The sequence below is a fragment of the Botryllus schlosseri genome, chromosome 15 (genome assembly GCF_051294905.1).
Source record: "Botryllus schlosseri isolate E-star chromosome 15, Bs_hap1, whole genome shotgun sequence".
NCBI lineage: Eukaryota > Metazoa > Chordata > Ascidiacea > Stolidobranchia > Styelidae > Botryllus > Botryllus schlosseri.
In genome coordinates, this window is record NC_137250.1 from 22,425,555 (window position 1) to 22,547,450 (window position 121,896).

Here is a 121,896-nt window from a genome sequence, read left to right on the forward strand (position 1 = left end):
TGCTTATTGACCGAGATTGTGGCAGGGGAGATGATCTGTTATGGTTTTAAATATAAGGGTCAGTCCGAGTTCTCGAGAACTGGAAAGAATATCCATGTAAATAAACCCCGCTATTGTTACGGGTCACAGAGCACGGATCATGTGTCGACGATCGCTCGAAGCCCGTCACCTGATATTTTGAAAGCTATTGGTATGGTATGGATTGTTGCGGTATTAGAATTGTGGTTACGGTTCGTTGGCGGCGCAAGGATCAGGTTTATAGTATACTATAACTCCCTAGCTCGGGTATTATACGACGCACTAGTATCGTTGTTTTGTCCAACGATATATATCGATCACGAGCTCACCACGCACTTGTCGTTCGAGAGCGACTAATTTCGCTATAGACAATCAGTTGTGTTCGCGTGTACCGTAACATATCCTCAACACTTGTTATGCCAACACCTCCACGCATATTTACAATATTGCTTCGGCAGCCACGCACTGTCGCTCGAAGTCGACAAATTTCGCTGCAGACAGTCAGTTGTGTTCGCGTATGTGTCGTAAATATATCCTCAATACATGTTATGCCAATACCTCGAAGCATATTTGCGGCATCATACTACGGATATATTGATTCGGGGGAGTGTTACCGTCAGAGAATTGCTGTATCATCCTTTCGAGCCTCGCATTTCCCGCTCCAACTCGGTAACTGCGAGTACGATGTCAGATTCAATTGTACAGTGACGAATCGGGATAGCTCGCTTCATCGGGGATCAGTGGACTTACCTTATTTTGTTAAAACGCGTTCAGTTTCGGTGGTGCAATAATGACGGATGAACTGTGACAGATCATGCGTGATGCGATCTAGCCTACTTTCGGTGAGTTGAAAAGATGGGTGGAAGATTTCGAAATCTGATTCCACCCCGACTCGGGGTTGCCAAATCAAAGTCCAAAAAATCCGGCTGGCACGTAAAGTCCTGTTATTTCCACGTGTTGTGAGGGCAAAATGTAACATGAATCCGACTCTCAAGGCCATTTGCCTGCATCCAGCCCGGCGATAGCTCGCTTCACCGGCGATCAGCTGACTGACCCTATTTTGCTCGGTTTCGGTGGTGCAATAATGGGAATGAATTGTGACAGATCATACGTGATGCGATCTATAGCCTGCTTTCGGCGAGGTGTAAAGATGAGTGGGAGATTTCGAAATCAGAATCCACCGCGACTAGGGTTGCCAAATCAAAGTCCAAAAAATCCGGCTGGCACGTAAAGTCCTGGTATTTCCTTATATTGGGGTGGTAAAATGTACCATAAATCCGACTCTCAAAGACACTTGGCCGCATCCGGTGGGGCTTTAACCAAAACTGATGAAATCTGCGCCGGAAACGAATCTTGACCAACCCCCCGTCCAGACAAAATAGTTCTGCTGTAATGCGGTTGTCGTTGTGCATTAATTTGCGTACAGCGAAACTTTGTATCGACTCATTGGCGGAATTCTGTTTGATTCGTCTGTACAGGTATTATTATAGAGCAATCAGATTTGGCATCACAAGGAGTATATGGGTAAAATCTTATCCATAACACAACGATAATAACTCTACCCGAACGGGATATATCTATGTATTTTTCATTCATAATAATATGAAAAGCTAATTCACCACGTTCACACGATATTGTTACGTACGATTCCTTTGGTAGGGGTGTTTTTGTTGGTATTGTAACATGGTGATCGGTGACGATGGACTTTTAATTCAGGTCCAAAGAGTCTGGAAATACGTTAGTAACACAACCGTCAGCCGGTGGGGTATTGAGAGAATTGCTTATTTTTTCGACGGGAACGGTGATCACACTGACTGGTTCTCATCACTCGTCGTTGGAATGCTTGTATTTTCGACGGGGTGTGATGAACGCAAATCAGCTGTGATCAATCGAGCGTGACACAATCGATGTCAGTCATCAATCCGCCTGTATGACAAAACTCGCGTCTTCGGGTTGACAGCAACGCGATCCATTTGATGTCCCTATCGACCATCCTATTTTAATACGGTTACCATACGACCTCATTTAGGGGAGCATATGTCCTCCTTTTCCCAGATATGTCACCCCTTCGCCCAAATATACTCTCTTTCTGTCAATTTGTTCTCCTTGTTAGCTTAAAATATCCAAAAAACACCACGAGTAACGCAAAATGCGGGTCTAGATTACGAAAGTCGGGTATTTAGGTAGCCAAATCGGAAAAATGACGCTATGATGGCATTGTGCAGGCTATCACGTGGATACGGGGGTCTGTGTAAACATGTATAGGTGAATAGTAAAAGTGCCCCAAACTACCGTTACATGAAAAAGATCGAGCGCACTCGACCATGTCGGGGTATACCCACCTTAGTACAGCCAAACGATCCAATGTCGTACACTCTAAAAACTGAGCCCACCTTTTAAGATGTTCCAAAAAAAAACCTTCAAAAGAGAAGGGAAATTTTCTACCTTATTTTATACCTGGTGGTTATTTTCCCACCTCATCACAAGGTGGGCAACTTTCCACCTTGCCCTATCCGGATTCCACTTCATCCTACCCGGATATCCTCGAGGTACAGCATATAACCACACTTTAAGCCTTCACAAAACACTAAATCACCTTCATTCCAATGCCTTTATTTGCAAATTAGTCACGAATGTGATCCAGTTTGGAATACTCTGCAGTACTGATGTCTTTTACACCTGGCAAACGCGCCAGAAAAACTGACATGACAGTCACAAACTGCATTTCGAAGATCCAATGAATTTCTAGCATCACTGCAAATGCCTCATGGAAGCTCTCGATATTCTTCACCTTTTCAACATCAAACCAGACGGTCCACTCTTTCTTCGTTGTATCGTAGCAAATTGTAGGGCACGCGGATGCGGGTGTCTTGAAGAAATATATTATTATGTGAAAGAAGCATCAGGTCAAACATACACTTAACACACACACACACACATTGATGTTATTTCAGTATTCAGCTTATGAAATATACCGGCAGCAGGGCACTGCGAATCCTATTTTCAGTCAACATATGATATCAAATAGCAAATAGGCCAATGTATACGCGGACTTGGCCAGGTGGAAGTGATGACCATTTTGAGTCATCAGCTAATGTTAACAGTAACCTTTAGTAGAGTGGCTCTCAATTTTTTGTCGGTGTGGACCCCTTCTCTTATACATCAGGGCAAGGCATCCGTGCAGACACCCCTAAATTTTTAGTTCAAATCATGCTTAATAATAGTGCAACCGCCAACCACCTCCTGTCAATAGTCCTTTTTTTGCAAGTTGCAAATATACATCTTGGCGAGTTTAAAGTAGCAACCTCGGATAACTGCTGATATCTACTTTTCGAAACTACTTGAGTACTTTGCAGCCCTTCATTTCCTACTTCCACTTGAAGTAGCTTTGACATGGATTTGAAATCACTACTTCTACACTGTAATAACCTAGAAATATCCGAAGTGATGCTTTACCCGAGCTAAGAAAATCACAAATTATATTACCATTCAGATAAAAAATTTAGAGGTCTGCAAACACCATAAAGATGTGCTTCACGGACCCAGAGTTAGAGCTGCGGGTTGTGGGACCGAGCTGAAAAGGGAGCATGGGCTTGTAACACCGGTTTTAGGTTTGCTCCTCACTAAAAAAGGTTGAATATACCACATTAACAGAAATGTATTGATACTATAATTCAATAATTGATAATATAAAACGTAATTTTCAGTATTTAAAATCGCCTCCGAATCTTCACGACTCGACTACAGTTGAAGCTCGATTTTGTGCCAGTAGTGGAATAGTTTTTCCCATCCCAAATTTTAAGCAAACAGGTACTTATAATATTTATAAAAATCCGTACCTGTTGAACCTGGAAGAAATTGCCACATCCTTCATGAAAAATTGTAGGTATAGAAACAATCCGGTCTAGATTTTGAGATGCTGTAAAACAAAATATATTATAAGTCCAAGTTGATCACTGAATACATACAGGTCAACATCAACTCATTACAATACAGCAGAGTGGAGTGCGTCAACGCGTCGCGTCGTAATGACAGATTAGTATAGATTAAAAACAGTGCGAAAATTGATGCTGTGCAATTGCAACATGACTGAAGAACGCTTTATAGGCCTATATCCTGAGAGGCAATTTATAGATGGAAATTACCTACTCAATACAAATATTTGAAGAGATCAATGCTTATGTCAAAATCAACAGCTTTATTACAACAAAAGTAATAGATATAATAGCAGAAAGAGAAAAACATACCAATCACAATCCATCATTTTGTCTTCGGGACATCGATGTCAGCTTCTGCGCTTCATCCTATCAATCATATTTTCAACCAATTCCGCGTTGAGGGGAAATCATGCTCATCTCGTCTTCAGGGACAGAAGACGAAACCCTTTTCTGCAAAGCAGTCGAAATTTGAAATATGCAGTAAAACAGAATAAATATTTCATTAGGAGAAAAATTCATCAAACCGAACCTCAAATCATTTTTTTAACAGATGAAGCAGCAAAAATGAGCAGATTTAAATTTAAAGGCTTTACTTTGCCTTCATGAGCCAGTCGAACTTTTCATGCTACTAGTAGGGCTGGGCAAAATCGAGTACCTGAGTGATTCAATTCTGAATCACGTAATATGCTTCGAGTCGGGTCAAGTATCACTCATTATGGCGTCATAACAGAATGTAAGATGTCAAAGTTGAAATATGTACCGTTTCTGCCACCACCAAGAATTTAATGCCTTTTATCCATCACATATAAAATGCTTTGGTATTTTTCGACTTCATCAATTTCATTCGACTTGGTGACGATGCTGTTGGATGATCATGACTTCGGAAATATGCTACGTCCAGTAACCTTGGTAGCTTTGGTACGATAGGTTTCGTATGCTACGATACCGCCAATCAAGGTTTAAGGCTTCAACTGTGAAAATTAGTATCGAAACTATAATTCCAGGGTATAAAGTAGCTTTCAGTGGAGAGAAGAGTAATATCAGTACCGGTACTCGAAAATATCGTATTTTACTACTCGACTCGAATCATATGAATTAATACTAAATTCAAGATTCAGGTTTGGGTACTCGAATCATTGTGCCCAGCCCCAGCTACAAGTGATAGTCAGCCTGCCAGTCGCCTAATTGTGCTGCGTACACCAATTCCCTACTGGATCTACTATATAGCATGGTTTCATATCATAGGCTTACCATACGTCCTCTTTTAAGAGGATTTGTCCTCTTTTTTGACTTTTTTGAAAGTGTCCTCGGAGGACGCCCTTTTGTCCTCTTTTTTGAGATTTTGTCCTCTTTTTTGAAAATTTAGGCAGATTTAGAGCAAATTGCGAGTGATATGTCGCATATTAGCACAGAAGTGAAGCTCCGGCGGCTATTTCGGAGTGAAAAACGGTGAATTTAGCTCTGAGCGAAAAGATGACCTTTTTTTTTATTTTATTTTTTAGTCATCCACCTAGCAATGTGGAGTAAAAACGTTATTTTGAGTTCTGAGCAGACGTGATGACCTTTTTTTTTTTAGTCAACCGATCACAAAGTGGGAAAAATTAACCGGTTTTTCAGAATTTTACTCCGGTTTTGCTAGCTGCAAATTTCTGAAAAAGTGTCCTCTTATTTGATTTCCAAAATATGGTGAGCCTAACATATCAGAAAATGACCATAAATTGCAGTTACTTTTAAAATTTTTGAACAATTATTTCAACTGAACTGAAACAAAGTTCACTCTCTCTGACTTAAGCATGTAGATTTGAAAAGGCAAGTTTGAAGCATGAAAATTCATTCATTAGTGCATTATCGTCTCACCTTCCATTTCTTCACGTGGCGTAATGTAATCTCCATTCTCCAATATGGCGGCCGATCGTCAGACAGCCGACAACGACAGGAACAGTTGAGCAACTATATACGGGTTTATGCTAGCGAGAAAAGAATGCGTTCATACCGCATTCCTTAACAGGAAGAAGCGGTTCATATTTAAAAACGTACAACTATTGTCTGTGTAGTAAGAAAAAGCACAAGTCATAAGAATAATCTTCATAATGTAATTCAAGAGGAGAAGACATGCGTCGCCAACGCGGTCTCTTCGATCTGTCTGGGTCTGCTTCGAGGTTCGGACGCTTATTAATTAAAGCGTAACCGACATGGCTGATCAGTCAGCATGAGATATTAGAATCTTCGCTTTTTGTGTTCGAATTACTACTTAGTACACTAAATAAATATTATAACTATCATTATTGAGTACAGACTAGAAATTGACTGAAAAGGATAGTAAGATGCAAGTCGAACCATAAGTAAATCGGTGTTTATGAAACTCGATGGTTGAACGGGGTCCGTTGAGAATGTGGTTCCCGCGGAAACTCAGCTGACTTCACGGAATCGCCGCGCAAGTAACTGATGCGTTGCATTAATTTAGTATATATTATTCGATATTATTTTCGTAGTTAAATGCATTCATTGCTATGGATCAAGCCCAGGCTGATTTCGGGAATATATGACAACGTTGAAACCGCTGATACCAGTCACGTCTTTGAAATGCGTAAGCAACATAATTAAGTTTCTGTGCAGTGATGTGATGATGAATGCTGAACGAGGACGACGGCAGGTTCCTGCAAGCGAGCTGCAGAAGTGTTTGTTTTCGAATTCAGTTGTTCATCAGACACTGATTCTTATACTGCATGTTCATCAGCCATTAGGTTACTTGATATCAGTTGTCAGGATGACAGAAGAGCGAGGTGTCCGTGTTGTTGCAGAGGTACCGTAACTGGTCGTTCTGATTTCTGCTGTCATTTGGAATGATTGTGTGGTGAGGTAATGTATGAATATATGCTGGCATGGTCAATTGGTCATGTTTATGATTTCGGAAACACACTGGAACTGAAGAACTACCGGTACTCTCTGATTGATTGCGCACATCATCATGCTGGTTATATAATAATATTTATATTTCCTATTCATTGCTGTGCTGCTTTATCAAGTGATAATTTTGATTGATTCATCCATTTTGTTTGATACATGGCTGTTCTGTGACTGCTTACTTCTTGTGAAAATTTAGTATCATTCTTCAGGAGTATTATGGTAGGAGGCCTAGTGGTCTTGGCCAAGTCACAGTAACACAATATTTAATTTGGTTGTTGGCATCAGCAATGCATCATGGCATGCCTGGTTTACTTATGTTAACTCTCTCCATTAAGCAACTAATATTGCTTTCTCTGTTCTCGCAGTCTTTTTATCTTAGTTTCTCTGCCTAGTTCCTACCACTTGCATTTATATTCAAAATATATACCGTACCGGTACCTAAGATTATTGATTTGAAATGTAATATATATAAACCCTTATAAGGCATTTGTTGATACTAATTTTTTGATTATAATGTTCATATCTGTTTTGCAGGCTATATTTATGTGAAATAGCACTAAAGCAATAGCAGGATTTTTTTCGGATCCTAATTTTGTTACTCAGCTGTCGGACTCCGAAATCCTATTTGACTGTTGGATCAGGAAGGATACAGATTCCCCAAATCCGCCCATCTCTGAAATCATCTCATCAAATCATCTCATTTGGCTGCAATTCTCAAGATTCCTGGACAGTAACGGTATGCTGAAAGATTGGTGGAAATTCGATTACGGCATTGGCTAACTGAACCGATTGAAGAAGCAGTTTTGCATCAATATGAGAAGTTTGAAGACTTGACTGGCTGCTTCACTTCATAATAACTGTTTCACTGGCGGATCTGATGTAAGCGTGCGTGGAAGGGATGGAGCTTGTGTCTCTCCCGGTGCGGTAATTCTCCCCATGATGTGGCACGGCGTTGTTATGGTTTTAATTTGGGGAATTTGTTCATTGATGTTAGTTTAGGGCTAGTGTTCTGCTAATGTAGTGCGGTCATGCCCGTGTTTGCGGTTTTGTTGATGATTTTTAACTTTGTTATGGTATTTTGTGAGACTGCTGCTATAGGCACTTCTCAAGTTCGATCGGAATAGTGTAGCAGCTGTGTTCTATACTGCTCCTTACGTCAGTTGTAGTATCATCGCATCGTGCTTTCACTTCCGCTTTTGCTACTGACCGCTTCGGCGGACGGACGTGTAATAAAGTCTCTTCAGCATTGTTGAATCGTGCGTGATCATGATAAACTACAGATGGAGGTCTTTTACAATTATGCATTCGCATTCAGATTCATTATCAGGTGATGCGTTATATGATCTCGCGCGAAAATACATCTTCCACCTCCCAAAACCCTCCTTATAAAGTGATGTATGTTATATCACTTTATAGGAGGGTTTTTGGAGGTGGATGATGTATTGTCGGAGGTGGGAAGACGTACTTCACCTTCTTCAGAGGTGTGTACCATGTTCCTACCTCTTGTAAAAGGAGGAATTATCGTTTCCACCTCAATTTTAGCCAAAAACCCACCTTTATTTTTTACAGTGTATCGAGAATAGCCGGGGTGGTGGTACATCATTCTCACAAGATGTACTTTGGAACGCGTGTGAAATCGAAATCGTCCGGTACTCGACTGAAGCAAGTCGCCACTGCAGTCACTCCCTGTGTATACACAACGTGCTGAGATCCAGACGAAACTACGCATTCTAGCGAGGTTATCGAGATAGCTGGAGCGATTTACAACACATGCTAAATTTACTTCAAACGGGATGACAAAATATAGCTTTAAAGTACTCAAGTAGCTTTAAATAAATGTCAGTATCGTGAAATCGCTTTCTATCCTAATTATAAAAGAGTAGGTCCCCATAAAACTGTCGAGCTCCAGCACGTTGGTAACTGTGATAGTAGACAAAACTGACTCGAGTATCTCAGAAATAGTGACTGTATTTCGTTTGCTGACCACGCGCCTGCTTATTCACACCGACTGACTTGCGTTGTAAGCAACTGCCACCCCGTCATCTTCTTATTGCTCAAATAATCTTACAATACACGAAATTCATTCTAATTTGTCGGTAGTGTTATCAGCACAAAAGACACAGTTACACAAGTCTCGCAAAAGGTGTTGATACACTACAATCGTTTTATCGCCTCTATTTAATTCATAGATCGATCGCACGAGTGACGTTTCCGCAGACCAATTTTTGGCGTTTGATCAACTCTTGCCTGGTTGTGGGGTTTCTAATCACAGGACGATTGAGAGTCGGGTGTGTCTTTTCGATACGTTGCGCAAACTCGATACCTTTCATTCGGATTAGGTATTCGCACTGCGGAAACCATTTTGCATGTTCTGTCCAAACCTCGTCTTCCCGGTCCCAACGAAGCCCGCCGTCACAGTAAAAGCATTTGGTTCTGTCCGAATCAATGTAGTAAAACCCCGCTTTTGCTAACTGTTCAACACTGGCCTTAATTTTATTCGGTTCCCACCCCTTGTCGAAGGTTGCGATTCTTTTTGACAACGACGACATGAGAGGATTCACGGGGTTAAGACAAGGAAATAGTTTCTCAAGACATCGCTTTTCGTCCTCGGAGGGTTCCTGTGGTTCTTGTAGATGTAAAGTGAGACGTCGTATTTTGTCGCCAAGCAACTTATCCAAATTGTCTCGTTCGTGCCCGGTTAGCGCCACATTTCCCGAATCGTCGCCACGTGCGAAACAACAATCCGGGTGATACGTCAAGTGTATTTCAGATACATCGTCTGTAGGCCTCCAATTACGGAGAACGCCGGAGCAGCTGAAGTACTGCGTTCTGTCAGGTCACCGAGGTAGAATAAACCTTGTTTTGCCAACTCGCCGACCGCCCGTGGTATGGAATAGCTGATGGGCTATTTATCAAAGGTTTCGCGACGCTTCGACTCCTTTCGCAAGTCGAGATTCCTAACCCGATACTCGTGCTCTTGATCAGCCATATTCGCAAAGTTGATGTTGGCGTTTCCAACGGCTTTAAACTGTCTCAATAAACTTTTGAAATTCGATTTGACAATAGGTATGTTCAACGCTTCTCGTACACAATTCGCGTCATGACGCCGTGCACTCGACCCGGTCATCTTTCGAGGTACACACTGCATCCAAAGCATTTGATTTTGTCTCTAAATCCTAGCCAGTAGTATCCTTCAGACGCGAAATCGGTGCGTGCTGCGTATGATACTCTAGAGCAGTGCTTTTCAACCTGTGTGACGGTTCGCACTAGTGCGAATGAAAAAAATTGCAGTGCGAATGACGGAGGTGGTGCGAACGGTGCGAATGAAAATTCCGGATGAGTGCGAATGACGAAAGTGGTGCGAACGGAACGGTGCGAATGAAAATCTTGGATGAGTGCGAATGAAAATCATGAATAATTATTGTTGATTTTTCTGACCTGGAATAATTCAAATCAACCTATTAGGAAATTCAAGGGCAGTGTAACTTTTGTTGTTGCGACGCAATTGCGAAAACTTGTTTAATTTACGACGCACCACTAATCGTAGCTCTCACAAGCCGCAATGAATTATTATTTTCGCATTATAATTATTACGTAACCAAAAGCCTGGTTCGGAAGCTTGTGTAGTGGCAGAAATACAGTATATCAGCCGGTCTGAGCCTGCGACAGGCTCGAAAAATGACGTCAAATTGACTTTCTGCTTTCTTTCGCTAAAAATCATCATACTTTCGTAATAACTGTTCGATTAATGCGAGGCACGAGGATAGTAGTAAATACCATCATTGCAGACTCACATTTGCAAGTTACTGTAACGCAAATCTCTACCCCTTCAACGGTTATTAAATACCGACGCGTGTCGCAGTTGTACTACTGTCTTACTCAGATTGCAAGAACAGGACTATTCCGTGCCGACAACGGAGCATATCCATATCGAATGGTTTGGCCATACAGCATCGCTAATTTTGTTGCACAAGGTTTTGTCGACTCTTATGTTTTGGCACCGCATTTCATCAGCGGTTTGTTGGCCAAAACTTTGCGGCTTCATTTGACCCGACGCAAAAGGGGTTGGCCTCGAAATGAATGAGTCTCAGAGACCTGAACTCGCTCGTTCCACATCCCTAGTCCCTACACTAGTACATCCCAACGCTCTTCGGCCATGTTTTCCAGAAAAACCAGTCGGACAAATCTTATCATGAATTCTCATGATAAAACCATATTTTTGCGTGTCTCGCTTATTGGCTAGAGTAGCCTACTCAACTCCGTGGCCTTAGATTTGTAAAAGCTATCGCAGGATTTTTCCAATAAATTTAGGAGATAATACATACATATTAACAGATAGCTTTGCCACCGCGTCGACCAAAAATTATACCCTTTTGCGGTCCAAACTTTAATGCACCCTAATTTGAAATCGCGTTCGTCAGACATATTTTGTAGAGCTGTGTTGGATAGAATTGTAGTGTGCGCGCTCTGTATGTCATACATGTCCGTAAAATCGTAGCATACTACTGTAATATTCAAAATGAATTCCTTTTCATGGGTGTGGCTCGGGTCGCGAGATGCCACAAAAACTCAGATTTTGGTAGTAGTCTAAAAAGCTGCGTTAACGTTATATTAAACTGTTATGAATTCTCAAGTTAGATTGAGCTAAAGAGCAGAACACACAGTATCGTCAGTTTATTTGCTATTCCCACATACTCGCGAGACATAAAATGGTAAATCGAAAAAAGTCTCATAAGGTAGCGAGCTCCAATGTGCCTACTCTTCTTGATCGTTTGGACCTTATTTTCCAAGACATAAGGCAAAAGCCTCAACACCAACAGGTGGGGTTTTCAGTCTTTCGACATACTCTATGGAGCCTCCTAGACCTTTTCGTCAGCTCTCAAAATCGATTCCTTCCTGCAAGCATTTTTCACTCGTGAAAAACACGTTGTATTTTGGATAGGAGTGCAGAACAAATTTTAAGTTGTGGCCATCCAAGCACTATAGTAGACGTTCTTGTACAAAACCCAACAACTTGTTAGACAGAGAAGGGTTTTAGTGAAATAGTTGAAATCAATACGAACGAAAATAGAACCTTTTTAATGAGACACTACACTTGTTTGTTTGTTTGCGGTATTCATGGTGTTTGTCGACTGCTATGGTCATTTACACTAGGCCGGACTTATAGCACGGCCCACTTCTAGGCTTTTTGTAAGACACCGCTTACGCGGATGAGGTGACGAGCAGGAGCCTGGACAAACCTCCAACAATTAAGTATAGGAATTCTGAATTCGATCTCGGTCGGACTCGAACCCGCATCACTTGAGAGCTTAAGATACATAGTAGCCAATTTGTTGTACATCTGAACAAATCTTGTATTTTCATCTTCCTTTTGCATAACAATTTTCGGTTAGTGTGTGCGAATGAAATTTATTTTACAAAAAAAGTGCGAATGAAGCGCAAAAAGGTTGAAAAGCACTGCTCTAGAGAATTTGGCGAACGTGGCGAGCCTGTACAATTCACTGCGGTGAGAACCGGAAGCGATATACACGCGTTTCTGTCCGGGTGGATCAGAGTATCTCTCCATTCACGTTATGGCAAGCTCTTTCCTAAACATGGAGTACCAAGATATAAGGATGTCACTCAAGGATTAGGGTAGTAATTGCCTTACCGAAGTCGACAATGCATAGGTGAGAGTCAGACTGAAACTAGGTTACCGCATGACAGATTTTACGCAAAAGTCGCTATTGATATGTGTTAATTTTGACGGTAATCTATACGTATTTATGAGACAAGATTTCGTATGGTTTATCTTGATTATACCAGCTAACTATGTACGAAGTTTCAAGGCTATCACGTAATAGGGTAGGGGAGTAATTGTCTTATCCGAATCGACTATGTGTAAAGGTGTGCGCTAAAATAAAACTATAGGCGACCGCATAGCAGATTTTACGCCCAAATCGCTATTGATATGTGTTGATTTTGAGAGTGTTCTATACGGAGCTGGGAAACAAGATTTTGCATGGTATATCTTCATTATATCAGCTAACGTGCTAATTTTCAAGGCTGTTATTCAATGATTAGGGCAGTAATTTCGTTAGCGATGAATACACCCTAATCCTTGAGTTACAACCTTAAAACTTGGACTTGAATGACATCATGAAGATATACCATACGAAATTTTGTCCCCAACTCGGCACAGAACACCGTCAAAAATGACATCAGCCAGTGACGGCTTTTGCGTAAATTCTGTTATGCGGTAGGCTAGATTCCAGATGCCAGACGCTACAGGTCGCTACATAGACGATCGACTTCGATAACGGAATTAATGCCGCAATTAATAAATGACAACCTTCAAACCTGACAATTCGTTAGCTGATTTAATCAAGATATACCATGCGAAATCTTCTCTCCCAAATACGTATATTGAAGACCTTCAAAATCAAAACATATCAATAGCGAGTTTTGCGTTAAATCGACTATGCGTATTGGTAGTTTAGTTTCAGTTTTGCGCACACCTAGTATACATATAGTCGATTTGAATAAGGAAATTACTACCTTAATCATTAGTGACAAACTTGAAACTTGGTACAATGCTCGATGATATCGTCAAGATATACCATACCAAATCATGTATGTGACCCATCCCAGTATAAAACATCGTCAAAATCGACATATAGCCTACCGATACCGGCGTATGCTTTAAAAATCACATATTTGACTTCGATAACGAAATTACTGGTAGCTGTGCCAAGAAAATGATTTGTTTCGCATTTGGGATGATTAATTATTGATAGCATACTGATGGCACTAGCGCAGGGGTGGGCGAACTACGGCCCGCGGGCCACATGCGGCCCGCAACACCGTTCTGTGCGGCCCGCGAGAGTCCAAAGAAACTTATAAAAAAAATTGATAAAATGCGTACTAAAAATCGAGTTAATGCATCAGGGACTTGATTGATATTTTCTTAGTATATTTCACCATGATAATTCTAAGACATTGGTTCTCAAACTGGTGGGCGCGCGCCCCTTGGGGGCGTGAAAGCAACTTTAGGGGGGCGCGAAGCTGAGCTCAACTGAAAAAATTTTTCGCGCTCCGCGCGATTTACAGTCAATTCATAGTTATTGCTCAGTATTTAGTCGGAATTACCAGGGTTGTAATGACTCGAGTCATTTTCGCAAAATTCAGAAAGGACTCGACTCGACTCGAGTCAATTTGTGTATTGACTCGACTTGGACTCGAGTCATTGCGCATGACTCGAACCAAGTCATATGACTCGGGACTCAGACTTCGAAGACCGACGATTCACTGTAATTTCGAAGAATAGTAAAGTTGTCACGCTATTGGGATCTCGACTATTGGTACTGGTACTTGAAAATGTGGCCAGGAACTGCTAAAAGTAAGGAAAATTAGTATATTATAGATGTGTACCATTCGATATCATCAAACGGAGTTATAAAAGGTGGGTTTACCAAGACATTGACATGAATCCGAGCAGTCAACACAATGACTTGGACTCGGCTCGAGTCATAATACCGTGACTCGGACTCGAGCCTATTTTCGCTGACCTGGACTCGGACTTGACTCGGTGGTGAATTGCAAATGACTCGACTTAACTCGAGTCAAAACTATAAAACTGAGATTGACTTGTGACTCGGTGCCTTGTGACTTGGTTACAACCCTGGGAATTACACATTTAAAAATCTCGCATCCACAGTCGTAACTTTCCATGCCATCAAACTACTCGTTAGGTTTGCTAGCATCCTGGTTGTGTTTACTGATATGGCGATAAGTGGGGGGGGGGTCTTTTACCATCATAAGGGGGGATAGCTGCAACGACATTGACATAATTTGGATCACGGGTGGGATTTAAGATTGGCCACTCCTTTTTTAATTGGGGTATTTATATTTTTTCTACACATGGTCGATGCGTGTTTGAAGCTAACATGGTTATGATGCTGTCAGCATTCTTTGTCCTGGAACTGAACCAAAAGCGGAATTAGTAAATATATTAACAGATCGCTGCTCACAGGTTTAAATTTCAATCCTGTTCTAAGAATCGGGCTAACCGACTTTCATCTCTATAGTTTTGACAAATTGGTTATTGAGGTCCGCCAGCCTATGAAATCTCGTCGCTATATGTTTCTGACGATACGCGTACGATATCATCAAAGCAATGTTTGGCTTGTTTTAAATATGCACATATATTATCTCCATGTTCTCACTATATAATCAAATATCAATATTGCGTTTTGGTTTATAATCCCAATTTTATATAGTGCGGCCCGCGAACGGATTCAGGTGTTGAATGCGGCCCGCGAGCTCAAAAGTTTGCCCACCTCTGCACTAGCGTGATCATGATCAATTAGTGCAAGTTAGTGCAATTTTGCAGTTGCAAGACGGCGGATTAGTCACTCTCTCGCGGAACGTCGTAGCGATAAGACGTGCTTTTAGTGCGATCATTACGTTTGCGAATCAGTCCGGAGAAAGTCTTTGTAATTAGTTTCAGAGGCATTTGTCTCGCGTTACAGTGATACTGTTTGTTCATTGCTATAGTTGTAGTCAGGGGTTCTAAGATGAACGGACCTGGCGGGCATAAACGCGCAGCTAGCGAGGAAGCCGAAGGTCCTGCATCAAAAGGCAGGAGTAGCGGATCGGTTAGCCAATACCCAGAAGACACTTCGCTAGTTCTTTCGGGAATCGCTAAACCTCTGCGGCAGTACAATCCGATTACTATCAATCGAGAGTCATTGATCCGCCGCCCACTCGATGTTTCAACTGTAACCGTTTCGGGGATAAGGCCAAATACTGCAGGATCGCGCAGAGATGTATGAAATGTGGAAACAGACATGCCCACGACAAGTGTAATAATGACCCGTATTGTTTCAATTGTGGCTTAGCCCACTCCGCAGGCTATGTAGGATGCACCTGGTTTAAGAAAGAGGCGCGAATGCAATCTATTATGGCTAATGATAAGTTGAATTATTGGGACGCCCCGAACATTGGAAGAACAGAAAATCGCTCCGAAAGAAGCGGTAGTAGAGATACGATCGGAAAGCTCTATACAGTTAATTACATAGGGACACACATGTACGGAATGAGCGGCTCTATGCAGCTAAATACAGAGGGCCACACATCTACGGAACCAGCGTTGAAAGCCCGTCGCAGGGTCGGTCGAACAGCGTCCCTACGCCAAGTAAATCTTCTAACTGTACAATGTACAATGTACATGCCTTGCTTAATCAAACGGTAACATAACAATCCCAACCGAATACCCTTCCTTCGTTTCCGGAGAACAAGACGGTTGATATCGAATCGATCATCGCGAAGTCCGCGGGCGAAAACCTCGGCATATCGGTACTGATTTCTAGACTTGATAAATAAGTAGCAATGGACTTATCTGCACGAAATACCACGGATTCCAATGTTGAACCGGTCGGACCGGCCAAAAGAGCAACAACACAAACCACAGGTTACAATGCAGAACCGGTCGTTTCTATACCCGAAGTGCATCGTTTTGAGTCACACGGCACCACCTGACGAGATTCAGAATCTACACCGTTATACCTGTGGCTTGAGATTCTTATTCCTTACACTTGACATACACCAGCCCAACACACACAGCAGAGTATTTCACAGCGGACCTGTTCATACAGCGAGCGACGTGTCGTGCTACCACATGGTAAGTCAGAATCGAACCAATTATACCCGAGTATCAAAACATTACCCCGAACGTAGGCTACACGATACCAGAACACTTTTAATAGGAGTCATTCTCACTCATGCTTGGAGACCAGTGGTTAGCTATCAGAGTTCCACAATATGCCAAACACTACTACAGTATACAACGCATACACAATATGTACAATATATACAATAGTTCAACAAGGTCTCATGTAACATAAAAATCATCATTTTGAACACTTCCTCTTGAGACATTTTTAAGCGTTGAACACGACGGCAATGAGCCACACCAATCTCAACTCTCAAGAAACAGCAGGTTGTCGACGTGACGGACAATCTTAACTCTCTCGTAACAGCAGGTTGTCGACGTAACGGCTTTGTCAAAATATCGGCAAATTCATCATCAGTTGACGCGTAACGAGCTTCAATTCCATCTACATCGACAGGAGACTTGACCAAATCGCACACTTTCAAATCACACATAAATTTCATTTCTTTTGGTGCAGGTTTTCTCAATAAATCAATACTCGGGAGTTCAATTCATCTTTTAGTCGTGGTTCATCGACACGAACATCACGTTGTGTAATCACTTCTCGTCCAACGTGGCCAATAAGACGAGGCCACAACTCAGCTGAAACATCTATAGCCAGACAATTTTCAACATTCACAAATTCCCCAACAGTATCAAGCGGCAAAACATCCGCTTTATCGCCATTTTTTGTTTGAATTTTATCGGCATGAGTTTATGAAATGAACTTCCACTGCGCGCTTCATGTCTTCATATTCTTTAACAAGGCTGTTTTACTTTACATCGTGGCAGCCCGGCTAACTTCGAGCATTCCAACTCGACGACGACGTCACTGCATTGCGACTTCGGCCTTGTCACACTTGCTACAGGTCCGGCACTTGCTAGTTTTGACCTTATTGCGTATCATACTGTGCTGCATGTCCGAAACAGTATGAAACTTCGCACGGCTTTCGTTTTGCTGGTACTAGTCACGGTTTTGCTAGTGGTATCGTCTAAGCCGTGAAGATTTTTTTAGGAGTAACCGAAGGAACCGCAGTAAACCTCCCCGTGACGCTTGTGGCAGCCCTGTGGGATTTCACCGCAGCACTATGTGCCACAAGCGCCCGTAATAGGGCCCTTTGAGTCGTTGGACTCCAAGCACCCATCAGGTTGCTTCTTTACTGTTTTCTTCCTTTTTTTCGCTTGTTAGGGGTTCAAACAGTTGGCACAAGCACGCCTTTATAGAGGGGGCGTCTGCAACCGCTTATCCCTCCGCCACCGTGCTTGTGCCCCGGGATACTGGCCCGTCGATGCGGTACCAGATCCCGGTCGGACTATGAAGGCCTGGCGGCCATACTCGTCCTGGGTAGTAAGAGTGATTGGACACTAATGGTTGTACCGCTAGGGCTTCGCATCCCCCAGCGTCCAACAAAGGGATGCTTGCCGTAATACAGTGGTTCTTAACCTTTCCCCCAGCGCCGCTGGCGATTTTGAAGGTGGCGGAAACGCTCAGGGGGGCGGTATGGGGGGTGCTGGAGAAAAATGGCTTCGCAGTAGATGATGTGGTGATAGGACATATCCTTAATGAGTATTCAGAGCAAATTAACACTGGAATTCCCGATCATATTGACCAATTCAATCATTAATTAGTGAAATTTTTCGCGCTTCGCGCGTCTAGACGAGAATAGCTGCCTCAATAAATGGACACCCAATGTAGATCAGATGCCACTCCTGGGTTTTCCCACCCAGATCTGGGTTTTTAGACCATCACCTGGGTTTCTGGGTTTTGTTCTTGAAATCTGGGTTTTTTTCAACATCATGTTTGTCAGGTCAATTTTACGGCGCAAAATTGATTATTAGTAAGATCTGATAATATCGACGGATTCTACTGTGATTGAGTCTAACTAAAGAGACCCCCATTTACTATAGTAAATAATAATAATATATTGAAATGAGAGGTCTTGGCGTGATGAGAGAGGTTATTTGAATACTAACTACTAGGTCGCAGAGAGTCATTTTCACAAGGCATTTGTTTTGCAATTCAAAACGATTTAGGAGTTGCTGGAGCATTTGTTTTGCAATTCAAAACGATTTAGGACTTGAATGCTAGCGCTGCAACAAATTCGTTGTGTGTCAGTAAATAGTATGTAACTGCTGTGAAGTATGCAATTAATGCACATTGAAAGACCAAATGTTGATCTTACTAATTTACCGTGTTGACATCAGAGTATATTCACTTTCAACAGGGACACTCATAGAGACAGTTTGGGCACCCGGGCAATTTATTCAGAGGGAGAGGAGTTTGTCAAATTCAAATGTACCCTGAATTTCATGATCTGGCAGTTTCTTTTTCGACTAAACATCCCAGATAAAAGTGCTTGTCCCAGGTTTAATGAATCGAAAGCAGGTTGATTGAATCGAAAGCTATTTTTAATCCATCTGGTCAGCTCACATTCACTGGAACTACCCTAAAATCATCCTCATCATAGATGGGGATTAGCATTGTGACAAACATTACGAATATATATTGAACTACGTTTTGACCCCCCCCCCCCCCCCTCAATACCGAATGCCCGTAGCAATGTGTCGAGAGGAAATCATCATATTTAGATGGATTTGCTCATTTAACTGAGCAAAATGTATAGTATGAAAATGAACAGTTGGGATTTCAATATCAAGGGCTTAAACTTTTTCTATGTCCGTATAACTGTCATTGATGACTGTCAGTCACTGTTTTGCAGCTATATATCATATAAATTTGAGTGAAATATATGATCAGGGTTTTTCTGGTTTTTTTCAACGTCCAAATCTGGGTTTTTCCAAAATATATCAGTGGCATCTCTGAATTGTAGATACCTAGTATCAGCAAATAGCGGACAGCCGAATGGGGGTCTGGGGGTCAAGTCCCCCGGAAGTTTGATTTATCGCCCGATAGGGGCCCAGGACCAACGGTTTTTGTTTGAGGGGGGGGGGCTGACGAAGTGCTGTTACGGCCCTGGTAACGAATAATTGTGCCTAAAAAGTTTATAGCGACTTATACATGTAATTACCACCTATTCATTATTGCATTATAGAACATTTTGGTACTTGAGGCGACCAGGCCACACAAACTTTGCTGACCATCGAAATTACGCTATGGGGTTCGTGGGGGCAATAAGCCCTCAGAAGTTTGGTTTATCACGCTATGGGTGCGCAAGGCAATCGTTTTTAGGGGGTTGACGAAGTGCTGTTACGGCCCTCCCTCTTACTCATTGTCTTTATTACATTCCTTACAATATGAAGTTGGGGGTCGCTGGAGCACGATAATTTTTGAAAGGGGGCGCTGGAGGAAAAAAGGTCAAGAACCACTGCCGTAATACAAGCAACCGCTTCTTGTCTTCGTATTCCTAAACAAGGCTGTTATACTTTAAATCACTTTAAATCGTGGCAGCACGGGCGTGAACGGCTAACTTGATACATTCCAGCTCGACGACGACGTCCGATATGCTTTTTTTCAATATGAATGTTATTACTATAAATATATTAATTCATATATAATATAATGATAAAAGAGCTTCTTGGAGGAACAGAACTTTATTAATATAATAATATAAATAATATGAAAAATATCATCAGTAGTTCGTGAAGAATCTCATTGTCAGTCTTCAAGCGCGTCAGTTCTAGGAAATCGCGGCAACAGGCCTAGTCATCGATGTGTCTTGTGCATCACGGCGGCTATCTCCCTGACCACCGAGTCAAGTCCGCGTCCAAGTCATCAAGCAGAGGGTCGAGTCCGAGTCATAGTGACGCTTGGCCCGTCTGTTCTACACCTCGTGTTTCGACCTCCTTTGATTTCCTTGATTTTCTTTGAAATCCTTGCCTTGGCCATTCGCTGCTTTACCACTGCCCGCTTGATACCTTCGTATTCTTTGACAAGGCTGTTATACTTTTCGTCGGCGTCGGCGGCTAACTCCAAGCGTTCCACGGTCGACACCTGCGGCAATAAAATTTCCCCTTGTTCTTCTTTTGGCGGGGTCGATTCTAATGTTGTGGTTCTATCTTGTTCTTCTCGTGGCGGGGTCGACGCCTGCGGCAATGAAATTTCCCCTTGTTCTTCTTCTGGCAGATTTGGCAGCAGTGCCAATTGGTTTTCGAGTTCGAGGAGCAATGAATGCTTTGTACACTGCGGCCTTTTACACGCCTGCCTCACCCTCAAGTTTTTTCCGGAATCCGGGTGCATTTTCATGTGAAAATTTGCAGGGCGAGACGCTTAATGTTCTGAGTTGAATATTTAAACCATAAACTCGTTGCGTGATACAATAAGTCTGAAATTTTTTTTCATATTTTCAATTATAATTTTAATAATTCTTATAACAACCAAAAACTCATGAGTAAATATACTCGCGACTTGGGTCACCTCGAAATTTTACAAAACATTAATTCGGAACAATACCCACCATTTGCGGTGGTGAGGAGAAAATTCAAATTGCAAGAAATGAATGGCGAGAAATCACATTGATGAAAATGCGATATTAATTAAACATGGATGGGCCAGAGAAGACATGGCTAGTTCGCCCAAGGGCAGGGGACACCAACAAACAAGGCCCCCACCAAAAACGCACAATATATGGTGGTGGGGGCCGACAAACAACATGAAAAAAGGGGCGAACCGGCGAGGTCCGACTGCAGGCACTATGATAACAATTCTGTTGATTGTTAATTAATGACGTGGGGGAACTCCTCCCCCTAGCATTTGGTACCACTCGAAAATTAAAACCACGCTAGGGTCCCTTTTATGTTGATCTGATTGCCTGCAGTCGAACCCCGTGATGGCTAGCGGATTAAGCTAAATACCTGATAGAAAAAACAAATAAAAAATAAAGGCACGTGTAGGGGGGGGGGTGAAGTCCTCTCGTGGTCCCATATACTACTTCGAGCCTTCCAGACACGATGAGAGCCGCGCTGAGAAGCGACCACGGCTCGCTCGGAGACCAGTCTCGACTTGAAGAATGAAACACCCATCACACGTAAGGTGGTCATTAGGGCTGTTCAAAAATAACTTTTTTTTTTTCGATTCAAGCCGGTCACCTCTTAAATCGTCAGGTTACCCTAAAAAACACTGCACACCAAATTTGGTTTAATTCTAACATGCATAGGGATCCGCAGATCCAATTGAATTTTTTAATTTAAACAGCTGGTTCGTGGTACAGAACTTGAATATAGCTTTCAATACAAGCTTTCAATACAACATCCATTGTAGCAGTATATTTATTAAACTCGAAGACTTTTCGGGTGCCTCTTTTCAAGAGTTATCGGCACACTAAAGGGATTTAAACAGATTTAAAAGCAAAACCAAAAAGGCAAAGTATGACGCAACAATCAAAATCACAGACCATGAAATTCGCATCGTATCAATGGCAACAATAACAAACTACGAAGTATACGGACGGTTGCCAGTAAACTCGCCCCAAAGTAAATTCGGCCCGTCGAATTCGGCCCTCGGTCACTTTGGCCGTCGGTGAATTCGGCCGTCGGTAAATTCGGCCCTCGGTAAATTCGGCCAGGGCCAGAGTAACAATAACAGTTACAATACCATTACCTGACCTAAACCCTAATCCTAACCTAACTCTAATCCTAACCTAACCCTAATCCTAACCTAACCCTACTCTTAACCTAACCCTAATCCTAACCCTAATCCTAACCCTAATCCTAACCTAACCCTAATCCTAATCCGAATTTACTGATGTAATGGCCGAATTTGCCTGGGCCGAATATACTTTGGGGCGAGTTTACTGGCAACCATACGGACATACGGTACTATAGTAGCAGCACAATTTGTAAATAAACAATTACACGCACGGAACAACACGCACTAATGAGAAATTTGTAGGTTATAGAGGAAATCTTTCTGTCTGCATAAAGATAGCTTTCAATACAACATCCATTGTAGTAAAATAATTATTCAACTCGAAGACTTTTCGGGTGCCTCTTTTCAAGAGTTAACGGCACACTGAAGGGATATAAACAGAATGAAAAGCAAAACCAGAAAGGCGAAGTATGACGCAACAATCAGAAATTACATACCATGAAGTCCGCAATGTAACGATGGCAACAATAACAAACTTGAAGAGTACGATACTATAGTAACATAGCATTTTGAAACCAAACAATAACAAACACGAATTAGAACGCACTAATGGGAAATTTGTAAGTTATACAGAAAATCTTTTTGCCTACATAAAACAGGCTTGGTCAATTGGATGATTGTTGATTCTAGGGCTTTCAAATGAAACAAGGATCTGCCTCTCGCAATGACTGTAAACATTTGGTCATTATAGTTTTGAGCACAAGAAGGGTTCTCACTTAAATGTTGGCCAATTGCCGAAGCGTATGCTTGGTAATCGTCGTAACAGTCAGTTTTGGCGGCTGATTTGCATTGTCGTGCGAACTCCGTACGGTCATTTGCATAAAATAGGTTTGCTCAACTGAATAATAGTAGACTCCAACACTTTAAAATTAAACACAGACCTACCACGTATACTTCGTAGTTTGTTATTGTTGCCATTGATACGATGCGAATTTCATGGTCTGTGATTTTGATTGTTGCGTCATACTTTGCCTTTTTGGTTTTGCTTTTAAATCTGTTCAAATCCCTTTAGTGTGCCGATAACTCTTGAAAAGAGGCACCCGCGAGTTTAATAAATATACTGCTACAATGGATGTTGTATTGAAAGTTAATTTAAGCAATAAAATTAAAAAAAAAAAAATTCCAAATTTTTCTGCCAACCCCATGAAATTGTTGAGCTGTCTTCAAAGACGTTGCAAAACAAATTTGAGTCAATTCCGACCAGTAGAAGCGGAGTTATTGGAGTTTTTCCTTGATATTTCTCGGATTATCCTTGATTGGTGGATAATCCGCGATTTATCAACGAAAAACTCACATAACTCCGCGTCTACTGGTCGGAATTGACTCAAATTTGTTTTGCAACGTCTTTGAAGACAGCTCAACAATCTCATGGGGTTGGCAGAAAAATTTGGAATTTTTTTTTCAATTTTCCATAATAAATTTAAAATTTCAATTAGATCTGCGGAGTCCTATACCTCTTAGAATCGAAAACCAAATTTGGTGTGCAGCGTTTTTTAGGTTAACCTGACCATTTAATCAGTGAATGGCTGGAATCCGGGAAAAAAAGTTATTTTTGAACAGCCCTAGTGGTCATGCAGGTTCCCCGGGTGGTAACTCCCCAGGGACCCGACCGTGAACGTGTGCATCTCCACCTCCTTGGCAGTGGCAAGGCGGAGATACTCACAGAGGTCCTTGTACTCTGCTCCGCGTGTTTCAGCGCAACGGCAGCGTCCATGCTGGCTACTACATTCTCGAAGGGGCACAACACATCGATGACCAAGACCCGGCGACGATCCGCTAGGATGCGGTCGGGCCTCAGCCGCCTGTTGGCGAATGTGGCGTGCTCCTCGCAAACGCGGTCCACATCGCATCTGGAAAAAGAAGAGGAGCTTGGAATACAGTCCAGGAGCACCCCAAGTACCGAATTGTGCCTGTTCGTGATGCTATCCATCACTGGCAGACAGTAGCTCAGCACGTGGGGCAGGATCTCAGTATGCTGTCCACACTTGCAGCAGACCACACTTGGCTCCACACGCTTCCTAAACCGACCCCGGATCGACTGGAGCGGCAGAAGATTCTAGCATCAAGCATCCAGCTACGCTCGACTGCCGTCAGGACGTTGGAAGGCCCGAGGAAGCGATTGGTGCTCCCGTACCGACTCCGCGGCACTCCACAGTTTTGCCCTGGTCGGGAAGCTCCATGCACCCCGTGTTACGATTGAAATTCGTAAAGACACTTTTTTTTTAACCACGCGGGATTCGAGAGTTCGGCATACCCCGACTTCACTTGCCAATGTCATAACGCATGATTTAGCCAAATGTCATAACACATGGTTTATCACCTTCGTTCTGAAAACCACCAACACGTTCAACTTTTGCATTTTCATCAACTTCAAGAAATCGATCGATAACTTTTACCAAAGTGCTTGATCCACAATTTGACAAAATCCTATTCCGATTAGTCCTGCGACAATCACGAATCTTTGTCGGTGTTATGAATTGGTATCTGACATTGGTGAGTCATTACTCATTACAATCGCGTATTCAACATCTATCAGGCGGCTTGAACATATCAAACACAAGACCACTTTCATATATGACCAGAAGAGTAGCCTAACCAATGGGCTGCTGCTCAATTTCCTTGCACAAGAGAACTAGTTCAAATTCACTCACTTTTGCTTGATTATTTTCGGAGGCTCTCTTCACCCGCCGAACTTTGTCTTCGAAATCCTCTTAGTTCTTGTATGTAAAAATTCGACGGGCGAGGCGCTCAAAATGTCTTGCCTTATTTGATTGAGTATTTGAAATAAATTTCCTTTGCCTTTTCTGTTAGTAGGTCAGCTGTTAGATCCCTCATCCTCCACATCACTTTAATAGTAATCCTATTATTAGGCTAAAAATAATTCTGCAAGAGTAAATGAATCCGCGAATCACTAAATATTCAAGTGAATCCATGAGAGCCCCTCCACATCACTACCACTACTACGTACTATTAGGCTAATAATAATTCTGCAAGATTAAATGAATCCGCGAATCACTGAAATCCCCTTCAAGTGAATCCGTGAGAGCCCCAATTTACGGATCAGGCATAATGATTAGGCAGTTTTCATTGCCACTCTTGATTCCATTCATTCCCTGTTCCGAATGTTCCTTTGTGGTGTTATTATACATGAAAAAGTAGTCTATATTTCAAAATCCCTCATCTCTGCTTGATATCTTCTGCAGGACTGCCTCACCCCTTTATACTTCTTTCCAGATATCAACCTTGTTTACGTTCTTGTAAATTGGGAGTTTGTGGGTCTTTATCGCTGAATATGTGGGTCTTTATCGCTGAATATGGTATCTATTGCTTCGTCTAATGAGGTCGTCGGTTAGGGAACGCTTCCTTGACAATATTATTAATATTTCTGGAAAAGAGTGAGTGAGTGATTAGCAAATGTTGATTTTTGAGAATCCGAATCCGTCCGAAAGTTTGTTTCAGAGGAACTATAGCGTTGTAGCGATCGATAGTGTTGTTTGGGGACTGATTGTCTGACTCTGCTCCACTAAAGGCGAATCTGTTTCCGAAGAGATTATTTGTTTGTTCTCCATCATCTTCGTCTGTTTTTTTTTTCTGTGTTTGTGTCGCTATTTGCGTTTGTTTCTTGATTCTCTTTTTGTTTTTGTGCTAGTGGAAATGGAAAGGATAGTGAGAGTTAAGTGTAAACGGGTGAATAACTGCAGTCACGTGCCGGGGTTTTCACCGCACATGTTTCGGTGACGGGCCCGGGAAATGTGCGGTTCTTGTAATATTGACTTTCAATTTGTTTATATTATTTTCGTTTGGAGCGAGTTGAATATTGTTAACCGTTCAATAAATGCTATTAAAAGTATGATGGCTACTGGAAGAGCGACGTGTTAGAACGTGACCGCTGAAGAAGAATTATAATAATGTAACAGTTCACAGACCGCAACCGACTTCAATCATAAGATGAAGTAACTGTTAGTTCAAAGTTAACAATATTAACAGTTGAAAGTTACATCGTTATAATAACATTTGAAAGTTACATTGCAGTTAATAATAACAGTTGAAAGTTACATTGCAGTTAACAAGAACAACTTTCAACTAAGAACCCATGATGGCACATGCTGCCAAAACAAGTGCAATGAATTTGCAACAAGAACCCATGATGTGACATGCTGCCAATACAAGTGCAATGAATTTGCAAAAAGAACCCATGATGGCAAATGCTGCCAATACAAATGCAATGAATTTGCAGCAAGAAACTATGATGGCACATGATGTCAATGCAAATATCATGAAGGTACAAATGATGGTCAAGAATCTACAGCAGCTATATTTAAAAGTGTAGAATCTCATGCTTAACAAAGAAAATAAAAGCAAGCTTGGTGATATCGAAATCAAGATTAATTGACAAAGTCTTTGATGAGTATTCATGTATAAAGAACATTTGTGTCAGTCTTCTCCATGAAGATGGAGATCAGACAGTGATGATCAAACTTGAGTATGAAGATGAGGTTAAGGCCTTTTCAAGAAATCGAATTACATATCAACGATTGGATGTATGAAGATATCAACGATTGGATGTATGAAGATGTGAAGGATGACGCTCAGGAATGGTGTAAGAGATCAACTTATATCAAAAGATGTGATTTATATCAAAAGATGTGATAAATCACCCAGATCCAGAGTTGGATCAATTACATTATTTCAGTTCAATTACAATTACAATTACTTTCATGCATGTTTCAATTACATTACAATTACAATTACTCCATGCTAAAAATATCAAATTACAATTACAATTACAATTACTCCTTGCATGCTTCAATTACATTACAATTACAGTTACAATTGCTGCTGTTGAACATGTAATTGAATAATCATAAATTCAACCGTGCTCCTTGACAACCGTAGCGTCGTAATTAACAACAATTCAAGTATTCATGTTTCATTCATGATGCGCAAATACCCGTTAATTAATAAAAAGAAAAAACGTTTTCGAACTATATGCAGTATGTCGTTGAAAAAAGTATTATAATATATGCAATTATAATATATGCAAGTGTTGGATTTGCGTATATAGTATATAATTAAAGAAATAATATCATTTTTATCGAGGGACGTAGGAATTAGGATGAGGAGTAAAAACAAAACCGTGCTTTGTCAGATAAGACGTTATATAATATCCAGTGATCTGGTTAGTTAGCCAGACGAAGTAACGATGCAGCATCGTGATCTGAAATCGTATTGTAGATTGCCAACCCACGGATAGATGCGCCAGATGTGAGTCACGGATGAATGCACCGACAAACGTACTGCAGAGCCGGCTAAAGGCAGCAAACCTTGTAGTCCTAGAGCTGGCGATCCAAGCGTCTAAATTTGATGCATCTGGTCTTTATCGTACGCTATCGATGCACTAATTCCGAAAATACAAATTAAAATCTCGTCAGGGCAATGTAACTGCTCCAAAATAGCCGTTTAAGGCCGACTTTTTTGAAAAGTGAGAGCGCCGCAGCAGCTTGACCACAACAATGACCAATTACGACCAGCGATTGTTCAGAACAATGCCGATTCCCAGACTTTCACGACTATTTTGGGATGGTACCATGGCCTGGAAATATAATTTTATTGCGGAATCAGTGCGACACTAGCTTCCGATTAGGACCATACATATCAAATTTCGACGCTTGGATCGCCAGCTATGGGACTATCAATTCTGCTGCTTTTAGCCGGCTCAGCAGTTCGCTTCTCGGCGTATTCAATCGTGAGTCACGTGTTGAGAATCCATCCGTTGGTTAGTAAGCTTTAGTAAGCTAATAATTGTATACAATGGCAGCCGAGGCCAGCATAGCGGTAAAAATAAAAAAAACTTCGCCCGCAAGGGCGCATTCAAGGGCTTCCGCAAATGGATCCATCAAATTCCTTGTCGACATTTAAAGAGAATGCATTATAAGTCAATTATTTTATGTTGTGCTTGTCAGGTCTCAATAGCAATTTGATGTAATTGAAATTGTAATTGAGCAAAATTTTTGTCAAATTACAATTACAATTACAATTACACAAAATAAAAATGCTTCAATTACAATTACATTACAATTACATTGAAAAATGTAATTAATTACATTCAATTACAATTACAAATTACAATTGATCCAACTCTGCCCAGATCTAGTCTTTCATCACTATGTAGTCTTTCATCACTATGTAAGTCATCTACTGCAACAAGACGGTAGAAGCTATCGCCTGCTCTCTCAATTCTCAAAAAAGGTTGAACTAGAAACCAAGCGAAGAGAATTAGAAGCCGAACAAAAGGCTCTGCAATCACAGCACAAATATGAAGCAGCATGTTTGCAGGCTGATGAAGATGTTAGTAGAGAAACTACGTGAGTGCTGAAACCGATGAATACCACTGCGAAATCCATCAGTACAGCTGAAGTAACATCAAACATTCTTTCATTCCAATTCTTTCATTCCAATGAGTAATGACATTCCATCAATCGATCCGACGAGCTTAATTACTAAAAAGGAGGAGCATGAAGTTGGATCCTGAACAGTTCACCGTCCAAAGCATGTGCCTCGAAATAATACGATATCCGTGTTCTATCTGCACCTGCAGTACAACCACAAGTTTCAATGTCAGTAAGTAATACAAGTTTTGCTACTGACTTGGCAAATGCAATAGCCTCTGCTATGAATGTTCCAAAAATTGAAATTATGAAATTCAGTGGTTCCATACCCCAATATACGCAGTTCAAAGAGTCATTTCAAGTAAATTTCAAGTAAATGTTGTAGAGAAGATATTCGACAATGCAAAACGTCTAGCATTGTTGCAACAATGCTGTGACAGAAAAGCAAGAGAATCGATTCAGCATTGTTCCATGTACCCACCAACTGAAGGGTATGTTAAAGCGATGGAAATTTTGGACGAACAATATGGTAACCTGATTGTTATTTCACGAAAATTTCTTGATGAATCAGAGCACCTCCTATTAAATATGATGATGCTGGTGCGTTAAACGACCTGGCGAACATGAGATGCTGGTGCATTAAAGGACCTGGCGAACAAGATGAAAGAGTGTTATCTCGTTTCACTACACTTGAATCGGGTTCAAGATTTGAATACTTTTGATAATATTGTCAAGTTATCATGTCGACTGCCAACAAAATATCACAGAAAATGGGAAGATGAGGCAGCTGAATGTGAAGCTAATCAGCAAATCAAGAAATGTAACATCTTTCTAAGATTTGTGACAAAAATAGCCAAGATTGCCAATTCATCAATGCATCAGGCAATGCAATCTCGAAAGAATGATGACACGGGTAAACAACATGTCCACAAAAAAAGTATACTCTCATGCTACCCATGCGGTCATTATCAACACCGACAAAGAACAAGAAACCTATACTCATCAGAATGTGCAAAGAACAAGAAACTACAGTACATGTTCATCATGCTCAGGGGATCATACAGTGGCGGCTCGTCCTATAGGGCAACTGGGGCATTGCCCCACCTAAAATTCTGTTCAATAACAATGTAACCATTTATAGACGCATAGCGCTCGACATATACCGAGATCACGGCGAAACCCGCATTATTCTTGTGCTTTCGCTAACAAATGCCCATCATACATAGCGAAGTCTCTGCGAAAATCGAATTCTCTTCTGTGTTTTCGCTTTGTGAATGCCTAGCCGGGGCTTGCCCCGGTAGCTCTCATAACAAGCTTTCACTATCTATTCTCTCAAAGCCGCGTACAATTAAGAAACGGTGATTTACTCTCTCCTATTCGTAAAATGGCCGAGCAAGTGGGGCAACTATGCCTGTCGCCCCTAAGGTGTGATGTAACAATCGTATCTATATCTGAACTCGGATACCGTGATATGCGTTGAGTCGACCTTTGCTGGTATAGGTCGATTTTGATGGTGTTTCACACCATAATTCTTGAAACTTGGTATGTCATGTCGTGATGGTGATATTTAACACTGTCCTAAGTTTCAGGGTTTCTACTCAAAGTTTAGGGTAGTAATTCCGTTTCCAAAGTCGAGTGTGTGCTGATCCGTCATGTCTCGCAAACATATTTCACGCAAAGCCGGTATTGGTCTCCATTAATTTTAACGATGCTCCTCAGCTAGATCTGTCATGAGCTTTTACATGGTATGTCTTGATTTTAGTATCGAACGCTGTGCCAAGTCTCAAGGTTGGCACTCAATGATTAGGGCAGCAATTTCGTTATCAAGTTCGAGTATGGTAGAGATGTGCGCTGATCTGACACTTAGCCTACCTAACGCATTGCGGATTTCCTACCTAACGCATTGCGGATTTCACGCAAAAGCCGGTGTATCTGTGTTCCATACTGAGATAGGTGATGAGATGATGATATCATGAAACAGTTTACTAACATCCTCGGTTTGCATTCAAATATTTAGTTTCATTTTATATTCTCCAATGTCAATTTCACCGTGGAATGGTGGCCTTCGGGCCATTTGCTCACAATTACAACCCCTGTCAAGCGCGATAGCTGTTTCGTTTTCGATGGCGGCTAACAGCTTATCGCTTGATCAGCCTATTCCTCAGTAAATTTTACGCAAAATTCGGCGTTGATCAATTCGTATTAATTCTGACAGTTTACCATACCGAAAACGGTCATGAGGCTACTTCTCGATGATTTCATGTAACAGTGTACCAAGTTTTCGGCTTTCATCCACGTATTTATTCGGTAATATATTTTCCGAAGGCGATTTTGCAGCAGACATATAGACAGACACTATAGACCGTAAGCCGTATGTGTCGTGTGACAATCTCCAGCCTCAAGGTCAAAATCTCCCAAGCTGTACCGGGACCGAATTTCCGAGGCTGCTGTCCGTAGTTCTTCAGAATGATGTTTTGGATTCAATATGACATTTCCTTGTCCAATCTATGAGATAACAATTGCGTATGTGTCCGAACTCGTTGACCTTTCCAGTAAGGCATACACAATTTCTCGATTTATAGTCATTTCCATTTCTGCAGATAAGTAGTCAGGTCAAGTGCGAACATGAATCGTGTTGAATCTTTGCTCCGTACGCCGTTTAGCCAGCTGCCTTTAGAGCAAAAATTAGAGGTAAAGCGACTAGGTCCGTATCAGCCTAGAAATTGCCCATTGGTCCAATCGTACGCCGGAGGAAAACGCACTCGTGCCTTTTCTTCAGCGCATTTCGATAAGAATGAATGGCTTACTTATAGCGAGGATAAAAACGGCGTTTTGCTTTTACTGTCTTTTATTCGACAGTGCCGTTACCGGAAGCAGTGGCTCTTGTTGGAACAAAATTGGTTATCGTGATCTGAAGCATTTGTCAGAGCGTGTGAAAGCGCACCAAAAATCCCAAGTGCACATGGCTAGTGCAGTTAAATATAAATTGTTTGGCAGAGTAAATGTAATGTCGCAGCTCAATGAAAGTTATCGCGTATCAGTCTGCAAGAACCATGAGCTTGTAGATAAGAATAGCAGTGGCGGCTCGTGACAATATCGGGTGGTGGGGCAAGGGCTGCGAGCGACTTTTATCAAGATGACGTCACAATGACGTTTTCCAACGTAAAAAAGTAACTTTAATATGATGGTCACATGAATTTCCCGACAACAGTGATTTTAACGTAGGTGCCGCGAGAGGTTTGCCGGTGAGCCGTGACTTGAAGTGTGGTAACAAATGTTTTATTCATTTTTTTTTAATCAAAGGATTATTTTACATAATGTACGTGAACTAAGAATCGTCCCTATGCCACGAATCAATTATCAGGTCATCCTTAGTAGCATGCGTTATGATTTCATGGTACCGTGGAGTTGGTGATTACGCAAATCGATAGGCCGTCCGAAAGTGTTTCGTACACGATCCTGGTGTGTTACGACCACTGAGCTGGTGGTTACGAGTTACGACCAGGTGATAGGCAACCAAAGCGGAGGTACCCGGCGTACGATTGGATCAATGGACTGGACAATTTCTATCATCATCATCATTGCTTTATTAGCAATTTTATCAGTTCAATACACCACAAAAATGCGATACAATGAAAAGACAGGAATATGTCGAAGCGACAAGTAGTAGACTTCTAGACCTTTAATTTTCGCTCGAAAGGCAACTGCGTAAACTAGCCTACGTACGGAGCAAAGATTCAATACGATTCATGTTCGCACTTGACTTGACCAGACTAATTCCAATGACTAGAACTCGAGAGATTGCGTAAGCCTAACTGCAAAGGTCAACGACTTCGGACACATACGCAATTGTTATCTCATAGATTGGGCCTGTCATATTGAATCCAGAACATCAATTTGAATGGTCTTGGAAGAACTAAGGACAGCAGCCTCGGAACTTCGGTCTCGGAACAACATAGTACATTTTGGCCTTGAAACTGGAGATTGTGACGCAACACATACGGCTTACTGTCTGCTGCCAAATCGCCGTTGGAAAATATATTAATCAATAAATACATGAATGAAAGCCGTAAACTTAGCATACTGTTACATGAAATCATCGAGAAGTAACATGAAATCATCGAGAAGTAGCATTCGCAATCTCATAACCCATTCCGGCATGGTCCACTGTCAAAATCAATACAAACAGACGAACACCGAACTTTGAGTAAAATAGATCGAGGAATAGGCTGATCGAATGATCAGCTGTTAGCCGACATCGAAAATGAAATAGCTATCGCATTTGACAGGGGATTGTAAGCAAATGGTTTGTAGGCCACAATTTCACAGTGAAATGCACATTGGCGAACATAACACAGTGAAATGCACATTGGCGAACATAAAATTATGTGAATATTTGAATGCAAACCGAGAATCTTAGTTAGCTGTTTCATGCGATCATCGAGATATACCATTGGAAATATCATCACCGATCTCGTTATGGAACGCAGACTAGATTAGCACAGACAGACACCGGCTTTTCCGTGAGATCCGCAATGATGTAGGTAGGCTAAGTATCAGATCAGCGCGCATCTCTACCATACTCGACCTCGAAAACGAAATAACTGCCTCAATCATTGAGCGTCAACTTTAAGACTAAAATCAAGACACACCGTGCAAAAGCTCATGACAGATCTAGGTATGGAACATCGTTAAAATCAATAGAGACCAATAACGGCTTTTGCGTAAATCTGTTAGCGATAAATGAAGAGTCAGCTCTCACTCGACTTTGGAAACGAAATTACCACCCACATAGTTCAGTGACAAACTTATAACTTATTACAGCGGTCGATACTAACATTAGGACTTACTGTGCCAAATATCATGACCGATCTCGGTATGGAACATCGTCAAAACCAATGGAGACCAATACCGGCTTTTGAGTAAAATCTGTTTGCTGTACAATGTACATGATAGATCAGCACACACTGAACTTCGGAAACGAAATTACCACCCTTATCTTTGAGTAGCAAGCCTGAAACTTGGAGCAGTGCTAAATACTACCTTCACGACATATCGTACCAAGTTTCAGGAATTATCATGGTGCGAAACACCGTCAAAATCGACATATACCAGCGAAGGTCGAGTCAACGCATATCACGGTAACCGAGTTCAGGTATATATACGATTGCTACATCACACCTTAAGGGCGACAGGCATAGTTGCCCCACTTGCTCGGCCATTTTACGAATAGGAGAGAGTAAATCACCGTTTCTTTATTGTGCGCGGCTTTGAGAGAATAGATAGTGAAAGCTTGTTATGAGCGCTACCGGGGCAAGCCCCGGCTAGGCATTCACAAAGCGAAAACACAGAAGAGAATTCGATTTTCGCAGAGACTTCGCTATGTATGGGCATTTGTTAGCGAAAGCACAAGAATAATGCGGGTTTCGCCGTGATCTCGGTATATACTGATTGCTGTGCGTCTATAAATGGTTAAATTGTTATTGAACAGAATTTTAGGTGGGGCAATGCCCCAGTTGCCCTATAGGACGAGCCGCCACTATAGGCATGTTCTCTCTCGGGTGATTGATGCCATTAAATTTATTGGAGTTCATGAATTGCCCCTTCGAGGCCACGATGAGAAGGAATGCTCTCTCAATGGGGGGGTATTTTTGGATCTAATTAAATACACGGCTTCCATGGATAGCATTTTGCGCGAACATCTTGACACCGCGACAGTAGCTAAGGGTACCTCAAAGACTATTCAAAATGATGTGCTTGATTCGATATATCACATCTATCTACAGCATTTGTTTACCGAGATTGTTGACGCTGAATTTCTATCTATTCAGTCTGACGAAACAACTGACATTACGTGTTTGTCACAACTAGTCGTGATTTTTCGGTTCACGAAATTTGGTATGCCAGTCGAACGATTCCATAGCTTTGTGGCTGTTGACGATCGCACTGCTGTCGGAATTTCTTACGTATTAAAAAAAAACATTACAGCCCTATTCAGTTGAGTCGAAACTTATTGCGCAAACCTACGACGGCGCAGCAGTCATGAGCGGATCGCGACATAGCGTACAAGTTTTAATGAAAGAAGTTTACCCGCATGCGCATTTTTTGCATTGCTACGCGCATCAGCTCAATCTTGTAGTGAAAAAAATGTGCTTAGGAATATATTCTGTCAAGATATTCTTTGCAAATCTTTCTGGGTTCTCCTCCTTTTTCTCTGTTTCGCCAAAGTGATCTGATTTATTGCGCGACATATGCAAGCACCGGTTACCTAGATGTGGAACTTCCAATCCAGAGTTGTGCAACGAGTGTCAGATAGTAGGGTGGAGCTTCTGGAATGCTTCTCAGTGATTGAGAGCTCTCCTGTCTGGGATGATACTTCCATACGCGAAGCGGCGGGGCTTAAACGACTCCTGGAAGACGAAGAATTTTTGTTCTTTTTGAAGCTTTTTTGTGACATCTTCATGCACGTCGATACACTGTACAGCACTTTTCAGTCGCGTATGGCCGATGGTACTACTGCGCAAATGAGTATTGCACATTTTTGTGAGGCAATTTCGCATATTCGGGAGAATGTACACTTCGCTGGTGACACAGCACTTTTACGTCGTGGGATAAGTGTGCAAAACCTGCTTGTTGCGGCTTACGAATGTTGCGATATACTGATGTCCCAAATCCAACATCGTCTGAATAGTGACCAGTTGCATGGTTACTTTCGCCCTGTTAAATCCGAGAAATTTCCCTGCCTACAAAATTCATTTTCCTTCTGGACTACTGCGCAGCGTGCCTCGTTATTACCCGATGATCGACATTGCTCGGTTGGAGAGCGAGTTGACTTGTTTGTATTGTAATACATCCTTTTCGGAAGTTAAAACCACTAGTGAACTTTCAAAATTCCTAGTTGAAAATTCGCTTTCGATCAACTTTGCTACAGTAACTAGCTTTCTGAATATCATTTTGACCACCCCGATTTCATCCGCGGAATCCGAGCGCAGTTTCAGCACATTGAAACGTATAAAGACCTTTCTCAGAAACAGAATTGGCCAATATAGGCTTAATGCGTTTGCTGTTCTCTCGATTCACAACGACGTGGTTCTGGGAATTCCAGATTTCAATAAACTCGTTATTGAACATTTTGCTAATAAGAAATCACGTCGCGCACAATACTTATACAAGACATACATTAATGCTGGTGGGCGGACGACTGTACACATGTTCTTTCCGAATAATTTCAATCAAAAGTGAGCCCAGGTAACTCAACCATGTCTATGGCTAAGGAAAAGTGAGTGGTTTTCATCCTTATTACTCGAGGCACACTGACAGTTAATTTACCGATATATTTTGTTATGGCTATGGAAAAAAAGTAAAAAATTCATGGAAAAAAAGTAAAAAATTCATCAAGATGAAATAATTTATTCATGAAATTGTTTAATGCGATATGTGCTCGCATTTCAATTTAACACAATGCTTGGATTCCTGCTTGAATGATGGCGGGCAGACTCGTAATTAATCTTCCATGGATAACAGCTGGCTTTTTATAATGTTTTACGTTTATGGGTGCCACCGCTTTGATTGCTTATCCCCTGGTCGTAACGCATCAGGATCGTGTACCAAACACTTTCGGACGGGCTTAGAAAAACGAGGGCAAATCGATTTGACTCGCTTTCGGGACGAGAATCCTACCAGCTTTCGGGACGAGAATCCTACCATATACAAATCAGGTCGGAGGCGCTGCAGCACTTTACAGAATTGCTGAGCATGGAACGATTAAAACACCACAAGGTGTCATGCGAATGCTCTTTGTAGGTAGTTGGTCTGTGTATTTTTTGGTATAGTCTTACTCGGCGCTTGCGTAATCTCTACCACGAAATCATAACGCATGCTACTAAGGATACCCTGATGATTGATTCGTGGCATGGGAACGATTCTTAGTTCGCGTACATTTTGTAAAATAATCATTTGAATAAAAAACAATGAATAAAAACATTTGTTATCGCACTTCAAGTCACGCCACCGGCAAACCTCTCGCGGCACCTACGTTAAAAATCATTGTTTACGGGAAATTCATGTGATCATCATGAACGTTGAAAAACGCTACTGTGACGTCATATTGATAACAAGTCGCTTGCGGCCCTTGCCCCACCACCCGATATTGTCACGAGCCGCCTCTGGGATCATATAATAGCTAGATGCCCCACCACCCGATATTGTCACGAGCCGCCTCTGGGATCATATAATAGCTAGATGCAAGATATTCATCGACAAACCGACTGCAGAACGTACGTGTTGCGATTGTCAAGAACGCAGGGTTATGCGATTGTCAAGAACGCAGGGTTATGCAGTAACTGTTTAATACGAGGACATGTTGCTATGTAAAAATCAATCTAGGTGTGAAGAAGCAGATTGTGGTAAAAGTCATAATACCCTTCTTCATCAACATCAATTGTAATAAAAAACCTGAAAAAAAGGAGGAAACAAATCCAGTTTCAAATGCCAAGATTGTGCCAGTGCAAGTATTAATGAGAAACGAAATCGTTCCCGTGGCGTATATTTGAACATCGTTCCTGCTGCGATATGTGGAGATGACAAAGAACTCGAGGAGGAACAGAACTTCAATAATATAAATATTATTATGAAAAATATCATCAGTAGTTCGTGAAGAATCTCATTGTCAGTCTTCAAGCGCGTCAGTTCTTGGAAATCGCGGCAGCAGGCCTAGTCATCGATGTGCTTGGTGCATCACGTCGGCCATCTCCCTGACCACCGAGTCAAGTCCGCGTCCAAGTCATCAAGCAGAGGGTCGAGTCCGAGTCATAGTGAGGCTTGGCCCGTCTGTTCTATATCTCGTGTTTCGACCTTTGTTACCTTTGATTTCCTTCATTTTCTTTGAAATCCTTGCCTTGGCCAGTCGCTGCTTTTCCACTGTACGCTTGATACCTTCGTATTCCTTGACAAGGCTGTTATACGTTTCGTCAGCCTCGTCAGCGTCGGCGGCTAACTCCAAACGTTCCACGGTCGACGCCTGCGGTAATAAGATTTCCCCTTGTTTTTCTTCTGACGGGGTCGATTCAAATGGTGTGGTTCTATCTTGTTCTTCTCGTTGCGGGGTCGACGTCTGCGGTAATAAAATTTCCCCTTGTTCTTATTCTGGCGGCATTTGTAGAGTTCGCCATTTGAAGTATAATAATAATGCATCGACACTGTATTGGTTAATGAGAAAATCAATGTCTCACCGAATATGACCAACCCCAGGCAGTGGACGCTGCACACATTCGGTATGCGCATTAGCATACACGCATATAGGCAGTCTGCCCGTTGTGTAATCAAGGGAGGAGTTATACATATGTCTCGGTTTGATACGCATCATCCATGGCAGTAGCATGAGCACGAGCTCATGTTAATGGAGCCGAAGAATGTTATGGGATGTTGATAGAGCCGAGCGACCAGCTCTTATTGAAAATTTCGCGTTTCATTCTATTTATCAATGACTCCCTCTTCGAGTGTTGAGAGAGCGCCGAGGTGAGCGGACGTTTTGTCCGAAACCCATCTGCACTAAATACAGCATCAGGCATTAATACCAAAGATAACTGACTATTATTACCTCGACCTTGAGTTTTGATTTTCATTTTCTTCCTGAAGGTAGAACAGCTTCAGGAAAACCCGTGGGATGATGCCCATGTCTGGCTCCTTCCCAACCATGGTGAATGTTTTGCCGGACCCGGTTTGCCCGTATGCAAAGATGCTAACGTTGTAACCATCCACGACCGACTGCACCAGGCTGAATTAGAGATGAAATTAGCAGAGAACAGGCCGAATGGCAGATAAGAGAACAGGCCGAATGGCAGATTTATCAACACAAGTCCAGATCATTATGTTCAGTGCGCCTATACATCTACAGCTTTGAATTCAATCATGTTCAAACCACTTTTTACAACTCAGCTTGGATGATGTCGCAGACTCTCATTCATAATATACTCCTTTATCACCAGCTCCTGGCGCTATTTGTGATTTATTAGTACTGATAGACGATAGGGATGGTGTGAACGTGAGATGGCATTCAAGGTTATGACTGTTGAGAGAACTTTCGAAAATGAAATTCGGACTATACACAGAGTAATAATTATTATCAGCTGAAGGTAAATCCAGCAGGGAAATAATTTTCAATCGAATAATTTGTCAAAAATAGTCATGTTCAATGGTAGCACGTAGCATACGTATTTTAGTAATTCTGGTGTATATTACCTTGTATTTCCTGGTTTGGGCTTGGCTCAAGCGTACCTGATCATAAGCAAAATCAAAAACCAGCCCTGTTCTACGCCACTTCGATTTAATCACTTCGATTTAAATCATAGACAGAAAATGGCTGCGAGTTACAATAAAAGACATCGTGTGGTTGAGAATGATAGATTCGGAATTGGAGACCATGTATATATTCCCGATTGCGAAAGGATGGGTATCATCAAGGAGATGCATGAAAATCCTAGAGCGATCACCGTCGAGACGAACAATGGAATAATGAGGCGTAACCGAAAACACTTACGGAAGTACAACCCTCCGGAGGAACCCAAACCATCTGTTCCGCATCAGAATAAACCGGTTGAATATTGTCTTGTAGCGTCGAAGAAACCAGGACACCATCAAGAAGCCAACGGTTCAACTGAACCTACCGGAGAGAATCCCGCGAGACGATCCTCGAGAATTAGAAATCCGCCACAACGATTTATTGAGCAATATTGATCACACACAGGTTTCAAGATCAGGGGCAGAATAATCCCCTAACCTGTTGTACACCTTGGGAGTAATCTACCTGTCTGTTAAGTGCAAATGCCCTGCTCTTGCTAACCTTGCAGGGGTAGTGTCACCTTGTATATATTGTTATCGCTGCTGTATTGCGACTTGTATATAATGTAAGTAGTGTTGATGTCTCTTCCCCTATAGAAATTAAACATTTAACGGCAACGACCGATTTTGCAGCTTCGTTCCGCTTCGCCGAGGCTGGAGTGGGGAATTGTTTTGCGTAAGCGACTGTAGGATTTCTGGCAATCCAAAAGCTATCTTCCCGAGCGCAGAAATTATTGAATCTGGTCTTGATCGAAAGCTACTGTTGCACCGATTCCAAAAATATAAATTAAAATAATGATCAGGCACCGATCCACTTAGAATCCACCTAGAATCCACCCTCCTATCTGAAATATCGGCATTGTTCGAACAATCGGAGAGTCGCAACGGGTCATTGTTATGGCCATTGTGTTGCGGTTACCCGATTGTTGCCGGCCGTTGCCGTTCCATGTTTAATTTCTATACTTCCCCTAAAAAAGGGAGATGTGGTGTTATGATATGCTTGATTGATCATGCAATGGTTTTCCGGATTGTTTTGATGACAGACAAGCATGTGGTCTGGGAGAATACACTTCGAATCCGACTTGTAAAAGTATCTGTCTAAGTAGACAGCTAGAAGCTTAGTGATAATACTACAGTATCTCTACTACCGCTTCTTTCGGAGCGGTTTTCTGTTCTTCTAATTTACGCGCGTCCCAATAATTTCTTATTAGCCATAATAGATTGAATTCGCGCCTCTTTCTTGAACCGGGTGCATCCTGCATAGCCCACGGAGTGTGCTAAGCCACAATTGACACAATGCGGGTCATTATTACACTTGTCGTACGTATGTCTGTTTCCACATTTCGTACATCTCTGCGCGCTCCTGCAATATTTGGCTTTATGACCGAAACGGTTACAGTTGAAACACCAAGAGGGCGGCGAATTATAGACTCTCGCACTAGACTGCGATTGATAGTAGGCTAATCGGATTGTACCGCCGCAGAGGTTTAGCGATCCCCGAAAGAACTACCGAAGTGTCTTCTGGGTATTGGCTAACCGATCCGCTACCTCTGCCTTTGCTAGCTGGGCGTTTATGCCCGCCAGGTCCCGTTCATCTTAGAACCCCTGACTACAACAACAGCAATGATCAAACAGTATCACTGTAACGCGAGACAAATGCCTCTGAAACTAATTATAATTACTAAGACTTTCTCTGGACCGATTCGCAAACGTAATGATAGTGCTGAAGGCACGTCCCATCGCTACGACGTTCACCGAGAGAATGACTTATCCACCGTCTTGCAGCTGCAAAATTGCACTAACTTGCACTAATTGATCATGATCACGCTAGTGCCATCTGTGTGGTTTCAATAATTAATCATGCCAAATGCGAAACAAATCATTTTCTTGACACGGCTGCCAGTAATTTCGAAGTCAAGTATGTGATTTAGAACATACGCCGGTATCGGTATGTGTCGATTTTGACGATGTTTTATAATTGGATTGGGCCCCATACATGATTTGGTATGGTATATCTTGACGATATCATCGAGCATTGTACCAAGTTTCAAGCTTGTCACTCAATGATGAAGGTAGTAATTGCCTTATTCAAATCGACTATGTATACTAGGTGTGCGCGAAACTGAAACTAAACTACCCAATACGAATAGTCGATTTTACGCAAAACTCGCTATTGATACATGTTTTGATTTTGAAGGTCTTGAATACGTATTTATGAGAGAAGATTTCGCATGGTATATCTTGATTATATCAGCTAACGAGCTGTCAGGTTTGAAGGCTGTCATTTAATAATACCGCATAACAGAATTTACGCAAAAGCCGGCACTGGCCGATGTCATTTTTGACGGTGTTCCATTTTCGTATGGTATATCTTCATGATGTCATTCAAGTCCAAGTTTTAAGGCTGTAACTCAAGGATTTGGGTGTACTCATCGCTAACGAAATGACTGCCATAATCATTGAATAACAGGCTTGAAAATTTTCACGTTAGCTGATATAATGAAGATATACCATGTAAATCTTGTCATGTCGGCATTGGCCATTACCGCGCCACGATTTACCAAGACATATAAAGTTTTACGACATGTAACATGTGACTCCAAGAAGTGGGCCAGGACGATCGGCAGCGAGAAAACCTTGGCCGAAAACCCTTACGTTGACCGAAAACTTCGTTATATATACAAAATAAAAATAAGTTTAATTGTCCATAGGCGCCTAAATGACTGGCGCCGAATATTCCTGTCTTGGCAATCTGAACCTCACAAGACAAATACCATCCCGCAGGGAAAAATTATATGCCAGTGAAGAAATACCAATTTGAAATCGTGTGCGTCTTTTACTTTAGTAGCCTATACGTTTGGGCGATTCTATATAGCCTACTTTGATATAGCAGACAGGAGGTCACTAAATAACAGCATGTTACGGAGTCATACCTAAGGGCCCTATACAGTTTCCAAGACACCTCACTCAACTCTACCGGTAAATCTGATTACTTGAACAGAGAGGACAAGAAATTGATAGCAATGGATATGCAATTCCATATCTTTTTGACCGACTTTATAATGATTTATCGAAAATTTTCGCGCCTCGCGCTGGCTCACTGCACACTGGCAGAGTGCACAGTACGACTAATTTCGTGGCAAAAGCGAACAACGTGATTGGGTGTAAGTTTATCACCCTATGGTAGCCCAAGACCCAAGTTTTTCATGGGGACCTGACGAAGTACTGTTTTGTTCCTGCCAACGGGTATACGCCCGAAGGTGTTTAATTATTATTGAGGGGTCCTACCTTTTCAAACACACCTCACCTGTAAATCTGATTACGCGAGCAGTGAGAGGATAAAAATTGGAAGCAATATATATACAATTCCCGATCATATTGACCGATTCAATCACGAATTATAGAAATTTTTCGCGCTTCGCGCGTCTAGGCGAGAAAAGCTGGCTCAGTTAAAGGCGGCCAATCTAGATGAAAAGTATCACGGTAAACAGCGGATAGTGTGAGGGGGGTCTGGGGCATCATACTCATCCAACTTTTTTCCCATCCCCAACAAAACATCTCTAAACAGCAAAATGTTTGTATCAGTATAGGCTGTTGGCAATTAAAATGAGTCTGCACAGTAGGATATCTCATCTCAGATGGCCATTCTGTTGATGTGAGCTCCGGAGTTTACTAGTAATGAAGCGAAACTGCCTCGTGATTTTCCAAATTTCCACTGGTCTACTTATACCAAATTCGCCTGGAAAGTAACTGGATTTGGGGGAAATCCTCTGAACCAAAATATTGATGCTAATCTAGGTAGGCGAATACCCCATTTTCTGTGACGAGCTCGGCAACACCTGCATGTTAACTGGCTGTCCCTGTATCCTAAATAATTCACACTACTCAGAAGTCAGAAAGTCTGGAACTGACATCTTGAATCTAGCTTTTACGCTGAATAACTGCCATGAACGTTGTGAAAGCAAGGATTCGATTCTTAAATTGACGGAGGTTACGCTATAATGTTTTCCATGAAGTCCTCAACTCTGTTGTCACAATTTGCATATTTTCAAAACAACCCTAACATGGCATTATAGCCATTTCAGCAAATCAACATCATCATCTTTTTGAAATTTTTATCAAACCACAAGATTGCGATATAATGAAAAGATAGGACAATCACATAAATCAAATATGTCTGAATCATAAGATAAAGTCGATAAAAGTCACCAGGTGATATCGGCCGATACTAGTGGCATCATGTTGCTTATGTTGAAGCAACATTGCAGTAAAACCATATTAAAAAGCTCATTAAATAACTGCAGATGATTGATATCCGAGATTGCGTTTCTGTCATTCATAAGACGAATCGCGGGGTGGATGGTGTAATAGAAATATAAAATTACTTAGCTTCAGTGAAAATAAATTTGAGACTGGTGGTTACAGCATGGGTACATGCATTGTGACATATGGATGTCCAATTTGCACATTTTGAGAAAATTAACTTTGAAACAATGTGACAAACATAAAAATTGGCAAGGTATGTCCGAAGAAATTGAAATTTTACAAAACCTGACTTCTCTAAATTTGAAAAATGGACATAAGCTACTCAGATTCCACCAATGATATAGGTGTACTACAAGTAACGTATTCATTATATATATATTCATCAACTATGAAATAAAATCACCGATTCAATCAATCATTTTTGGAAAATATCACAATTTAGATGATTTCAACAAACTGTAGCAGTCGATCAAGCAACGCTTGAGTTGCGCCTCGAATTCGATTGCACTGGTTTTTTGCCCACTTCGATAACAGGTTATCAGAAACAAAATATTATGGTCCTGTATCCGGTAGTAGGCACCATATCCATCTTCTCGAAAGGGCATGCACACGCCGGCACCCTGAAGCAAACAAAACTATGTTAATAACAATTCAATAATGGTTATGAAACAAAGTACAGAAAGACCGAATGTGTCTGTATGAACTGGTTGAACTGGTTCACATTGTGTATTGATTATATCAAATGGCCCATATTTTCAGATTTATGTCACTGCAGTACAGTGGTCCTTGGCCTTGAATAACTTGCAAACCCTTACGCTAATCTACAAGCCTTCAGGGAACTCCAAATTTTTGCTGTCACAAAAATAAATATCCACCACATTCCACATCTAATACATGGCTATAGGTGGCTACAGGAAACGAACTGTGTATCAACAGAGTGTTAAAAGAACATAACCATTAAAATATGATTTTCACACGAAAAAAAAGATTATCCTAAATATTCATTGCAAATCAGAGTGATTTCTGTCAATCCCTTTCAGGGACCAGTTTGAAATGCAAGGCTTAGCCTCATTAAGTGCCTTTGTATTAGGGGTACCATAGTTTAGAATCCGGAAATATTATTAAACCAAAATTTTATACTTCAATAACTTGGCTTCTACAGGTTGGAATTGAACCAAATTTGTTGTGCATCCTCTTTTTATGCAACCTAACAATTTGATCAAGTAGCCGGTAAAATTCGAAAAAGCTTATTTTTGAACAGCCCTAATGAAAACCGAATGAGTATATACACAATAATCAGCTTACGCTTCCATATCCAACTAAACTTGTCGAGAGAACAAAGTTCCCACCACCGCCTGATTTTAGAAATCCGGCATCCGTGAATATTTCAGGCGTATCGTCTCCATTTTCCTGAAATAAGTGGTAGCGAGCATTAAAGGCCAATGTTTTGCCAGAAAACCATTTTCTACTGCTTATGCTGATCTATTTGGGAGCTTGGAAAAGTAGTCCTATCCGCACTTGTACAATACATCAATCTAGTTGGCGGTCATATAGCTACTGTATTTTTTGAGTAGTTCTAGTTGCACAGCTTGAAAAGAATTTAGAATTTAGTTGCCGACCTACTAGAAAACATGTGTCGTCGATTGGCGTGTATCGCGATACCAGTGTTCTGTTGCGTAATAATCTTGCAGCCATTGCTAGGGTAGAGTTATCACTGATAAGAGTGGCATAGTCAAGGGTGGGTTTAGCAGGGTTGTAACCAAGTCACAAGGCTCCTAGTCACAAGTCAATCTCACTGTTATACTCTTGACTCGAATCAAGTCGGGTCATTTTTAGTTTACCACCGAGTCAAGTCCGAGTCCACATCAGCGAGCAGAGGGTCGTGTCCGAGTCATGGTAATATGGCTCGTGTCCGAATCCAAGTTATTGCATTGACCGCTCAGTTTCAAGTTAAAGTCTTGTGAAAACCACTTTTTATAGTTCGGTTTTGTGATACCGAATAGGTTGAATTTAAAGTATACTCCTTTTCCTCACTTTTAACAGTTTCTGGTCGCATTTTCAAGTGCCAATACCAATAGGCAAAATACCGGAAGTGGTTACTTTATTATTCTTCAAAATTACAAGGACATGTCGGTCTTGGCAAACAAAAGGTATTAGAACAAATAAGTTTGCACTTACAGTAGCAACCATAGACAACCCGTAGAAATGACGATCAAAACCTTGTGCTTGTTTACATTCGTCCATCAAGCGATTATATTTCCGACACGCTTTTACGAACAGTTCTGTCTTGTTGCCACCATCTGAAGAGCAATAAACAAATTTTTTGAAGAAACAAAGTAACACCAAAATCATATAAGGACAAAGTGTAGAGAATCACTGCAACCATATGTATTATAATTGGTTGAATGAATACATTTAATTTCAATATATTAATAGTACTTAAGAGCTTCTTGGAGGTACAGAATTTCAATATACAATTGAATAGTTTATTCATATTGAAATGAACCCGAATATTTTGTGAGTTGTGACGTCATATTTTGAGATACAATTGTTGGTAAACGATGTTCTTTCCAATTCTCTACTAGATTCTGATGATTACCCCTGACGAGTGTCAGCCGAAAATATTCGGGTTCATTTCAATATGAATATACCATTTAATAGTACTTGATAATATCACAAATAACAAACTGGATAACAACATATAGCATATTAAGACAATGTGCCGTGTTGATGATGCGTTTGATGCAGTGATGTCAGCAGTTTGAGGTATTACTTTTTTGACGATATGAAATTATTTAAGGAAACAAATAGCTTTGATAATGAAGTTGCCATTAGTTTTTGTTATTTCAAGGATTGAATGATTGGATTCGCGTATCTGCACTGAAATCGTCACGAGCCTCCAATTCCAGACTTGTCCAAGCTACCAATCTCGTTGGTTTACGATCAACTAAACACTTGTTTCTGGAGTAGTTGCAAAATTTTGAAAAGACTGTAGTTTCGGTTTTCAAAAATGAGTACCGTAGTTCTAGATCTGAAGAGCTTCTTAGAAGTACAGAACTTCAATATACAATTGAATATTACATTCATATCGATATGAACCCGAATATTTTCGGCTGACACTCGTCAGGGGTAATCGTCAACAACTAGTAGAGAATTGGAAAGAACATCGTATATCAACGATTGTATCTCAAAATATGACGTCACAACTTACCAGCATGAAGTTTCGAATAAGAGAGCGTTCAATGCACTATTTTTAGATGGTGCACAAACTTCTTTTGTGGACACAGCCTTGGCTGGTGTGTTTTTATATAGGTGAAATGAAGTGTGAGCGGCCCCTTCTGACGACCCAAAATCTGTCGTCTCGATACTTTTTCGCACAAGCGGGATTAGCCAACAGATGCTTGCCAATGACAGAATTTAAGGCCTTGGATTGCTGCACATCAAGCTCAAGGGGGTGAGTCGAGGGTGAGCTTGTTCTAGTTTTATGTGCAAAGTTTGACAATCAAGTAGTTCTAGTTCTAGTTGCGAGTTTTGAAACATGATTACCGTAATTTTCTAAATATAATACGCACCCTTAAAATGGCGTGTAAATTCTGGGAAAAAGCATCTACCCATGTATAGTATGCACCATGCATTCGCAGTACATGAATAGTTATGTTTTAGCATTCGATGTCATTCTGTTTTGCGATGTCACTGTTAATCAATCATGACATAACCATCGCTAATCATTATACAATAAACGGCATTGTCTCTGAACCATAGTAGATAGCAGCCAAAGCCAGCGAGGCCGACGACGCGATAGTTCAGGCCAGCGACATCTTGCGCACGCGGCCTATTACAGAAGATGCGATTGCTCAGGCCAAGGATTATGTCGTGCGCACCAGGTGCGATTGTAGTGTTTAGTATAGCAATTACATCTTGCGCACATGGTGCGTTGTATATGCGATTGTTCAGGCCTGTCCCTGAGGAGATGAATTAGCAAGGACTGCCGCGCGCACGCGCGTGGAGCAATCTATGACCTGATTCCGCTCGCGTACTAACGGCAAACCAACTCAGCAGGAGATCGCGAATTGGCAACGCATAACACTGATAATACGAATTACTGGGCATGATGGCTGAATGTGACGGGCGGTTAAAGCAAACATGAAGAAAGGTGTCATTTCAAGTTACATTTCAAGGGAGATTTTTTCCAAGGCTTGTTGTACCCATGCATAATACGCACCCCTCCCCCGATTTTAGGACAAAAATCGGTAAAATTTTGCGCATTATACATGGAAAATTACGGTAGTTCTAGTTCTAGTTCGTTGCCAGTTCTAGTTGCGAATTTTGAAAAATTAGTAATTTGTAAAGATCTGTCCAATTCACATCTGGCGTTCAGCTTTAAAATCAAACATACTTGAGATCATAGCTTTACAAAATTTGACGGCTTCTTCCGTGCAAGTTCTCAAAGTTTCGGTTCTACCCTTGTAGAATCTGAAAGTAAATTAGTGCCGCGAAGCTGAAAAACGATTTCTCTTGTATTGAGCAATGAATTGAACCAGGGCTTCCCAACCTTTTTCAGTCTGACCATGAAAAAATGTTGTAAAACACTTATCGCCTTCAAGTCTACTTCACTATAACATACAAAATAAAGAACTACATCAAAATATAAGCTGCAGAAAGAGACAGCAACTCGATTGAGCTTTGAGAAAGATGGTTAGGCCATAGTTAGGGCCAAACTAAGCAAAGCGTACCCTAAGACTTATTAAATTGTCATGCCATTGCGTGTCGTTACTTCTGAAGATGAATCGGCAGTGTTTTGGACATCCATGACATTGGCTATATTTCAAAGGGGGCCACGACAAAAAAGAGGTGGGGAAGCCCTGCCTGAATACACCTTAAATATGAAAGGAAATATCGCTTACGTTCTGGTACCAGCAGTCTCGTATGTACTTGCGGGCTTCCCGTGCAATTTCATATACGCGTATTGCAAACAAATTTGGATGTAGGCACACGGATGAACCTGTAACTGTAATATCATCTAAGAACGATTGCAATAAGAATACCATACACTTTCACCACTTTTACGAGTGAATATATAACAAGAACTCAGTGAAATAGCCTCTGCATCACAATAAAATGCGTGCGGACCCTTGACAAATAAACTTTATGAAACTGTTGCACGAGTAGTTTCTACAACTTCCGTTTTTTAATATCGCTTCCAGTAGTTTTAAATAGAGCCTGAACGATATCTAATTCCTGAGCAGATAACGTTTTGAGTTGGCGACCTATGATGTAGATTATGTCACAAGGGAAAAATTATTGAATAATTACGATTGAAATACATCAAACCTTTCCCATCTTTTTAATCCCGTCTTTTCCAAACTCCGTGAAGAGGAAATATCTGACTTCCGACGAGTCCTCAATACCTTTCGCGACCTTTTGGCCTTGAACAATCTTATTTTTGATTTCATTATCAACATCAAACTGCAGCTCCACCGGTTGGAAGGTGGGTGACCATTCTGCAATTACAATTAGAGAATCAGAGACCGTCGGAGGTACCGAAGTTCAATATACAATTGAATAATATATTCATATTGAAAAATATCCGAATATCTTCGGCTGACACTGGTCAAGGTAATCGTCAGCAACTAGTAGAAAATCGGAAAGAACATTGTATATCAACAATCGTATCACAAAATATGACGTCACCGGCACGGAATTTCTAATAGCGCACAAGCTCAATATACTATTTTTAGATGGTCCACGAACTCCTTCTGTAACAGAATCCATGGCCTTTGCCTGTTGTGATTCAAGCTTCAGGGGATGAGTTTTATAAGGTCCTGAAAACGGTGGGTCGTTCTTCCAACGCAGCCATAATCACAGTGGCACTTACAGTCATACACTACATTACTTTGTTGAAGGGAGCTGTTGGGTTGTCGTAAAAATCATGTTGGCCAAAGTGAGTAGTTCTAGTTTTAGTTACACATTATGAAAATCCAATAGTTTGCACAACAGGGATGTTCAAAAATAACTTTTTTTTCAAATTTTTGTTTGTTTGGCTAAAAAATTCGTTGCGCTGCATATTTGGCTCAATTCCAACTTGTAGATGTAAAGCTACAGAAGTTGGAATATTTTGAATTTTTTCTTTTGTTTTCTTCAAAATTTTCAAACTCCTGCAGCTTCACATCTACAGATTAGAATTGAATTAAATTTGATGCCACAAAATATTGAAGAAAAAAATTTATTTTTGACAACCCCAACCCACAAGCCTGTTCTACTTTGAGTAGCAATTCTGACTACTTCGTGAGGTTATTTTCATGCGGTTGTTACCTACCATTCCCCCATATCTTCTCCAGGCCTGTCTCTTTCAACTGTCTCAAATAGACGTTGAAGACTTCGGTCATAACTATGAACGTCATGCCGTCCAACGGAGTGTGATCGCAATTGGTTATGAATTTGCTATTCCTGCTGCATATGTAGTTGGCTTTGTCCATCCAACGTAGGCCCGATGTCTCGAACATGCCGAGACGGAGAAGATCTTCATTGCTCTTGGAAGACAATAATTTATGTAAGTGAAAGAAGATCTTGAAGGTACAGATCTTCACTATACAATTGAATAATATATTGATATTGAAATAAACCCGAATATTTTCGGCTGACACTCGTCAGTAGTGATCGTCAGCAACTAGTAGAGAATTGAAAAGAACATTGTATATCAACAATTGTATCACCAAATATGACGTCACGTGCATAAAAATTCAAGTAATCTAGCCGTACAGATGGGTTTAAGCTAAATGTACTATTTTTTAGCTTATAATCATTTCAACTGCGGTACTGATTACTTTGTTGTATCAACCAGTTTTCTAACCAAAATACCATTTCCCAATTTTATCAAAAATTATACAGAGGGGGCATCGATATTTCAAAATTTTCAAAGGGAGTCACGGTGTAAAAAAGGTTGGGAAACCCTGTCATACACAAACTTTTGTTCAAGTTATTCAAGTCGATTGAATGTGGCAAGTTAGCGTCTTGCCAACAACCAATAACACTACCAAGTTTCGAAAATATATTCGGTTACTGTCATACAAGAACTCTTTCCCTCGTTTCCATGTAAATTTCACTAATAAAAAGGATAAAAGCTTACCCCAACCAAAACTACTTCTACTTTGAAAATTCCGAAATAAAATTTTGCTTAAAAAACTGTTCAGGCGAAATGGAAGGAGCTAAATTCAAAACCTCATAAGTAATAGTACAGTAGGCATACTCAGAAAGAGTGATATAAATTGCACACAGAATCATTAGGGTGAAGTGGAAAGTATGAAAAATTTACGACTTGGGGGGGCACTTCATTTGTTTGAGCAAGTTTTTAAAAGTACCGTAGTGCTAATATAGGGTTACCGTACGCCCTCTTTTAAGAGGATTTGTCCTTGTTTTTGACTATTCTGAAAGTGTCCTCGGAGGACGTCCTTTTGTCCTCTTTTTTGAGATTTTGTCCTCTGTTTTGATAATGTAGGTCATATTTATAGGAAAATGCGGCTGATATGTCGTAAATCAGCACCGAAGTGACGCTCCAGTGGGTATTTCGGTAGTTGGGCCGATAGTTGACCTTCTATTTTTTCCGGTTTTGCAAGTCTAAAAATTATGAAAAAAGTGTCCTCTTTTCAGATTTCCAAAATATGGTAACCCTAGCTAATAGATGGGGCATGTTTCACAGTCATACGATCAATCTAACACGTTTTTGACATCGCACCCACTGCATCGGTGCTTAATTTTATGTTAAAAATTCAGTAATATGCTTGTGACTTTCTTTCAGTTCATTTTTAAGACAAATTTCTACGGAAATGAGACAGAAATATGGTACTTCTGTATCTTTTAAGCCCAAAACTAGCTTTATGGTGTCAGAGGTTATCAAAATATCAAGATAGGGCAAAATTAGCAATTTTTGGCTCGCTTGAAGAATTTGCATGGTCGCTGGAGGCTTCACGAACCTGAAATCATGACAAGAATTTTATATGATATTTAGCACCATTATATCACTTTTTGAAATTGAATTTTCTCCATTTCTCATACCACCCTCAGTATCATGTCCTACACTTACTTTAAATTAATGTAAATCACCTCAACAGGTCTGTCACCAATCGCCATACAAATGACAGCGGTCTCTATGTCCTTCAAGGCGTCCCAATTTCTTGACGACAACTCCATCAAGTGAGACCTTGCTTGCGCCCAATCTGTGCGGGGTAGCTCCGTCAACGTAGGTGCACCTTGACCTTCTGATTTGTCTTTCACAATTTCAAGAAGGGCGAGCTCGTATTGCTTCGGAGAGAGAATTTCACCTGTTGCACAAAAGAGACAGAAATATTTATTTATCAACAGAATAAATCAATATCGCACTCGCACATAACAAATATCCGGTCAAATGCGATACATTGATATGCAAGGTATAGACGCGAGGTTAGATGTAACAGAGTCATCAGTATCGCAGAAATCGTTACCCTCAAAACTTTAGATTAACTAATAAAAAATGAATAAATGATACAAACGGAGGAACACCAACAACACACCGAATCGTCGAACAATTATAAATGAAATAAAATAAGGTCATTGCAAATAGTCGACAATTTAGCGGTAGATGACTTGACACTATCGAATGTAAACATGGAATGGCAACGACCGTTATCCAGCTTCGTTCCGCTTCGCTGAAGCTTTATTCGGACTTATTTTGCGGCAGCGACTGTAGGAGTTCTGGCAATCCAAATGTTATCGTCCAAAACGCAGAATTTACTGAATCTGGTCATGATCAAAAGCTACTGTCGCACTGACTCCAAAAATATAAATGAAAATATGATCAGGCACTGACACTGAACCACCCAGAATTCGCCCTCCAAGTCTGAATTATCGGCGTTGTCCAAACAATCAAAGAGCCGCAATGAGTCGTTGTTTTGCGGTCTTCTTATTGTTTTGAACAATGCAGATTTCAGATGTTGATTTTCCATCTAAGTACGGAGTCTGGCCACATTTTCATTTATATTTTCGGAATCAGTGCGACAGTAGCTTTCGATCATGACCAGATTCAGTAAATTCTGCGCTTTGGAAGATAACTTTTGGATTGCCAGAAAACCTACAGTCGCTGCCGCAAAATATGTCTGAATAAAGCTTCAGCGAAGCAGCAAAATCGGTTGTTGCCATTCCATGTTTAAAATCGATGCTGACACTAAAACACTTAAAACTCATTCTGAATACAAACCTGAATTCGGGCATATTCCGTGTATACGGTAGATTCGCTTTTTGTAAAATATGATGATATGACTCGGGCACTGGCCTTCGTACTTGGTTTTGAAGGTATGAAGCAATTCGTCTTTTTCGAGCTTTGGGATTCGGCAGTTGTTAAACAAATATCTGCAAAGCGCAAATGTCATCAGATCAAGACAAAATTGGGGAAAAACTTATATGGAATTCTATGCTTATTTCTAAATAATGCTTGAGAGTAAATTAGACTTCAATGACACATGCTGGTAGAAGTTGAACTTCTCAATATCAGTTAGTTCAATAAAGGAAAATATCAAATATCAATGCGATGATTGGTGGCCACAATGTAGTATCGACTATGACTTGAAACTCCCCAGACTGAAAAGCCTACCATCGCGGTATCGCCAGTTCAAGCTCAAACCTCAATTGATGCATGTTCAGTGGGTTTCCTTTCGCGTCCGTTTGAGATCTGAGCGTCTCGTTCCTGAGTATGTCCCAGAATTTCATGAGGAAGTGAATTTGTAGAGCAGCACTTTTGATCTACAACAAAACGCGCTTAGGTTGTTATAAATCGCATCGAATCACTAATTCAGTTGGATTATTGTCACAGATGACAATCATAAACTCTATCGCTTTTGATTCAGGACATAACAGGTACTAACTAGTGGATTTTCAAAAACTAGAACTATAACTACTCATTTTTCCAAACTTGCAACTAGAACTGGAACTAATGACCTTAGAAATCCGCAAATAAAATACTACCGACTCAAAATGATAATACGAACTACGAAATCGCAAATGAGCTAAGAAATATTGGAGACAGATTCTGCATTTCAAATGGCCGGGGTTTCTAGTTTGCAATGGGCGGGTTTTAACACGGGTATTATGGACCACGACCTGCATATCGATCTCGCCTCCCGACACATGCCACCTTTTTTGTCACCTGTCCTTTTACATTATCTTCATTCAGTGTGCAGGCCTCCTTTTTTACATTGTCTAGGTCAGGTGGGTGTCTGATTTCGAAGACTATTACCAAGGCGTTTCAACACCTTCCCATTGTATCGCAGTATTGTGGTGTATTGAAATGGTGAAAATTGTAGCAATATAGCGAACTGAATCCTTTTCTAGTTGAGCAATCAGACTGGAACTACCGGTACTCCCTTTTCAAAACCAGAACTAGTATGACTAACTCAAAAAAACCAGCAGTTAGTTGTCCGTCAACAAACTGGATACCGTAGGTATAGTTTGCGCAAGACTGAGACTGCACCAATCACAGTTTTCTTATTGCATACAATCACTCACAATATATAGAAGATCATTTTCAGCAACTATGAGGAAATTTCCATAATTGGAAACTACATAGCAAGGATAGGTTTACATTACACTGCACAGTTCTTACGATTTTCTTCAATAATATACTTGAAATATCGAGCGACCTGATCATCCAACGGCCAGAAGCTGTAGCCGGGTAGCCCACAAATGTTCAATGCGCCGGCAGGTCCTCGGTACGTCAAATATGCGTCGAGCCACCATTCGTAAAGCCAGTTTCTGCGCACTGAATTGAAATGGATTAAAAAAAAATATTATTTGTCAGCATACTACAAAATTACCTTGACTCCTCTTCTCTAGTTGACTGTGAAGGTCTTTTCCTTTGTTTTCAACAAAATCTTGAACGATACGAACAGTTTCTTTATACTCCTCATCCTCCAGGACTAATGAAACACGGACCAAAATCATTACATAAAAGCATTGCTTAATAAAGGCACATATATTTGTGAGATAGTTTGGCAAGGAGATATTATAATACAATGATATAACAGGATAAAGAAGAATTCGTTGGTATACTATCCATCTTCTAACAAAGGAAAAATTGGATTTCTAGACTAATCTCCTGTCTGAATGATTTGATTATTCTGAATCGATCATATCAGACTTCGAGTATTGAAGTAACATTCGTTATGACATCATAAGACCATGAATGATGAAGAAAGTCCTAATACGTCGGCCTACCGTTTATGCAACAACAAAGGAATGTGATGCCAGTTCTATATGGCATTATAGATAATTCTGAATATTTTCGACTGCACCGATTTCATAGCTCTTTTTGACAATGCTGTGGAATAGGGCTGTTGAAAAATACGGTAACCTTTTTTTCATATCCTGGGGATACACTGATCTAATTATTAGGTTGCCTAAAAACGCTGCACGCCAAGTTTGGCTCAATTCCAACCAGTATACGCCGACGCAGAGCCAATTGAAAATTTTGAATTTATAAAAAAAAAATATAGAATCAAATTTTATTGTCAACCCCATGAAATTGTTGAACTGTTTACAAAAATGATGCAAAACAAATTCAACGCAAATCCAACCCGTAGAAGCAAAGTTATTTGAGTTTTCCATTCATAATTATGGGATTTTCCACCGTCAATGCTATTTTTGCAAATCCAAAACTTTCAACTGCAATTACTTCACGGTCGGAAGCGAGCAAAAATTGTTATACATCGTTCTTTTAGGCCACTTCGCAATTATATGGAGTTAACATAACAGTAAAATTTGAAAAAAAAATCTCGTTTTTTTTAATAAATTCAAAAATTTGCAATTGGATCTACGTCTATTCCTACTGCTTCGAATTGAGTTAAATCTGGTGTGTAGCGTTATTTTAGGCTACCGAACAATTTAATCAGTGAATGCTCGGAATCCGAAATAAAAACTTATTTTGAACAGACCGAGTGTGGAATGATCAGGGTTTCACATAAATGTCACTTCCACTAACGTGTGTAGCTTCACACTAATGTTTCGTATGCTGCGATACGGCCAATCTAGGTTTGAAGTGAGAAAATAATAACAAACTACAAGTCCTGTTGATGAATGAACTGGAAAAGGGCATATAATCTCAGTAGGCCTACTCGAAAAATTTGTATCTCACTATTCTATTCGGATTAATACTCAATTCGGATTTGAGTACTTGAATCACAATGGCCAGCACGACTCACAATCGCAAATTCCAAACAAGAATATCATTATCATTATATCCTCATAAAAGTACTGGGAATCAGACTTGGACAACTAGAAAATTTTCAGCTTTTCCGAATTAGATTAGAATTAGAATTAGAGCTACACAAGTTTTTTCCGAATTAGATTAGAATTAGAATAAGAGATACATAGCTTTTTCCGAATTAGATTAGAATTAGAGCTACACAGTTTTTTCCCAATTAGATTAGAATTAGAGTTACTGAATTCGCAAAAGCTTGGACATTGAATGAAATTGTGAATAGGAAATAAATACAGCAAAAACCAGTTCATATCAAATCACAGTGCATTCCGATAACCATGAGATTGGCTAACGTCTGTACACAAAGTTTGTCTCATTTTGTACTATACCTCGGGTCAACGCAATCGCGGCCGGCGATCTGATTTGAGATTTTAGAAGAAATAAAGCATTTTGAGAATGCTAAAATTGAATTTAGTTTTAAATTATTGTTGTCGTTTCAAAATATGCTATTCGCCTGTGCCCAACAACACTATTCCACACTAGATGAAACGGTTTTGGCTATGGCAACAGCATTCCATTGATGGAATGTCAGCTGATATCAATAAGCTTATTGCCTTGACATGCAATGGCCCAGACACTGCCAAGACCGAGACGCTTAGAAAACGGCATAGGACGTCGCCACAAGATTTATCTTTAGGATGAGATAGGCTAGTCTTTCAGCTAGTAACATGTCTGAAGCCCCAACATCGATTCATTAGTCGCTGGAAAGCGCTGTCGGGTATCCTGCTCAGCTCATAGTTCAAAATAAAGTGACGTTTATGATCATGACATTTCTTGTTATATTTGTACTACTTTAATAAAATATTACTTCTCTTGTCGTAACCATGAGCATCGCCCATGTTAGTCAGGACGTACTAACACAAAGTTTACTAGAATGTAGTTCGCAGACTACAAGCTACTATGCTAGCAGGCTATTATTCGTCACAATAACTACTATGACGGCCAAGGTGTAAGTAAGGCGATGGCGGCTTGGCACTGGATTTCCCTATGCGAGAGGGATATTCTTTTTAACTCGCTGCAAAATGTCTCGGACAAAGAGGCATTTTCAGCAACACAGTAAATTAGATTAGAATTAAAATTAGACCATAGGAGCGTTTCACGAATTAGATTAGAATTCGAATTAGAGCATAAGAGCATTTCTCAAACTAGATTAGATTTAGAATTATAGCATGGAAACAGTTCACAAATTAGATTCAAATTAGATTACTGGCATTTCGCTCTGATTTAGTGAAATTAGACAACTAGAATTATCTAGTTATCCAAGTCTGCTGGGAATTACTTCTTTAATAAATCAGACACGGAAAATAACACCGCAGGGAATAACTGTGGCTGGCCTAGCACATTTATGAGACACCCAAACCTTACTGACCAGGTCTGCAAGACTCTAGATATCTTGCGGCAGATTCTTCAAGTCTCGGTAGAGGTAATGACGGCAGCAATTCATCGTGGTAAAACGTCCGCTGCTCTGGATCATTTGCATCATCCACGAGAAACATGGATTCCATTCTAAGTATTGCTTTCGAAAACAGTAGGAGACATATGATGCGGTCATGCAGGTCATGATTTTTTTATCATGTAACTTGGTTGTTATTAAAACAAATAGAAATCAACTCTGACTCTCTGAGGTGAGGTTTCTGGTTGGTGAAGCACTGACACCAACACTAAATTTGCGTACTGACTCGACTTGTGCTCGAGTCATTGCCAGTGCTGGGATCAAGTCACTACCTTCGAGTCACGAGTAATTTCGAGTCATTGCACATTTTGACTCGAGTCAAGTCAAGTCAAGTCAATCGATTTTCAAAGGTGACTCGAGTCAAGCCAAGTCACTCGATTTTTGAAGGTGACTCGAGTCAAGTCAAGTCAAGTCACGAGTCAAGTCACAATTCAAGTCAAGTTGCCTTTTCCAAGTATGAGGCATGATTAAGTCATTGCATTTTGCTAGCTGTCTGAAATGCAGGTTGAGTGGTCATTGATTTTGAACCGACGAACGAATATAAAGTTAAATATGTACGCAAGAAGGCGCTGCATCGCTCACATATAAGTAGGACTGCTAAACCTCTGTTTATAGTTACCAGCCCAGACAGAGAATAGATACGGTACGAATTGATAAGATGCAATACATTACGCATTTACAAATCGATATGATACAATTCGAGCCTGCGCCAATGGTTGAGGACTATATAAACTATATTCGAATTCAGTTTCAATGAAACAATAGGTTTGGTTAAGGTTCAAACAAGAGAACGGAATTTTCTTTACTATACTAGTTTACGACAACGTAAGCAGTAAGCTTCAATCACTTCGTTTGCGGTCAATTTATTTGTGAGAGAATAAGGGAGGCACAGTAAAACGCACGATCTCATGGGTTATACCCGCGTTCGACAAACAGTTCGAACATATGCAAGATACAGTGATTTTGATCGACACCGACTGCTTGTTGACTTGAAATTGACACGTGAATTTTGCTCCGAGTCATGAGTCAATCCACATTTCTAATAGGCCGAGTCAAGTCAAGTCAAGTCATTTTAGCAAAGTGACTCGAGTCAAGTCAAGTGATATGAAAAAGGTGACTCGAGTCATCCCAACACTGGTCATTGCGTATCGACTCTACCAAGTCATATGACTCGACACATTCCATGACTTATTCACGTCTCGTATATCAGGTCCGATAATTGAAAAATATACCCTGAAATTGTCTTTTATCTGTTTGCATAAACATGTTTAGAGTGACAAAAATGAGCATGTTATGAATCCGAGGTCTTCGATATCACCAGACAGTTTCCTAAAAGTTTCATAACTTGACTTGAACTCAATACTGACCTGTAAACACTCGGGTCAAAACTTTTGACATCAAATTGACTTGTGACTCGGAACCTTTTGTGACTTGGTAACAATCCTGTTAGTGCTAGATAAGATAACCACATTTGAAGGTAAGTGTTGAAAATACATAACAGCTACATCAGTAAGGGAGTGTATTAGCTCTGCATTACAGGTTGGCAGTCTACACTTCACAATTACTACTGCACAGCACACAGTACGTAGTGATTCGTGAAATGGATATGTTTCACTGCCCTGCAATTGTCGGATTTTAAATCCAACTATCGGTGAGGCAGATCAATTTGTGTCTCAAATTGTCGCGATTCATTGCCATTCCGAGCTGTTTATGGTCAATTGCGCTATCACTGGTGAGGCTTGGCTCGTCCGCACCTATCATCCTATATATTTGAACAATAAATATGCAAATTGCAGTATTTTATGTGTAAAATTAATCCTTTGTGAACATCAGTAGAAAAATACAAATAATCATCGAAGGTTTTGCAATTTTCTTTTACTTATCCTGACTACAAGTGAGGCACTGCCTCGCTTGCCTCCCCTGAGTCACTGCAGTGCGGCTATGTCCGTACGCTCATAAGCATAATCTCCATATGTCCATTTGGTGGAAGGAAGCCCTAAACAAATCGATTATCAATTACTCAAGGCATGATGGATAAACCAGTCAATTGATAAGAAAACTAGCCTCAACAACGAGGGCATAGTGAAGAAAGCACTCTGAATATTCGCACTAAGTTTAATCAAGATTACTTTGGTAATATAAACTATATAGCCAGAGTGAGCCAAAGTCTGTGAGTTGGCAAACTGCTGTTTAGATTTTGGTTCTGCTTCAGTGGTAACAGCAAACATCTTTGCCCTGCGGCATTCATTATTTGTGGAGGACTCGCGGCATTCATTTCTTCACTCATTCCTCCGTTTTAATAATATTTTCAGCAGTATAATGCACTGAGCGCCATAAGGCATGGATATGAATCGGTGGCCGCAAATCACGCTGTTATTCAACTATTATAATATACGTAGGTTATGGTTAGTAATCTATAATTTAGGCTTACCATATTTTGGAAATCTAAAAAAAGGACACTTTTTCAGTAATTTGCAACTTGCAAAACCGGAGTAGAAATCCCAAAAACCGGTGAATTTTTCCCACTTTGTGATCGGTTGACTAAAAAAAAAGGTCATCTTTTCCGCTCAGAACTCAAAATACCGTTTTTCTCTTCACATTGCTAGGTGGATGACTAAAACAAAGGTCATCTTTTCGCTTAGAGCTGAAATCACCATTTTTCACTCCGAAATACCCGCCGGAGCTTCACTTCTGTGCTAGTTTGCGGCATATCACTCGCAATTTGCTCTAAATCCGACCTAAATTTTCAAAAAAGAGGACAAAATCTCAAAATAGAGGACAAAAGGGCGTCCTCCGAGGACACTTTCAAAAAAGTCAAAAAAGAGGACAAATCCTCTTAAAAAGAGGACGTATTGGTAAGCCTACTATAATTAGAATCACCTTTAGTGATTTTACTCGTCGATTGGTCATTGGGCATGGTGGTGTAGGATTTACTCAGCTGCTGATTTGCTACACTGCGACCATAGTGGTGGTCGACACAAGCAAATCTCACGCCTCAGTGAAATTGTATCACGTCACAATTTCCATTTGGCTACAGGCAATTTGACTATCATTTTTGGCCGGCTTGCCGAGCATTAAATTTGGTGAGACGGGTATCAATCGAAAGTTGACTCTGCACTGATTACGAAAATATAAATTTTATTCCGCTCATGGCCCTGTAACTCCCACAATCAGCCTCAAATTTTTCATCGTTATGGAGATTGGCATTGGAACGTAACAATGCTGCCTGGCTCTTTTTCTCTTGAGCTACTCTCTCGTTTCGCCAGACAGCATTGTTGCGTCCCAATGCCCTCCAACTTCAATCATAAACACGCAACTAGTATAGCACATAAGCGTAGTTTGTATGACTGCGTACCTAACTTTATCCAGCATAGCTCACGAACCAGGATGAACGTGCCCAACTGGCTGTTCATCTATACTAGTCAGCCCTCAATCTGACATATCAACCTCGCCTAACGACAAATGCGTCATTCCTTTTCAGCGCTACTCGTTTTATGTTCTCCCTTATTTCTTCCCACCCGGTGTACAAGTTCATGCCTCTTACTCACGCCGCCTATGCCCAAGGTGTGTGTGTCTGATTTCAACATATCTTTTCATTGTGGTGTTTCGAAATGATGAATTTTTTTACAAACCGATACATCTGTTCGTAACCAGCCTAATAGCTCAAAATCGATAAATAATACTCCGGAAAGGAAGCTTTTATTGAAAGACAAAAGAGCTAACAAAATAGGCATAAAAGAGTTATAAGAATAACAAAAATCCCAAAACAAGCATCATATACATGTTGACACAACGCCCAGTAATATATATAGCCCGCTACCAACACATCCGCACCGACTTTTGTCAGCATAATGCGCCTGGAAGGTTGCAACAATAAATTATGATACTTGGTCAGGAGCAAGCCTTAACACAGAACAGCATTCATAGCTTGTATTGGCAGCAATTTTCAAACGATGATCATTGCTACCAGAAACACTCCTGGTGATGTTTCAGGACATTTCTGGTTCAATGACTTGCTGAAATGAGTTCCGGACATAAAAAGAAATACATCACACAAGCACATGCATTTTGTTTTAGAACAACTTCAGAGACAGATACTGGCAAGCCTACGTTTGTAAATCTGATTAAAGAGCATATCCCTAGAGACCCATTACTCTCTTTAACCTAAAAAGAGAAAGTGTACAACAGATAGAAGAGAACAATACACAACAATACTCTAACATGAGAAAAAGGCATCAAGAACTCCTCACTGAGTACGTGAATAAAACAACACTGATGTCAATAACAGCACAAATACACACCAGTATGCTGTTACTGTCACTGGAATATCAGTAACGGTTGCCTATTCACAATGCATAAAACCAGGCGAGTCTTCCATCATTCAAGGTTAGGTATAGGATGGTGTTGCCAACGCCAATAGATCGAGATGTAATTTCGACGACTATTAGGCAGAAACGTAATAATCGGTTTCACCTAAAACAAAGACCCAATCAAACCTCGGTACTCGAGATGAGGTATTTTGACTAATCCGCGTACAACGAAACATAAAGTATCTTAATACCCCACCGAAAATCTACAATGCACCATACAGTGATTATGAGATTAAAGTAGGATGTAGACGAGAATAGCTCAGATTGCTATAAGATCACTATAAGAACTTTTCCCACCTATGTATGCGATAATGCATGCAAGAAGTTGGAATTAAGAATTCATTAATCGATACTATTGCTGTGTTGAGTAGTGCATCAAGTGCTGAACATAAACGGGTGGAATTCAGTGCACACTCTGGGCTGACACAGGCTTTCACTTTGGTTTCATACGACCTCGTTTAGACGGTAAAATAACAGTATGTGCCAACGAAAAAAGTAATGTGCAAAACTTTATTCACGATGGAAGGGGTGCGCCACTTTTTCTCAATTGCGTGCTAGAACGTCATAACATCTAGAGACTTTGGAAGCCTCGGTGACCTTACGAGGCACACATGCCTAATTCAGCCCGGTTTTAAGTTCATAGAAAAGACAGGACTTTTAACATACGTAAAGTATATCGACGACACAAAACAAAGTCAGTTGCATGGGTGAATTTTGACATAGCGACAGGTCGGTGGGTCAACAATGCCAATGAAAGTAGACTATCACCTGTGCAGGTGCCAAACGCACGTGAAATCAGCGCAGCACAATTCATCCACATGCTACACACATTGACAGCCGCCATGCTACATCTCCCCATCAACGATTGGCGTTACGGAAGTGGAAAGCGCACCAGACAATCCCTGTGGGTCTGACGAGGGCTGGGTGGTCGAATTTGAATCGAGTATCAATTGCTATGATTCGAGTAGGATAGTGAGAGATTTTTCTGGTACTGAAATTATATGCTCCACGCAGTTTCAGTATTATTTTCATGGTACATTTTGTGACCACACAAAAGATACATATTTCAATTTATCACATACTGATATGACGCTATACTCGATTCGGAGCTTACTACCCAGGATCAAATCACACAGGTAGGCCTACTCAATTGTGCCCAGCCCCAGTCTTGACAAGTGCCCACCAGGGCTCTTCTAAAATGACTTCTTTTCTCAAATCGCACTGGCTACTTGATAAAATTGTTAGGTTACGTAATTTAAGCCTACACACAAAATTTGGTTCAATTCTAACCAGTAGCCGCATTGCTACAGGAGATCAAAGTTTCTATTTATTATATAAAAATACAAACCGGTAACAAAAAATTTGAAAATTTTCTGTTCACCCCATGAAAGTGTTAGGTTGTCTATAGAAACGATGTTCACCAAATTTGGTTCAATTCCAACCAGTGGAAGCGGAGTTATTGTCGTCGAAAAATTTTGATTATGAATAAAATAGCATTCACGGTGACCAATTCTTCAATTATTTATTATAGTGGTTCCCACCGTAAACACTATTTTATTCAGATCCAAATTTTTCGACGGCAATAACTCCGCTTCCACTGGTTGGAATTAAACCAAATTTGGTGAACATCGTGTCTATAGACAACCTAACACTTTCATGGGGTGAACAGAAAATTTTCAAATTTTTTGTTATGTATTTTTATATAATAAATAGAAACTTTCTTCTCCTGTAGCAATGCGGCTACTGGTTGGAATTGAACCATATTTGATGTGTAGGCTTGAATTAGGTAACCTAACAATTTCATCAAGTAGCCAGAACGATTTGAGAAAAAAGGTCATTTTTGAAGAGCCCTAGTGCCCACTTGTTGATAACGACTGCGAATCACAAGCAACAGATCTGCTTAGCATGTCAGTGTGACGCGACCCCTGGCTGAAAAATTGACGACGTTACGTTTATCCCTGAATAACAACAGTCGTCTTGAGAATGTCCTCAAACGCTACGTGCCAGGTGCTATGCGGTCAGGAAAACCCGTAAACGCGTGCGAGGCGACAAGCGCAATGTATCAGTTGTTGCACATCGACACGGTGACGTTGATCCCGAGATTGCCGTTCTCCGCGAACATGTGCGCGACGGCAGAGTCGAAAACAAGACAGTCGCTTTTCGTGATGGCCGAGGAGACTCCTTCGTGGATCGATCTGGGAGTGGCTTCCCACGTCAGCCTTCGTTTTGGCCCGTTAAGTTCCAGCCTGTAACGCGCAAGTGAATTTCTCAGACTCTGACAGATACGGAACTTCGGTAGGGCGTTAGCCTGAGTTGGATAACTAGAAGATTTTCAACTTTATAAATTATATTACAATGTAAATTACAGCTGTGACACAATTTATTCCAAATTGGACTAGAATTAGAATTGTAGCTACAGTTTACGGTATTCCAAATTAGACTAGAATTAGAATTTTAGCTACAATTTTTTTCCAATTTAGAATAGAACGTGAATTATAGCTACAGTTTATTCCAAATTAGAGTAGAATTAGAAATTTAGCTACACATTTTTTCCAAATTAGAATAGAACTAGAATTTCGGCTATACATTTTTTCCAAATTAGAACTAGAATTAGAGATACAGTTTATTCCAAATTAGACTATAATTAGAATTGTAGCTAAGCTATACATTTTTCTTTATTAGAATAAAATTAGAATTATAGCAACACTTTATCCCAAATTAGACTAGAATTAAAATTTTAGCTACACGTTTTTTCTGAATAATACTAGAATTATAGGTACACAATTTATTCCAAATTAGAATAGAATTAGAATAATATCTACAGTTTATTCCAAATTTGACTATAATTAGAATTGCTAAACTATACATTTTTTCCAAATTAGAATAAAATTAGAATTATAGCTATGGTTTATTCCAAATTAGATCAGAATTATAGCTACACATTTTTCCGAATTAGATTATAATTATTTCCATATTAGATTTACTTAGAATTATAGCTACACAGTTTAATCTAAATTAGACTAGAATGAGAACCGTGGCCACACATTTTTCCGAATTGGATTATAATCAGAATATAGCTACACAGTTGTTTACAAATTAAATTGGAATTACAGAATTCGAGAAACTTGGCTCGCTTCGCCCTATACAGTTCTCCAATGGCATTTTCGGGATATACAGATATTAGATTAGAATTGAAATAGAGCATCGAGGCATTTCACACATTAGATTATACTTAAATTACTGGCTTTTCGATCTCATTAGTCTAATTCAGTGGTTCCCAACCTTTTTCGACTCATCGCCCCCTTTTCAAACTCCACACCGATCATCGCCCCCCAAATATTGGGAACAAAAATGGGCATACAGACTGAAATCACCGGCGGGTTGACTAAGAAAAAAGGTCAACTTTTCGGCTCGACCTCGAAATTACATTTTTCCAGCTAAATTTTGGTGAGTTGACTAACAAAAAAGGTGATTTCTCCGACTTGATTCCCAAAGGACCGTAACAGCACTTCGTCAGCCCCCCCCCAATACGTTGGTCTTGACCCCCTCCATAGGGCAATAAAGCAAACTTCTGCACCCCTCAGACCCAACTCCCCCGATACCTCTTTACCGCTACTTCTCAGCACAAATTGCTGGACTCTTTAGTTATCCGACTTCATTCGCGCGAAGCGCGAAAAATTTCTATTATTCATGATTGAATCGGTCAATATGATCGGGAATTGCATAAATATTGCTGTCAATTTTTTATCCTCTCTCTGCTCATGTATTCAGATTTACCGGTAAAGCTGAGTGACGTGTCTTGGAAAATGTAGGGCCCGTATAAATAATAATTGTACATATTCGGGCGGACCCGTGGGTATAATGACTTCGCTACGTAATGACATTTCGTGGCCTGTCTGCTATGCCAAAATATATTCAAATCGCCCATACGTACTAAACTAAATGACGCACACGATTTCAAATTGGTATTTCTGCACTGGCAATTAATTTTTCTCTGCGAGATGGCATTTTTGAGGGGTTCTGATTGGACAGGACAGGAACATTTGGCGCCAGCCATTTAGGAGCCTATGGACAATTAAATATATATGTATATCGTATATATATCGAAGTCGGTCGGCATAAAGGCAGTCCTTTTCTGCCAAGGTTTTCTCGTTTTGGCACACTTCTCGGAGTCGCATGTTACATGGCCTGAAACTTCATATGTCTTGGTGCGTCGTGGTGTGATAATGGCTGACGCCGAGATGCTCATTTCTATACCTCATGCGTATTATTTCTTGGAGGAAGGGTATCCAATAAGCAAGGAATATGCGACCACGCAATGGCGCGCAGCGCGAAATTTTTTTTAAAAGTTGCCTAAATTTTTATAATAATACTCTTTAATTAATGTTAATTCACGAAAAAATTGTGGGCCCCCTTCGAGTTCGGGCCCCCCATCTCAATTGGGGGCTTGGGCGTGGCAGTTACGGTCATGGACGCCAATGTAGCCATTTCAACGTGCCATCGCCCCCCTATCGCCCCCTTCGTCCGTTTTCGCCCCCCTATCGCCCCCTTGGCTATTTTCGCCCCCTTGGACCGACAAATCGCCCCCTGGGGGGCGATATCGCCCACGTTGGGAACCACTGGTCTAATTGGTCAACTAGAATGATCTGTAGGTGTTGTATCGACTACAGTCAACTGTTTTCCGTTGCACTGTCGATCGTTTGTTTCATTTTCACGCGTAAGCGCAGACAACACATTAAACACCTGTATTTGTAAGTCACATACATGAATCTGTACTCGCGTAGTTCACGGGACCGCCAGGACCATTCAATCGAAAATCCTCGCCAACACTCTCCGCAAATGTTAATTGTTTTGCAACATGGAGTTTTACAACCAATCGATCAATGAACAGATTGGTTATCGAGGGACAATTATTGAATGACTGTTATGAATATACATTCGACCGCTGGAGCATAAATGATAATGAGTTTTAAGCGCACACCGAACGAATACGCAGCACCCTGATTTGGTAATGAAATTGCATTATATAATTCATTTGATGTGATTTTTGTGATATGATTGTTGATATACAATGTTATTTCCAATTCTCTAGTTGCTGACCATAACCACTGACGGAAATATTCAGATTCATTTCAATATGTATAATTTCGTTCAGTGACTACATCTTTCCTGGGATTTGTACAGACTTCTAACTTTGGCAGAACGTTCACAACATCGCGACGCCTAGGAAATAAATCAACTCGAAAAGTTCACCAATGTGGTGTACGCGCGCCACAAACAAAACAAATTTTATGTCGCGACTACGAGTGGATTAGATGGCGCGATACACCTGTTTCACTGCCCAGGGGGTGTTGTGTGAAAAAGTTTGTGAAACATGTTCTAATTACATTCGCACATTATATATGTAGGTCTCATGGCGTACTACAAGAGTTAGGCAAGGTTTTATTACATGAACTACAAAAACACCGTCAATACCGACACCCGACTTGTACAAACTACCGGGTATTCAAAAAGCGAAACTAGAACCAGTACTAGAACTACTCAATTTTCAAAATCAGCAACTAGAACTAGAACTACTCAAAAATCCGTTGGTACGTTGACCATCAACTAACTAAACTAAATGTTTAGTTCGTACAAGTCTGACTGACATAGATAAGGTCCTGGTCCACAGTAGTGAAAGGTACGGTAAATTATTTACCTGTATGCAAAATTGTCGGCTTGTTTTCGTGTTCCGATGAGCTGAACGATTGCGAAGAACTGCTGGTGTCCATCGAATTTCTCTTGCTTCTCGAGCACGAGCATAAAATGATGCCCGAAACACGACTGCATCATCACCCAGTCGACTGCACCGGGAAGCGTTATGTCAGTAGCCAAGAACACAATATCTTCGCCCTGAAAAATTTAAAGCTTATGTTGTCGTTTGGCGTGAATCGCTATACTGGTATTCTGTTGTGTGATGTTCTTCCAGCCATTGCTAGGTCAAGACTCATCACTACCAACAGTGGCGTAGCAAGGGGGTGGGGTTTGACGGTCGAAATTCCTCTCACTACAATTTCGAAAACGTCCAATTCTATCTTCAATATTTCTCAGATCATCAGCTCATTCAGTATTTCGTGTTATCAGTTAGTTGGTTGCAGATTTCTAAAGGTCGTTAGTTCTAGTTCTGTGAGTTTTGAAATACGAGTGGCTCTAGTTCCAGTTGCGAGTTTTGAAAAGTCAAGAGTTCTAGTTCTAGTTGCTAGTTTTGAAAAATGAGTAGTTCTAGTTCTAGTCGCGAGTTTTGAAAAATGAGTAGTTCTATCGTTCTAGTGGCGGTTTTTGAACATACAGTACTTTCACAAGCAAGTTACAAACCACTTTCCATGACCTGCGTAAATCGATGGATTTTCAGAAGACTGTATTCGGTCGCTTATTGATCGAACGCGAAAGCATTCCTTTAATATCGGAATCGGGGGTTCAGGGTTCGTCTGACATCATTAGATTTGGCTCAGTTGTTTCAAGGGATCGATAAAATGATCTTTCGATCTGCTAAGTGGGACGCGAGGTGAGGCTGCATTGCCCGTGTTTCCAACTGACAAAAGTGATTGACGAAAAAGAGAGGATAATTCTGTAATAATTGCTAAGTAACATTGTGTCTATGTACAGGGGGAATTGATAAAGATTGCAAATATATGTCAATTTAGTGTGCTTTCAATCAAAACATACATAACATGTCAGTTATAATAGGTCACATCAAGAGGATTGACTCTGAAGGTCATCCTATTAAGGTGTGCTTAACATGTCAAGATGATTGCTGGATGCTCCTTCATAATACATTGTTCCAGTCATAAACTCTAATCCCCATTAAAATCCATTGTCATGATTCTAAGAATGACTATTGCATCAAATTATGAAAATTGCCATGCCATTCAAAAATGATTTGAGAAATATTTGGCACATTCATCAATACACAAAGTTTATTATTTTATATATTCAGAGTATTTGATCGAAATCTTCAAACAATGAATATTTAATGTGTGAGTCAGAGAAAACTACACCCCACACAAGAACATACCGATGAGCGGATGCATTATGCAACGTGCATTCATTGAATAAGAGCAAAAGTAAGGGTTGAGATATACCAGTCAACAATGTATAGGTGATAACATTAGGCTTATTTCAATATAATAAAAAGAAACAAGCAAATCAAACAATAGCCTACTGTCTACAAACATAGAACATTATCTGTGATCTGAATCATAAAACACAACTGATTTACCACTGCCGTCAATATCTCATTATCAAAATGAAACATCATATGTGAATAGTAAGAGATTTGATAGGCTTATTCACATGGATTTCTGTATCTCCTTGAGACAATAATGTTAGTAGTTAGATGACTGCAGGCTGCAGCTATAAAATGAAGTTGATTACTTTATTTAATCACATTCTTTCCATAATTATGGAATGATAGTGCCTTAGTGCTTATTCATCTTGAACGAATTCTATTTTTCAACGAATTTTTACAAGAAAGAAATATTACGACCAAACTCTTTGTATGTGACTATCAGAGACTAACAGTCCGACAGCAACAAAATAGGTATCTATGGAAGCACCAAACAAGGAGGGCTGGGACTAAAATCTAGTAGCTGAGTGATTCGAGTCAGAATTGAGTAACAGGCTTCCGGCTCGAGTCAAGTATCATTCGACATCACAACCTTACGAATGATATGGGAAGCTTAAATATATACCACTGGTGCGAACACCAAAATAGAATGCCTTGATTCGGCATATCAAAATTCAACATACAGATGGACTTTAAAGAGCTTAAGAGGTACAGAACTTTACTATACAGTTGAATAATATATTCATACTGAAATGTACAAGAATATTTTCGGCCGAAACTCGTCAAGGGTAACTGTCAGCGACTAGTAGAGAATTGAAAAGATACATTATATAGGTAGACATTAAATGTTATTGAACTAACCTGCAAATTAGTGATTGACTTGTGCGTTGTCATCAAATGCGGCATCACTTGATCCAGAGATCCCTGCCACTTACAAGAGGCTCCAGGACAGGGGCAGGAATAGGGCCTATATTCACACATCTCTTCGTGGTCCGTCTTCTCCGTGTACGACAGTGTTGCTTCGCATCCGGAAGACACATATTTGCAGGGAAATAAAACAGAACCAGCGACTTTTTCCATTCCCAGATTTCGTATGTTGCCCAGCGGACCTCGGCATGTGGGACAGCACGTTAATTTCGGTCGGCACGAGCCGCAGACAAGATGTCCGCTTTGGCATTGAAGGATTGGTGGTAAGACATAGTCGAAACATACCGGGCATTCGAATAAGCTGGCAAGATCATTGTTTGAAGATATTGCGCTCTGGTCTGATTTGCGTCCGCTCAGAGGTATGTCGTTGCTATTGACGCTGGGCATTCCTGATTGCCGGTTCATGATTCGCAATTCTCGGTGACAGCGCGATAAATCCTTCTTAGAGAGAAATCATCTCAGAGATGACCTACTATGCCGCAGAAACGGCAGCTGTAGACACAAAATCCTTGCACCGCTAAGCTATGAATGCTCTAAAGAAAAGCCTGAATAAAAAGAAGTCAGTGTTAATTATATTTGTATGGCTACTTAATTATTTTTAGTAAAGGTCCAGTTTTCTTCAATTGTCATGAAATAATTTACAGTTATATAGATGTAATATGGTATAACTATATGCTACAGTATTAGCAAAAGCAATGTTTATTGTTCTGTTAGTCCAGTCACAGCTACCAGGAGAATTTCAATTTGTTTTCGAAAATCATTGATGATATATTTGGTTTTGCTACAAAACGAAGCTAATAGTGGGAGAGAAAAGGTCCAGATTGTAAAGGTGCGCATTCGGGCCGCGGACCACCAGTTTAGCAGGCCTGTTGCATTGACTGTGTGTATACTTGAAAAGTTCAATGATTAACTTGCTTTTCAACAATACAATGATCGTTGATTCATAGTGGAAGAATACCTCTATATCTCGAGTCATTTTCAATTCACTACCGAGTCAAGTTTGAGTCCAAGTCACCGAGAAGAGGGTCGAGTCTGAGTCACGGTGTTATGACTCGAGTCCGAGTCAATGTGTCGACCGGTCAGTTTCCAGTTAAAGTCTTGTTAACCACTTTTCATAACTCTGTTTGGTGATATCGAATGTTTCGCATTTATAATATACTAATTTGCTCACTTTCAGCAGTTTCTGGTCGCATTCTGGCCGAGTCATGCGCAATGCAAAATCTCAAAATTGTGAAACCATTTTTTCAATCTATTGCCTTCTTTAGGAAGTACTAGGACAGTGCTGTGTTATGCTAAAATTTGAAGGAATATGTGCAACGCCTCTTGGGAGAAATTTCACTTTGAAATTTCAAATTTCAGGTCATTTTTTCAAAATGTTTGCTGTGAAGCTCTGTAATTCAGAGCAAGGTAAACCTAGGCCAAACGACTTTTAGCATAATAGGCTAGGCTATAGATCTCAATGTTAGCTTTTCAAAAAAACATAACTGAATACTATACGACATATATGTCATACAAATTTTTGATTTACCATAAAGCTGTTCAACAAAATTTTACAATGGAGAAAAACGTTAATAAACATTTTACCAGTAATAAAAGATACTAAACTGATGCCGATGAAAATCGAAATTATGAAGTTTTTAGTTATGTTTTGGGTAAGATAAGGCCATGAGATAAGAGAATAGGTACTATGTTGATATTTTAAGCCAAGAAAAACTAATGAAAATTTTGATATTTTTTCCAAATATTGACCTGCTACTCCCCTTAAAAGAACAAAAATACGAAAGCTTGATTTTTCACACGCACACACAAAAATATTACAGGCCTAACGTGACTTTTGTTACATGAGTTGACCTCCAGGGAAACCCTGGGGCTGGTGTGAGCCTAGGTGAGGACCATATATCTATATACGCGACGAGAAAATAGGTATGCGACATATGCAGTGCATTTTATGGTCACATCACGATTGTTCCTCTAATGATTGCCGATTTCCATCTTTGAGGCTGATTGTCAAGGGGTTACTGCGCTCAAACCAGACCACAGTAACATTTACATTTTTGGAATCAGAATATGAAAGAAGCTTTTGATCAAAATCACAACACCGTGATGTGCAAAGAGGTGACGGTCAATAAAGAGGTAATTGCGCATTAGGATTGTTCAGAAGTAACTTCATTCACGGAGCCAGGGGGGATTCATAGATTAAATTTTCAGGTTGGCAAAAAAAAACGTGGCACACCAAATTTGGCTCAATTCCAACAGGTAAATGTCAAAGTACAGGAGTTTGAATATTTTTAACTTGTCACAACCCTACTGCGCATACAAAGTATTTCAATACCAAGACCTACCATACAATGCCATTCTCTCTCATGCATAGAATTTTTTCGAATTCAAATTAGAGTACGGTAACCAGCGATCCAACAATTTTAATACTATAATGTCAATCGTCAACCACCAGTTCACTTGTTCTTAAGCACCAAGAAAGTAAGCAGTCTGCACTCTGCAGTACCAGCATAATGACATTCGGGTTTCGATGCAGTCCCTGGCTATCCAGAGTATGTACGAATGGCATGGTGATCCATGATTATTTAGTCATGATCAAGTTATAACTATAGCATAAAGATTCACTTCACACGTGACTTCACAAACTTCAGATATTATTGCATCAGTAAATTATTACATTTAGTCAAAATTGTAGAGGAAAATTTTCAGCTTTTTCAAGTTAGATTGGAAATAGAACAGCTGAATTCGCACACACTTGGAAATGGAAGTCAAGAAATACTACGAAAATGAAAAATCCAATGCACAATGCAGTTCATATCAAATCAGAGGCCAGAGAGCAAATGTCTGTACACTGTACAGCGCCAAAGCTTGGCTAGTTATACGCTTTATACAGTTCTCCTGTTGCATTTTCTGGAAAACCAGAAATTAGCTTAGAATTAAAATGGGAGCATACGGTAGGTCGGTAGCAACATTTCAGAAATTATATTAGAATTAGATTACCCGCATTTCGCTGTAATTAGTCAACTAGAATTATCTAATTGTCGATATATTCATATAGTGCGACATGCTTCTTTTACGGAACACGCTTACACGATAACTCACCTGGAACACTAATCCTAGTCACAGCCCTGTCAGCAAAGCAATGTCACAAACAACAGCCGCCGCTGTCGCATTTATCTTTTGTCGCTTTCGGCTCTGTTTCTGAAAGCGCTCGGCGACGGTTGGGAACCGGAACGAATAAATATCCGGATATCGTTTCGGCCTTTTTACCTCTGAGCGAAATCACTGAGCTATATAAACAGCACATTCGCCTTCTTGATTGAATCAATTCATAACTACATATTAAAATCGCATTGGAAATGTATTGTTATATCTATAACCGATATTATTATCTTGTCATTGACCACGTCACGCACGAGGTTGTTCTCACGCTTTCGCCTTAATGGCCGGTTTACATGGAGTTGAATCCAACCAAAGCGAAGGAGCAGCGCTCCGAAAGCTTGGGTGAAGGTAAATGCATTTGTAAGCGGGCATTACGTGAGATGCGAAAGCTATCAGTTTAGTTTATTAACAATTTTCGACAAGAATGAGATATAATGAAAAGAAAGGAAGGTCTCGAAACGACTTGGAGTAGTCTTTGAAATTAGACAGTCACCTGGGACTGGGCGATGTAAAAAGGAGGCATGCACACTGAATGAAGAATAAAAGAAGATAATACAAAAGGATTTGATTAAAATATTAATAAAATGATGATGATGACAGGCGACGTACTGAAGTGGCATCAAGGTATTCCTATAGGTCTTGTTTTATCTGTGTCGTCTGCTATTGGCTTAACAAAGTATTTCGTTTGTTCTGTAATATACTTGCTTTTTTGTGAATCATTTCTGAATTTTTTTCAGCAAAAAGTCTTACTGAATGGAACAAGTCTGTATCATGACGGTAAAGCGATACCCGGATGCCATCAGATCCACGAGGTGTCTCAACTAACGACGAGGCGATCAGCTGTTTCCTTCACTCTTCCCAATGAAAACAACCAATTCGTCTACGCGTGTCACTGCCGGTTCTTAACAATATAATAATAGTTCAACGCATGACATCGTAAATTTAACAACCATAGTAGAAGTAGTGAAAGCGTGCAACGCGATGTTATTACTGCGCCAGACCCTCCTATCGTTTCATTGTATCTCAATCTTGTGTAGTGTCGATTTGATGAAAATTTTAATAAAATGATGATATATCCTATCTGTTCATACATTGCAATGCATCATACTACAAGCTTGCTGAAAACTAAAACCGGTAGTTAAGGTTCTTCTTGGTGGATGTTTTTGTGACCTCTATGACGACCTGTAAGAGACCTATGCATAAACATACTAAAACACAATATAGCATACAAAATACAATTACCACTTGATCACCTGCACCTTTGCCCTACATAAAATATTACAAAAGACTACCTGTAACCGGCACACCAAGTGCAATAAAACACACACCGACCTCAGAAAAAAGTTCATTTTTGGATACGCAGAAATTGAAATCAGAAACTAACTTTCGCAAGAAATGGAGCTGCATTTCTATTAGGGACCGGCAGATTATCAGTTTGCCGTTAACACAAAGTCAATATCAGATATTGCAAGTAATATCTGCATCGGCCGATGGGAATATTGATCAATTTTTAATAGCACCCTTTTTAGTTTATTTCATGCCCTGTTAAGCTGCTTATACAAATGTTCTGAAGTTTTGGAACTGCGCCTTAAGCTAGATGATTTATTAGCGAAATGGTAGTTTCTATACTATTTTCCACTGTGGAAGCCTCTAAGCGTTGATTAATTGCATCACAGCATGCAAATCATGTAGTACAAAGCTATGTACTGTACATAGTGAAAATGTCATCTGTGAAGCCGCGATCAACTCACGGCATTCTTACAAAGCGTAATGAAGCATAGGCTCGAAAATTCGATATCGTTCGGACTCTAAATATGATCAATATCTCGACGTCACATCGGTTTGCTGCGAAAAAAGTTCTGCAGTTAAACTGCTGAGGAACATGGGGATGCTGTTTTGGTGATGCAAATGTAATTTTATGAGAGATTCCAGAGTTTTCGAATAGTCCGTTTCCAGGAGCTGCATCCCGCCGGATGGCAGCGAGCAGAACAGGAGAAAATCGCGCTCGTTTTCGGCGTATCTTGAAATCAGCTTGAAGTGGTCGTCGCTGTGCGCGTCAATACGGAAACCTGCAATAACAAAAATGGCCATCACAATCTCACAAACAAAATTTGTGCATTAACAAAACTGAAAAACTGAGTAATATATTCATATTGAAATGGATTGGTAAAGATTTCAAGAGAACTTTGTTGTATCACCAAATAGGAAAACTCATGTCTCCATATTTATAGCTCAACATTTACATACCATTGATGTCATATTTTGTGATACTACTGTTGATATTCAAAGTTCTTTGTCTAAAACAGGGGTTCTCAACCTGGGGGGTGCGCCCCCTTGGGGGCATGAAACATCTCAAGGGGGGCGCGAAGAAGCGGTGACCTGAAAAAATCTTTCGCGCTCCTCGCGATTCACCTCCAATACATGCGTGTTTCTCTCTATATAGACCCAATTTCATGTATTTTTATTCCCTCATCAGCATTCATAACCGTCCATACCATCAAACAATCTGGTGGGGTTGTTAGCATCCCAGTTGGATTTTGTGATATGACGATAAGGGGGGCGCGAAATTTTTCACTATCAAAAAGGGGGCGTGTCTGAAAAAAGGTTGAGAACCACTGGTCTAAAAGAACGACGCTTCACAATTTTGGATTCACAAAAATAGCCTGTAGTCTGGTAGTCCCAGAATTATGAATGAAAAATTCAAATAACTTTGCCTCTATGGGTTCGAATTCGAATTGCGTCAAATCCATTTTGCATCGCTTTTGCAGACAACTCAACGATTTCATGGAATTTACAGTGAAATTTTTCAACTCCTGTACGTTCACATCTACAAGTTGGAACCGAGCCAAATTTGGTGGGCAACGCCTTTTTAGGTAACCTAACAATTTAATCATCATAATCATGGAATCGGGAAAGACCTCTTCTGAGGGCGAAAATTTATTAGGTTTCAAAATTTACACTCTTCATTAGGTACACGGTATAGGCGCGTAGCCAGAGGGGGGTTTTGGGGGTCGTAACCCCTGCCTTTTGAAGCGCGGAACCCCCCTCCTTAAACACGAAACCTGGTGCTTTTGAAATGACTGTTCTGACGCTAAGGCTCGGTTGCAATTCAATAATTCGTAATTCGTATTATCAGCGTTACGCGCGGCCAATTGCGAGATTCGTCTGTGCACTGTGCACAATGTAACGCGACGCGATCTACCGCTGAGATGATTGCGAAATCAGGTCATTGATTGCCGTGAGCTCTGTAATCGTCGCCTGATTTATCACGTATTCAACACGCCTAGTTCCGCTGGCTTGAAGAATCACTTCTGCAATAGGTCCGGTGCGCACTATACCGTCGATGGCCTGCACAATCGCATCAGCTTCGATGGTGCGCACGGTATCATCGGTTGGCCTACACAATCACTTCTGCAATAGGCTTAATGTGGAAGAAATATCATCGCTAGCCGAACTATTGCGCCTCGGGCCTAGCATGGTTTGGCTCCTATCTCTCGATGGCTTGGAGACAATGCCATCAAGTGTATGCTGATTATTAGCGATTGTGATTAAAGAGTGACATCGCAAAATTGAATGACATTGAACGCCCGCAAACATGTGCGACGCGCTCCCTACATACGTAATTGATTTCCGCTAATACTTAAACATAACCATCAGAAGATGTGCATAAAGGTTTGAGTTATAAAAGAGGACGGGTTTAAACCACCTGAAATCGGCGTTATAACAGCACATATTCCATAAAAACTCAGACGTTTTGACTTGCGAAAATCGTCGTCGAGGCTATTAAGACATGCGTGTATTTAATTGTTGACGACAGATCAGGGAGTCGCTAATTAACAGCACTTCCAGACTCGTCGACAAGCTTACCATGCGCGTATAGTCGTCAAAACGAGGAGATTGTATAATCGTCATTTACGCATGTACTGAACCCTAATGAATTGATGCTATATTAGTGAATTCGAAAAAAATCAAAATCCCTCATTATTCTTTTAAAACCCCTTCCTTATTTTTCGGCTATGCGCCTGTGATGTTATAAAAATCATTGCATGATACAGTGGTCAACAATGCCGGTAGCGTAGCATAGCTGTGAAGGCATACTTGACCAAAGAAAATAATTGAGTGCATTGATCCTGTACTCTGCAGTCATTATTTTTGCTTGCTTGATGGAATATTTGAATTTTAGTGACAAATATTAGGGGTTCGTTTAATGGAACTTGGGTAAGACGGACAGTCACACAAACATCATGTATCACCATTTGACGAGTATATTCATATTGAAATGAGCCAGAATATTTGTGGCTGAGACCGTCATGGTTAAACACCCCCAACTAGTACGGAATTGGAGTGAATATACTATTCAATTGGATATTCAAGTTCTATACCTTCAAGAAACTCTCCAAGTATCATCACTTCTCTCATTAAACAGAGTTTTGATGCCTTAATTACATTATCCAATAAAGGTCATCACACTTGGTATCAGTTGATAACAATTCTTACCAGTCAGATTGTAGCACGCCAGCCGGAAATCTTGAATTTTTTTACCGAATACTTCCTTCAGCCTGAGATTCTTCAACTCAGAACTGGCCAGCTTGTCTTCCAACTCTTTCACCTTGGTAACGTCCAAGCAAGTGGTCGTAACGTCCTGATCCGATTCCAGTTTGAGAATTTTCTCCTGCAACTTGCGACACTTTTCCCTCATCTCCTCAAACTGATTCCTGGCCTGCTTATGGGCCAAGTCGGCGGGATTCATTCGAAAATGAAACACTTTTGTAACGTTAGGATCGAAATCGCCACGACGAGTGTTCTGCTCAGCCCATAATTCCAATCGTTCGTTTCTTTGCCGCAAAGCTGCCTTTTCGTGTTCCAAATCTTCGACCATTTTACGTAGAGATTCAATCTCATTGGCTTTATCCGACTCGCTACTATTGCTGACTTGAGACGATAACTTGCGTTCCAGATCTTTGATATTTTGTCGTAGGACCGCAATTTCTCGAGACGAAACCTGCGCCGATTTTTGCGCGTTATGTAACTGAGTTTGGAGTTTATCGTTTGTGGATTCTGCGTTACGGACGCGTTTCATTAGTTGTTCGGCTTGCGGCGTCGCTACCATTTCGGAGTCGTACGACTGCAGGATACCTCTCAAACTTTGGCATTCGCCCTTCATGAGAGTCGCGCGTTGCGTGATGGTCTGTATTTCCCCGTCTTTTGATTTAATCATATTTGCCTTATCGGCGATTATATTTTCCAATTCCGTAATTTTAATTCGGTAAGATTCCGCCTCTTTCGCTTGAAGACTCAAATCTGTTTTGAGAGCTGCAATTTGATTGGCGTTGATTGCTTCTCTCTGTCGCAATTCCAGTACCACGCTGTCGTCAGAACTTTGACATTGTTTCAATTCACGATTTTTTTCTTCGTTCAGTTGAGCGAGAAGTTCCCGGTTTTCCAGTTCGATAATTGCTGATTTTTCAAGCAATTTTTCGTTCCTTTTCAACTTTTCTTCGGCCTCCATCACTTTTTCTTTCATGAGATGCACGTTTGTTTCATTGTCACGGTAACGGTCGTTTTGTTGCTGCAGTTTCACTACGTCCAGTTCTAACTTTTGGAGACGTCTCAAGTCATCTTGAACGACGCGGGACAATTTTTCCGCGTTTTCAACTCGATTCAGTCGCATTTCAAGATCTTTGATCAAGATTTGCTGAACTCTGATCGTTTCATCTGCTTTCACAAGTCCGTTCTGATTTTCAATGAATTTTTCAACCTTTTGGGATTTTTGTTCGAGACTGGCGTTCAATTTTTGGCATTCTACCGTGAGCCAGCTGTTTTTACGGGTTAAATCAGTGTTTCGAACTTGCAGCGCGTGGCATCTTTGCTCAAGTCTCGCGATCATACGGTTCATACTGGATTCAATTTCGTCTTTGGTTTTTTGCAAACACAAGTACGATTCTTCTAGATTTTTGGACTTTGAATGCTCTGAAGTTTTGCTTTCATTCAACTCGTCTTGTATTTTGATGGCCTGTCTCGTAACTTCATTCAGTTTCGTCTGCAACGAGCTGGTCTTATCTTTCAGAGATCTGTTTTCGGACTGCAGCCTCTCATTCTGCGATTCCAGAGTCAGACGTGCAAACTTGTGGGCTCTTTCCTCGCATGCGTGTTTATGTTCAACCTGCGCGAGTTTAGCTTGAGAAAATACTTCGTCTCTACTTTCGTTAAATTTTCTTTTGGACGATGTCGCAGACAACGGGTTAGGCGTGCCGGCGTCGGAAATATTGAATGAAATTGGAGATGTTTCTGAAGTTCTCGAATGTAGCTGTGTTGAGGTCATGAAATGCTGGAAATCTCCAAGAAGCCTAACGACTCTAGTGTTATCGGGAGTGACTGGCTCCATCTCTCTGTTTGTTACTTCGTCACAAATGCGACCGATTTACTGCAGTAGTCTTTAAGGACATTTGGTACTGAAAAACACAGGATTTCAGCGATATTCAAGAATTACACCACTGCTAACTGCCAATTTATGAACAATCATCGGGATAACATACTACCATAACACTGAGACCGCTGTGATTCCAATAGAGATAGAGTTGTGGAAAAGGTATGTTCAATTTGTTCATGGGAAGCAGAAAAAAAATCAACTTGGTTATAACTTTACACAATAAAATATTGTTGAATAACAGGCTATATTGATATTGAAACAAACCCGAATGTTTTCGGCTGACACTCGTCAGGGGTAATCGTCCGCAACTAGGAGACAATTGAAGAGAACTTTTATTCATCGAATATCTATTCAACATTGGTTTATTTCACTATGAATATTATAATGTTAAATTGTATATTGAAGCCCTGTACTAACATCACATACAGATCTCTTCGAATTTTTGATTAAAATAATAGCCTACACTATAGACACGTAACAAATTGAAAATTTATGTTATATCGAAGCTCATCAAAATAGCATTAGTTAAAATGCATTTCTTAAAAAAACACCAGATTTGCAGAATTTTCAAAATGAATACACTGCTAGAATGCTCAGCTCAAGTAAATATGCTTTAAATTTTAAATCTACATTGACAACGCTGTCTCATATCTATTTTCTCGCCTTCGAACGAAACTGTGTTTTCTTTCCATTCCAGTGTTCGATGGCTACAGGGTTGGTTCGATTATGTTTTCACTTTTCCGCGGCATATCCAAAAGTACAGATCACCAGTGACTTCTGGTGGCGAGAATATTTCAGCAAGACGGTCCGCAAAACCGAACGGCAAAACCGTACAAGAATATTCTCAGTCAGTCAGGTCAGTCAGGTTTATTAATATTTTCATCGTTTCAAAACATCACAAGACTGCGATACAATGAAAAAGATAGGAGGGTGTCGAAACAACTTGGAGTAGCCATTAAGATCAGACACCCACCTTAGCCTAGGTGAAGTAAATAAGAGGCATGCACATTGCACACTGAATGAAAAGTAATGCAGAGAAATATAAGACGCAAGCGACAAAATGGGGTGGCATGTGGCGGAGGGCGAGGTCGATGTTAGGTCGTGGTCGTGATCTTTTTGGTATATAAAGGGAAAAAACGGGGTTCTTTAATCCCTTCTGCCCCTGCCCTGCTCAGTGCTCAGTTACGCTAAAGCGTAAAAAGAATAGTATTGTTTGGCCTTGCGGAACGTCTTGCTGAAATAGTTTAGGACAGGGGTGTGCTACCTTTATTACCGGCGCCAGGCTCGTCAGATATAAATAGCACATTGGACACGCGTCAAATATACATAGTTACATACCCTTTCTTCAGTAGTGGATGGTACAAAACTAGTCCTGGCATTTCAGTTCGGCGATTTCGGGACTTATCAGTTAATTGCTATCGACGTGTAAGTAACAGTTGCAGTGTGAATATACTTTTCGTCATATTAATCAACACTGTCCTACCTCGCCCAGACATTGCTTCATCGATCATTTGATCATTTGCTACAATCATTGAATTTTTCTTTTTATTTTCCTTTTCAACTGACATTTTTAAAGCCAAACTGTATAGATGCAAGTGTAGCCTACCAGTTTGATGCGGGTGAGATCACTGATCAGACAAATTGACCTTCAATGTCGTATCGATCATTCCTATCTGATACTGTATAGGCCTACTGTATGCATATTTTCCGAACTACAGTCATTGCTGTCTGTTTATTATGTTATGGTTGGATGAAAAAATGGCCTCTAAGAAGCTCTTCAATATCCACGTACCAAGTCATTGAAGCTCTTTAAATCACGTAACCTGATTATCCGATACGGACTACATTGATGCAGAATGTGGATGCTCCCAGATTTTAGATAAATCAGCTGACCCCGTTGCAAAGCCCGCACTTTTTTATCTGGTTACATTTCGTCAAAAATATCCATGTACCATGACTGTGCAAGAATATCAATTTTGTATCATATTAAACCCAGGTAACCTGATTTACTGATATACATGGTTCCGATCCCAGCCTTTCAAAGTAGCAACAGTCGTACGCAATACACATTTTCAATTCGCATACCATTTACTCGTCGGTAATAATATTAGTACGTGTACGTGAAGTAACAATGGAGACAAAAGAATGCTTCCGATTTAACTGCAGTAAACATGAACGGAAAATATACAAAATTGAAAATCACGACGATACGAATTCACTATCGACGCTCAAGATCAACAAATTCGACCGCGTAGTCACACCACAGCGACAGAATGAGCAGGCCATGAATAAAAACTCGCCTTTGAAGCGGTGTATAGTGATTCAGTTTCGAATTGTCGAGAAATAATGCAGAAAATTCGTGTTTCCTCGAAAGAACTGGCGATGATTGAAAAAGGCGGATTACTGAAATATTGCAAGGGTAGGAATGTCGGCATTGTAACAGGTCCTAGAGAATCTATTGACGTGAATTAAGCCGAGTACTGACTACGGGCTGGACGTTTTTAGGTATTGAAATTATACCCCCAGCCCTAGTATTTCGTGATTGATAATATACTACCGCGTTTCTTCAATACGATTTCAGCTGATCAATAACTAGAATGATGTAAATTACTCCCATATGGCTCATAGTGTACTGACGCGATTGCTACATCAGTATTCCCACAGAGCACCTGCGTCATCTCGATTTCCGCTGGCTGTCAGGGCTCCGGTGACTTTGTCAGCAATAAGATACTTGTCGGAGCTCTCCGGTCTTATGATGAGCCTGCTGTGCTTGACGAGCTCGATAACGAAGTATTGCGGGGAGGCGGAATTGATAGCGATGGACCCGTCGTCCGACATGGTCCAGTATTTTCCGTTGCGTCCTGCGGGGAAGAGTGAGGTGAAAATTTGGGATTTGTTTTACACGCACATCTAATGCGGGCATTACCTTTGAAAGCGTAGGCGCCGTCTTGCTCCGTCATTTGGAAAATGTCGTAACCCGACCGATTTCCATTCAGTTTATCGCCTTGGATTCCGATAAAGCTGTTGCTGCACCGGAACACGATCACAGGCCTGGAAAGGACATAGACGAGCGTAACGCAATTAAAAAAGCCCCGTCGTTTCGGCGTAGTGTGTGAGGAACTGGAGATTAGCGGATTGAACGGTTTTATCTACAGATAGTGTTCCCAAATCCGAAATTTATATCGTCTCGTGTCTGAATCCGAGTCCAAATCCGATGATGGCCAAAATTCGTGCGAATGACGCATTAAATTGAAAAGTATCAAATAATTCATATCCGAATCAAGCTTCGAAATGATCGTAAATCCGTATCGAATTCAAATCTGACTAAAACCATCAAATCATTTGTTTCCAAATTCAAATCTAAACCCATATGCTCATCTCTGGAAGACAGAATTGGACAACCCGATAATTCTAGATGGCTGATTAGATTATTTAGAGAAAAATGCCGGTAATCTGATTTTAATTTTATTTGTGAAATGTTTCTTTGCTACCCGTCGACTATATATATACTCACCGGTTGATGAGCTTCAAAACGAAGTCTTCCGCGTCGCCGGGTTCGCTTTTTACGACCAAGTTGCCGCCGGACTTGACTCCCACGTATTTGCCACTGGCTGTCTTCAACTTGACGCATCGGTCGTGCCACTCGATCTCGAACCAAGAGCTCTGATCTCTGGAAATTAACGAATCGAAAAATAGCAGCGTCTTTTCAATGATTCGTGTAGAACGATGAGAGATGATACCCTTGAGTAGATACCGAAATTATGCGCTATTTGGCATTTAGAGTTAATTTATCAATGAGAATTATAATGTCAATAATTTCCAAGTTTTCGTAAATCCAGTAGTTCTAATTCTAATCTAATTTTGATAAAATGGGTATCCATATTATATATTCTATAATTTCTAATCTAATTCCCAAAAAAAAACAGTGGGTATAATTCTAATTATAACGTAATATGGAAAAGTTAAAACTTTCCAATTTTCCAACTCTGATAGTTCTTATGAATGTGCACTGTTTCCCTATTTTATTAAACTTGCGAGTCATAACGAACCTCTTCCCGGTGTCAGCCATGATGTTGTTGCTCCCGTCCGCGTGCCAGTAATTCTCGGACGTGGTACGGAAACTCCACATGCCGGTATCGGGATTGATTTCCATCTGGAACGTTTCGGTGTTTTCCTCAGACGGCTCCATCTGGTTCGCCACCACTTGCACGCCTGCGAATCGCAATTCACAATTCAACATTCGTCGGAAGGGATGATGACGTTTGGATTACGTTTGACAGTCTCAATTTTCCAATTTATAAACCTAAACATCTAACATCGGACTATTTGACCCACGAGACAACATACTGGCAGAGCGTCCGGCTTCTTGGTCGCTAGGTCGTGGATTCAATCTTCGGCCGGGTCAGACCATAGACCTAACTAGTAACACTGATGTCCATGACTTCTCCGTTTGGCGCTCAGCATTACCGGGGTGGCATGGAGGGGTGTTGCAAGACTTAGAAAGCCTTACAAGGAATGGAATGGAAAATATATGTACATAAAACTTGGAAATTGAATCCAGTTCAGTTAATACCTTATCAGACTCCAATTCCAATTCTAATCTAATAATTGAAATGTTTCTTAGCAGTAATTCTAATTAAAATCTAATTCCTGGAAAATGCTACAGAAAAACTGTATGCAGAGCGAAACGAGCCATGCTTGCTGTACAAAAATTTGCTATACTCGGGCTTTTGACAATGAACTCTGATTTGATAAGAGGTGAACTTAATTCAATGTCGAGCATTCGCGAAATCAGTAATTGCTATAATTCTAATCCTAGTCTAATCTGAAAAGAATGTGCAGCTATAATTCCAATCTAATTTGGAAAATATGAAAATTGTCTGGCTGTTCAAGACCGGTGCGTACCTTGCTTCACCGAAACGTATCTTCCTCTCGTCTTCGAGAGGAGATAAAATTGCGGGTGGGAGTCTTGCATCGAAAACTTCTCGTCTTTGGTCACTTTGGCCTTGGTGGCTTTCACGGCGCCTTGCGGTCCTTGCGGGGAGAGGTACCTGCGAGAGACATTGGGTTGAGAACAAAAACTTGTACCACTATAATTCTAGCTGTCTAATTAGGCTAATTAGACCGAAATGTCGGTAATGTAATTTGAGAAAGGTTTTTGTGTTCTAATTTCGATTTTAATCTGCTTTCCGGATTTCCTGAAAATGCTACAGGTGAACTGTGTAGTGCGAAACGAACCAAGCTTGCTGCACAGACATTTGCTATCCTCATGCATATGATAATGAACTTTGATTTGATTTGGTTTTGTTGCATTTCTTTGTAATTCCGAATGTAATTCAATTTCAAGTTATTTTTTTGCTAAAACGGTCATTTTAATTCTAATTCAATTCAGATTAAAACTGTAGTTGTAATTCTAATTGTAATCTAATTTGTAAAAGCTGTAGATTTTACAACTCCGTTCGATTCTATTTCTTATTCTTGGTAATTTGGAATGTAATTCTGTATCCAAGTATTTGCTAATTCAGTAATTCTAATTTTAATATCATTTGAAAAACAAAACTGTGTACTGTGTAGCTATCACGCTCATGAAAATGAACTCACAATTGATATGAACTGAACTTGATTTTTGTTAAATTTCTTTTGTGAATTCAGTAATTTTAATTCTGATCTAATTTGGAAAACTTTGTGTAGCCTCACACTAATTCTAATCTAATTTATACGAAATGTGTAGCTTCATTCTAATTCTAGTGTAATTCGGAAAGAACTGTGTAGCTATAATTCTAACATAATTCGGAAAAAAACTGTGTAGCTAGAATTCTAATTCTAACCTAATTGGGAAAAAACTGTAGCTATAATTCTACTTCTAACCTAATTTTGAAAAACTGTAGCCAGAATCCTAAATGTATAATTTAATTTGCAAAAGCTGAAAATTTTCTAGCTTGTCAATCAGTTAGACAACTCACTTTCCATCTCCGTCTTTAAAAGCGATGCATCCCGCGTAAAACTCCAACGTGTATTTGGTTGTGGTCTTGTCGAAAGAGTCGCACAGGGTGCCGTCCTTGGCGAGGAATCGATTGTCGGCCGTCATCAGACCGTATCCCCTTTCTTTGTAGACGAGGGTGATCAGGGTGTTGACGCCCCACGGGGTCATCTTAGTGACCTGGAGCTGGTCGCTGGAAACGTTGGCGAACTTCTTCCTGCTCAAGTTGTACAGGTTCATCTGAAGTACAGTGTTTAAATTGAAGTCAATCCCGATTTATTGAAGCGATTTTGTCTGACGATTTCAATTACCCAAAGGTGTCCGACTGTTGGGCACGCGCAATTGAGCGCGCGTCACTTGAGCATGTGGCTTCATAAACCCAAACAAACCCTAACCACAACCCTAACCCTGAAATTAAACCCTATAAATGATTTAACGTATATGCTCAATTGTCAAGTATTTTATCAGTTCAATACACCACAAAAATGCGATACAATGAAAAGACAGGAAGATGTCGAAGCGACAAGGAGTAGTCTAATGGAATCTGACACCCACCTTGGCCTAGGCGATGTAAAGAGGAGGCATGCACACTGAATGAAAGTAAAGAAGATAGTATAGAAAAAAGAATGCGACAAGAAATAGGGCGGCATGTCATGGGAAGCGAGATCGATAGGTCAGTCGTGGTCCGGTAATCTTGAGGATGGACTGTATTTATTTAGTAGTAATTGCTTGTATTTCGACTTGAATGTGGACATGCTCGTCGACTGTCGGATGGCCGGCGGGATACTGTTCCACACATCAGGTCCGGCATATTTGATGGAGCGATGATCTTTTCGGTCGATCATATGATATTTGGACGACGTGGACGCGCGTGTGTTGTACTTGTGCGCTTTTGATTCAGAGGTAAAGAAGTCATTGAAATATTCGGGGCAACGACCGCAGTGAAACTGATACATAAACTTGGCGATTTTTAGTTTCCGCATATCTTCTATGTTTAGGACGCCGAATCTCTTCAGCAGCGACTTATTGGATGGGCAGCCAGGCCCCTTTGGGGCCCTAGCTATGATTCGGAGTACTTTATGCTGTAGTTTCTGCAGTGGCTTGAGTGCAGTTTTACTGGCAGCCCCCCAACAGAGGATGCCATAATGTAACTTCGATTGGATTAAGCATTTAAAGAGTATCAGAAGAACCCATGCAGGCATGAAGCGCCCAAGGCTGTAGAACAGGCCGCACTTCGGTGATAATTTAGTTTCTAGGGACTGAATATGACTCTTCCAGGACATGTTCGAGTCCAGTAAAACTCCGAGATATTTGGCATTATCTGTGTTGGATACGGGCTGACCAGCGATATTAACGGTTAGGTTATTTTTTGAATTTACTGTCAGCAATTGCGATTTCGAGGCGTTTATGCAAAGGTTGTTCTGGGCCGTCCACTCATGGACTTTGGGCATTTGGTCACCAGTCAGGGCATCCAGCTCTGCCGTCGAAGATGCGGAAGAGAGGAGGTGAGTATCATCAGCGAACAGTGTGGTGTTCAATGAGGAGGTTTCAAAAATGTCGTTGACATATAAGGTGAAAAGGACCGGTCCAAGTACTGAGCCCTGGGGCACACCACAGGTCACCGGGTGAGGAGAGGACAAGGTGTCTGAGATCGCAACCATTTGTTGGCGTCCAGTGAGGTAACTTTTCATGAGCTCAACTTGTGGGCCCCGAAGTCCGTAACGCGCCAATTTCGAGATGAGAATTTTATGATCTACGCAGTCAAACGCTTTTTTTAGGTCGAGAAAAATGCTACATCCCACATTTCGCTTCTCTGAGATATCATAGTACTGTTCGGCCACTGTTAGGAGGGCATGAGCGGTTTGGTGTTTGTTTCGGAAGCCAAATTGTTGAGGGGAAATGACAGACATTTTGGCGAGGAATGAGGACAGGCGGGAGAGGAGCAACTTTTCGAATACAATCCCGATGCATGGGAGAACGGATATCGGACGGTAGTTGGCGACATTAGTTCTATCCCCAGCTTTGTGTACAGGGACTACTCTGGCTTTTTTTAGATAGCTTGGGTAGACTCCATTTTCTATCATGAAGTTGAAAAAATGGGCCATATATTGACCGATATGCAGGCTTATCATTTTTAAAAACCATGATGGGATTTGGTCATAGCCGTCGGCCTTGTGCGATTTCAGTTTGTGGATGGCTACTTCTAACATCGCTTCTACCGGTTGGAAGTGAGAAAAATTTGTTATACAACGATGTTTTAGGTAACTTGCAGCTGCAATTCATTTATTACGCAACAGTACCGTACTACGCACGACCAAGAAGGATAGATAACTAAACTACGTATAGGTTAGTTATCTATATATGAAGCGAATGATTGATTTTCCGCTGAATTAGGACGAAGCTGTTTCTCGGAAGTCGGAACCAAAGTGCCCGAGCTCAACGGGGTCTTCTGCGTCTCTAAGGTTAAACGCGTTCGTAGAATCGTTGATGGACAATATTCCGCAAAAAATCCCAATAAGAGCAGAGTTTCAGCTGTATTCTTTTTGAATTATATTCAATATCGCATTCGACAAAATGTGCTCCAGGTGAGGCTCGAACTCACAACCTCCGCATAACTCCGCAACTGTCTTATAAGTACGGCGCGCTAACCGATTGCGCCACTGGAGCGACGCACCACGCAGCAGTCGATTCGAACAAAACCCTTGTTCGTAAATATTGACTTGGGCATTGCATTGAGTTATTAAAATTTACATGTCTATCATCACTCTCTTTGCTAGTTATGACGCGAGTATATCAAATGTTACGCACACGGTGATATATGTGATTGCGCTATGTTACAAATCAAGTCGCAAAAGTGTGATATCGCCATATTGACGACACGTAGTATTGTAGAAAGCACCCACAAACATCCGGCGTACTGAAGATTGACTATTACAATACAATGCCTAATCAATAAGCAATCAGCGTAAATGCTCAACTGAAGCAGAAGTAAAACTTTCACGCTTCAGTACACAATTGAATATAATATATTCAAGAACTTCTTTGAGGTACAGAACTTCAATATACAATTGTACAGTATATGTTCATATAGAAATGAACCCGAATATTTTCGGCTGGCACTCGTCAGGGGTGATCGTCAGCAACTAGTGGACAATTGGAAATAATATTGTACCGTATATCAACCTTATATAGTTGTCAGCCGATGTTATGAAGGAAATATGTCGTACACGACAGAAATGGAATGCACTTGGCCCGATTTTGACATAAATCTAGTGACTGAACATATTCCGTTAAACACGGTATCTAAACCACCTTGGCGTGTACGACATATCATCGGCTGACAACTATATAAAGTTCAATATCTGCGTGACTGCTGGAGCGTGAAGTTCTTGTGGAAATTTCAATAAATTGCAGCTCCATTACGGTGGATTTCGGAAGAAAACGGTTGTGGCCAATTTTTTTTTGTTTTGCCCTTCAATTTGAGACCACATCATTTTTAGAGTGCAGTGCCCCTTTAAGCTAAATGTACTATTTTTAGATGGTTTACTATAGGGTTGCCATACGTCCGGAATTTCCCGGACATGTTCGGAATTTCACTGTTCAAGCTAGCGTCCGGGAGAAATTCCTAAAATACGCCAAATGTCCGGAATTTTGAAGACTTGACGTAGGCTCATAATTTTTTCGTAAATCAACATAAAAACTATTTATGCTGACGCATGATATTTTTCTTCGCGCGATTTACAATAACATTTATTGATTTTAATATGGAGACTACCACCCTCGCAAAACCTGCAATAAAATATGAATAAAAACAACCTTCATTTACTGGAATAAGCCTAATTTAATCGCAATTATAGGAGAACGGTATATTCCTAGAGATCGCTAAGACCGTTAAATGCTTTACTCAAAGATAGTGGTTCCACACGTGGAGGTCGTTTCGATTATTTCTGGGGTTTCCGAATAGGTTGAACATAATCAGGTTCCGAAATAGCCCGTGAGTAAGTCTGGGAAAAGGTGCTGACTTCTTTTAGTAATCAGTTCGTCAAATTTTGATTTGGGCCACAGAACATTTTCAAATTGGAAATGGAGTCGCGACCACAAAAGGTTGCAAACCACTGGATCTGTTACCCAACATACAGCCACATACTCCTGAACCGGATCGTTACCACCTCTAGTCTATAAGCAAAGCTTTCCTAGTGTGACGTCATCACTCATTTTGAAGTCCACTAGTGGGCGCTGAAGAGAGTCCGGAATTTTGGTCGCAGAAATATGGTAACCCTAGTTTACTACCTCCGTATGTTGGCGCAAACTATGTCGGAGATGGCGTGTTTTGATAAAAGTCGACTTATAGCGCGATTATACCCTACCGAGTGTTCTATTTCATTGTAAAATTCTTATTCAACGACATGGAAATGTGACCATTGCGACACACTACATACAAAATCATCTCTAAAGACAAATCACAACATATACCTGCGGATGCATTGCGAGATGCACGATCCAGAGTCGTGAGCTGCCGATGTCTTTCCCGAAGCAATCCAGATTATCTTCCGAGCCGCCGAAGTATCGGTCGTGCGCGGCGCTCTTGATCGCCCATTTTCCGTCCGAAGTGGCCTCGACGTGAAACTGATTCTCGGGACCCGGCGTTTCGTCGTCGCACCGCACTTTGCCGTACTTGTCAGCGCCGAGGTAGCGGTTCAACCAGCTCTGCGGGTAAAGGCGAATGGTTACGGGGTGAGTATGATATAGACTCGGACACTGGATAATTCTATTTGTCTATATTCAGATTTATTAGCGCGAAATAGCGGTAATCTAACATAATCTAATTTGTGAAATATTTCTACGCTCTCATTTGAATTTGAATCGAACCTCCGCTTTTCTTAAGTGATACAGGAGAACTGCATAGGGCAAAACGAGCCAAACTTGCACACGGAATTTGGCTCAATTCCAACCAGTATTCTCCGACGCAGAGCCAAGTGATCACAATTCAAGTTTTACTCCAAACCCCATGAAATTGTTGAACTGTCTACAAAAACGGTGCAAAACAAATTTGACGCAATTCCAACCCGCCGAAGCGAAGTTAGTGCGGCTGAAAGTTTTAAATTTGCAAAAATAGCACAGACGGTCGAAAATCCCAGAATTACGAATGAAAAACTGAAATAACTTCGCTTCTACGGGCCGGACTTGCGTAAAATTTGTTTTCCTTCGTTTTTGTAGACAACTAAACAATTTCATATGGTTGACAATAAAATTTAAAATTATATTTTTGTTATTTTGATAATAGGCAACCTAACAATTTTATCAGTGAATCCCCGGGATCCAAAAATAGTTAATTTTGAACAACCTTTGTACAGATATTTGCCATTCTTATGCTTATGAGTATGATGAGCAGATGAACTATATACACATTTTGTTGAATTCTGTTTAGTAAGGAATTTATTTCGATTTCCAACTCTCTTCGCATCCACTAATTCTAATTCCAATATAATTTGCAATATACTGCGTTACTACAACTTTCATTTTAATCTAAAAAGAGCAAGGCAACAAGCCCTACGCAACAACCACCCAACACGTGAATACATAAAAGCCAAAAGAGACCTCTGGAAGGCGAAAAGGGAAGAACTAAATAAGCAAAAAAAAGAAGCAAAATCAGACCAGAACACGATCCTAGACAACAACCCTTATCTCTTATGTGAAAAACTAAAAAAAAGGAGGGAGGTAGCGACGATCAAACAACTAATGACCCCAGAGGGGAACACCACCAATAATGAGAGAAAGATCAGGGACATAGTTGAGAACTTCTATAAGAGCTTATATACGGCGAGATGTAAGAACACCCGAATCGCGGAACACTTCCTTGACTCAATGCAGAAAACGCTCACCACAGAGCAAAGAGACAAACTCGATAGCAAAATAGAAGAAGATGAACTACGAACTGCAATATTACAACAAAAACGAAACAAAACGCCAGGGGAAGATGGCCTAAGCGCCGAGCTCTATTCCACCAATATGGAAATCGTCGCAGAAGGCCTAGTGGAAGTCTACAATGAGATATATGGCGATCTAAAAGTAAATAGGGACCTCGCAAGAGCTACCCTCAAAGTGATCTACAAAAAAGGGGAAAAGGATGACATAAAGAACTATAGACCAATCAGCCTCCTAAATGTAGACTACAAAATCCTAAGTCGAATATTAGCAAACCGTCTGAAACATCTCCTACCGAAAATAACACATGAAGACCAGCACGTAAATCCCCCAAAAACAATTGGACAAATGAACTTATTGCTAAGAGAGATTGCAGAAGATATGAGAGGATCACAGAAAGGCACCATCATCTCGATTGATTTCGAGAAGGCCTATGACTCGATCAACCATGAGTTCCTCCTAGAGACGCTAAAAAGAGCAGGATTAGGCGAGAAATTCTGCGGCTTCTTTGAAAAAATATACCATCAAGCCGAAGCAAGAATCTCCATAGGGGGCGATGTAGGAGAATGCATGCCACTGAAAAGAGGGATAAAACAAGGAGACCCAATCTCCATGCTCCTCTTCACGATTGCAACGGAACCATTGCTCAGACAGCTAGAACAAGACCTCACAGGCTATAAACTACCAGGAGTCAGGAGAAAATTCATATCCCCGGCCTACGCCGACGATCTCACATTAACCCTGGAAGACCAACCTGAAGCACAACAAGCGCTAGAAACGATTAACAACTTTGGAAAAGCAAGTGGTCTCAAGATCAACAAAAACAAAACCAGTGGGATTGACTATCAAGAGAACGGGAAACAACCAAAGCTTCTAGCAATCAAGTGGGTACAGAAAATGGAAATTCTGGGTCATACCATCTGTAGAGAGGTCCCAAACCAACGCGAGCCCTGGAGGACCCTGATCGCTAAAGCCCAGGACTTGATGAAAGAGATCGAGAATATGAAATTAAATACGCCCCAGAGAATACATCTTCTGAGATCTAACATTCTCCCTCTCTTTACGTATCCAGCGGCGCTATCAAGAATGCCCCTAAGTATAAGAGGAGAACTTAGACGTGCGACGATGACCTTCCTCTTCGGAAAAGGAAAAGCACCAGAATACCCCAAAATAATCCAGAAAGAGAATATAGGTGGGAGGGAGGTTATTGACATCCCAACCCTCACGGACATAATACTGATCAAACCAGTGGTCAAATACCTCCGAAGGACGCAAATCAGCCCACTAGAGGCGTGGGACATGAGACTAGACCACCAGCTAGCTCTTTCCCTAAGGAGATACAGACCCGACCTAGTAAACAACACCAGGCCACATGCGCTAACACCGAGCCCACACTGGAAAGAAATAATCAGAGTAATGAATGAACTGGGATTTGAAAAGGAACACATCAACATGAGAAACAATAACAAGCTATACAGTGGGGCAATCCAACGCAAACATGAGCGACAAATAGCTGAAATGCAAGGCCCCAACTGGACGAACATACAAAATAGAATCCTGACACCGATACAAAGAGACCTGAACTGGCGCATTGCCAGCGACATTATGAACACCAATGAATCTCTCTACGCAAGAGCGCTCACGGAAGAAAGGGAATGCCAACTCTGTGGAAAGTCGGTGGAGACTACCCCCCACATCTTTGTAAGATGTAAAAAAACAGAAGAAGCGATAACCGCCATAGAAAGGGCCTGGTATGCAGTAATTGGACAACGTTTGGAAATAGCAACAATACAAACCATAATATACATGGAACCGGAAAAAGACACTCCTGAACGGCTTCAGGACATACTCACGATACTGATTACAATACTGAAGCAAGCAACCTGGACGACAAGAAATGACATAAAGTACAGAAGCCGGATTCCTGAACACAACCAGATCACAAAATCCGTCAAGAGACGATTAAAATTGAGAAAAAAAATGCAGGACGACGAGCAATTAGAGACAGTGCTAAGAGAACTAACCGAGGCACTAACGTAAGATCCTGCGGGTGGCACAGTGATGAAAAGAGCGAGAAAGTAATAGAATACAAGGATCAAACGATAAGAAACCCACCGAGCGCTATTCATATCCTGTCAGGGTTTGATATACCGCGAGGTGTGGCCAACACCAACAAATGTTAGCAGATGAACTATATACACATTTTGTTGAATTCTGTTTAGTAAGGAATTTATTTCGATTTCCAACTCTCTTCGCATCCACTAATTCTAATTCCAATATAATTTGCAATATACTGCGTTACCACAACTTTCATTTTAATCTAATTTCGAAAAGCAGAACATTTTCTTGTTGTCAAAGTTTGCAATTGAGCACGTGAGTTAAAATTGGGGTTAGGGTTTAGTTTGGTGTAAGGTTCGGTTACTGCTTGTGGTTAAGATTAGGTTAAGAGTTCATTTTGGAGTTAGGGTTATGGTTAGAGTTAATTTGCGGTCATAAAGTCACATGCTCAAAGGAAAACCCCACAAATATCTACATTGTACTTGTACATTGCAAAATGCAATTGCGATACATGCAGATGCTATTCCGTCATAACGAGAGAGGTATATTTCGCAAGACTTCCGGACCGAATCAATTATTCAAGAACCAGTCGCGATGTCTATAGCAAGCTCATTCTGTTAGAACCAATCCGCCGACACCTCACAGCTGTTGTAAACATTGTTATGGCCAGTACCGAGAATTCCCCGTACACAAACACGATGAGTTATTGTTTCCGTGAGGCTTAAAAGCCGCTCAACACTCTTTGAAAGGAAAATATGAACAGACTTCATTCAAATTACCGGCAAGGAATACCGAGCTTGGTTCGTTTCGCACTATACAGTTCTCCTGCAGAATTTTCAGGAACCAGAAATTAGATTTGAATTAGATTACCGGATCTCGGTTTAATTAGCCGATTGAAAAACTAGATTTTAGTTGTCCAAGCCTCCCACCAGGATTACGATGTAACGGTTTCTGGTGGGGAATAGACGCATTTGGTAAACATTAAATGCAGGACAGTCTACATATTTACGGAGACACCTGCGCGGTTACTGAAAATTATATTGCGTGCTGTTCAAAAAAACTTATTTTAACTCCGGATAACCAATGATGGCGTCACAGGCGCATCCAGCACGACCAGTATGACGTGAAATAACGCTGTCGCTAAATTTTGAGGGTTACCGCCTTATACCGGTATCGGTTCACAATACGTTTTATGTTGCATTTATAGGCGGTTGTCTTGCGTGCTGGTGTGATTGTGTGTATTTGTGGATACTCAAACAAGCAAATAACTGCTCCGTACATGACAAAAGTTTTGGGTAGCGGGGAATGAAGACTCGGAATAAATCTTAAGTGGGGAATGAGGACAAAAAGTTTGGGAACCACTGATCTACAGTATATCCTATGCATTCAAGCTAAGAGGTATAATCTAGCGATCACTACGCACGCTGTGACACGCGAACATATCAATCCGTCCACTAGCCACTCTGAGGTGCAGTGTTTTTATATTACATTAAAAAAAATCCCTAACTCCAGCACCTTCGCTGCTACAGGTTTGAATTGAGCCAAATTTGGTGTGTAGTGTTTTTCTTTTAGCCAACCTGAACATTTTGTCGAATACAGGTAAAATTTGCACAAAAAAGTTATTTTTAAGAACCTTAATACTCTACATAATGCATAGCCTACGATCGCTACGTGTCCCCGCCGGTGACGATTTGTGCAGGACGCATCCTACCTTGAAGTACACAGCCGATCCGTCCGGTTCCTGTTCCAAGCTCCAGATCTGCTTCGCTTTCATTCCCGACGCGCTGGCTGCGATTTTGAATCCGAACTTCTCCGCCGTCAGGTAGCGATCGTTGGAGTTGATCAGGCCGAAAGTAAACTTGAGCGAGTCGTCGGACATGATTGCAGACAGGTAGACGGTATTGCACACAACAAAATAAGTTAACCGAACGAGAACGAATGGATACGATCTGTATAGAATGGAATAATGTATTCTGATTGAAATGAACCCGAATGGTTTCGGCCGAGACGAACTGGTAAAAGGTATCGGGACACTCTCAAGTCCACTGATTTCAATCATCAAGGCAACTGTCGACTATTGGGCAGCGCAAAATCAATTACCTGAGCGATTCGATACTCAATCGACTAATAGGTTTCGAGTATGAACAACGCAGAAAGTTCATATATGTACATATTGTACATTGTATGCGACCGCAAAGAATATAATTCCAGTTGTACATCGCATTAAAGATGATTTGGTATCGTTTCGACCATACCTATTTCATTGCACTTTGTGACAATTGACAATGCTGTGGGTTGATCACGTTTTCACAGATATGCTACTACTATATGTACTATACATGTTTCGTATGCTGCGACACGATCAATTTATAGCCTTCCACAGTGCAAAATAGTACTCAGCCATACCGACAACACGCCAGTAAGCATAAACGAACCTAAACACACCGTGACATAAGAATACGCCGGCTTCCCCTGGATGTAGGCCTATATACCATCCTTTAAAATGACGAGAAACACGGAGGTCGTGTTTTGAAAAAAATTTGCCGCCATTACCTCATACAGCGATTTCCGTTGGTAGTCGAAGTCGATGCGAATTCTACCCAGAACTGTGTGAATCTAGTGATGAAATTCCAGTATGCCTCATAGTATGAAAAATCACTGGTTAATCCGATCGTTTCACATGCGTTTCGTGGTACTCAGGCACATACGGCAGACTTGGACAACTGGATAGTTCTAGTTGTATAATCATACTAATTAGTTCCAAGTGCCGGTAATCTAATTCTAATAAAATTTGCGACATGTCTCTATGCTCGAATTTTAGTTTAAATTTAAGTTCTGGGTTTCCTCAAGATGCTAGAGCTGTATAGCGCGAAACGAACCAGACTTGGTGTACAGAAATTTGTCACTTGCCATTCTCATGTTTATGACAATGAACTCTGATTTGATACGAACTGGAATTAATTTCTGTTGTGTGCTCTTTTTAAGTTGTAATCTAATTCAATTTCTAGAAATTTAATAATTAAAATTCTAATCTAATTCAGAAAATCTGAAAATCGTCTAGTTGACCAACAACTGCCCAGCAAATATACATCCCGAAAATATCATTAGTCTTTTTCGAACATCTGTAGACAGGGACAGAAGCATTTAGACGTATTCCGTGAGGTATCTGCTTCTCCTAGAACGGTAGTCTGTATGTATCTCAAATGTCAAAGCAATAAACATTTTCTAACACAGGGGTGCCCAACCTTTTCGGCCACAGGGTCACACGTGATTTACGAACCATAGCGCGGGCCAATTGCATGTTGATGACCTTTTTTTTAGTCTTCCGATGGCAGCGAACCGGATTAGGTAACGGCAACTTACAATAATACGGATCAAAATCTATAATAATTATGACTCGAAGACTGAAGAGTCAATGTGCAATACACTGTGCATGTGCATCTACGATCTTGCCGCGCCCAGCGCGAAAATTTTTCAAACTTCATCAATGAATTCGGTGATAATAATGTTACTTGCATACATTGCGGGTCGCCTCTGCATATACCGCTAGGCTCATTTGACAAAGACAGGATTATTCGGTGCTTGGACTTCTAAATAGCGAAAATTTTGGATATTATGCGAATTATTGTACGTTATGGCCATAAACGACGATATACGAAAAATACGGCCGGCCCATGGCTACGCCAATGCGCCGGAACTGATATTTTAGTCATCATAATCCCAAATTTCGCGATCAAGCTAATCAAATTCCAGATCTTTCATTTCGGTAAATTATTTTTCGATAATATAACTAATTTCGAGCATTACCCCGCGGGCCACTCAAAACCTTCTCGCGGGCCACGGGTTGGCCGCCCCTGTTATAAGATGACAGGCTATTCCTATTTCGCTTATCGTGCTGTCTACATAGTACATATACCACTGATTGAAAATTTCACGGGAATAATTACGTTAAGAGGAAGAACGCCCTTCATATCCACTCTTCAATCAATGACCTTGGAGATGCGCGCAGAGACAGGGCGAGGCAAAACGCGACAGCATCAAAACTTTCGGTCCACGTCTTCTAGTCGGCAATCCAGCGTCAAATACATTCTGGTACCCCGTACAGGTATTCAACAAAATACTAGTTCCATCCCAAAAGTGCATTATCGTGAACCCGAACTCTGAAACGCCCATACACTATCTACTGAACAGTGCAAGAGATTACCGAACCACGATTTGACATACACATTTCGCCTACCGACACACACCAAATTCCTTTTTATCGCTTCTCATTTCATGTTATCTTTTATAACTTTTCATTCAGTGTGCATGCCTCTTATTAACATGCTTTAGTGTAGCCTAAGGTGAATGTCTGATTAAAGACTAATCCAATTCATTTCGAGACCCTCCTCTCTTTTCATGTTATCGCAATCATGCAGTGTTATGATCTGACGAAAATTTCAATAATATGACTGGCTGACTGACTGTCTACTACCGGCGACGCTTTACTGCTAGAAGGCGTAGTGAATATGCTGAATCGCTTTCGATAAAATAGGTCGACTCACGAATCAACAAACAAAAACGACTTCAAGGAAATTTCAGCTCCAAATAGCAATACATCCAGCATACGTAATGCTTCAATTCGAGAATTAATAATCCATGTAGCGATTGACTAGTATTTGCAATACTGCCATTTTAGGCCACAGCGCAGGAAGCTATCAGTTCTCAAGTGCGACCAAAATGTAAAGCAAATAGGATTAGTGCCATCGCAACTCATCAAATTGGAGTATCGTTGTCGGTCACTGCCAAGGTAGCGTGACGCTCTTCACAACGGTCACAGACAGACCTGCATGTTATAATTACCTCAAGTAAAACGGGAAGTAATATTGGTAAATCCTTTTCCTAATCCATCTCAGTAATTGTGAACAGGAGCGTCACTGTGTGCTTTCACAATTCCTGTTCCACAGCTATACGGAACGGCTTACCGCACTCCGCACTAGAATTGGACACCTGGATGATTCTATAGTTGTCTAGTTGGACTAATTAGAGCGAAATTCTGTTAAGCTAATTTTAATCTAATTTGTGAAATGGTTTATGCTCACATCTTAAATCGAATCTAATTTCAGGGTTTCCTGAAAATACTGCAGGAGAACGGTATAGTGCGAAACGAGACAAGCTTGGTGTAGAGACATTTGCCGCTCTCATGCTTATCGGAATGAACCCTGGTTTGGTATGAGCTGAACTTGGTTTTTGTTGTGTACCTTTCTAAATTGCAATTGATTTTCATTTCCAGGTTTTTGCGAATTCAATAATTCTAATTCTAATCTAATTTGCAAATAATGAAGCTAGCTGTCCAGCTATGACACGCAAGTCTAATCTCCTAGTTTCGAGAAACAGTATGTGTACCACTGCATTATCTCTCCCGAGACTAAACCTTGTATTACAGAGACATGTTCAAACCAAATCGCAAATTGAATAACGATTTGTGCCTGTGAGGCAGACATTTTCGCTTCAATCTTGACATATGGTTTCACAATTGCACAGAAGAATCGGCTCATTGTATTTTGTTTCAAACGTGTTGACAATTGACATATTATTATATAGTCATGAAAGGACGTTTGACGCACCGGCGTAATTTGCCTTCTGGACCTGTGTTTCCGTGTGTATATGCCCGAGATTTTGTGTACATAAATATCAGAGGAAATTTCGTCATTTTGATCAATACACTCGACTGCCCAGTCGATAATACATGGTACAATATCACACTGATGTAAAACAAGTAAGACGGACTACGCCAATTATAGACTGTTACGTTACAGCCGTGTTTTTGATGAAACTACTACATCCTAACGATCGTTATTTAGGTTTCCTGACTGACCAGCAATCATTATGAACAGTGTGGAAATTGTCTTCCATCTGCAGTGCATGAATTACTTGTCAGATTAGAGTCTCTCGATAATGGCGATTACATTTCCTTTTTTTATAGCGGAAGGGAAACGTAAATGGACAACATACGCACTTCTAACTATATACAGAAAATCTAAAACACAGACATGCACCGAAATATTAAATATGATACGTTGGTGGGTGGTTATTATGCCGTTGCTTTGGTTTATCCTTCGCTGTGAGTCTTAGATGCGCGACTATAGTCACACAACCCACGAGCGGTGACTACACGTGGATATTCCAGACCAGTGATTCTTATACTGAGGCGTGAAACCCTCAATCACTAGGTTAAGTTTTAGTTATGCTGATACTTCCAAACCTCAATATGTCGATGGTATATCCTCATTCCTCGTGTAGCATGAGATGCGTCATCATCAGCATATCAGCCACACCACCATTGCTCTTTTCACTGTTTTCTATTGGACAATAGGGGCGCGAATTATTCCAGAGTCGTAAATGGGGGTGCGACTCCAAAATTTTAAGAAGCACTGTTGTTCTAGTCTCTGTTAAGTTAGTATACAGTATAATAAACAAATGCATATACAGGCCTGTGCATATCATTGAAGGACCGACATTGCAACTTTCCAACCGTATGAAATGTTCTGTTAGTACACGTTATCGCCAACCAATCACTTGTCGAACACACACCCCTTAATGGCCGGGGCTGCATTTCAAACAATTGTGAATATTACTATTCATGACAGTAGATATGACCGAAACCGGAGTTAACACTTATCACGGATTTCTATTAGCTGCTGGTTGACTGAAATTCGCTAAATCCCAAGATATATATGGCCAATTAAAAGAACACTCAAATGACTCAATGTTGCGAGCCCATTGCTGAGGAAATGGTTGAATATACAAGATTGGACAGCTGTTACACGGTCGCTGCACTTGCATGCTCAGTAGACATGTAATGTGTTCTATCATCCCGAAAGGAAACGCTAATCGACGCTGTGCATGACGCCCAACAATACAACAACATCTGTGACCAATGACCATGTCACTCAAATCCGCATCACGCCAATGCATACACCAACAGGCTACACTTCCTTTACCAGTTAACTGCGAAATAGGATTGGACTGATATGCTGCTCCTTAGGTCGCTGACCAGTGTACTTTCTAATATCACAACAAATTGGTCCAATGCGTCGGGTGCTTATAAAATGATGTCTTTGTCCATTTTAGTTACAAGCAACTGGTCGTCGTACGGCATACGCGATCTATTACAACAGTACCGATACTGACCATACAGCCATTTCCGTTGGAATCACATTTTGAGTAGTCAAGGTAAACTGGGACTGCGCTGAGCATGAATATTGCATAGGAATCATACTTCCAGACTTGGACCACTAGACAATTTCCGCTTTTCCAAATTAGACTAGGACTAGCATGATTGCTACACATTTGTACCAAATTGGACTAGAATTATAATCAGGGTTGCCATCGACATGGACCCAAAAATAAGGACAGTCGAGAAGTTAGATTAGCAAGCGTTTTTGTACATACGTTGTATTTATACGACATGGCACATGACATGACATCACATTCCATACTTTTCGCCAGAAACATACTGCTCCAGCACCTCCTTGTTATTATAAACTGCTTCATGGATCTAGCGACAGCTCCGGCCTAGGTTTACCTTTACTCAGGACAGAAACAACATTTCGTCAGCCCCCCCCCCCCCCCCCAAAAAAAAAGTTGGTCTTGCCCCCCCAACTAGGGTGATGAACTAAAGTTATCCACCTCGTTGTGATTAGAGGCGTCAACCAGGATGAAAAAAGGCTGTTCACCAAGTTTGGACTAAATCATTTTTGAGCGTATGGACCAAGAACTCCAGTAGCAATGCCTGTAGTGTTGGTCCTGGCCGAAGCAAACTTCTTTGCGGTGATGCAATCGGGGAATATTGTTTTGTACAATTACGATGTGGAATCGTTGGTGAGCAATGATTGCTGGGGTTTGCAGTATGGAATGACCAGGTACCCTCAGCGTCAGCTGCCTTGTAGTATGTGGTCGTTGGTGCTGATCGACTTGTAAAAATATTATTCATCCACTGGCTCGAATTAATCATTGTGACACACTTCTTGTGTTTTGGGGTATCAATGTGAGTTGAATTAGCGGTCTTTCCTATGGCCTCCAGGTTAATGTTCCAATTTCAGATATTGCATTGTGCGAAACACTCGCCCTCCAAGCTTCGTTTGATACCTTTGAATTCTCTGCCATAAACGTCACGAAAAACATTTTTACTCCTGCTCATTTTAACTAAGCAGATTTACACTTATTAGTAGCTAAAACTATATGTGCAATATATTTTAGATAAATTTATCAATGATTTAGAGCTTTACTACTTTATAACCCAAGTGTCGACTACACTGCGCCCTTTTTCAGTACGCAATAAATGCTGCCTTTCCCACAGCTTATTCTGCAGTAGAGTAAACAGTAGAAACCTGGTACTGCTGTATACTGTTAAAATGACGTGCGCTTCGATATCTTATTGGTACAGCCGAAACTGCTATACCACTCACTGTCCTAGCTACCTCACCACTTTGAATTCAAATCCTGTGGTGCGTACGCCACCGGAGTTACGTTCATTTACGATGTCATAAAATCTCGACGCAAAAGCGTGATTTTAGAATATTATGCAACACAGATAGGCCTACCAGTGGGAGACGATCGAAGTTCTGTAGGTGTCGAAAATAAGACAAAATAAGGACGAAATTCGAAAATAAGGACATTTCTTAAAAATAAGGACAGTTGAGTTTTCTAAGACGTAGCCCTTCAAAATAAGGACAAATCTTAGAAATAAGGAAGGTATGACAACCCTGATTATAATTATAGCTGCACATTTTTTGAAATTAGATTAGAAGTAGTAGGAATTCGCGAAAACTTGAACATTGAATAAAGTTCAGTTCATATCAAATTATAATTCATTCTCAAGGGCATGACAATGGCAAATATCAGTACAGCAAACCTGGCTCGTTTCGCACGATACGTTTATCCTATAGTATTTTCAGGATACCAGAAATTATATTAGAATTAGATTACCGGCATTTCGCTCAAATTAGCCTAATTAGACTAATAAAATTATCTAGTTTTCCAGGCCTGCGTTTCCATGAACCTAATGTGATTTCGATCGTTTTAACGTATCAAAGTTAGCTTGACCAGGATGAAACCATAGCTTCGTATAAAACAGAGCAAAGCAAACGCACTTGCATTGCTACCGATGTAATAACCTATTTATCTGAACACGATACGCTTCGCAGTGTAGGCCTACTCCAGATATCAACATTTCCTCAACACGCTTCAAAAGGAGTACCACGCTGCCATTTCCTGTCACTATAGTAACGCAATTCCTTTGCGAGTTTACTACGTAAAGCTTTATCTTCAATAACTTGCTGTTCTGCCTTACGATTGCTGGTGATCTGGTGTGAAAATAACCACCGAATTGTTGTCCTACTACATGCGAAAACGCCGACACTCAGGCCAATATCAGGTCCATCAACTGCATACTTGATTCACTGAAGCGCCACTCCAATAACGTTAGCCTCAGATATATTGGAAATGGAAATGAATGAGGTTAATATTACTCTTGTAAATAGATTTGATCTAGTCGCCACGTGATGGATATATTCCTCATTGATTGGTTTTCCAATAACGTACTTCATAACGTCACCTAATTACAGACAGAGGATATACAAACTACATAATGCCTGCATAACATTTCATAATGATACAATCACGAAACCTCCACCCCACAATATTAATAAAGCAATGAAGGTAGCCTATATTGAACTGATGCATAATACGAGCAATGAAACCTGTTGCTACCTCGCCAGACGCCAGTCGAGTGAGCTACAATTCCCTTGAGACATGAATTAAATATGAAGTAAGTCTCTGGGAAATAAGGAAACTGCTGAAAATTGTATTCCTTTGTATAACACTAACACCTCTATATAGTGGAATTGCGGCTCCAAGCATTCGCCCTATATTGAGGTGGCACTATGGTCGATGCATATAATACCACAAACATCATGGCATTCTAGTAGAACGGCGCGTTTGAAACACCTTATTCAACTATTCAAGGTGTGACTGATCTTAATTTTGGGTTTATACCGGTAAGTCGGTTGTTACACTTCCACCAAAATGACAATATTCGATTGCCCGAAGCTATTGTGACTTGTAAACACACGGTACGGAATTACCACAACGAAAAGGTGCGATAGGACGGGATGTCGATTTTGCGTTTGTCCTATTCAAAACAATAGTCATAATATGTCGCAAAGAATGCCCGAGTTGTACAGTTATTTAGAATTCATGTTAATGAGCTTCTTGGAGGTAGCCTACATAACTTCAACATACAATTGAATAATTATTCCTATTGGAATACACCCGACATTTCATGCCGGTGACGTCATATTTGGTGATACAATTGTTTATATGCAATGTTCTTTCCAATTCTCTTCTAGTTGTTGACGATTACCCCTGACGAGTGTCAGTCGAAAATATTCGGGTTCATTTCAATATGAATATATTATTCAATTGTATATTGAAGTACACTTCCGAGAAGCTCCTCAAATATATCTGTAATATGTGAAGTTCAAATTGACACTGCAAGTCAACGGCGCACTGAGTTGGAACAATCTGACACAACGCACCTCGACAATCGACACTAGTCTGTTGGCTGATTCATGTTCCCAAGGGCGCCGTTCTGGAATCCAGACGGAATCCGATATGCTGTCGTCAGTTAAAATATCGTGTAAACTCGATCCATTGATGACAAATAACGCCTCGACTGATTTATCCATTGATAAACCATGTTCCAGTCAGTTATATATTAAGTCTGTTGTACCACGTTATTTAACTCCCGGAGTTACAATTGAATAACATATTGATATTGAAGCCAATCCGAATATTTTAGGCTGACACTCGGCAGGTGTAATCGTCAGCAACTAGTGGAGAAGTGGAACGAATATTGTATATCAGCAATCGAATCACCCAATATTCTTTCTCTACTAGTGGCTGACGATTACCCCTGACGAGTGGCAGCCTAAAATATTTGGATTCATTTCGATATGAATTTGAATATATATAATGCTTTTGAGGAGATATTGCGGTAACAAAGTCTTTTGGACCAATTTTGACAAAGTTTTCGGACTTCATGAACCATCGTGTCATTTTGCATACAACACATATAGAGATCAATTTCCAATCGATTTAAATACGGTATGAAGTGTGAATTCGTAAAGCGTAACGTGGTGCCGAAGGTGCCGGCAGTGCATGGCTCTATGGTCTTTTCAATCAGAATGCAGGTTCAATGCGTTGCCGTGAATTTTCAGAATAAAATTTCGAGATCCAAAGTGTCCTATCGCGTAATTACCGCTATTATGATACTTGCATAAGTCTGCACTAGGTAGCCATGTCGTAACTCACAAACGATGCGATTCTGTTTACCTACTTAGCGAGAATCGGTGGTAAGTGCTAACAAATTTGTCAATATGTCAATAAGGGCTTATCAGCCAGTATTGCAATACACGGATTTTGTTTACAATTACCACCATTAACATTACCCTGCCTTATAGTGCCGCGACAAGTCTGTAAACAAACCGCGTGAAGTAGGGGAATATTGAGATGGCTCAAAGACGTAAAGTATGCAATGAATCGGGCTGGGCAGAATATTTCATTACACTTCGTGTCAGTGCTGTGGATTGACTGCGACTTCACAGCTACGTCATTTCCACTAACGTGCGTAGCTTTGTACTGTATGTTTCGTATGCTGTGATACGACCAATCGAGTAACAAGGCTACCACGGCGGTAAATAATACTATAGAAACTATAATTTCAGTACACGGCAAAATCATCTCTCACCACTCGAATTAGGCCCAACGGCCCCGGGACCAATACCCGATTCAGATTCCACTACTCGAATCATTGTGCTCAGCCCCAATAATAAAGATTGTGGATTAACTTTTTGTAATATCGGTTTAGTGTAATTGCAGCACCTAGATCCATGGCATACATACAATCCGGATTTAATCATCAGCCACCTAGTTGTGGACTTCCTGCTAATTCATTAACGAATGCTTATTGCTCATACGGAACCCGGCTCTAAACGCCTTCTCAGCACTTCCGTACGAATTTCCGTTATCTGTCACTGTCCTAGCATTGTCAAATCAATTCATCGTTCACCTCTAGCGTACGGACGTTTCGTATCATGCAGACAATATCCAATGATCCAGTCTATATGCGACGGTTATTGACTGTTAATGTACTAATAACGTAACTCGGCCGCAATATCTGACTCAAGCTACATCGTGATTTCCTTGTCGCGCATCATGAACAACAATTACCTCAAGTGCCCTGCATTAGCGTGTGATTGCGAGTTTCATGCAATGCCTAGCAACATGAATGATGTATGACTTATGCAATTGGCCCTCGCGTACACCGAACAGTTAGCTTCTATAACCAACCAAACAACCACCCAGACTTGAAGAAATGTTGAGGTTTCTTTTAAGGAGTTGAAAATGGCACAAATACGCGTAAATGATAAGATAGCATTCGAGATTTTCCTATCAAGGATTCTTTGATCGAAGCATATGCTCCATGCGTTATGTCAGTGGTTCTCAGCTTTTAGTAACCTGGCGAACCCGTACGCTAGTCTACAAGCTTTCGGCAAGTCACCGTATGATACATCCAATACATTACTATAGAATATTCTCTACTAGTTGCTGACGATTACCCCTGACGAGTGTCAGCCGAAAATATTCGGGTTCATTTCAATATGAATATACTATTCAATTGTATACTGAAGTTCTGTACCTCCAAGAAGCTCTTTACTGTAGAATACTGGTACACATAATGAACCGTGTATAGACAGCGGTGTTAGAAGAACAAAACCATTACAACACAATATCTGCATAAACCAAAATGGCTATGTTATAGTTATAGAACTACAGTCTCTATCGTTATGTCTCAGTGGGACTTCTGCTGCATGAGTTAGGTTAGTCTCTTGGCCTCCGGCGAACTCCGACCAAGAACCACTGTTTTACAAGCAACGTAATAACTTGCTCCGGGCCACTAATAGCTTGTGCGATTCTTGAATGCTGAAAATCTAGCCGAATATATATCACGCTTCTAAATCTAACCTCTACTCTGAACGGGCGACGTGATATTTGGTGTTATGGTCGTTAATGTGCAATGTTCTTTCCAATACCCTACTATTTGCTGAAAATTAGCCGACTCAGCTGGAAATATTCGGGTTTATTTCAATATGAATATTCAGTTGTGTATTAAAGTTCTGCTCGTCCAAGAAGCTCTTAAAATAATGAACTCAAGACATCGAAAAGCTGAAACTTCCTTCCATTCGACCTATAACAATTGGACCATTAGTATTAATACAGCGCAAGCCAGAATTTGAGCCCCGCCGCTTTAAATTCAACCAATGAAGGACTACAGTACAGTACTGGTGTAAGCTCTTGCGGATTCAACTAGCATTGCCAGAAACGGCCGGCGTCGACACCGCCGGTAATTAATTGATTGATTTACCGTTGACCAAACAATACCGGTACAGATGCTCAACTTCCGCCGCAACGGTTATTTACCAATCGGGTGCAACGGGGCTGCCGCCAATTAATGCAAATCATGTTGTCAGACTGTTGTGCCTGCGTCTCAACAGTCAATCTGCCAATCTATTTCCGGAAATGACATCACACTGGAATATAAACTGCATTCATAACGGGAATTCTCGAATGCTCAAAGCTAAAGCCTTTTTAGTTGCATTGAAATTGAGGTAAACAGCGGAAACACTAAATTCCCGATGGATATTGGAAATTCCCGATTAAATCAGAGTTCATTATGTGAATGGAAAATGTGTACACATTGCACAGTGCACACTTGTACAGCAAGCTTGGCTGGTCTTGCGCTATACAGATCTCCTGTGGCATTTTCAGCAAAACCATAAATTAGATTAGAATTAAAATTAGAACACGGAAACATTTCACATATTAGATTAGAATTCGATTATCGACATTTCGATCATATAAAAGACAACAGGAATTATTTAGTTGTCCAAGTTTAATCTGAAACAATAACCGGGTGCAACTTAGATCAACCAGTAGCCGTCGGTAAAACACAGTTTTCAGAAACTGCATGGAGGTTACCGTGAATTATTCATTGGAAGGATTAGTCATAGGGGATTTCATTTCCACTGTCAACTTGCCATCGATGAATGCCGATAAGGTTTACAATTGATCCTACTGGTGACGCACAGCGTGCATTTCACCGCAATACTCCTCTGCGCTCGAGATTGCCGGGCATAGTCTGATATATCGAGGTCGCCTTCCGACACATACCACTTCATTTTTATCGCTTGTCTTCTCTCTGAAATCTTCGATTACTTTTCATTCAGAGTGCATGCCTGTTCTTCACATCGTCTACAGAGTCATGCGGGTGAGTGCAGACTTGGACAACTAGAAAATTTTCAGCTTTTCCAAATTTAGATTAGAATTAGATTACTGGCATTTCGCTCTAATTTAGTGAAATTAGACAACTATAATTATCTAGAATTATCTAGTTGTCCAAGTCTGGGTGAGTGTCCAATTCTGATTTCAAAGACTACAGTACTCCGAGTCGTTTCGACGGATCGACACGTTCCGATCTCTTTATTGCATCACAACCTTGTAGTGTTTTTGAAAGGGTAATGTTATTAATAATAGACTCAAACCAACTTTAGGACGCTTTCAGATTGCTCGATTTGGTTTTGACAACGACTATACTGATAGATTATGGGTGATGGTCAGGACCCACAAACTATCACGCAATGAAGAATTTGACTTCTATATCGAAATGCGTCTTGAATCGATTTCATCATCGTAAATCACAGGAGTCTATCTAATCTCGGCCCACGTAATCAGCGTGTATTTTTATTTTCTAGGCATACAGTGTGAAATGATCAGTGCTATGGATTGTCACTCAACAAATGCGCTTAATAAAACATCAGCATCAAGTGCACAATGCACATACTAGAACTTGTATGCAAAATTCCAAATGCACACAGATAGTGATAACCGACATCCCTAACCTTCAACCCAGAGTAGAGTCAATCAACAATGTATTGTGAATATCGGTACAAATTATCTAGACCGCAGCACGGTCGGATTTATGGCTTTGAACCTGAAATATTATTCCTCAATTTCCGAAACTTTTTAGTCGATCGTCAGAATAACCATGTTATGCCGCAGAAAAATGTTCTATATTGCGCTTGCGAACATTTAGAGTAGACAAGGATTGCTTCCAGCGCATGTGGCACCAACGTCGGCAGTTCTTGGAAATCGCGTCGCTACATTTATTATACTTAAGATAAAAACATGAATGAGTAACCGCAAAGTCTCCTGCAGTTCATTTTTCTTCTGGCCACTGCGTATCCAGCTACACTCAATTCTTAAGCCCACCAAATCTTCCTAGAAATCTTCCGAATACTGATTATAAGGGCACGTAGAAAAGCATCCTGACTTACGCCAAATATTTCAGCGCAGCCCGAGCCATCCACGCCCAGGCCCGTGCTTTTCAAAATGCGTATTACGCGTACTTTGCAAAATGTCGCCATCTAATGGACAGGCAACACCCCAACTAATCGCGCCTTTATACCTTATCGGGAAAATACAGTGCTCGGTATACGTAAAAAGTGTTTTATGACGTATTCCATCTTCTATACCACAACATCCGACGTAGAGCTAGCACGAAAAGACTGCCCAAAAGTCGTGACAAGACGTTTCATTGATTAGAGTGAACCAAGCCAAATTTTTCATTGATGGCGTGGATACACGACATGCGCGCTAGTGTGTATGAATAATATAATGTCAGACATGTACAAACTACCTGATTTTCAATATGAACACCTAGAACTACAGCTAAACTCTCTTTTCCAGACTTGCGACTAACGAGAACCAGAACAATTACCGACCTTTAAAAATCCGCAAATAACTAAAACACAGCTATCTATTAATAACTCATATTATACTGAATTGCTAAGAAATATTGGAGATAGAATCGGTAGTTCAAACGGACGGGGTTTCGATATTGAAATGAGAAGGGTGTCGATGTCGATCCACAAAACCCGCCCACTGGCTACGCCACTGTTACTATAGCGCCAAGTCAGCTAGCAGTGGCTGCAAGAGCATCGCACAACAGAACACCCATACCAAGATTCACGCCAAATGACGGCACGTGTTTCTCGATGTTATTCAGCCATTTTTTATATGCAACTAAAACTAGAGCTGGAACTACTCCGACTACCCAGCTTTCAAAATCCAGAACTAGAACGAGGTCTGCTCAAAAATCGGTGGTCATACTTGTCCGTCGAGACACTAGATTGGTAGTGTGTATAAGTATGGTAACAGCTCTGATCAAACTTCCAATATAGTGGCAGAGATGCAGGCGCCTCTATAGATAAGTTTCGTCGTCTGACACAGCTTACTTTCTTTCTAGCGCATCAATATTTGTGATCAATTTTAATTGAACGCGAATTCATGTTTCGGATGCTGTGATGCTACTAATGGAGATTGTAAGGCTTCCACCGCGAAAAATAGTATCAGAACTATAATGTGGAAAGAGGTGTGTACTGGAATAAACCGCCTAACATTGCTCGATCCGAATCATTGCAATTATACTCGGTTCAGATTCGAGTACTGGAATCATTGTACCAAGCATAGGAATTTCAAGCATCACTATTCTTTCAAGTGTGAAGCCGCATTAAGTGGCGACTGCAATATGAATTTATCTCGTTCGGTATAGGTTCCAAGAATTGGAGAATTACTCAGTGGAGCAAGCAGTGCCACCTCGGGGATTGTGAATAACCAATTGCATAAACTTAATATTTACATAAATTAGTAACCGCATTCCTGTGTGTGAGTTATGCAAATTATAACTATCACCATGAAGTAGCCTTATTACATAAAGCATTCCATTGTGTAACACAACCGTTTTACACGAGCAATATACATTCGACCATGACTTCACGTAATTGTTGTATGCAGCAATGTTCCCTCCGTATATTGACATACTTAATCCGAAATTACTTCGAAGGAGATTCTTCACACATCGCAGGTAGAACGGAGTGCAGGTAGCCTATAGTTATTCGATTCTTAATCGAGTATTAAGAGTCGAGTGGAGCATTTGAGAATATCTCATTATGAATTCAAAAGAGCAGGGATGACATGCACAAAGGAAAGTTCAAATATATGTAACTTTTATGCGACCGCAAATAAATAATGACAGTTTTACGTCACAAAAACATAATTCAGTATTTTCGCGACAATACCTACCTAAATCGACTTGGTGACTATCCTGTGGATTGTTACGGCGGCACAGAAATGTTATTTACGCTAACGTACGCCATCTTGTACTCCGTGATTTGGACGCGTTGATACGAACAATTGAGGTTTCAAGCCTTCCACTTTGGGAAAAAGTATCCAAAATATAATTGTCGTTGACAATGTAAATCTTAGTGAAAAGGGTTGTATAATTTCGGTACTGGAAGAAATCGTCTCTCGCTTTAAGACTCTAATCATCGTTCTCAGCCCTACATTACTTACCAGTTACCATCATATCGCGGATATGCCGTGAGTTGGTAGAACTATGCTAGGCTTCTCCTCACCATCTGATCTGCGTAAACGGTGTATTAAAAAGCATAGAAGTGGGCCGTGCTGCAAGTCGGCACATACGGACTATAATAAGGAAATGCCAACCTAGTGTGTTTGTGGTAGGCCTATTTATGGTGTTTGTCGACTATTTTGGTCATTTACACCAGGCCGATATTTTTCATTTTGATTCCGTAACTGTCGACTTGTAGCTAGGGCTGGGCAAAATCGAGTACCTGAGTGATTCGATTCTGAATCACGTAAAATGCTTCGAGTCGAGTCGAGTATTCGAGTATCTCTCATTATGACGTAATAACAGTATCTAAGATGTCCAAGTTCAAATTTGCACCTTTTATGCGTCCACAAATAATATAATGCCTGTTCTCCATCACATTGAAGATACTTTGGTATTTTTTTGACCATACCGATTTCATTGCGCTTAGTGACATATGCTGTGGGTTGATCATGACTTCAGGAATATGTTATTTCCAGTAATGTTAGTAGCTTTGTACCATGTGTTTCGTATGCTGCGATACTGCCAATCAGGGTTTCAAGGCTTCCACAGTCGAAACTATAGTATTGAAACTATAATTCTCGTTGATATATTATCTTTCAGTGACGTGGAGCGTATATTTTCAGTACTCGAAAAAATCGCGTTTTAATACTCGACTCGAATCATTAGAATTAATACTCGATTCAGATTCGAGTACTCGAATCATTGTGCCCAGCCCTACTTGTAGCTCTCTTCTGAGCTTTTCTTAAGACACAGCTTATGGATGAGATAGCGAGGAGGAGCCTAGAAAAACCCCCAACACATAAGTAGGAATTCCGGTCGTGCCGACCTAAGCAAGCAACATCGCTCTCGAAAATCACCATGATTACTACAAACAATATTCACTGTGCGCAAACGTTAAAACAGGGAAGCCGCATTTTATGCATGATTCAAAGCATTTTACTCATTCATTTTCCCTCTATGTGTAGCTTGAGTGAATTGGTGCATTGTAGTCTACAGTAAGCCAATGAATGTAGAATATATTGTATTATCCTATATGTGAATGTTTCCTGTAAAGGATGAACCGTTAGTCAATATGGACAGTTGCGTCTCTCAGATTGTAGCTAAGGCAGTCATCCATTGTTCGTATCCTATAGTAGGGAGGGACAATGGGACATAGTCCGCCAAGCAAGATAAAAGAACACCACGTAATCAGTAATCAAGTTGCGTAGAATGCTATCCACGAATCTTCATAAATTAGACCCTTGGAAGTACAGAGCTTCAGCATACAATCAAATAACATTTATGTCCTATTTATGCGGAAAATTACCGAGACGACAGATTCTTTCATTTCCGTACCTTGGAGTCGACTTTTATCAATATCCGCTAACATGTAGTTTGCCAAAAGGAGTTCCTGTATAATCTAAAAATAGTAACATCTGTTCGACTCGACCACACGAATCTTCATGCCGGTGACCATGACCACATCTGGTGATAGGATTCTTGACATATAAAGTCTGTTTTAATTCACAGCTAGCTGCTGTCGATTACCACTGTCAGCCGAAAATAATCGGTTTTATTTCAATATGAATTTGATTATACTAGCCTACTCAATTGTGCATTGAATTTCGTCACCTCTAAGAGCCGCTCCGAATGCACTCTTACTGCCAAATCTTGAGAGAAAATGCCTAATACTGATCTTTATCGGCGAATTGTAAGCAGCCGACGTGTGGCGGTTCTCGGCTGTATTTTTTGTAATGGATGGATAATGGATATACGTGTTCCTTAGTAACACGATTTATAGCCCCAGCAACAACTTCGATGCATGGTGCTTTTCGGTTCTATTGCTTGAAATGTGCAAGTCAGAAATCTCCCACGATGTATAGTGTATACGCCTATTAGAATATAGCCTATACCGGCCTTACATCACACGAAGTATTATGGCGGATTGGTGCACTGCACAGTGCACGTACCCTCTGGACGTCGGAACATCAATTAACAATCATTGCTGATCATTGTGCGCGACCGTGTCCGGATTCCGACTATTTAAAGAAGACCTTCGTTCGATGCGGTGGCCTTTTCATCTGACGATCGACCGACGCTGTAAGACTGGAATCCAGCTGCTGTAGACACAAACCAGGACTCTGGTGCATGCGGCCAAAACTGCACCACGGGCATAGCTCCACGCAGATGCGCGTTGAAAGGTTGGGCAGCAAGCTCATCTCGTTCATCTTGCGCGGCTCGTCGTCGGCGAATTCTTGTAGACATCCCGTCGGGGTCACCAAAAGTATGGCGCGCTAACTGAGTATACGACTGCGTCGCGTTCCATCTGGAGTCCGCAACAGAGAGTCGGCGAATACGTTGGCCTGCACTTTATTGTGCGACAGAAAACATCAACGGACTAATGGTAAAACATCGGATAAAATAAACGGCGCTGCTCGTACAGCGTCGGTCGATCGTCAGATGAAAAGACCAAGTGACCACCGCATCAAACGAAGGTCGTCTTTGAATAGTCGGAATCCAGACGGGGTCGCGTACAATGATCAGCAATCATAGTTAAATGATGTACCGCCGTCCACAGGGTACGTGCACTGTGTAGTGTGCACTGGTGCAGTACACCAATCCGCCATAGTATGTATTGATGTGGCTTGCAATTGAAGTTGAAGCGAATTCACAGCTTGCAGCTATATAACATCACTTTATTTGATACGATGATAAATGTTGCTCGCGAGAAGAGAAAGGTCACAATTGTTGGTGGCGGGCCTGTTGGATCGTTGTCGGCTATTTTTCTCAGCCGGCGTGGGTTTCATGTTGATCTGTACGAAGCCAGATCAGATATCAGGAACCAAAAGAACGCAAAGGGAAGAAGCATCAACCTATCGCTATCTCTGAGAGGATTATCAGCACTGAAAAAAGCTGGCCTTGATGAAAGAATTAAGGCTATTGGAATTCCCATGCACGCGCGCTACATTCATGGCAGTAACGGTAACCATTACGAGATTCCGTACGGAAAGAAAGGACAGTTTTTACTATCAACTGACAGATTGGAACTAAACCGGCAACTGCTGTCAGCAGCAGAGAAATGCGACAATGTAAATCTACATTTCCAGCAAAAACTGATTCGATGTGATGCAAGAATCCCTACCGCTACCTTTGAAGAATCTGGTCATTTCAAAACCCATCAGACTACCTTGATCGTAGGCTGCGACGGTACCAATTCAACAGTGAGAAGCAGCATGTTAAGGGGGAAAATGGACTTCAGTCAAAAACACATAGAACACGGTTATAAGGAACTGGTTATCCCACCAAATCCAGAAGGAGATTATGCACTACCACCGAATTTTCTGCATATCTGGCCACGGCATGAATTCATGATGATAGCACTGCCAAACTTAGACAAATCTTTTACCTGCACGCTGTTTATGCCTATGAGAAACTACGATAAAATCAAAACAAAAAGTGACGTCCTGGCATTCTTTCAGTACTATTTCACAGACGCAATACCTGTGATGGGCGAAGAAATGTTAAAGGAATCTTTCTTCGCAATAGCCCCTCTACCATTGATAACAATCCGTTGCAGACCATATCATTACGGGGGTACCGCCGTCATCATGGGCGATGCGGCGCACGCTGTAGTACCCTTTTACGGCCAAGGCTTGAATAGTGGGTTAGAAGATGCGTTGTTGTTTGATGATATAATGGAAGAATATAGTTCGGACTTGGAAAGAGTACTGCCTGCATTTTCTGATTTACGGGTAGATTCTGGGCACGGAATTGCGGACCTATCATTGTATAACTACATGGAGATGAGGTCGCATGTGGCAACGCCTTGGTTTCTGCTCCGTAAAAAAGTCGACAGTATGCTTCATCATCTGCTACCGAGCGCATTTATTCCGCTATACAGCATGGTGACTTTCTCGAGAATACCGTACGACGAGGTGATACGTCGATCCCGCAAGCAAGACATGATAGTGGACAACGCAATTATCACGATCGGTTGTTCAGGATTGGCGCTTTGCGTTTATGGATGTTATAAAATCTATAAAAAGGGACTCGTAGGCAATCTAGATACGGTGCGAGGATGCCGGCAATGGCTGACTCGATATTTCATTCGCTAGAGAGAAATCGGTTTATTGTTGATACAGCTATATAGACTTGCCAATGACCAAAATATATGTTCGGGGGATGTAGTTATTGATGAGTGAGATAGTGTAATGGTTATGCGTCCGGCTTCTCGAGCGGTAGGTCGTGGGTTCGATCCCAGGCCGGGTCATACCAAAGACTCGAAAATCACGGATAGCATGGAGGAGAAAAAAAACGGGGGCGCAGACTAGATGACCTCATGGGGCCGTATCGCAACTCCGTCGCCAAAGCATCTCGATGGTGCAGGCGAGAAAGAATATCATATCTCTCTCTCTCTCTCTCTCTGATGACGTATTATTATAGCATCCCTTGCGTCGTGTGACACCCATTTTATTCCTTGCTGCATGCATGACTTGAATATCGCTACATCCGATGCATAGGCAATTGTATTATATCGTAATTCACAGCATGATAGATGGATTATTTGTACCATGCAAATTCTTGATTCCAAAGAGACACAAAGCATAGAGGAAACGGTTGCATATTCCACGTATCGTGCGATATGTGCGCAACTGCTGCGGGTCGTAATTCTATAACTATAAGTAATCAGCACGCCAGAGCGACCGTTAACGTGGCACTTGTAACATCATACCAGCCATAGCTATCAACTATACATAAATTACATTAGTACATTCATATCACTTACTTACTTTCAAAATTGCAGCGTGCATATTTGCCACAAACGTAAAACGACTATAGTTATTAGTGCGGAGCGGATCGACAAAATTCTCTGGTCCGACTCCGGCCGTATCAGGTAAAAGTACTGATCCAGCTCCGATCCTGCTCCGGACAAAAATGAAAAAAATCCGGCGTTACATGGTACGGTGGTTCCGCGAATTTATAAGTATGGCTCGTTAATTTTCGCACTGGCTTGGCGGTTAGTAGTGTGTGGTTAGTTAGTTGGGTGGTTGGTAGGTATTTAGTTACAAAAGTCATGCTTATCCATAAAGATCCTGACCGTATCAAAAAAGCACTGATTCGGCTCCGATCCGGTCCGGCCGGATATCCAATCCCGCTCCGGTTCATGCTCCGCACTTATAGTTATACACTATAAATTTCTGCAATTATCGATAATGTGCTCAGTACCGTGATGCGGGGACTATTTCAACCGGACGTCACCACGACTTCACTCGAAAACGGGATGCAAGGATATCCCGACACTACTCTATACTTTATTAAATCCGAAGTCTAAAAACTTAGTAGTTTTGCCCCAAAACTGTAAGGAAAAGTGCTTGAGTAAGCTCGTGTAAGTATAGGCAGAAACCTATCCATCCTGTTTGGCGATGAGTCAACATCATTATGACTGACACTTTACATCGAACATATTTTATTGATTTATTATCTCAAACCCTACACGAAAGTTCACAGATGCTATCTGAGAGATAGTATTGAAAAAAGAACGGGAAAGAACAAGCTGGGCAGGCTGTACCAAATGCCTGATATATGGCGTGCCACTGTGTGACGGCAGGTTCAGACCATATTCGTACGCACGTTTTGAAATCGGTCCAGCCAAATGACCATTTTCTAAATAGGTCTGTAACGGATTATCTGCAGACGTACGGGGGATTGATGTTATATAGTTGAAACGCGCATGCACGTTTTATGAGAAGACATGTATAGGCCGTATTGAGTGACACATGGGCTGTGAAAATGATGGGATACCGATCAGAACGTTTTAAACGTCAAGAGACGCGTTTATGATAGTTTATTTTCTGTATTTTGTGTATGAGTATATCCAAGAAATAAGAGTAATTATAGGTGTCGTATTCGCTAGTGATGTTAATACTATACAAAATATAATATACAAACAGTCATCGAAAGCTAAAATACAGTGTCAGTATCGGTTTTATTAAGAATTTCATCGTTTCAAAACACCGCAAGACTGCGATACGATGAAAAGATAGGAAGGTATCGAAACGATTTGGATTGCTCTTTGAAATCAATATAAAGAGGAGGAGTTTCGTACACTGAATGAAAAGTAAAAGAAGATATTACAAAAGTATATGACGTTGCATTTGCTGGAAGGCGAGATTGAAATGTCAGGTTGTGGTTCGGTGAACTTGAGGTCTGACTAGTATTGATTCAGTAGAAATTGCTTGTATTGCGACTTGAGTGTTGACATGCTCGGTGACTGACGGATAGCGGGCGAGATATTGCTCCACAATTCAGGATAACAGCTGGATAATCCGCTATTTTTAGAAAAAATAAAATTTGCTTAGGTTCGTAAAATCTCCCACGAAATAGTTACAGTCGTACAAATGTAATACGGTAGTTAGCTATATACGAAATCCTCTAAGCGATATTAGCACAAGAAATGAGAGAAATGAAATATTGTTCTGTTAGTCACAGCTAGTGGGAGAATCGGCGTTATTGGCACTTTGTTTTTTGCATATTACCGATAATTGATTTGGTTTAGTTAAAAAATCAAATTGACACGCGCCCTTTTTATAATGAAAAACTTCGCGCCCCCCTAATCGTGATATGACAAAATATTGAAGAGAGAAATCCGAATGCTAGGAATCCCAACGGATAGTTTGATGGCATTGAAGGTTATGTCTATTGATGCGAGAATTCTCAAGTATGAAATTAGGACAATAGACAGAATAACTACCATGTGCGATATGAGAAAAAATTTCAGTTAACTGCGGCTTCGTGCCCCCCAAGGAAGCGAGCCCCAGTCTGAGAACGACTGAACTAGACTCTGACTGAGACAGATAAGGTCTGGATTTAGACGGAATAGCTCCGCATTCAAACCACTGTCTGTCCGCTGAGTAGCATAAGGTGTTCAATTTTCACGTTACGGTTAAAACCAATCATGTAGAAATTGTAAGTTTGCAAGTTCGAAATGTTACACGAATCTATATCCTTATATCGGACCTGGTTAACTGAATTAAAGCAAGCAGGAAATCGCAGGGCAGAATGCTCCATCACTATAGTGAGCATATCGATTAAAGTCACAATACCAGTCCATAACGGCCTTCGCATATAGGCCGAGGTGGATGTTCGATTGAGGGCTAGTTAAGGCTGGGCAAAGTTATTCGAGTACTCGAATCTGAATCGAGTTTTAATTTTAATGATTCGAGTCGAGTAGTAAAAGACGATTTTTTTCGAGTACTGAAATTATACGCACCTCAGCCCTGAAAGTTACTTTATCAACGAGAATAACAGTTTCGATACTCTTTTCCACTGTGGAAGCCTTAAAACCTTGATTGGCGAATGGTCATATCGCAGCATACGAAACATGTACAAAGCTACGAACGTTACTGGAAATAACACATTTCCGAAGTCATGATCATCCCACAACATTGTCACAAAGTACAATGAGATCGGTATGGTCGAAAAAATATTAAAATAAATAAGAGGCATTATATTCTTTGTGGTGGCATTAAAGGTATATATTTGAACTTTGACACACAACATTCTCTTACGACGTCATAATGAGTGATACTCGAATACTCGACTCGACTCGAAGCCTATAATACGTGATTCAGAATCGAATCACTGAGGTACTCGGTTTTGCCCAGTCCTATATAGAGATAGTACTAGCTTACTTGGTCGTTCCGACATTCTCCTATAAACTGCATGCTCCTTAGCAGGTCTACATCAGTAGGCTAGTTCTCAACTTTTGTGACCTCACTGACCGGTGAAACTTCAGAGCAAATGTTGCGGGCCGGCGAACCTTCAATAATCAAAATTAACCTTAAATTTGATTACGGCAAATGTTTGCAACTGAGATGAAATATTGGAAACTTTCCTTAATGCTGCCAGCTTGATGTTAGACATATAGCGACGATAACATGTGTCTAGGCCGATGTATTATTCCGGTCACGTGTAGTTTTCCTGGAAGGAAAAATTACCGTCTATGCTCCCGACACTTTCATCTTCATAGTGACAGCCAGACACCGACCTTACGCTATAGCAAGCGACGCTTAAGAATGATGCTTCGAGTGATCCGATACCATGTTTGCCAGGTTCGCATTCTGTTTTGTCTTCTGTTTTGAAAAACGAACCAAAATATTCAGAGATGGGCCGCCGATAGCATCCGGTTAATTGGCATTCTTGTAATAGTCATCGGAATATAGTTTTCGTATTCGTGACCCCACAGAATAGACAAACGACCTCTTGGGGTTGCGACTCCTAGGTTGGGAACCCCTGCAGTAGAACCACAAATGATATTATACTGTCCATGGCCATGGAATTCGACTTCACCGCAAATTTGTTGATATTCCAATGATAGATTTACAAAGGGCGTCTGGCGTCATTCTGCGTAACTGCATCAGGAGATAGCACTTATCACACCGCAGTTGGAACGTTCTGGATTACATCTGACTAAACTGTCTATGATAAATCGTAACAATGAACGCATCGAATGCGTTGCCGTCACCATCTGTAACGCAAACGCTGCCGATCGCACTTACATCGCCAACCGTCAGGATCATATATATCCAGAATCCCTCTGAGATCAAATCAGAGCATGAAGAAATAAGCGTCACCACAGTATCTACAGAAGCCTACGCGACGGTGAACGAATATGTCAACGACAATGAAGATGTTTCATTATATGCGACCATAGCGGTTGTTGTTGTTATTGTGGTGTTTGCAGCGGTGTGCGTTGTAGTATGGGATGTTTGTTTCAGGTAAGCATAGGCTAAGTCGTAATGACCTCACTATAGGTGTCAGCGGTAACAAATCCTAGCGTTAGAGACAATATTATAAAAAATAGAGTAATAAATCCCACCATATTCAGTTTCACATTTAAAGTCACAAGTCACAAGTCCAGTTGACATACAGTTATCCTGTGTCAGATTATAGATTCGTGGATTACATTTTTGTGATTTCTAAACTGTTGTTGTTTTGGTTTAATTGGTCAGTTTACACTTTGACTCAAGCGGTCGACTAGTGATGCGTGGGCCCACTCTCGTTCTAGACTTATGTAGATAAACCTCCAACCCTTAGTACCCGAACCCAACACAACACATTGTATCATCAAGTTCGCACTAGTATTGTCGTATGTTCTTGCCCCAGATAAAGGGCGTAACTGAGTGCTTTTAGAATTACTCATATGCTCACAGCTAACCGCAACAGAACATTGAATTTACAAACTCAATTTCAGGAACAGATTATCTTACAAAATATCAACCGAAGAAGACAAAGATCACGAAATCACGAAACAGCCGGAATCGTGTCTGGTTGAGGACACTCCACACGTTAAGAAACTTGATTCGAATCGATCTCTAAATAACAACATCAACAGTGTATCATCTCTGGTATAGACAGCAATGAAGGACCAAGTTTTTGTTGGGTTCATAGGAACGTCTAAGACAGGGCCGGCCAACCTTTTTAGCCAAAGGGCCACATTCGACTGACGAAATATTGCGCGGGCCACTTACCGCGCAAAGCACGAAAAATTTTTGAAGTTCATAGGTCAATAATATTGTCACTTGACTATATTGCGGGCCTGCCGTATATCGCTGGGCTAAGTTTGCGAGGCCTGGGCTATTCGGCGCATGGACATATCGATATCGAAAGCTGCGACCAACATGCATCAATCTTTCCGTGCCTAGGTTTCATAGTCAACGATCTTACTGCGAGCGCAAACGCAAATTCGCTTATGTTGAACGACACTTCGTCCCGTAATCGCGAATATAGTTAGACTCAATCTGATACATAAGGCGTTCTTCCATTTTCACAAAAAGGGCAACAATATTAAAAACAAGGAATCGAGTGATAACATGTTGCGCTAAGCTTGCAGAAAATTTTACTTTTGATTGATCTATCGCAAATTATTCCGTAGTGTACGAAGATATACTAATATGTGACTGGCTGATGGATCTGTCAATGCGTCGGAACTGATATTTTAGATTTTTAGTCATCACATCTTAAATGTTGCGGCCAGACTAATCAAATTTTTGGTTGGCCTTGCAAGTTCACAATCTGTGCAATCCATTTTTGATATTGGAAATTTCGGAAATTACCTCGCGGGCCACTCAAAACCTTCTCGCGGGCCACACGTGGCCCGCGGGCCACGGGTTGGCCGGCCCTGGTCTAAGACCAGAGAAAAATAACAAGCAGACACGTAATTAAATTGACGCGGGCGTTTGAATTGGAGGCGCAACTCTTGCCTGCGGAAAGATTTGCGGGTGTGCGGTAGAAATGTTGTCGTCATTTAGTAGTGTTTGTTTGAGGTACAGAACTACAACATACAATTGAATATTATAGGGAATTCTCAACTAGTTGCTGACGATTACCCCTGAAGAGTGTCGGCCGAAAATATTCGGGTTCATTTCACTAGGAATGTATTATTCAATAATTTAATTTCGGTTCGTCATAATTTTCCATTTGAAGAGGCTCTTGGAGGTAAAGAACTTCAAGATACAATGATATTTTACTCGTCAATTTTACGGTACTCGAAAGCACCGTTAATTAAAATCCATCAACTCCGCAGGTGTCCGTGCGCTGAATTATTTCTAGCTCAAGCTGAAAAAGCGCCGCTTTTTACATGTTACCTTCAGTTTATATTGTATATATTATTTATAATTCAATGTATGCAATGTAGTTTACTAAGGTTTTTAAAATTTATCATTTGGACACTTGTATAGGCCTACATGCCCCTTTTTAGATGTTCTAAGTCAGGGTGAATGCATGATTGAAAAAACTACTCCAAGTCGTTTCGATTCCTTCCTATCTTGTCATTTTATGTGGTGTATGCCATTATGGGGTGTTTTGGAATGATTAAATTGTCAACAAAGAAAAAACCCAAGTGTCAGCTCGAAAAGCTTCGAGTTTTATTATGTTTTCAGTCATAAAACGAGCAATTTTCGCTTGAAAATAACATCCTTTTACTCGATTCCGTATTGGAAAGGTTGGTTGGCCAGAGTTGACTGTTGAAGATGTATGAATAATTACATGCAGCCAGTATGCCACGCTGTAGCAGCTGTCCCAGCAGGGTGCCAATAATCTTCTTACGCACCCCTGCACCCAATCTCGTTTCCCTCGACCCAATAATCTTATTGACAAAGTAGTCTGCGAAGCACATGCTTTGAGAGATCGTCAAGTGTAGCGGGCATGCTCATACTCATGCTTCAGTTGCAGAATTGTATATAGACAATTAGATTCATTTCAATTTGTTCTTTCTATATTTGTTGATATATTGCAGTATGATTCGATCCTGATAAATCTACAAGTTTCTGACCACTACTTATTACTATTTGGCTGTTCTGTATTATTAAAGAATAAAGCTCCTTGGATCTGCGTGTGTGATCAGGATTGCAAGAGAATTCAGAGCGGCCGTTATTCAGTCGGCTAGTGCGTACAACAGGTACTGTAGTGTCGACTCCAATTGAGCACTATACCAGCGTGT

General features: G+C 40.8%; 6 protein-coding genes, 1 long non-coding RNA gene and 1 other non-coding gene across 9 annotated transcripts; 2 read left to right on the forward strand and 6 right to left on the reverse strand.

Annotated features, from left to right (window-relative positions):
- Positions 1–2,610: 2,610 nt before the first annotated feature.
- Positions 2,611–6,757, reverse strand: LOC145458058 (uncharacterized). The gene is made up of 4 exons (XR_013921063.1): positions 5,814–6,757; positions 4,266–4,406; positions 3,858–3,937; positions 2,611–2,887 (listed from the first exon to the last, which is right to left on the reverse strand). It is a non-coding gene; the product is annotated as an uncharacterized LOC145458058 (long non-coding RNA).
- A 36,227-nt stretch (positions 6,758–42,984) lies between these two features.
- Positions 42,985–59,059, reverse strand: LOC145456738 (peroxisomal carnitine O-octanoyltransferase-like). 2 transcript variants are annotated; one of them, XM_080334841.1, is made up of 13 exons: positions 56,805–59,059; positions 53,994–54,095; positions 53,820–53,938; positions 52,805–52,923; positions 52,382–52,533; positions 51,253–51,470; positions 49,469–49,682; positions 48,484–48,653; positions 48,057–48,154; positions 47,549–47,625; positions 45,331–45,452; positions 44,458–44,562; positions 42,985–43,772 (listed from the first exon to the last, which is right to left on the reverse strand). In XM_080334841.1, exons 1-13 carry the CDS (start codon positions 56,938–56,940, stop codon positions 43,584–43,586), a joined length of 1,821 nt encoding a protein of 606 aa, XP_080190967.1. In that variant the 5' UTR covers positions 56,941–59,059; the 3' UTR covers positions 42,985–43,583. The 2 variants fall into 2 exon arrangements, with proteins under 2 accessions (XP_080190967.1, XP_080190966.1); XM_080334840.1 differs by having other exon boundaries at positions 48,057–48,160; positions 56,805–59,054.
- A 1,512-nt stretch (positions 59,060–60,571) lies between these two features.
- LOC145456739 (E3 ubiquitin-protein ligase SIAH1-like) lies at positions 60,572–70,095 on the reverse strand. The gene is made up of 3 exons (XM_080334843.1): positions 69,225–70,095; positions 66,957–67,150; positions 60,572–63,504 (listed from the first exon to the last, which is right to left on the reverse strand). The coding sequence occupies exons 1-3, from the start codon at positions 69,693–69,695 to the stop codon at positions 63,321–63,323; spliced, it is 849 nt and encodes a 282-aa protein (XP_080190969.1). The 5' UTR covers positions 69,696–70,095; the 3' UTR covers positions 60,572–63,320.
- Positions 70,096–73,997: 3,902 nt separating this feature from the next.
- LOC145457469 (mitotic spindle assembly checkpoint protein MAD1-like) lies at positions 73,998–78,902 on the reverse strand. Its single transcript, XM_080335687.1, has 2 exons — positions 76,947–78,902; positions 73,998–74,518 (listed from the first exon to the last, which is right to left on the reverse strand). Exons 1-2 carry the CDS (start codon positions 78,832–78,834, stop codon positions 74,268–74,270), a joined length of 2,139 nt encoding a protein of 712 aa, XP_080191813.1. The 5' UTR covers positions 78,835–78,902; the 3' UTR covers positions 73,998–74,267.
- A 2,444-nt stretch (positions 78,903–81,346) lies between these two features.
- On the reverse strand, positions 81,347–94,820 carry LOC145457044 (fascin-like). The gene is made up of 8 exons (XM_080335200.1): positions 94,554–94,820; positions 89,333–89,566; positions 84,843–85,099; positions 83,785–83,930; positions 82,929–83,091; positions 82,394–82,549; positions 81,806–81,930; positions 81,347–81,740 (listed from the first exon to the last, which is right to left on the reverse strand). The coding sequence occupies exons 1-8, from the start codon at positions 94,719–94,721 to the stop codon at positions 81,529–81,531; spliced, it is 1,461 nt and encodes a 486-aa protein (XP_080191326.1). The 5' UTR covers positions 94,722–94,820; the 3' UTR covers positions 81,347–81,528.
- Trnai-uau (transfer RNA isoleucine (anticodon UAU)) lies at positions 87,437–87,526 on the reverse strand. Its single transcript is given in 2 exon segments — positions 87,437–87,472; positions 87,489–87,526. It is a non-coding gene; the product is annotated as a tRNA-Ile (tRNA).
- Positions 94,821–112,391: 17,571 nt separating the features above from the next.
- LOC145457781 (kynurenine 3-monooxygenase-like) lies at positions 112,392–114,815 on the forward strand. The gene has a single exon (XM_080336062.1). The coding sequence runs from the start codon at positions 113,105–113,107 to the stop codon at positions 114,509–114,511; it is 1,407 nt and encodes a 468-aa protein (XP_080192188.1). The 5' UTR covers positions 112,392–113,104; the 3' UTR covers positions 114,512–114,815.
- A 3,107-nt stretch (positions 114,816–117,922) lies between these two features.
- On the forward strand, positions 117,923–119,853 carry LOC145456682 (uncharacterized). The gene is made up of 2 exons (XM_080334784.1): positions 117,923–119,173; positions 119,650–119,853. The coding sequence occupies exons 1-2, from the start codon at positions 118,893–118,895 to the stop codon at positions 119,807–119,809; spliced, it is 441 nt and encodes a 146-aa protein (XP_080190910.1). The 5' UTR covers positions 117,923–118,892; the 3' UTR covers positions 119,810–119,853.
- Positions 119,854–121,896: the final 2,043 nt, after the last annotated feature.

Bases quoted from the DNA above. Each gene is read 5' to 3' on its own strand.
- LOC145456738 (XM_080334840.1), bottom strand. From the start codon at position 56,940: ATGGAATCCATGTTTCTCGTGGATGATGCAAATGATCCAGAGCAGCGG. The intron at 52,924-53,819 runs GTCGCTCGATAT...GTTTTGTTGTAG, and splicing joins TCTGGCCGTTGGATGATCAG to ATCAAAAGTGCTGCTCTACA. The intron at 49,683-51,252 runs GTGATTTACATT...TTGTCTTCCAAG, and splicing joins TTGGTGACAGACCTGTTGAG to AGCAATGAAGATCTTCTCCG.
- LOC145456739 (XM_080334843.1), bottom strand. From the start codon at position 69,695: ATGAACCGGCAATCAGGAATGCCCAGCGTCAATAGCAACGACATACCT. The intron at 67,151-69,224 runs GTTAGTTCAATA...TAAATTTTTCAG, and splicing joins AGTCAATCACTAATTTGCAG to GGCGAAGATATTGTGTTCTT. The intron at 63,505-66,956 runs GTAAATAATTTA...TGCGCGTTACAG, and splicing joins GCCGACAATTTTGCATACAG to GCTGGAACTTAACGGGCCAA.
- LOC145457469 (XM_080335687.1), bottom strand. From the start codon at position 78,834: ATGGAGCCAGTCACTCCCGATAACACTAGAGTCGTTAGGCTTCTTGGA. The intron at 74,519-76,946 runs GTAAGAATTGTT...TTGTTATTGCAG, and splicing joins GGCGTGCTACAATCTGACTG to GTTTCCGTATTGACGCGCAC.
- LOC145457044 (XM_080335200.1), bottom strand. From the start codon at position 94,721: ATGTCCGACGACTCGCTCAAGTTTACTTTCGGCCTGATCAACTCCAAC. The intron at 83,931-84,842 runs GTGAGTTGTCTA...TGTCTCTCGCAG, and splicing joins TTTAAAGACGGAGATGGAAA to GTACCTCTCCCCGCAAGGAC. The intron at 82,550-82,928 runs GTTCGTTATGAC...GTTAATTTCCAG, and splicing joins ATGGCTGACACCGGGAAGAG to AGATCAGAGCTCTTGGTTCG.
- LOC145457781 (XM_080336062.1), top strand. From the start codon at position 113,105: ATGATAAATGTTGCTCGCGAGAAGAGAAAGGTCACAATTGTTGGTGGC.
- LOC145456682 (XM_080334784.1), top strand. From the start codon at position 118,893: ATGAACGCATCGAATGCGTTGCCGTCACCATCTGTAACGCAAACGCTG. The intron at 119,174-119,649 runs GTAAGCATAGGC...ACTCAATTTCAG, and splicing joins GTATGGGATGTTTGTTTCAG to GAACAGATTATCTTACAAAA.